The following is a 104,220-nucleotide window of genomic DNA, read 5'->3' as shown; positions in this document are numbered from 1 at the left end:
GAGGTAGTTGTAGGAGGAGGTGGTAGTAGAAGTAGGAGGAGGAGGTGGTAGTAGCAGTAGAAGTAGTAGTAGCAGTAGTACTAGTAGTACATGTATAGTACTAGTAGTACATGTATAGTAATAGTAGTAGGAGGAGGTGGTAGTAGAAGTAGGAGGAGGAGGTAGTAGTAGCAGTAGAAGTAGTAGTAGCAGTAGTACTAGTAGTACATGTATAGTAATAGTAGGAGGAGGTAGTTGTAGGAGGAGGTGGTAGTAGAAGTAGGAGGAGGAGGTGGTAGTAGCAGTAGAAGTAGTAGTAGCAGTAGTACTAGTAGTACATGTATAGTAATAGTAGGAGGAGGTAGTTGTAGGAGGAGGTGGTAGTAGAAGTAGGAGGAGGAGGTGGTAGTATCAGTAGAAGTAGTAGTAGCAGTAGTACTAGTAGTACATGTATAGTAATAGTAGGAGGAGGTAGTTGTAGGAGGAGGTGGTAGTAGAAGTAGGAGGAGGAGGTGGTAGTAGCAGTAGAAGTAGTAGTAGCAGTAGTACTAGTAGTACATGTATAGTAATAGTAGGAGGAGGTAGTTGTAGGAGGAGGTGGTAGTAGAAGTAGGAGGAGGAGGTGGTAGTAGCAGTAGAAGTAGTAGTAGCAGTAGTACTAGTAGTACATGTATAGTAATAGTAGGAGGAGGTAGTAGTTGTAGGAGGAGGTGGTAGTAGAAGTAGGAGGAGGAGGTGGTAGTAACAGTAGAAGTAGTAGTAGCAGTAGTACTAGTAGTACATGTATAGTAATAGTAGGAGGAGGTAGTTGTAGGAGGAGGTGGTAGTAGAAGTAGGAGGAGGAGGTAGTAGTAGCAGTAGAAGTAGTAGTAGCAGTAGTACTAGTAGTACATGTATAGTAATAGTAGGAGGAGGTAGTTGTAGGAGGAGGTGGTAGTAGAAGTAGGAGGAGGAGGTGGTAGTAGAAGTAGAAGTAGTAGTAGCAGTAGTACTAGTAGTACATGTATAGTAATAGTAGGAGGAGGAGGTGGTAGTAGAAGTAGGAGGAGGAGGTGGTAGTAGAAGTAGAAGTAGTAGTAGCAGTAGTACTAGTAGTACATGTATAGTAATAGTAGGAGGAGGTAGTTGTAGGAGGTGGTAGTAGAAGTAGGAGGAGGAGGTGGTAGTATCAGTAGAAGTAGTAGTAGCAGTAGTACTAGTAGTACATGTATAGTAATAGTAGGAGGAGGTAGTTGTAGGAGGAGGTGGTAGTAGAAGTAGGAGGAGGAGGTAGTAGTAGCAGTAGAAGTAGTAGTAGCAGTAGTACTAGTAGTACATGTATAGTAATAGTAGGAGGAGGTAGTTGTAGGAGGAGGTGGTAGTAGAAGTAGGAGGAGGAGGTGGTAGTATCAGTAGAAGTAGTAGTAGCAGTAGTACTAGTAGTACATGTATAGTAATAGTAGTAGGAGGAGGTGGTAGTAGAAGTAGGAGGAGGAGGTAGTAGTAGCAGTAGAAGTAGTAGTAGCAGTAGTACTAGTAGTACATGTATAGTAATAGTAGGAGGAGGTAGTTGTAGGAGGAGGTGGTAGTAGAAGTAGGAGGAGGAGGTAGTAGTAGCAGTAGAAGTAGTAGTAGCAGTAGTAGCAGCAGCAGCAGCAGCAGTAGCGGCGGCAGTAGTAGCGGCGGCAGCGGCAGCAGCAGTAGTACAGTCCGACCTCTCTTATCTGGACACGTTGGGACCAGCACCAATCCGGATAATACCTCGGTCACATTTGCTCTACGGCGGCCGTACGGCGAGTCGAAAACAGCCGTTTTATTAATTTTATTTCAAACCACCTATAATGTGGCTGGTACAAAAAATGTTAAAACGGCTGTTTTCGACTCGCCGTACGGCCGCCATTGAGCAAATGTGACCGAGGTTTAAGGGATATATCTGGATCTGGGAGACTCCATAAATATACGCAGCTGCCTATCCCCAATGGTAGCTACACGTACACGTAATCTATTGTAGTGGGCGTGGGCGCACACAGACAGTATTTCCCTGCTGTCAGTGCAAATCATTGGCGTTGTGTTATGGAAATGTTAATCAAAAAAAAAAATAAAAAAAATAAAAAAATAATCTGGTTGTAGGTAGACTATATTGGAAAATGTATGGAATCAAAGTGAGTTTGCGTAGAAATTTTAGATTTTAGATTGAAACCTCATTTCCCCATGGACTAGATTGAAAAAAAATTCTCGGCAAGTGTGTGTCCGGATAATAGAGAGATACTGATAAGGGGAGGCCGGATAAGAGAGGTCGGGTATAGTAGTATAGTATTAGGCCTAGTGTTGGTATACAGCAGCCCTCCAATTCCCTCAGAATGACCTTGACCAATTACTGCCTTTTATGACTGAGACCATGGTGCCCTGTGGTAATCCAGTGCACACTATTTCCCATTCAAAAGTAAATTTTACCATTGATGCCCTTTTTAAAGGTCAAGTCCACCCCAGAAAATTGTTGATTTGAATCGATAGAGAAAAATCAAACAAACATAACGCTGCAATTTTCATCGAAATCGGATGTAAAATAAGAAAGTTATGACATTTTCAAGTTTCGCTTATTTTTCACAAAACAGTTAAATGCACAACTCAGCGATATGCAAATGAGAGAGTCGATGATGTCCATCACTCACTATTTCTTTTGTTTTTTATTGTTTGAATAATACAATATTTCAATTTTTAAAGATTTGACAATAAGGACCAACTTAACTTAACCATAAACTGTTAAAATAATGGTAATTCCACATGTTCAGGGAGAAATAAAACTTTGTTTCACTTGAGAAAGAGGAGAAAATTAGGATATTTCATATTTCATATAATAAAATACAAAAGAAATAGTGAGTGGGTGATGTCATCAGTCTGCCAATTTGCATACCGACCAGGATGTGCATATAACTGTTTTGTGAAATTAAGCGAAACTTTAAAATGTCATAACTTTCTTATTTTACATCCGATTTTGATGAAATTTTCAGTGTTTTGCTTGTTGGATTTTTCTCCTTTTTTTCAAATCAACTTTTTGTTGGGGTGGACTTGTCCTTTAATGGCCTTAGTGAGCAGCGCCTTCTCTATAGGGCCGTCTGCACCATCCCGAGTTTTCAAATTAGCGCGCTATTTCTGATCCGGCAAATTATCCCGATCTGAAAAATCTCGAGATAGTTGGCGGTGGAGACGCAATTATCGCGCTAGTTCGTAGGATTAATCTCGAGATTGCAATCCCAAGTCAACTCGGGTTTATTTGCAAAATAGCGCGCTATTTTACGAATTATCCCGCTAATTCGTCGGTGCAGACGCACTCGAGATTGGACTCGGGGTAATTTATTCATGACGTCAGTCCATAATGCAATTCGCGTTCCACTTCCGCGCGCCTTGGTCAAAACATAAACACGTGCGAAAGTCAACTTTATACATGCGAACAGCGTTCATCAATTGCCTAATAAGCAACGATGGTGTCCCACCAGTGAATGGATTTTGGGAGAGACGAGACCGAAGGGGGAGGCGCTCATCGACGATGGTCATATTCAATAACAACACTGACAGCAGTGTTGTCTTATTCCTTCGCAAAATGTGAACAAATAGCATTTCTTTCCTCCTTCTCTCCCTCTCTCTCTTTCTCTGTCGTTGCCTCCTACTCCGCCATCATATTTAACGAAGAATACATCACTTCTTCACTCGCTGAGCTGAGAGGATTGTTGCATAACACCGGTCGAATTCGGCGAAAGTGCTAGTGAAAGGAGTACATTGCTTGCATATCGCGGGAAGTTATTCAAAAGCGCGGGCCGTTGAAACTCCAAGATCCGAAAGTGCGCATGCTCTGAATATCGGGTTTGTTGCCTCGCTCGAGCAGGAATCGCTGTATTGCGATGGTGCAGACGGGGTTTCTTGAATCTCGAGATTAATCGCGAAGTGGGCCGATCGGGCTAAAATCTCGAGATTGAGCAAACTCGGGATGGTGCAGCACCGCCTTTTTATTCAAGTGCCCTATCATTCTTAATTCGATCCCTGTGGGGGGTGATGTTGATTAATGGGGAAATTACACAGAGATAATCAACATCAGCTGTATTGCTAGGTTTACATTAAACACCAATACAAAGTGCCAATACTCATATTTTCCAAGGTAAATCCCAACACCAGTCTAATTTCAAGCATGGTGTTGAAGGTTGAATGCAAGTAGCCATCCACAGACAAATTATCTTCAGGTTTCCTCCCATGATGTACCTGACTTTAAGAACTTTACTCCTCTTTCAGAACATGATGTTAAGAAACTTATAACCAAGTTCAGCAAAAAGTCTTGTGCATCGGACCCAATGCCCACAAAGATTCTTTTAGTGTATGGACACACTGATTCCCACCAACACATCTCTAATTAATCTCTCATTGTCATCTGGTAATTTTCATTCGCTATGGAAAACTGCTATAGTTAAACCATTATTGAAAAAACCTGGTTTGGAAACAAAATTGTGTAATCTTCGGCCTGTAAGTAATCTGAAGTATGTATCAAAGCTTGTGGAAGGTGCTGCATATACGCAAATAATGAATCACCTTGACCGCAACTCTCTTCTTCCAATTAATCAGTCAGCCTACAGACAGTATCACAGTACTGAAACCACACTGTTACGAATTAAGAGTGACATTCTCATGGCTATAGATGATAAGAAAGTCACCTTATTACTTTTATTAGATCTTAGTAGCGCATTCGATACCATTGAGCATACTAACCTATTGCATACACTAAACAAATACTTTGGTATTATTAAGGGTGTAGTACTTGACTGGATAGAATCATATTTAACTGACAGATGTCAGCGGATCCAAATTGATGAAACCGTTTCTGAAATTTTCTCAGTACCTTTCGGAGTCCCGCAAGGGTCCCGTCTCGGCCCTCTACTGTTCACTTTATACACAAGTCAACCCATTACAAATATACATAGTATATTTCCTAAAGTATCTTGTCACTGCTACGCAGATGACACACAAGTCTATCTGTCTTTTACACCAGACTTACTTGCTTGCTCAGCACCAGAGCATCTCTCTTCTAGAAGATTGTGTTGATTACATACGTGAATGGATGCTGCATAACAAACTTATGCTAAATGACAGTAAAACAGAATTGCTATCGGTACATCTAAACAACTGAATAAGCTAGATTTTGACGGGATATCAGTTGGCAGTTCAGTCATTGAACCAAATTCTAAATCTAATGTAAGAAATCTTGGAGTATTTTTTGACTCGCAATTGAATATGGAAGCACATTACCAATGTGTGTAAATCTTCATTTCATATGATATACAACCTCAGACGTACAATGTATACGAAAATACTTTGACGATGAAAGCATGAAAACAATTGTCCATGCATGCATTATTAGTAAGCCATCACTAGCGTACCTACGGGGGGGGGGGGGCAGGGGGGGCACTCTGCCCCCCTGATGAGCCACAACCCATACAAAAGACATATACCTGCCCCCCCTGACGAGCATAAAAGACCTCTTTTGCCCCCCCTGATGAGCTTGAAGCTTGAAGACCTTTTTTTTTAAGCCATGCATGCATTATTAGTAAGGTAGATTATTGTAACAGTTTGCTGTATGGGCTCCCCTTGTCTCAAATCGGTCGTCTTCAGAGAGTACAGAACGCATGTGCACGGCTGATTTGTAGTCAATCTTGATTTTCAAGGATCACCCCTGTCTTTAGATCTGCACTGGCTTCCAGTTCGCCAACGAATATCTTTCAAGATTTTGTGAATCGTATACAAGGCACTAAGTGGCCAAGCCCCCAGTTATATTTCTACAGAGGAAAGTTCACAGACACTCTCACAACCTGCATAGTTCTCATGATAATTTGCTCCTTCACATCCCCAGTCATAATACAAGATAACTTTGGGAGATCGTGCTTTTGCCTGTGCAGCCCCAAAATTATGGAATGGTTTGCCGTATGTAATAAGATCCTGTCCATCAGTAGAAACGTTCAAACTTAAACTAAAAACCTATCTGTTCAAATAATTGCCATACATTTTCTAAATCTGTTCTCAAGCATTTCATTAGCTCTTAATTGCAGTGCAGTAGAATATATACACATAATTTCTGCGCTATATAAATCAGTATATATTATTATCATTGCATTTTTGTGGCCAGTGTTTCTGTTTGCAAACATCAGATTTGAACACCATATAGGCCTACATGTAGGCATGTATGTTCTTGAAATCACCTACTGTGTACATGTACCCTAAACAGTTTAGGGTACATGTATGGTATAGTTTTAAACCCAGGGTTGAAGACTTGAAGTTGATCAACCTAAACAGAAAACCCTATTGCAACCCTAACCCTACATCTAAAAAAAAAAGCCCGGAGCAATTGTCGCAGGAGCGATTGTTGTGTTACCATACATACTCTACATTTGAAAATATGGAAAAGTCATACATGAACATATTGTATTTGAAAAGGCTACACGTACATGTATATTATTATTTGTGTGTCCATGATTTGCATGACTGCATGGACATCCAACTGCACAAGTTCTCTGTATGAACACAAAGTTGAATCAGAGGCATTTTGTCAGGGTCAACAAACTTTCTCCTTCCACAGTGATAAGCACAACTCTTCACGTTCATGTCTGCCTACTACCTGTATGCATGTTCATAGGCCTTTAATATGGGTGACAGATACAAGTGAACTTAAGAACTGACATATGTCAGTGAATTGGGAAATGAATGGATTAATTTATAAGTCGATGTATATGTCTATGAATTACTTATTTTACTGATCATACCTTGATGTGTTATTTACGAAGATATTATGATGTATCATTTATGAAGTTTATGAAGTCAGTTTATGTTTGTATTCACTGGAAGAAGCAATAAAGAATACTTAAAAACAAAAAACAATGGGTGCTGCTCAAAATACATGTAGATCTAAGCAAGGAAGCTCCTTGATCTAAGCCAGGGCCCTGCAATACAGTGATCATAAAAACTTGACAAAAGATAAACCGCAGGGCAAGGCTATGGGTGTACATGCAAAGGCAGAATTTCAACCATGCATGAAGAGTCTATTCACTATTAAAAGGAGAAATTCTAGTAGAATCCATGATCATTATACGAACCTTCAAACAAGTTTTGTGCATGTTATGTGAGTGAAGGCCTTTTTGCAATCACTTTTCTCAGTGAATTGCCAATGTATCGCTTCAATTGGATTCATTCCCAGTTTTCCAAACCTGTAGGTTGTGATCGAGAGATTTATGTTTCATACCCAAATTGTGTAAGGGGGGGGTAGGGAGTTAAAATTCAAATAAGTGGCCCTTTCGTGGAATGAAGATCAGCGCAAAAAAGTGCAGAGATGAATATGCATGCCCGGGGGGGGGGGGGGGGGGGGGGGCCACTTACATTGATGAGTGGATACCATGCGCGACCAAAAAAAACATGTGAAAAGGATGTCTTTTTCAAGATAGGGAATGTTACGTACGTAACATAATAAGGGTGTCAAAACACTAAAATAATTAAAAAAGGGTATCTATTTTCGCTAGGAAGGCTACGTGTTTAGGGTCGAATTTGCGAGGGTATAAAAAATTAAGACTAAAATGTTTTATAAAGGATGTAATTTTTGCCCTGAGTCAACGCTACGTGTTTAGAGTACGATTGGCGCGAGGTGTGGGAGGTGGGGCTGTACGAAACCTAATGATGTACATGTAGGTAAAGGTAAAACCGACGAACAACGTACGTCCATATATATCGCTGTACTTGTTAGGGTTCAATTCAGGGATACTTGCCAATAGTATTGTTTCGTTTCCAATACTTGTTAAGGGTAGGGTTTCACACGCCAATACTCGTTAAGGAGTGCATTTTCAGAATATGGAAAATACATTTAGGGTGCTTTTCGAGACCCCTTGGTCGCGCAAGGTATCCACTCGTCAATGGAAGTGGCCCCCCGGGTATGCATGTTACAAATCTTGATTTAAATGAACTCAAAACAACATGAATGCAAAGCCTGAAACGTGGCACGCATTGTACATTCACTGAACATACATGTAACGTCTGCATTCAGCCAGAAGAGATATTTTGTGTCCTATGTAATTTTTCCCATTTGTGCTGAAACTTAAAATGTGCCCTTTTAAAAATGGCATGGCCATTGCTCTAAAATACAAAATAATACATAAAGCTTCTTATAAAATTCCATTCCAATTCTTAAAGATAAATATCAGTTGTTGAATTGAATTGAATTTATTTTCATACTTCACAAAATAAAGATTTATATGAGAAATACATTTGATTACATACTGAATACAGAATATGACAATGGTAGTATCAAAAGTGAAATATGAAGAACCTGCATAAAAAACAGAGCTTGTAATGTCTGCAGGTTCCTTAAATTAACTAGAGATGCTCAGCGGGTCGCGCAGCCGAGCACATGTATCCCCCGAACCCACCGCGTCATCCGTCATTGCAATATATAGAGCTCACACAGAAATTTGACAAATAAATACAATCATCATGGCGACAATGACCCTGCCCACATTTTGCCTGTGGGTACCAAATTTGATGACAATATGACGTAGCAGCGTGACTCTGCAGAACCTAAAGTATTGTCCAGTATCACCTGATGGGGAATAAAATTATAGAGTAATCTGGATCTATTTTGTAAACCTAACCCTAAGACCCCCCACCAAAAATGATAGGCATCTTCGCTTCACCTTCTAATATTGCTTCTGTGTGCCAACTGTTATGACAAACTGGAAAAAAAGCAGATGTTACAGGTTTTACCAAATTTTCCACAAAAATATGGTTACCATGGCAACCATGTCTCCACCCACTCCAAAATCGTTAGGCGGCTTTGCTTTACCATAATGGACCTTCATGACAAATTTAGAGATAATTGGAGAAGAAATGCAGCCAGTAGAGCACTCACAAGGAAATCTCTTCTATTTCCACAAAACCTCTTGTTACCATGGCAACGATGTCTCCGCCCACACCAAAATCAATAGGCGGCTTTGCTTAATGGACCTTCATGCCACATTTGAAGATGATCGGAGAAGAAATGCAGCTGGTAGACCGCTCACAAGGACATCTCTGCTATTTCCACAAAAACTCTTGTTACCATTGCAACGATGTCTCCGCCGAAACCAAAATCGATAGGCGGCTTCGCTATACCATACTTTAACTTCATGCCAAGTTTGAAGATGATCGGAGAAGAAATGCAGCTGATAGAGCGCTCACAAGAAAATCTCTGCGGCGGCGGACGCGGCACGACGAGGCCAAATCCATAGTATCCTCCGAACTCTGTTCGGGGGATACAATTAGAAATTAGCAATACATGTAGTTGTTGTAATGAACGAAAAATGAGTTCGAACAGAATCCAATAAAATTACCACCCAAGTGTCAATAAAAAATACATCAAATGACTCTGGAAGAAAATGCGTTATTGCTGAGAAATGAGCAAAATAAGCATGGAATTCCATTAAATGTCAGGTATTTTTCCTAGTAATATTAATACAATGTTCCACATAATTTTTCTGTGTTAATGATCATCAGAATGATCAGTTTTTAGTTTAGATTTCATGATTTCTGGAAGATAAGTTTACATTTATGTATCAGATCTAGATATATAATATGGTGACAATAAACCTTGATTTAAAAGACTTTTCCCCTAAACAATTGTTTAAGATACAAATCAAATGATAAATGCAGAAAATAAATCGTAAAGCTAGCAATATAAAATGTGTAGATCAAAGCAACAGAGATGCTAAACATCTGTCAAAAAGACCAATACCAACTTATTACCACCTCAGAAAAATGTTGATTTAAATCAATAAAGAAAAATAAGGCAAGCATAATACTGAAAATTTCATCAAAATTGGATGTAAAATAAGAAAGTTATAACATTTTAAAGTTTCGCTTATTATTAAACAAGTGGAACGCCTCTAGCAGTCTTGCCTGCATTACGCGATTTAATATAGCAGCAGTGCTAACTTTGAAAACTACTATAAAATAATCATTCACAAAAACACCATTCATATAATGACATAATACCACGTTCATTGACCATAGATGACATTTGAATGGTGACTTAAGACTTGTCAACTACACCCATGTCCACATTTCATTCACTCTATCCATAAACTTTCAAAGTTATGATGGCAATTCAACAATTACCCCAACATGGCCTAAGTTTATTGACCTTAACTGACCTTTGACCTTGGTTTTGTGACCTGAAACTCACAGGGGATGTTCAGTGATACTTGATTACTCTTATATCCCAAGTTTTATGAAAAAGATCCATAAACTTCATAGTTAGGATGGTAATTCAACAAATACCCCCAACACGGCCAAAGTTCATTGACCTTAAATGACCTTTGACCATGGTCATGTGACCTGAATCTCATACAGGATGTTCAGTGATACTCGATTACTCTTATGTCCAAGTTTTATGAACTAGATCCATAAACCTTCAGAGTTAGGATGGTAATTTAACAAAGACCCCCAACCCGGCCAAAGTTCATTGACCTTAAATGACCATTGACCATGGTCATGTGACCTGAAACTCGCACAGAATATTCAGTGGTACTTGATTAACCTAATGTCCAAGTTTCATGAACTAGATCCATAACTTTTCAAAGTTATGATAGTAATTCAACAAATACCCCCAACTTGACCAAAGTTCATTGACCCTAAATGACCTTTGACCTTTTTTAGTCATGTGACTTGAGACTCAGGCAGGATGTTCACTAATACTTGATTAAACTTATGCCCAAGTTTCATGAACTAGGTCCATATACTTTCTAAGTTATGATGTAATTTCAAAAACTTAACCTTCGGTTAAGATTTTGAAAATAATTCTCCCAACATGGTCTAAGTTCATTGACCCTAAATGACCTTTGACCTTAGTCATGTGACCTGAAACTCGGGCAGAATGTTCAGTAATACTTGATTAACCTTATGTCCAAGTTTCATGAACTAGGTCCATATACTTTCTAAGTTATGATGTCATTTCAAAAACTTAACCTTAGGTTAAGATTTGATGTTGACGCCGCCGCCGCCGCCGACATCGGAAAAGCGGCGCCTATAGTCTCGCTCTACTATGCAGGCGAGACAAAAAATAGTTATATGCACATTGCACAATTTAGTCACATGCAATTGTGAGAATCGATGATGTCCCTCACTCACTATTTCTTTTGTTTTTATGTTTGAATTATTTATTTCAATTTTTAGAGCTTTGACAATAAGGACCAACCTGACTGAACCATAAATTGTTAAACGATGGTAATTCTACATGTTCAGGAAGAAATAAAATTTTGTTTCACAGGACAATGAGAAAATTAGAATATTTCATGTAATAAAGTACAAAAGAAATAGTGAGTGATGTCATCAGTTCCCTCATTAGCATACCGACCGGGATGTGCATATAACTGTTTTGGGATTAAGCGAAACTTTAAAATGTCATAACTTTCTTATTTTACATCCAATTTTGATGAAATTTTCAGTGTTATGCTTGTTGGATTTTTCTCCTTTTCTTCAAATCGACTTTTTATTGGGGTGGACTTGCCCTTTAAAGATAAATTCCAGTTTTGGTAACGATCTCAAAATGACTTTTTACAGAATCTCATATAATGACCACCCAAGTGTCTGTTTGTATGAATAAAAAATATGTGCCAAAGGATTCTGGAAGAAATTGTGTAATTGCTGAGAAATAAGCAAAATAAGCGCGGATTCGGTCACTTCCGTCGGGTCTTTATTCCAGCAATAATAATACACTGTCCCACGTGTGCCTATCTGTGTTGGTGATCTTCAGTGTGAACATTTTTCAGCGTAGATTTCAGGATTTCACAAAGTTCAGTTTATGTAACTGTACCAGATCTAGATCCTCGATGATATACTGCCAATTAAGCCTTGTTTTACAGACTTTCTCATGAAATCAGTGTTTACTGCAACTACTGGAATTTCTCTTTAACAAAGGCAAAGTACCTGTTAATTTCTTCTTTTTTTTCATCAAGTCTAGCCCCGGCAGAAAAGGAGTTTTACCAATTATACGTAATGCACGCTTTTGCAACAGATATAATCGATTTAACAGTGTGTATGATGCATTCATCCAAAGCATATTCCCATATAAAATAAGGTAGAACCAAGGTATTGTATAACAAGAGTAATACATTATTGGTATAACAAATTTCTGCTTTGACTTAACACCAACTATTCTTGATATCTTCAATGTGACATCGTCAACATGTATGTTAACTCCCAAAAAGCGGGTACTACTCACTTGTTTAAAGGGTTCTGACGAGTTTGCAAACTGTATAAGTAAATAATTATTATAATAATTATTATTATTCATAATCACGTCTTAATTTTAGTATTTGTTAAATAATAATTTTCATCTATAAATAGTTCTTCAAAACGGCATTTGTAACATCGCTAATCGAAGGTACCTCATAACGAAGCGGTTCAAGGGTCAGACCTATTGTATTTGCTTTATTGACAAACGGATCAAGGGATCTACACGAGATTGATCTGGTAAGAAACCTTCAATTTTTACGCCTTTTCATTAACCAATTTTGGAAACCTTCATACGTATTAGGTGTATGAAGGCAGGGACTCGATTTTAAGGCGCGCGTGAGCGATCGCGCGCTACATGCGCGCCTTAATCCATTTTTGGTAGCGCGATTAATAGCGCGCCTCGCGATAGCTGACCTGCGCGAAAATGCCTAAAGTCGCCCTCGAAATCACCCAAAATCATGCTTTCGGGGGCGACATAAAATCTGAATGTCGCCCCCGAAATTATTGCCGAGTGATAACAACTCAATGGCCCACTAGTGCCATATGCTTGAGCTCCGCTTACCATTTAAAAACCATCCAAAATCCACACTCAAAATCACGAATAAGCCTTAAAAGTAGCGAGTAGCGCAGTTTCAAATTCCGGAGTTGCGTTATTTTTTCTGTACCACGTATTTCCATACACATGGTACCAGGTATGGAAAAAAAAATCAACGCAACGGTCGGGAAAGAGTTGCATGTATAGGGGTCCATTATGACTACCACCGTGTGCCATTTCGAATGCACATGTTTCCCCTACAGATATCACAATTCTGTGATAAAATAATTCGAGTTACACAGGAAAGAAATCCCAGAGTCTAGTAACCTAGCATTGGAGAGTTGTCATTCGGCTTTGCTTTTCAAAACGGCTTATTAACTTCCAAAATAAGTTATCTAATTTATCAATTATAACTAAAAAATCATTTGTTTTCTTTTTCTAGGGGATGAGGTATTATATCAGACAATAAATCATAAAACAAAGCTCCATCTTTTTTACAAGGACGGCGGCAGGCTCACGCATTGGCGCTTTTACTAGCTAGCCAGTTGGAGCTCTGTCTCTCTGCCAGAGCTCTGGGGGACAATTCGCTCAGTAAAGGCCTCAATGATGGTGATTTTCTGTTTCAGACAGAGTTTACATTTCAGGAATATTATTCAAAACTGCCAATAAAGTTTGATGATTTCTTCATTGTCATGTATATTTAAGTTCTTAATGAATACATTCTCACCAAATTTAGACTTCCCCATAGAGAAATTAAATTTTCATGGAGATCTGCGTTTTCAAAGAACTTCAGGAAAAGTTAGGGTAAGTGGGCCTTTATTACATGTACATGGCTGACTAGGGTATTGTACTGGAATAAATGGAGTAGAAATTAGATATTGAATTCATTTATATCCAAGTCCAACTCACAGTCACACACACACGCACACACCCTCACACACACACCCATCCACACACACCCACCCATCCACACACACCCACATCCAAGATTCTAAACATGATAAATAACTTTAAAAATCATACAATATTAAACAAAAAGTAATAATTCCTTAATAAGTGAACAGGTATTCCTCAAAATACAAAAAAGTAGCATTTAAAAAGAGCCCCCGAAATTTGACAAAAAAAATAAAATGGAGCCCCCGAAAAAAAAAAATTGTCAGTGACTTAACTTTTAGCCAAAGTCAAAATCTAACTAAAACAGGTTTTACAACACACAATCTAATTACAATACATTGTAAAACAATTATAAATACTTCCTTTGGTTGTTGATTGTAATTTTATAGTACATACATTTCCTCCATCCATTTTGTTAATTGGGCAAAAAGCTCCCCTTGTATGTTGAAGAAGAGCTTTTTGAAGTGCTCCTCTACCGCTCTCCTTAAAAGTTCTAGGAGAGCTTTTTATTGCTCCCCTTATAATTATAAAACCGAGTCCCTGATGAAGGTGTAAAAATATATAAAATAAAATTTTATACGTGATTTTATCTTAAAAGATGGATTTTGTAGGGAAATCCATCTTTGTTTACAAGTGTCTCTAATAGATCTACATATATGGCAGACGGTTCAAGGCTCCAAGATGAGTAACTACCACCCAAGGGTTCTTTAAATGCCGCCGCGCACAAAAAAATCAAGCCATAGAAGTCGTGTGTTGTTGACACCAGAAGTGGGATCACAGCACGCGCAATCCACTAGTTAGAAATCCACTGCCAAACGGGGTTCATGGTGCAAGGTTAGTATTCTAATACTAACCTCGCAATACGTGTGAGTGGTATAATACTATTAATTATTTATAATCACGTATTAAATTTCAGTATTGGTGAAAAATAATTTTTTTTCATAACGAAGCGGTTCAAGGATCAGGTCTATTGTATTTGCTTTGTTGACAAACAAAGGGAGGCAGTGTAGCTCAGTCAGTTAGAGCGCCTGTTCCGGATAAGATCGTAGATCTCAACGTGCGTGGGTTCGAGTCCCGCAGCATACCGGAAGACGTCTAACAAAAAAACTGATGCTAGCGTTGTGTGTTAACGTGCCTCACCGCTGTGTTCAGTGCGGGTGTGAATGCAGTTGGAAAACACTCCGTCCATCGGAAAGGACGCAAATGTTGGTCCCATGTATAGGAGAGTCACAACCTATGCACGTTAAAACCAATACACTATTCGTCAAAGAGTAGGGTGTTCACCCGGTGTATTGCACCTGCCGGTCCCCGGTACTACAATACTGCAATAATCTTCAGGATTGAAGGAGGCAGTGTAGCTTGAAGAAGAAGAAGAAGGATCGGGGGATCTACACGAGATCGGTCTGGTAAGAAACGTCTAATTTTTACCATTTATAATGAAATAATTCTTATTCCTTTATATGCATTAGGCACATGAAGGTTCATAGATAAATAAAATTCACCCCTAAAAACCGATTTCACCCTCTAACTATGGATTTCCTAGGGAAATCCATCCGGGTGTGTAGGTCTCGCTGCAGCGTCTATGGAAAGAATGTCAATCAAGGCTCCATGTCTGAAGAAGTATAGTGAGTGATTGTATTACCGACAGGCCTTGTATTACCGAATGTCAGAAAATAATTTCATACGCTCAAAACTTTGCAACATTCTTCCAAAGAGAAACTGAATAGAATTTAGAAAGATGAAAAATGGTCAAAAACACATTTTCAAAGTCTTAATATTCTAAAAATAACAAGATATGGTAAAAAAAACCTCATCAGTGATTTTGTTGTTTTCTCAATTTTTCCCATAGAAAACACACGTTCGGTAATACAATACCTTTTTCAAGTGACCAAAATATTTCACCTGCGAAGAGGGGTTCGATTGGAAGCTAATATCGTATTTGTAAAACAGAAAAACGATTTCGGCAAAATTTTTACATACCGGTATTTATATTTTGTAGGTACCGGTACCGTAATTGTGTATTTATGGTGAAAGTTTGATGAATTTGATGAGAATAATGTGTTTGATATGATTGAATTCATGAAAAGTGTTTGGTAATACGATCCACTACCATACATATGATATGTCAAAATATTTTAAAATATCAATATTATCATTATCAGACATCCTCAAAAAGCTCAATCAAGGCTACACTTTCACCTCATATAAACTGCAAACCGTGTCTCCAAATCAGTCTCAAACTATTGGAAAAGGCTAAATCACTCAACTCAAACTAATGTGATGAATATCAAATGTCAGAAAATCATGAGCTTACGAATACTCACACATAGAATATTCCAATGAAATGAAATACAACTTGGGCCGCTGCTATTACAAGGAACACCATAGCAAATCCCACGGCCAGGTAGTCCCCGTACGTCGCATCGGGAAAATACACCATCATAGTCGGCGAATAAATTGCTATATTTGAAGAAGATGTCCGCAACAACACGGGTAATCCCAGTCGACTACCACTAGAACAATCACCACTCAACAACATGACGATACTCCCCACATTTTATAGGGGAAAATTAAGGAAAATGAAGGGGTTGGAAATTCACTCTTGATCTTGTCACTGATCGACGTTTGACCTGGCATACTATACTACTACGAGTACGAGTGCGCGCGCACGTCGCACGTAGCTCGCATCGTCATCAGCAATCAGTCAGCAATACATGCAGTGCATGCTCTGCGTCGGGTCACTACCCGCAAGCACAAGCGTGCTTGGATGGATGGCAACCACGGAGAGATCGAGAACGGGTGCACTCGACTCGCAAAGGACCGTTAACCGTGCCGCCTAACAGGGTAAAAAGAAATATTGATGGGCGGGGCTCCTATTCTCGGAATTATTTGATATACATTATTGAAATCACAATAAAGGAAATAAATTTACAAAGTCAATACAAATCATGATAAAGATTAAAATAGGCCCAGTTCATGACGCATTACTGTCAATGCAGGGCAGTAGTATAAAACTTAATGTACAGTTTCGATGTAAGTAACAGGTACATAATTTTCAGTCATGAATACATTCTCACAAAACGGGAATCTAGAAAACTTACAAAATAAGGAAGGGCCATTGCACGAAGAGGGGCTGCTATTTTAGCACCCCCAGAAAAAAAATGTATGGGTGCTGCGTATGTTTTATGCCTTAGACGGCACCCCTGGACTCCATTGGTAAGGTAAAATGTACAAATTTTGCAAAAATTATCTTTACTTTAGAGCAAAAAATTGATTGATTGATTAATTGATTAATTTTCAGTGGAAGTAACAGGCGGGGGGCAGACTCCCCCCCCCCCCCCCGGCAGATATCACCGGGGGACGGGAAAAAGAAAAAAAGGAGAAAGGGAAACGGAAAGAAAGAGAGGAAAGGGAGAGAAGCGGGAAAGAGGGAAAGGGAAAAACTGAAGAAACTAATAAAAAACCAGAAAGAGGGAAAACGGAAAGAAAGAGGGAAAAGGAAGGAAAGAAGAACATACATGAGAAAGAACAAATCATTCCGAAATACTGATACTGGCATGATTAGTAAGAATTGGATATAACTAAAAGATGACAAAATAGCAGACAAAAACGGGAAATGAAGATAAAATGGAATGAGCCAAAAGCTCATGATTGAAAAATGAAGAAAGGGACGTACAATTAAAAAAAAAAGAAGAACTTAAAAAAAAAGACCGGGCTGAAAATAAAGAACGGGAAGAATACATGAAGTCTATTATAAGTTTGCTAAATTTTATACTTTAACGGTCGCAATCAGGATCAAAAAAATTTCGCAAAGGGCTAGCCGCATACATGTATCCCCCTATATTATATCCCTACGGTTACTGCCCCAGACACCATGCAGTAGGGGCTCTTCATCTGTAACCTTCAAAGGGTCCACTGTATGGACCCTTGCTGCATTAAGTTTTACGTTATATTAATTGAAGCACTTGCGTACAGTGTTGCATGCATGGCCCATGCATGCAACCCCCCCCCCCCTGTACGCCAAGGGGAAATAAAAGAACACAAATGAGGCAACGAAGAATGAAATGAATGGAAAGCAATTAAATATGCTATTTGCTGAATAAAATGAGAAATCTATCACATAATCAGATTTTCATTTCAAACGCTCAATTTTTTTCTGGTTAGCTTCGCTCGCAGCGAATTTTTACAAATTTTCCCACATTTGCCCTGTTGTGCCCCCTCAAATTATTTGGTTTACTATAAGCAACTGCATGCGTTGAATTATTGTGTTGTGTAAAAACTATAGTATACCCGCAATTTGATTTAAAAACAGCGGTCATCTGTAAGGTATAAAATGGCTTTAGAATCAAGAGGTTCCTGGGACTCTGCCACGGACCCCACCCGAATAGCAGTGGCGTAGAGATGGAAAGATTTTTGCCATGGCCCCCAAAAACAAAAAAGAAAAGGAGGAAAGAAAAGCAAAGGAAAAGTATGATGTTATTTTTTGAATATCTTGTCAAAAACTGTCTCAAAGGTAGATTCTCATGAAAAGATGATTTTTTTCTCGTTCGCTTCGCTCGATCGGAACTTATAGTGACCAACTTTTTGCCAAATGCGCCATACCGTGTCCCCCTTTTTTAATTCACTTACGCGACTGCCGCATAGCTTCGCCCTAATGCTCGCGAACATAAACAAAAATCTATTTACAGTGGCGTATATAGACCAAGAAAAAAAAGAGAAAAGGAAAAATATTATTTTCTATATAATTATCTATCACAAAATTGAATTTTTGTTTAAAAAAAATGTCGAAATTTTTTGCTCGCTTGCAATATGTATGTATATTAAATACATATTTCCACGACATTAACTAAACCTTTTGTGATTACTTTATTCCATATGCCGAAGCAGACTATATATATATATATATATATATATATATAGGCCTATATATATATATACTGCAAGAAATGAAATGCTAATTTAGCACTTACAGAGCTTGTATAGTGACTGCACTATACGAGTGCTGATTTTCTAGTTCAAATTTAAACTAGAAAATCAGCACTCGTAATGCAGTCACTATAAGTGCTAAATTAGCACTTCATTTTTTACAGTGTATATATATATATATCTGGCCCCCTCAAAATGTTTGCCTCATTACGCCACTGCTTATCATGACCGGGAAAATGTTGGCTCTTGCGCCCCCCCCCCCCCCCCCGGTAACCGACCCCTGCTACGCCCCTATTAATTTTATTTGGCAAGTCACCAGAAACATAATACCTGTAAATAAAAAAAAACAGGCTCGCACAAGATAAACCAGATTTTCCAAGATTTCCAGTGGGGTCCTCGATCGACGTGCATAGAATTACAAAAATAAAATGCGGGAAGAAGAAGAAGAAGAAGAAGAGAGGGGAAAAGAATAAGAAAAGAAGAAGAAAAAGAAGAAAGACGTCGATCAAATATGTTCAATCAATAATAAATAACTGACAGAATAGAAAAGAACATGGTCTGCATGTAGGCTAAACAGCCGTCACGTATATCGCATGCTAAACTGTGTGCTTCTTCCTTTTGATTTTCAAGTGAAAGATATATCCTTTCAATTTCCTCTTAAAGGTCAAGTCCACCCCAGAAAATTGCTGATTTGAATTGATAGAGAAAATTCAGACAAACATAATGCGGCAAATTTCATCGAAATCGGATGTAAAATAAGAAAGTTATGACATTTTTAAGTTTCGCTTATTTTTCACAAAACAGTTAAATGCACGACTCAGCGATATGCAAATGAGAGAGTTGATGATATCCATCACTCACTATTTCTTTTGTTTTTTATTGTTTGAATAATACAAAAATCATGATAATACAATATTTCAATTTGACAGATTTGACAATAAGGACCAACTTAACTTAACCATAAACTGTTAAAATGATGGTAATTCCACATGTTCAGGGAGAAATAAAACTTCTTTTCACTTGACAAAGAGGAGAAATTTAGAATATTTCATATTTCATAAAATAAAATACAAAAGAAACAGTGAGTGGGTGACGTCATCAGTCTGCCAATTTGCATACCGACCAGGATGTGCATATTACTGTTTTGTGAAATTAAGCAAAACTTTAAAATGTCATAACTTTCTTATTTTACATCCGATTTTGATGAAATTTTCTGTGTTTTGCTTGTTGGATTTTTCTCCTTTTTTTCAAATCAACGTTTTGTTGGGGTGGACTTGTCCTTTAAAACGGACAAAATTTAATTTCCTTTAGGTCACTAAGAAGACAATTCCAATGTGTTCTTGTTTTGCATAATATGACAGGAAACTTAAATTCGGAATACACGACGGGGTTTAGTTAAGACGAGTCTGTTACCTTGTAATTTTCAAAGTTTCATAACATCTGGAAAGTGGATCGATGGGTGGAGTTGCCGCCCTCGTCTGGTGCATGGAGCTATCATAGCTCCATGTCTGGAGTATAATACCTTGGTCACATTTGTTCTACGGCGGCCGTACGGCGAGTCGAAAACAGCCGTTTTAACATTTTTTTGTACCAGCTACATATATAATAAAAATGAATAAAACGGCTGTTTTCGACTCGCCGTAGAACAAATGTGACCAAGGTATTAATGCCACCGCACACATGGATTTTGGTCATTTTCTAAAAATGTGAATGAAAAGTTTCTTTTTATAATTTGAGGTTCAAATTAACTGAAAGAATACTAACATAACAATTTTGAAAGACCGCAAGCCTCTAGTTTGGAGAAAAGGCTAAGTTAGTTTCAAATATAGGAGCCAATTGTACAACTGCTATGACGTAATTGCGACTAAGTATTAAATTCGCTTTTTATATGGAAGGATGGGAATGAGGGATACTCCGAGTTGAAGATATTTATATCTATAAACAGAGTGAAATTCACAGAACAAAATGCTAAAAATTTCATCAAAATTGGATAACAAGATGATGTCACATCCCAACTTTCCTTTTTCTTACGTTATTACATGAAATCATAATTGTTTCATTTTTTCATAAATGTGTAAATGATATGTCTCCATTATGAAAAAATAAGTTGCAGCAAGAAATATATTTAGTCAGTTGTCAATCCAATTGTTTTAGTTCTTGGTAGAAACATTTTTACTAAACCTAATTTCATATACAGTAATAAAATACAAAAGAACAAGAGGGGATATGCCATCATCAGCCCACATAATGAATATATTCATGAAGACATGCCTAGAACTGTTTTACCTGAATAATGCAAATCTTTAAAATTCGCTTTTTATATGGAAGGCTGGGAATGAGGGATACTCCGAGTTGAAGATATTTATATCTAAACATTTTGCCTCCGACGAAGATTCTGCTAGGATCGAAAGCTTAGGCCCCTTTTGACTTTCTAATCTTTAAAATTCAATAACTTCGTTTTAGTTCGTTATTAGTTATCCGATTTTGATTTAAAAAAAATCAGAATTTTGTTCTGTGAATTTCACTCTATTTACTGAGATATAAATATCTTCAGCCGGAGCATCCCTTTAATATCCACGTAGCTTGGCCTGCGTATCACTATTTTTTCAATCTCCTAGGCGGCAAAATGGGCGATCTATAATTATTATGTAATAGATTCTTGGTAAATGAATCACCCTCACAAAAGCGAGCCAACAATGGATTTTGTCGTCAAAGAAACCTCTACTAGCGATGCGTACCCTCGCATTGTGTCGTTGAATGAAACGAATATTCTCAAATGAGCATCGGGAGTCGACGAAACGTTCTATAGTCGGTGATTTGAAGCCCCCACTTGACACATCAAAATTGATATATTCAATTGAGGTGCACTGGTGTATAATAGCCTATGACGTCCTTTGACTATCTGCCTTCTTCTGTCTCTTAAATGAATCCTCTTATCTGTCAGCCACTCCCACCCAGTCATATACCAACAGATATACCGAGCCTACTCATGTTACAAAATCCAGATTCACAGCGCCGTATGGAAAATTGTATCTTTAAGGGGGGGGGGGGGCTAGAAAGAACGTAGGGCAGGGTGGCGCCATGGGGGAGGGGCAGTGTAAAACGGAGGGAGAAAGGGAAGAAAGAAAAAGGAAGAAAGAAGGAGAAGGTATGAAAAGGAGAGGTCTGGGCAATGCAACTCGAAAATATATTTTTACTTCAGTTGAAAAAAATTACATCATGATCACCTTCAGTCATGTTGCCCCTTCTTATTAAAATATCCTGGTGCTGACCCCGTATAGGATCCCGCACGATCTCATTTGGTTGTCAGACCTTTTTTTATATTTTACATCGTATTTTTGTCAAAAGCCAACTGGTCTATTGAAATGAATACAAGGAAAGTGATGAATTAATTTATGACACAATAAAACCAGTGTACAGACCAACAAATGGAGAAAGGAAAATTTGTGGTCTTTAGGGACAAGTTTTTGTCTTACACTTCCAATATGGCATCCTATGCAAGATAAATCAAACATGTGGTCTATCTAAGGAGGTGATCCTTAAATAAAGCTTGTCATTGTAGTGACTTAGTTTAGCAGGCTTGTCTGTATATGCACAAATTAATTACTATAAATTAATGAATGATTCAAGAACAAAAATTCGATTTGAAGAAAAATTCAACAAGCATAACACTGAAAATTTCATCAAAATTGGATGTAAAAAAAGAGTTGACATTTTAAAGTTTCACTTTATTTCACAAAACAGTATGTGCACATCCTGGTCGGTATGCAAATGAGGGAACTGATGACATCACTCACTATTTCTTTTGTATTTTATTATATGAAACATTAAATATTCTAATTTTCTCATTTTCCTATGAAACAAATTTTTATTTCTCCCTGAACATGTGGTATTACCATTGTTATATAACATTTTATGGTTCGGTTAAGTTGGTCCTTAATGTCAAATTGGTAAAAAATGAAATTTTGTATGATTCAAACAATAAAAAACAAAAGAAATAGTGAGTGATGGACATCATCGACTCTCATTTGCAGGTCACTGAATTGTTTTTTGAAGAATAAGCAAAACTTTAAAATGTCATAACTTTCTTATTTTACATCCGATTTCGATCAAATTTTTAGCATTATGCTAGTTTGATTGTTCTCTTGATTGAAATTAACATTCATCTGGGGTGGACTTATTGGAACCACACACATCTTTTTGACTAGGAAGAAACTCAACTTACAAGAGGTATACCACACCATTTGCATAATGGTAAAAGTTTTGCTTCGACTTTGGTGAATATTAATTAAACTTTAAAGTTAAGTTTACCAGTAAATGTAATCAAGTGGAATTATAAAGAAAGAAAAAAAAGACAAGATCAATCAATAAAAGGCAAAACTCAACATTTAACAAACTTTCTTTTCATTTATTGAGACACTTCTCATCATAAACAGCAGAGAATCATTACATTGTGCACAAACTGCTTCATGTGTCACCAAGTAATTCTCAATCTCTCAATAATATTCATCTACGTGGATTTCCACTCGTATTTATTCTCTTTAACTTCTTTGCAATCGTATAAAAAACCAACATCTCTTACGCTTCAGTTATTTTGTTCAGTGATAAGTAAGATTGATGTCTGTGCCACCGTTATTTTCACGTTGGGCACCCAACACAACCAAAGATCTTTCTTAAAAATCCTCACATATAGCTTTAAACAAAAAAATATGTTGAACTATACAGGCTATCACACTTCCAAGTATTTTCATTCATTTGAAGGAGAAAAAAATATATATAAATTCACTTCCATCATCAATGATATACTTTTCAACCTTTACACAATTCCTCAAAATATTGTTGTTAGGATTCCTGGAGAAATCGTACCATAAAAAAAAACATGTTGATTAAAAACTATGTCAACATGGCTTTGTCCAAATTTATACCAACAAATAAAGGGAAACAAATCCTGTAATAGTGTTTGTAAAACAATCAAGGCATATGGGAGTTGCCTAAAAGGCTAAATTGAACTGTCAGTATTATTTTACAACAGAAGACACACAAAAAATAGAAATTTGAAAACAAGGAATTAAACAGAATAAAACAAAAACAGCTTTGAACTGAACAATGACAAAATGGTGAAAGCATTCATTATTTTTCTCTTGTTTTTCATTTTCCTTATAATATCAAATACCAGCTATGCTTTAAGATCAAAATAAAATTTCTTGAATAACATTTTAAACTCTGCATATAGTCAATTATCAAGGGATGTGTTCAAGATATGCTATGCCAAGAAATGCTGTTAGGAAACACATTTTGCATAAAACACAAATGAATTCAAGTGTTCAATTGTTAGTCACATTTAGAAATACAATGCTCAAATGCTGACACAGGTTCCCTTAGATATGTGTGATGGTATCAGAACTGCAGCTGCTAGAATCATCTGAACGCAACAAGTACTCAAACATATTGGTAATGATAGTCACGTTCCACTGCAATGCAGAGTCAGTCTTCCATGAAGTTGATTTACAATCATGGTGCCAAACTGCAGGGCATACAGTTGAGAAACTTGTATGAACACTCCCTCCTAGAAAGATGTAATGATTTGAAAACATGAGTGATTGCAATTTTCTTCTAAATATCTGCTTGGACAAACTTTTCTCAAATATTTTATTTGTTGTTGTTATAATAAAGTAAATAAAATGTCAATAATGCTAAGATAAATAAATGAACTGATGAGGCGAATGATGAGTGGGCTCAATACAAAACTTACAAATTAAAGAGGTTATATTAAATGATAATCGGAAACAAAATTATCAAAAACTCATGAGATTGTGAAGAAAGTTTTTGCAATGTCACATTTTCTATGTCCAGCAAAACATACCTTTGTCTAAGCCTGTGACACAAACCATTGCCATTGGATTTTATGATTAATAGCATTGATTATTATGTACAATGAATCAAGCATACACACCAACTGAATGATTAATCACTTTGCTTTGTGAAACAAGGGTCATGTCACTTATGAGTGTTACATGGTTCTGAGGTTAAATAAAACCTATCATTAAAAAAAAACAAGATGAAAATGACTAGTTTCCTGACAATGAAAGAGAAGACATCCAAGTTGAGCAGGTAAGAAAAAAGAAATAAACACAACACCAATGTCTCACATTTTCCCGGATAAACTCTTCACAATCACATTCAAAGGAACAAAAAAAATATACATTTGATTTATCTTTTTTTGGAATATAAAATCATATCAGGTCAACTTGACCATTTCATTCAATTAAAAATGCTCTATTTGTAAATCTTTGCAGGTGAAATTTTACCAGTTTAATGTCAATCCAGGTGTACTGTTATGTCTATTAGACTCAAAATGACCAGCTCCTTTTTTTCTCGCATTGTGAATAAATGAAAAGTTGTTACAAACAATCGAGCACAATCCAGATATCATCATTGAGACACAGTTACAGAAGTCATTCAAAAATAAATTAATGATATAATCCTCTTTAAATTGCTTCAGATTTAAACCTTGACTGCCATTTCTCCTCATAATCCTTCATAATTTGATGCAAAATCTCTTGAACTCTTCTTAGTCTCAAGAACGTTTTCATATCCCTTTAATATTTGTCATATTTTGTCTTCAATGAGAAGCATATATTCTAAGGAAAGACACTCAAGTTTGTTTTGTGTTAGCTTTCAACAAGTTATTGCCACACAAATATATCCAACATGAAAAGAAAACACATTGCTCTTAATTATATGAAACTGTAAATTGCCTGCGCTTAATTTATTATCAAGGTGCATTAGTTTAATCACACAGGCAATATGCATTATAAATCGATCAAAGAAAATTTTAGAAAATCAGGATAGGGGACAATACAGGTGCAATTTGATCATCATAAAATGATTTCATGTCTTAACAAGCAATTAAGTGACCTAATCTGTGTTATAGACATTTCTACCATGTGAACGGAGGGTTTTAACCCTAAACCTAAGTTACGAATATCTTTCATGAAAAATGCAAGAAAAGGAGCATAAAAATCATCTGTATCTTCAATGATGTTTAACTATACAAAAATGCCCAACTGAACCTAGTTTTAGCTATGGCTTTATGATGAATGATATTAAAGGTAATCCAAAGGCTTGAAGGCACTGGCTATGCAGGTCTTAATAGACCACCAAGGATCAATGCTTAGTTTGTTCTCATTAGATGCTAAGAATTCTCAACAAAGCCTCCATAAAAAGTCACCATAACAAAATCATCAGCACGACATGCAAGACAGTTCTCATAATTTGCTTAAGACTTTTGTTTATTTTCACAAATCTGCTTCATCTTGAATTTACTAGTATCTTAAGTTGAATCACATTTCATTTGCTGAATATTTAAAAACTCAAATTTGAAAGAATCTACGCACAGCTGCTGCTACTGACAGTTTCTTACTCGTAATATTTTAAAGTCTATATATTATCAATAGAGCTGTGAGAATGTTAAATTCTATGAGGATTATCAAACAAACAAAAATAAATGCTTGAAAACAGTCAACATGAAAGCTTCATCAACTATAAATGGAAGGGTCATTTCACAAAACAGATTTTTCTTGTTCCTCAAATACTACAATTGTTGCAATTTAATGAGACCAATAACCAAAATAACCTGATGAAATGTGAACAGTGAGATATTTTAACTAATGAGCTGCTGAAGAAAAAAAATCAGAATATGATCTTTGTATGATAACATGAGAAAATGGAACACAGTCCAGTGCAAAATCAATTTGTTGTAAAAAAAAAATTGTTCATCTTACAAACTGCAATAAAAATGTTTGTTTCAGTACAAAAAAAAGACACACAAGACTGGAAGTACAGTTATGATATATATAATATATATAGATCTTTTTCTAGGAAGATAATACATGATTCCTTTCAAACATTTTCCTTTCACTCCCGTTTTTTTTCTTTCTTCATTCCTTTTTTAAACTTTTCGTTATGGAATCATCAGTGAATGATCACGGCATAGGTCAAACATAAGAAAATAAGCACTTGGGAATAACATGTTACAAAACTAGAAATTACCATCCATTTCCTGACTCTGCTAAAACCATATCTTATATAGATTTTTTTTATTGTTGATCTCTTCATATAAATGCACATATGTGTAGTTCCAGATATGTATATCTATGTGAGTGATATAATTGCAGTGAAGTTGTTTTATATTCGTTCAGTGTTCCCCTCATGAACATTTTCATTAAGTAGGGTGTATAGTGTGCAGGGTTGTATAAACCTGGAAGATAGGCGTTGAAGAACAAGTTACATCCCAAGGTTCTGAATGGTACACAACCATAATGCGGGTGACTTGAGGCAAGAATACCCGTCTAGGGTTCCCCCAAATAGGAACAATAACCATCCAAGTCACATGACAAATTCACAAGTCACATGACAATATGTCATGTCACCTGACTGCAAAACTTTGTACATTAACACCCCTGGTATGCCTCTACAGGGTCAATATTACAAAAGGCACAATATCATTACTTCTTTTACTGTTTTTAATGTTGAATCCACTGAAAATAACAAGTTTGTAATACAGAGATTTTATTTACCATCTTGGAGATGAAAAAACCCTTAAATAAATCATCGGTGTATATGTAAAGCTTTCTCTTATATCAAGTTGCATCTTATTGAATCAACATCCTCCTATTCTTTCAACCATCATTTCCTGTGTAGCAGAAACGATGATCACATTCACAGGAAAGAAACATGGAGAGCTCATGTCTCACCATCACCCCAAATATTAATACCCAGAAGAAAATACAAACACGCAGGATACTTGAACACAAAATACTGTTGCATTCTTGAGGCACGGTCATTTATCATGGATGTATTGCGAGGGTTTGCATTGAAGAGAAGCACTGATTCGATGAGGACAACTCCGGGCAAAGTGTGTTCCACAAGGTTAGAAAGACCAACGATCAATTTGTTTTGATTACCGAAGCAGAGGCCAGCCGCTACTATAATTCGTCGTCTGATGACTCATCGGAGGAAGAGCTGAGTTCTGCGTCTTCGATGGTCATGGTTGTGATGGCATTCATGACAGGGTGCGGGACGAGGTTGAGGATGATAGGCTGTGTTGGTCGACTTAAACCATTCTTCCCCATCTGTATTGAGAGTGGGAAAAGGAAAGATCATAGTAAACAGATTCTCCAGGTGAAAGGACCATGTTAAATTTAGCGCTCTGTTACACCAACCTTAACAACTAATTCTCTTTCTGGAGTCTGATGGTGTCTTATCGTCCAGAATCCAGTCTTCTGACTAATGGATGTTTGGAACTTGAACACATGAAATAATAGATCTCAACACCTAAAATTCATTATCGATATTTTGAATAGCAAAAAAGAAAAGAAAAAAAAAGTATAAATATATATATATATATATATATCTTCCTACATCTGCGTTTAACCCTAAACAGGCCGGGGGTGGGGGTTGATTCAACCCCCCCTCAACATTTTCTGCGATCATTCCGCCGCGCGAAATTTTTTGACCGCACCACTTGCAGAGTTTATACTTTTAAGTCTCGCGCATCTTTTGAGACCAAATTTACGACGCCCGGGTACACGGTTCCGAAATTACGCAACATTTTGTAAGTGCATGTCAGAACAAAAATAGTTCCAAAACGTGATTTTATGTACAAAGTCAATGCAAATTGAGTTTTCTCATCTTATTCTTAAAGATATGATTATTTTTACTTTAAACAGCTGAAATCAATTGATTTTAGCATAATTATGCTTAAAAAAGGTTGTGCAATAAATCTGCTGAAAAAAACAAAGAAATACAAAAGGTTGAAAAACAAAGAAATTCATAAAACATTAAAATACATAAGAAATTGATTTCCAAACCGAAGTTTTTTTCAATTGCGATTGTTAAGAATGCTACAAAGAATATTTTTACCAAATATTAGCATTCTAGGAGCTTTATTAAGTGAATTAGAGCAAAAAGTATGATTTATGCATAAATTAGCATAATTAATTCATATAAAATAAAATCTCATTATATTGGAAAATTTTACCATACAGCCTTGTAGATTACATCGCACACTACCAGCGTGCAAATTTTTGCGGCGCTCGCGCGATCGGCGGCCGAGATCTCAGGGAGGGTTGAATCAACCCCCCCCCCCCCCCCCCCGGCCACAGAACAGCCAAAAAAGCCGGGCCTAGTTAGGGTTAAGGCGAATTTCTGTCTTTTTTTAATGTCCTAAATGCGCCTTAACGCCCTCTACCTTCGACTTAGCGTCTAAATGTGTATTATGACTAAATAAACCCATTCATAGACTTCGCCCTTTCGCGGGATGTATGCATATTTATAGTAGACCACCACGTCATGCAGTACTTATGCCGCAGGTGGCACTCTGCAATCTCTTCCGTGCAAATCAGATCACAATTGACTGCATGGCTAACATGTGCGCTCGCTGCAGCGAAAAAACATATAAAAATTGTGATCTTGGTCCAAAGAAGACATCAAAAACACCACACCAATGAATCCAGACCAAAATCAATGAAGAAAGTGCCTACCTCCATGATTTAATGAATTTAAATGTCAACATTGTGAGAAAGCTAGGATGAAAAAAAATATTGAATGGTTTATTATCAGCTACAATTTATTAGCTTTAGTTGTGCTGCTGTCTACTGTTTGATCGCGACACTGGAATGCGAAGAACGTCACCGCATTCCAGGCTGCCGCAATCCAATCAAATCAGACACATTCCAGCGTTCCAACATGATGGACTCAGTCCTTTATTAACAGAATCCTAAACTTTCACCGACTTCCCTGTTAGCTCCGGGGGAAAAAAAAAAACAGCCTTCGGTTTTTTCAAGGCCGATATGAACTGTGAAGGTTAACAGGGATGTTTTCTAGTGCTGTAGCCGAACCGCCGAACCGAACGGTAGTTCGCCGAACATGGCACTTCCGAACCGAACAGAACCGAACCGAACACTAAGACTTGGTTCGGAAGTTCGGCAAAAAAAAAAAAAACGGCTTTCAGCTAATAAATTTATAAGTTTACACCCTTTCTAATCATTATATTTGCGCATTCTCTATTTAATCTTCTTTGCAATTGTATGTTGGAAGTATGCGCTTATTTTGCGGTTACTAGATTTTGTTTTCATTTTCATGTTGACATTGTGGTTTTTACGGCCCTGATTAAGAAAGGAGATCCGATGAATGATGTTGCGCGAGCTTGCGCTATAATCATTTTACTGGCTTTCATCATCTCTCGCTCTGTGGCCGAATCGCCAAAACTGTATGAGTGTTCATTGGTTAAATCTAATTATCTAAAATATTGTTGTTTTTAGGTGGCGAACAAGATTCTTGTTTGAAAATCTTTAAAGTATTTTGAATGAACGAGCTCAATAAACTGAAAGTGAAAGATGAAGTACCATTAATATCACGAATTACGATACGATGTGATTAAGATCGTAACTCGTGTATTGTTGCGGCGGAGAATAAAGATCTGATTGAGGTGATTGACATTATTATTGAGGTGTCGGCTCGCTACTGTCTAGTTTTCATGATTTTAGAGAGAAGTAAAGAGTTTTGAAAACGAGAGATCCAGTGAAAGTGGGAAATAAAGTGAGTGACTGTTAGAGATGGAAAGGAGAGACGCAAAACAAATAATATAGAAATGAGATGAGGTGAAGTTATCTTTTTTATTATTAACAATCAGATGAAAATAAAAATCAAACACTCATGAATGATTACGGTATAGCGTATAGCAAGTTCCCCTTCCCCTCGTTGACAAGTTGAATGAAGATAAAGCCATGCGGAAACATTCATCTCTTGGGGGAAAATGACCCCCAATCTTTACTTTTTTTCCCCTTTCTTATCAACTTCTCAAATTAACCATAAACAATTCGATGATCACTCTACTCCCCCTGTCCCATTACAGTCGTAAAACTTTGCATCCCACTTGGTCTGTATGTTCATGGTCGAATGAAATCTGACCAATGAAATCATAGAAATCTCGGGAATTGCTCTTCAATCAGTGAGCTGAGTTTCGCGAGCAGACAAAGCACGTGGCTGTATGTACCGATGCGACAATCAGCGACATGCGATTGGTGGTTTAGTTCACCCATCGAGCCAATTAGCGAAAGGCGCATTACATAAGCACGCTTTCTTCGACACGCCCCTGGCCCTACTATGCCTACAGTTCAGTACACTGGCGCTGGCCGCCTCGTATGTGATGCAATTGCCAATCACGTTTGGCCGGACTGTATATATAAATATTCATGAGCTCAGAGTCCCGCTACAATGCAAGGGGACTGCATGCGCTGGCCTAGCTGGTACGAGTGCGAGCGTAGTTAATTTGGCAAGTATCCAAAGTGTGGTCCAGGTATGGACGACTAGGAAGAGTCGCCATTTTAGAACTGTGAGTTACCCAATAAATCTGTCATCAGATAATCAAATTCGAGATAACAGTTGATTCGTTGAGCGCTATAACTTTCATAGTTTCATGTCAACAAGATAGAGATAAAATGGTTTGATGTGACAGAGGTACACGCGAGCACATGCAGTCAATCAAGTACAAATTGTCTACCGGTACGCTACGTATACCTGAATGAACTATAGCTTTATCAGTCTATCATTACCGAACCCCGAACCGAACCAATGTTCGGCAAATTTCTGCCGAACCTTGCCGAACCGAACCGAACCCGAACATGGCGCCTGACTTGCAGCACTAATGTTTTCGAGGCGGGTACTGCAGTCAAGACGCTGCTGGATAAAAGCTTGGCCAACTGACTTTGTACACATGACTCGGCCTAAGGCTACAGCAAGCAAAATGTGACCTCGAGGCCAAATTCCACTACATGCCCTTAGGTTAACAATTATATCTCTTACCTGCTGCGATCTAATCTTGAACTCGTTCAGTTCGTCTTCTGTGATCGGTGCATAACCTTCTTCATTGTCACTGTGCTCATGCCAACCCATCTCTTGGAGTAACCTGGTAAAAAAAATCACAAACCAATGGAATTCATTAACCTGGGGTTTCACAAGTGGCTTAGAGTTGACATTCTGCCCCTCGGATAGGACGTTAAATGGAGGCCCTGTACAGGCTAGTGATTAACCACCTTTGCATGTTATGAATTCACTGAATTATTTGTGTAAGGGGTGATACCCCTAGCGTAGTGGTCCATCTGCACACTCAAATTGTTTATACCAGAAGAGACCTGGTGGTCAGTAAGTCAGCCCCCAGAAGCAGTTATTTGGTTGTACAAAATATGCACGCATCACACCAATACTGAGAAACCGACATTGGTTACCAATACGGCAGAGAATAGCATTCAAAGTCTTACTCATTGTATACAAAGCACTTCTTGTTCAAGCTCCTGGCTACATTACAGAATTATTGAGGTATAAAACCAGTAATCATGGTCGCAATTTGCGCAGTTTAACAGATCCTTTGCTTTTACAGATTCCATCCTTCAAAACAAATGTAACGATAGGTGATCAAGCATTTGCTTGTGTAGCCCCCAAGCTCCGGAATAGCTTACCCCTGAAAGTTAGGAAAGCACCATCCGTAAACAACTTAAAATCAAAGCTGTTTAACTAATAACAAGCATTTTAGGAGTCCCATAAAGTGCAGTAGAATAGATACTTTATGTAATAGTTTCTGCACTCTATAAATTCATATATTATTATTATTATTTAAGCAGGATTGTTACTTACCTCTTTTCTGCTTCTAAGCTACTGGAAAGCTCCATTGGCTGACAGTCTAAGAGACTCTGCTCATCGAGGGCCATGTCCATTTCGCCATTTTCGGTGACCTGATCAATGTTGTCGACGTCCGCGTTCTCGCCTTCATTGTCAAAATGGCCATTGCACTTGGTGATGGGTAGATGGGTGTTGATTATACTATCTTGTCTAGCTTCGGCTATATCTAAATCTTCAAAGGGATCTGGTTGCTGTGGAATAAAATAACAACAACTAAATTATATTATAAACAAGAATGAACAAACACTGATGGAAATCCTAAAGAGTTTCCATACCAAAATGGAGTTTTATTTGTTGGTTTATGGCAAAATTCTGATAAAATGCGTGAAGTAATAATAAGCATAATAATTTGCTCTAATAAAAATATTTTTTAATAATTTAGTAACAATTGCTGTACAATTTTGTAGATAATGTTGTGGGTGACCTTGCGTGTCAATATTTAGCACGATTGTGTGATCAACAGCGGAGATCTAAGGGGGCAAAAAAGCCCCCCCCCCCCCCTCCCATAAACCAGTTTAGATTTTATTATTATTTCTTTCAGGAAACCTGGTCCTGCCAACCCAGCCCATAATCATCATTGTCATTTAGGAAGATAAGGAACCACTATCATTATCATCAACACCACCATAACCATCATCAATACCATCATTATCATCGTCAACATCACCATTGTCGTCACAATCATTGTCATCATCATCATAATCAATATCATTACCATCATCATAATCATGAAGACCATCATCATAATCATGAAGACCGTCATCAGTATCATCATTCCGAATGTGGAAACAAATGATAAGTAACCTCGTACCTGATAAATGGTAGTTGAGTTTGTCTTTTCGTACTGCTTTGTGGAAGACTTATGGTAATTGTGATATTGACCGGATTGGTCATTGTGGTTGCTAGTGTAGTGATCAGTGCCATTAACCAAGGGCTCGCTGCTGAAGGGTAATCTCGGCGAGTCAACGCTCCCGGTGCGACGAAGCTCCTTCAGAAAATCCACCTTGTCCGTCCGCTTGACCTTTGACCCCGTCACCATGCGAGGGGTAGGAATGTCTATGGCAGAGGTCGAGCGCGGAGAGCCCTGCTGTAGGGTAAAAAAAAAAAGCAAGATGGAAAGTTTGAAACAATGTCTTGATTGTAACACTGGATGATCTTGGGCATAGAAGAGTGGGAGAAATAAAGAAATTAAAACAAAGCATAAAAGCCCATTTCAATGATCACTGATCAAGAATAAAAGAAAGATCTTTTCATGTACACACACTTTACCAGGGCCAATCAGTGAGGAAACCAGATATTGAAAGAAACAGGGGCGGTATTCTGAGGTCATTTTATCTTTAAAATATTTTATTTTATCTCTGAAAATAAAATTGGTATTCTGAGATGACATTTTATCTTTCAGATAAATTTAGAATTTGATCTTGCGTATAAATTTGATCTCGCGTATCTATAGATGATACGCGACCGAGCAGTGCCTGCGTAGACTTACCAATCGCGTATTTTACCATTGCAACGCGGATGATGTGTTTGCGCCCATGTAGGGACAGTGATTTTCCGTTTAAAAAAATTGCCTTTTCCGTTTCAGAAAATCTCAAATTCCGTTTCAGCATGTCAGAAAACGGAAATTCCGTTTCCCCCATAGACTTTGTACACACGGAAAAGTGACAATTCCGTTTACACATTGAATACCGTACACTCGCACTGGTCAAAATTTGTATCTGCTACTGTACCAACAACACAATAGAATCCGTTCTAATCGGATCTATGCGGGTGCATAAAATATTTTTCCAACCCCATTTAGCATGCATACATCCTCACCTTTCACATTATTAGCATTATTTCACGGTGAAATGATATTTCATCGATAATTTTGGGTTTTTTTGGGCATCGTTATCATCAGTCAACGGCTTTTGCCAATCCGCCATCTTGGATTTTAAGACCACGATATCGTGCTGTTACATCTTCAAACGTAGAGGGCAGCAACACACGACCGTGCAGTGAACGATATGTGTGTGCATGTGAAGCCCAACCCGGCGCCGGCAGGGTACGGGTACGGTGCGCGGGGTACAATCAAGTGTGCTGATGTCGAGTGCAGTCACGATGTGTGAATTGTCATGAAAGTAGCGAAGTGAGATCGTGTTTTCTGGGGTTTTGTGGCCATTTAATATTCTCATTTTGTTGTGATTTTGGAGTAATTTCTGTTGCTATTCTGTGTATTTTGAGGGAAAATACGTTTTCCGTGATTTTCCGTTTCAAAACACCCTTTCCGTGAATTCCGTCCGTTTTCCGCGATCGCGGAAAATCACTGTCCCTACCCATGTTACTTTGAAGAGAAATAAAATAAACTTAAAAGAGGGTAGGGGCTGTTTTATCTCTGCGACGTTGATTTCATCAGTATTTCAACTCCAAATGTTGACATGAAAATGAAGAAAAATTATATATTTATTGAGAATTACACCTTAACGTTATTCCTGTACAATCAGGAATTCTTTCATAAGACTTTTCTTGACTAAAATTGTCTTTGAAATGATGCTTGAAAAGATGCGATATAAACTTTGAAAAAGACGATAGTATTGTCATTTGTTAAAAAGAAATCTCTGTAAAGACGCGCAAGCGTATAGTGCAAGCCTAATTGAAGTCAATAAAGTGACGCAATCTCACTCCTTTGCCACACCTCCTGGCGGAATGGATTTCCATTGGTTGAGTGAGATGAGAGAGCTATAAAAATGTGTTTCTCATTGGATATTGCTTGAAAAATAGGTGTGTCTTACAGAGATAAAATGAAGATAAAATTGTTCTCAGAATACCAATTCGGAGAGATTTAAAGGGTGTTTTATTTCACTGATTTTAACGGAGATAAAATATTTCATTTCATCTGAGATAAAATGGATCTCAGAATACCACCCCAGGTGTTTGTTTTAAATTCTGACAGAGAAATCTCTCTCAGTGAACAGTTAGACATCAATACCTTCCAAATTCAAGACAACAGTATTACCTGATTTCATTCGTCTAATGCCAATTTGACAAATTGCCAAATCATCTACTATCATTTCGTCCACTATCCACATGGTCTAATTGCCAATTCGTCCACTCACTATTTCGTTTAATAAGCAGTTGGTCCAATAGCCATTTGGTCTAATTGGACTGTTACATTGGAGTGATAATTGTTCAAAATGAATGAAAATAAAATGGATATTAGACCAACTGGTTATGGACGAAATGGTCATAGACGAAGTGATGATTGGACTAAGTGGGTATTGGACCAAATGGTTGTTAGACGAAGTGTTGATGGACGGAATGGCAATAGACTAAATGAAAATAAACCATGTGGTGAGTGGTTGAGTTGGCAGTAGACGAATTAGCAATTTACCGTAGAAAGTATGTGTGTGCTATGAATGGATTTTACTTTTTATTCTATTATTTTACTCTTTTTTTACTACAATTTAAAAGAAAAAAAAATACCTCTTTCACTAATGGATTTGAAGAGGGTTGTGATGAAACTGCGTTGCTCGAGGGAGATGGCAAAGATGTTGATGATGAAGTGGATGACGAGGATGATGACGATGAGGACATCGAAGATGACAGTGATGGTGAAGAAGATGACGATGACGTAGGAGGAAGTGCTGATTTGTCTTTATTACTGATGACCGGTGCTGGGCGGATAACAACTTCTTTAGCAATGGCTTTCCTGGGTGTGGTGGCCTGCACAAAAACAATTCATTACAAATTACGACAACTGTAAAAAAAAAAAAGCAATCCTCCTTTGAATTTCATCTCAGAAAAGTAACCAAGGTCATTGCATGGCAAAAAATAAACAAGTGGAACTTATGCCCAAGTTTCATGAACTAGGTCCATATACTTTCTAAGTTATGATGTCATTTCTAAAACTTAACCTTCGGTTAAGATTTTGAAAATAATTCTCCCAACATGGTCAAAGTTCATTGACCCTAAATGACCTTTGACCTTGGTCATGTGACCTGAAACTCAGGCAGGATGTTCAGTAATACTTGATAAACCTTATGTCCAAGTTTCATGAACTAGGACCATAGACTTTCTAAGTTATGATGTCATTTCAAAAACTTAACCTTAGGTTAAGATTTGATGTTGACGCCGCTGCCGTCGCAAAAGCGGCGCCTATAGTCTCGCTCTGCTATGCAGGCGAGACAAAAAGAAAAAAAGAAATGGAAAGCAAGGGAAGTGTGACAATCTAATCCTTCATGTACTTCTCATGTCAATTATTATGTTTCAGAAATTATTTTTGTTATATACATATATTTAGCTGTTGGGAAAATGGAAATCCATATTCTTTTTCCCGTTTTTAATGTGTTCATGTTCTCAATATTGGTCTATCAGAATACTGGATTCTCACATGAATCTGTTCTCATGAATGATATCCAACCTTGGGTAAACCATATATGTATACATGAATAAATAGAGTGAAAATATTGTAAAGGTATCATATCTATGGTATAGCAAAACATTACAAATTAACAATGCAAACATCGGTAGTAAGAAGAAATCTTTATTGTGGTATTGAAAACTTTTGGCAGTTTAAACCAGACCTCATATCATCTCTGACTTCTAAAAAGAGTGGTTAGAAACAGTATCTGCTAGAGTGCATGTAGTAAAACTAAAGAAAAAGAGGAAAATTACATCAAAATACAATTTCAGAATCATCAAATTCAGATTCTTTCTTCCAAATTTGGAATGACTGGGAGGTCTGTAAATCTATGAATTAAATGTAGACTTGTCATACCTTGGTTGGAGCCGAAGACTTTGGAACAAGCGACTTGTACACACTGGAGCTAACAGAGGAGAGAGGCACTGCCCCACGCCCAGTCTTAGCACCCTTGTTCTGCACAGCCTGCTGAACCCCGCTAGTCTTGCTACCTGAAGTCAGGTTGCTCACACCATTGACACCAGAGGGCGACATTTTGCTTGCAGCGGGTTGAGAGCCATTGGTGGTTGGCAAGTCGCTAATCGTCGATGACTTCTGGACCAGCTGCAGTTTCTTTCCACCTATGCTGATGTTCGAGGTGCCTGGCCGTTTCTCTGTAAAACAATAACAGAAATGTAATTAACTTCTTATGATTTTTGATCTGTGGAGCATGAAACTATAAGACTTGGCATCATAAAAAAGTGTTGCGAGTTCATAATAAATTTTCAGTTCCTTTCTAACACTTGGTGCTTTAATCTATTATTCTATTGGAAATATCTGAAGTGAACACTATTACTAAGGTTTAAAAATTAAGATTCATATACAAATAATACACATCATCATGGGAATTTAATAGTAAGAATAACAATGTAGTACCTTTGGAACTGTTCTAATATACCCGATGCATAGCTGAGGGCATTTGGTCTGTTTCAAAGGTTACAAATGTGTGTAATTGTTCTCATGCCAGAGCAAAGTGATCTTATCATATGTTTTATACGAAAGTGATGTGAGTCCTTGTTAATTAATAAACCATCTTCATCTTAAACCCATGACCAGTCAATGGAGCTAGTCATTACAACCAGTCAATGGCAAATTTTCCCATTACATTAGTTGAAATAAATGAATGGTCACATGATGGATTTCAACCAATTATATCTATTAGGATACATATTATGAAAGAGAATAATGTTCATCATTGAATACATCCAAAGATCCAAGTCTTATGCTATCAAATCAATAACCTGTACATATATGAACCTTCTGTTATGAATGAACTTACCCCATGCTCCAGCAGGTTTCGAGGATTCATTTTTGACGTCATGGTCAGCATCACCAGATAATGAAGGCTGAAGGCAAAAAAAAAATAATAGTGATAACAATCTTTATTTAACACTGTATTATGTTCTCATTGAATGCTACTCGAGTTAGCAAGGTACTAAAAGGAATACACCCAAATATATTTTGGTTAATTGCATGAGAATCCCTGAAATTCCAGTTACAATGAATACAAAATGCTATTTTAAATTTAGCACACAGATTTAACTTGTAATCTACATGTATTTTCTATGCTCTTACATGATGCTGTTAAGCAAGACGTAAGCGATATGTCTAATGCAGAGAGATAACTAATAATTGTGGCAGTGTAGCCACCACCTATACAATCCCGTCATTCTTTAGATGTTTTCTTTTTTAAAGCTGTCCAGTGGCAGTTTTCGTATAAAACACCCTGCACTGCTTCATCGTTAACTAGAAATTTGACGTGTCCATAGGACAGATGCCCCTGATTAACGCAATCAGAAATTCATTTAATATGATTGAACTTAATATCGTGCAGGACCCAATAGGCATATATATTATGAACAAATTTAGACCTTTCAACCAACTCGCATATATAATGAGCTGTGACCTTTGACCTTTGGACTCTGAATTCGAACTTAGCCTGTATTTTGGTGTCATCTACCTACACATCAAATTTTTTTTAAATCCATTAAATATTTTTCGAGTTATCATGCCGAAACGAACTCGCATATTTAATGACCTGCCGACTCCGAATTCAAACTCAGCCTGTATTTTGGTGTCATCTACCTACACACCAAATTTTTTTAATCCATTAAATATTTTTCGAACTTAGCCTGTATTTTGATGTCATCTACCTACACACCCAAAGTTTTTTTAATCTGTTGAATATTTCATAAGTTATCATGCCGAAACGAACTCGCATATTTAATGAGCTGTGACCTTTGACCTGTAGACTCCGAATTCAAACTCAGCCTGTATTTTGGTGTCATCTACCTACACACCAAATTTTTTTAATCCATTAAATATTTTTCGAGTTATTGCGCGGAAACCAAGTGGGGGGGACGGACGGACAGGGGCAACGCTTAATGCCCCCTCCAAACCTCGTCTGCGGGGGCATAATAAAATGAGAACACCAAAGATATCCAAAAGTGCATAGAAGATGGTTGCTTGGTACTCTCTGGAGTCTTGCTGCATCAGACGAATCACTTACGTTTAACGTTACCCCAAATACAGTTGCAGCTCCGCCTAGATCATAGGCTAATACAGATTAGGAAAAAGTCGCATTATAGACATCTTTTTTTCATCTGCAGATTCTCCAGAGTCTTTTCTAATTGCTTACTTGTTCCATATTTTAAACTTAGAAAAAACTTAAGCAAAAAGCTGACTACTCACGAAGTCATGACTTGATAAGGCACTTTTGTCTCCATTGGTTTTCCCTTCGTCTCCTTTGACACTGGCTGCATCGCTTTTTCTTCCTCCACCACTTCCTCCTCCAGCTCCACTTCCACTTCCAGCTCCTCCTCCATTCTCCACACTGTTAGATTCCCCATTTTCAGGACCAGCCTTGTTATTCACACCTCCACCGCGCCCATGTCTACCACCACCACCACTACCATAGCGACCACGCCCCCCATCACCACCTCCATAGCCCCTTCCTCCATGGTGGTAGCCATGGGGGTCGAGCCGGTTGAGGTTGTGATGGAGGGGCAGTGGTCCGCCACGCTTGGGGTGGAAACCATAGTCGAGTGAAGAGGGAAAGTAGCCCATCGCAGGGGGTGGGGGAAGGAAGCCGTTATGTTGGTTGAGGGGTGCGTAGGCGCTGGGAAGCTCAGAGTGGCGTAGAGGGTCATCTAGTGAGTGATAGCGGGGTCCGGGTCGATATCTCTTCTCTGTCAAACAAAACATTTGAATTCTTAGTAAAGATACACATACATGTATTACAAGTGTATTTGAGAAAGATTTGTGCCATAAAATTATCACAATTAGGTTAATATATGTGTAGATACAGAAAATAAAAACAAATGCTATACCTGTAACCTCTACAAGAATGTTTATCTGATAACTAATAGGCCTTCCCTGTCAATCGGTAGTATTGGTACTTACCATCTCGGCTGCGGTATCCATGAATGTTGGGGGGTTGCGGGGGATGACGGGGTGGAAAGCCAGGGAACGACTCGTTAGAGGGGTGTCTGCTACGCTGGCGACCCACATCAGAATGGTGGTGTGACGGGTACTTAGAGCCTGCTCTTTGGTCTGAATGAGGTTTCGCTATAAGCTGTTAACACCAAGAGAACAAAAATAAAGAGTTCAATTACATCCCAAGTTGATAACTTGTTCTGTCACCTAAAGATAAAGGCATGATAACTTGCTTTATATAACATGTACACATTTAACACCATTTACTGAGAAAGAAACCAATAAACATCTACTTCTCTGCATGAAAGGATTTTTTTAATCAAAATTAAATTGTTGAAATGATAAAACATGAAAATTTACCATTTTACATAATAAATACCATTACATGTAGCCATCCCCCCTTGTTGAAATGATAAACATGAAAATTTACCATTACATAATAAATACCATTACATGTTTGTTATGTTATAATTACTTGTAAATAGTTTGTATTTGATTTGTTATTTTTGGTTATACTTGGTCTGTGTTGACCCAATAAAACATTTAAAAAAAAAATACCATTACATGTAGCCACCCCCCCCCCCCTGTTGAATGACTTATTCTTACCTGGTTGTCATTGGGGATTTTGAGCCAAGATGGAGCAAAGTCGTGCTCAGGAGGGTTGGCCATGGTAGCCACTGGCATACCATACTGGTCCTATGAATCAAAACATGAATCAAAACATGATAGTCACTGTAATCTTACAGATAAAAACCACATCAAAACATGGTTCACTGGCATACCATGCTGGTCCCATGAATCAAAACATGATCAAAACTTGGTAGTCAAAAAACAACTGGCGATCCTTTCTTGTGGCAAATGACACAACCAGATTTTCATTGGTAGTGATACACTTCCTTTGAGTAACTAGTAGTAATATAGTTCCTAAAAAAGAATCACTACATGTACATGTAGTTGTTTAATCCATCGTGAGACAACTGATTAATTTCTTCAATTTCATCCATTTCCACGATAAACCTCAATCACATCATTGATCACCATTTGTTATAAAGTCAATTGTAACGTACAAACAGCTTTACAACCACCTGGCCCTGGATTTCTGGTTCATCAAAAACATAAATCTGGGTGGGCATTTAACATAGCTGCCCATCAAGTTACAAACAGCACAAAAAACTGCCACAAGTCATGCTCAAAGTCATTTGCAACTTACGAGTAGCCTTTATATGAAACACCACCAAGATAACCTAACAATACTTTGCATACTATCATGGTGTGGGAAGCATTTAAACGGAAATGGAAAAACATGCAAACAACACTATTTTGCTCTGTATGAAAAATATTGCATACCAAAATGGAATATGACATACAATTGCAATGTCACCTTTAAAAAAATGTACTATGTGTTACATAACGTAATCAACCATAGAAGTTGAATAGACTCCCACCATGCAACCAACCAACCATGCATAGTGTACATGTAGTTAGAATTTCACTAATTGATTAAAAACAAGAAAATGTAAACAGAATTTGTTGGGGAAAAGGTCTTACCTCCTGGCCTAAGAACGAATCAGCAGAAGGGCACAGGAAAAATCAGTTATCACCTTGGGCTTGTAGGCTAAACAATCAGTCTTTCAGGAACAATACTTCTTTCTCACTCGCACAGGAGAAGGAATCGTTCTGGAAACACACCCAGCTACACAATGTAACCAACTTCTTCCTTGGTTACCTCCCCATCTTTATTTCGGACGACAGACCAGTTTGTAGGGAAAAAAGTGGAAGACTGGATTTTGTCGCAGTATTGAAGTTGAGAGAATGCAGAACGGTGCTTAGATCGACGTCAGCTCACATTGAATAGTAGAAGGGTTACTACACTTTGAAGATAACTAGCTATTTCCTTTACAAGCATTTCATCTCTACTGGTTCTGGACTTCAGCGTTTCGTCATCCTGCATTCAATCTTCCCACTGTGGCGATATATCTGATTCCTACCAAACGATAACTAATCTGATTTGTAGAAGAGCACTTTCAATTCATTTTGTGCAAGCCAGTGTAATATAATCAACTTAAAAATATAACTTTCGGATTAATCACCAAAACAGAGATTTATTATTGCTTTGATCTTCTTTAGAGAAAGGAGGGCCTATATATTTTCTTCCATATCTACAACAATATACACCCGTTTATTTTGAAAATGACTAAGTGTGGAGTAATCTGATGGCCTAATTTGGATGGCGATACTGCAGATGTACTGTTATCACGCAGACATTATTCCTCATCCAATTGACATCAAAGTGAAGATGGCTTTATTTGCTTGCTCTCTTTAGCCACGGTGATGCACTTTTACGGCTCTATGTTGACTCCTGGGTTAGCAGTGGCTGGTTAAATTCATTCATCAAAATAGAGGTTCTGTTTGAACAAGAAAAGATATAAAAATCCATGTAAACAAGGGTCGTACACTCGTACAGTCCATATAATTCTTCATATGACAATACTGAAATATTATGAACTGAAACTGCAACAAATAAACGATGGGTTTTACAATTACAGGAGACATCGCCTCTCAAGACACTAAAAAAAACTGAGTTTTTAATACATTGTACCGGTATGTTTCAGAAAAGAAAACTCCATTAAAATTTCTTAAATCAGTCATACCACAAAGAGCAATAAAACCAAAGTTCCCCTTATCCGAATCCGAGTCTTTCCTTCCCATTCTGCCTTTGTATTGAATATTTACCATCTTTATCAAATCCATATCATGAAATGTGACACACAAATTATTAATATTATGTATATTTCCACTTGTTCTTATTTACTGTGAGTCTTAGTGGAAAGTACTGAATGCATCTGGCCAATAGTGCCATTAGCGAAAGAGATTTATAGATATCACATGAGAAGATTGCAGGCAAACTATTCTCTAAATGTGAATTTCTTTTGTCCAAAGCAATGGCATGTGGCGTTTGATCTGAGGCCAAAGGTTCCCAAATTTGTTTATTCTGTGTGTTATACTTGTGGAAGCAGATACTTATAATAACAGTTGCGAGTAAAATGACTTAAAATGACTGTTTGTGGCCTTACATGCAGACTTTCATGGTGTTATAGGAGTAGTTTTACACTACATCTAAGGAAACATGTTTGCACCAGTGTATACTCATTAATATTCATAAGTCACATGACCAGAGCTTTTAAAGGTGTAAGATTCTGTTCACAAAATTCAAAATTTTTGCACTTTTACCAACTTTTTGAAAAATGAATCTAACAAAACACAAATTCCAAAGATTGCTTAACCCTATGGATTACAGATCAAACTGTGACATGGTGAATTTTCAGATTTAAAGGTTAAAAAAAAGTGAAATTTAAGCCACCCTTTTCCACATTTTGTAACTGTTTTTACAGGGACATATTTATGTACAAAATACACATCAGCATGATGACTTTCAGGAGCATAGATTTGCACATAATTTGCACTAGTTTTGCTTCTTTTAAATGCTGTGGAAGTGTTTTGTACATCTTCCGATCGCGAATTTAACAACCCACGTAAATGTCGGAACCCCCGTGAAAAATTCTGTTCGCGAAAATACATATATAGATACATGTAAATACATGTAGTTCAAAGTACAGTTAAAGGTGTGTGTTCCTACATGTATAATCATCCCCAACTTTGCCCCTACCTAATGAGTAATAAGATTTTGGCATCATACATTTGTCATGAAATCCACTTCATATATATATATATAGAGTGTCAGCCTCCATATCCATTTTAGTACTGAGTAACAATTAAAATTTTAATGAAACAAGTGGAATGCCTCTGGCGGTCTCACCTGCATCACGCGATTCAATATAGCAGCAGTGCTGACTTTGAAAACTACTATAACTCGCACAAGATGTTCAGTGATAATTGGTTACTCTTATGTCCACGTTTTATGAACTACGTGTAGACCAATACACTTACAGACAACGTTCTCGCTACCACGCGTCACGGTTGGCGGGCGCCGCCAAGCCTGAAAATTTTCAGGGCAAATCCGCCAACCGTGAACTTCCCCGACAACCGTGGCCGACAACTGTAAAGCAGGCCTAGATCTACACAAAAACTGAATAATATATAAAAAAAATAATCTGCTTTTCAGATCCTAAAATAAACTTGTGGATTATTTCGTCCACGATTTCTTCCCGGGATTTCTTTGACTCACTCACTCCTACTAGTGCGCAATATACGATACGACCTCGACTCGAGGCCCAATCTCTTTTGTGGGAATAGAAGCGCGAAGATGTTTACCTCGCACATTTACGTCTTTAAAATGGTAGTAAATACGCTCAAAAACAAGTGAGGGGAGAGGGGTATCGTGGGTTACTGGCTTGGGCAATGTAATTTAGATTATTACGAATTTCAGTTGATATTGTCACTTATTATGTCAAAAATAAAGTGTGTCAAAATTACTATCAAAATTCAACCGAAACACAGTTTCATCTCGTCCCAGGCCCCAGCCTTTATAGCTATGTACATCTACATTAATTCATTGAATGCATTTCTGATGACACTGCCGTAGAGTGAATTGAGAAAAACTATTCAAAGATCACGTTAATAATGACAAAGCCAATGGAATGGATTGATATAATGTCCAACTCATTTACTTACATCAAAATGATTTATTCACATTTAAATTCCGATTTTACTCCATTATTTCCAAAGTCTTGATCTCTACATCGATCTTTTGAAACTGTTGATTAATTTCGCGACGGCGTGTCTACCAAGTTCTGTGCCACTGCACTCGCACTCGCAACGGTCACATTCATAATACAAATCGCACATGGCATCAAAATCCTTGATCCGGGGATCCGATAGTCTTCCAAAATTAGATGGGATCCAAAACTAATTTAATTTGATTTTTTCATATATTCATTGAATCTGTTATAATTTTCATAATTAATAATCTTTATTAATATTATTCACATTTTTTATCATTACGACTATTTTTTTTTATGTGAGTTATACGTACAGTGTATTTTCATTTGTATTGTTCTTTATTACTCTTTGCCTGCCAATTAAATAATGAGCACACCTGTCACGGGCCTGAGAAATGTTTTTAGTCATCACAGTGAATGCTTTATGAATTTGTTGTACAATTGCTTAACTACGATTTAAAATAAAATATCATTTGAAATTAATTTGTGTAAAGGAAAAAAAGAGAATGGGGGGTGGCCGTGGGCAATGTAGATGAAAATGATGGGATGTTTGTGACTTTGTGGGGAGGGGATTAAGTTCGTAGCGAATGAAATTAATATTCATTTATGGATGTGTCTACTGTGATTGTGGCTGCATAATCTTTATGGCGATTGGAAAATCCATCTTGGGTCGGGAGAGGTACGTGATTCAATAGATTTCGATAGAAGTACACATTTAACAAAGTGGAATTGGCAATTCAATCACAGATATTCGTTTCAAGTACGAATTATTGAAGTTGATATGTGTGAACGTTTTAGAGAATATCGGATATGTATATCGTTTTTTCACGCCCACAATTAATTGCTAATATAACTTGAATATCGTTGGATGAATTTTTCAAGTTCACTTATGTCTTTATGTTTTATATCGGAATTGTGCTTTTAATATATGAGTTATATCTTGGCAACGTCGTTAGCCTAATTATACTGCGAGTGGATGATATTTATGAAATGAGTTGGAATGTGAACGAGACGCCCCAAAGCCGATGGCACGTGATCTAATTAGTATTCACTTTCTGGGTTGAGCCAATCATTGTGCTTGAAAACGGGTTTCCCCGAATTCCCGCCCTTGGAATGTGTCCCACGTGTGTGACCTGTTAACCTGTTGTTTGAGTGCGAATCAGCTGATTTCGTGACCTCAAAAACTCTTCATGGTGTTTACGCTGGATGGGGGCTATAAAATTAAGAAGATCTTTCTCTTTTATTCATTTTTAATAAACTGTTCGTGATTTTCAAACTACACCTATAGTGATATTGTGATGCAATTTATTGAATCACGTACCTCGATCATCCCACTCATGGTGCAAGAAAATATTTTTTAAATTCACCTAAATATACATGTAAGAAAGATTATTCGGCCGTCATCATCGGTAGAAGTATAGACACGTCTATAAAAATGTATTCGCTTCGAATATTGACTTCTTCACCAATCCCACACACACGATCTCAACATCCCCTTGTCATTGTCCACGCCACGACCCCTCCCATATCGCTCTCTCCCTTCGACCATCCTACAACCCCACCCCTCTTCCTCTCTTTCACACACGCTGTATTTGTAGGCCTACATAATGTATTATGTAAAAATAGAAATCTTATTTCCTGTCAATTAACCTATACTTTCAAAACATTTTAAATCCCAGTTAAGAAAAACAAATTCGTAATATTAGAGTATAATGAATGACTTAAAATATTTCTCACGCTCGTGATGAGCACAGCACATTATTTTATAGGTGAGTAACGAACAATACAAAGGAACACAGCAATAATTGACAGTGATAAAAGAATCTCGATTGGAAATTATTAGTATAAACATCATCAACAGAAGTCTTATGAGAGTTATAGTTTCAGTGAGTATCATAAACCAAACAAAAAACCATGCAAATTATATAAGTTGGGGACCCCGTCTTATGAATACCGATGCCCATTATTTGGAAGCCTCGGAAGAAAACTTCCGAGGCTTCCAAATAATACCTCGGTCACATTTGCTCTAAGGCGAGTCGAAAACAGCTGTTTTATTCATTTTTATTCAAACCACGGTAACCACCTATATTCAGCTGGTACAAAAAATGTTAAAACGGCTGTTTTCGACTCGCCGTAGAACGAATGTGACCGAGGTATAAAGTCGGAACATCTTTGGATTCAGTAAGGGCGTGACGCAGCGCAAGCTCAAAGGGCTACGCATGCGGTCCGTAGATGCAGTGGGTCATTGACATAAGAAACAACACGCATTCACAAAATTAATCGCACTTTCTATTAAAGGATGTAGCGATATCGATCTGAACATTGGAAAGTATGGAGTTAATTTATCGATGTAAATAGTCTATAAACTGTAAGTATAAAATGAGATTGACTTCAATTTTTAAGTTATCAGTAATTGCCTTTCTGCTTCAATCGCAATTCGCGCAACCGTTACGGCTGTGTGGCCGGAGAAGCATTAAATCGACATAAAATGTGGTGCATTTAGCAGCAATCTAAGCTCGTCGGTATTGATATTTTCGATAGCTACCGCGCCGCACCGAGGCCGCTGCGCGGCTTGCGTCGCTCCGCCAAGCGTCAGAGTGAACCTGGCGAGAACGTTGCTTACAGAGATGTGATGGTAATTCAACAAATACCCCCAACATGGCCAAAGTTCATTGACCTTAAATGACCTTGAACATGTGACCTAAAACTCGCACAGGATGTTCAGTGATACTTGATTACTCTTATGTCCAAGTTTCATGAGTCAGATCCATAAACTTTCAAAGTTATGATGGTAATTCAACAGATACCCCCATTATGGCCAAAGTTCATTGACCTTTGACCTTGGTCATGTGACCTGAAATGTGCACAGGATGTTCAAGTGATACTTGATTACTCTTATGTCCAAGTTTTATGAACTAGACCAATATACTTTCAAAGTTATGATGGTAATTCAACAAATACCCCCAATTTGGCCAAAGTTCATTGACCCTAAATGACCTTTGACCTTAATAATGTGACCTGAAACTTGCACAGGATATTCAGTGATACTTGATTACTATTATGTCCAAGTTTCATGAATCAGATCCATAAACTTTCAAAGTTATGATGGTAATTCAACAGATACCACCATTCGACCAAAGTTCATTGACCCTAAATGACCTTTGACCTTGGTCATGTGATGTGAAACTCATGCAGGATGTTCAGTGATACTTGATTAACCTTATGTCCAAGTTTCATGAACTAGGTCCATATATTTTCTAAGTTATGATGACATTTCAAAAACTTAACCTTAGGTTAAGATTTTGATGTTGATTCCCCCAACATGGTCTACATGTAAGTTCATTGACCCTAAATGACCTCTGACCTTGGTCATGTGACATGAAACTCAGGCAGGATATTCAGTAATACTTGATTAACCTTATGGCCAAGTTTCATGAACTAGGTCCATATACTTTCTAAGTTATGCTGTCATTTCAAAAACTGAACCTTCGGTTAAGATTTGGTAATGACGCCGCCGCCGTCGGAAAAGCGGCACCTATAGTCTCACTCTGCTATGCAGGTGAGACAAAAACTACATTGTATAAATAATTATCCGATCAATGTCACATAAATTTGGTGCAGAAGTACATGAAATTGTAGACCAAAAGCTTCAGTCTCTGTATTTTGGTTGTTCCGCTGAACTACGTTGGCTCCACTCACCATACATAGACTGAAGGGGATGGGGCCCCGTACCTACAGCCAACGTATAGTGAACTAGCGTTTTATAGATCGCGATTTAAAACTGTTTTTTTACGCAAAATTGAAAGTTTCATGGTTTCCATTATCAGGGAAATATAAATAAATTAAGTAATTGCATACCTTGGGCCGGAGTTATTGAAAAAAATCCTCTGGATGATTGAGAAATCTGTCATCTAAGACATTTTCACCTGACCTGACGGTTTTTCTTGCAAGTTGCCATCTTGAATGACGTCATTATCGTTATTAACTTAATGTCTCGAATCGATATATCGCGATTATAACTAGTACTAGTACTAGTATAACTAGTATCGTTTATCTTCGGTTTCGTTCGCATATGGAGCAGATCGTATAATATCGAAAGCAATATCGATATCACATTCGTGATTGTTGACGTTCGTTTGTAAATATTTTATAGTTTGGCTGCCATTTTGACCATTTTTATCGTGTTCAACCCAATTAAACATCGGTAAAGTATATTTTTCATGCCTTTTTCATCTATATCGTTTAAAGTATTTAAATGTTGGAATATAAATAATTAAAAGTTTGTTGTTTATACATCCTTAGATTGTAAATTCGATGTGTAAAATTACATCAAACTTTGGACTGTGAATTGACAAAAGGGAGGGAATGAGAACACATGCGAGCCCACACGTACACCCTACCGTCGGTAAATGGGGATTACAGTAAAATGTCAGAAATTGTTGAATAAATCCCCAGAAACGACGGTTATTCCTGTCTAATGAAATTGCTGATACACTTAATGGCTTGTAAAATTAAACGCACACAAAATAATATGCAATATTCTACTACAGTCAGCTTGCGTGAGTGGCTGTAGCAACATAAAGTTCAACAAATCAGAATACACACCTACATGTAGACCTATTTGGACTTTACAGCCATTTTTGTCAAAAATGTATATTCCAACCCCAATTCCAAATCTCCCCTAAGCTAAAAAAAAAAAGAGTTGAAATTGAGTTTTGGAAAAAGTGGATATTGTCATCAATCAGAAAATCTTTTAAAAAGCAGATTTCCGCTAAATTTAAGCAGATTCCATTCTCATATGAAGTCTCGCTCGGCTCAACTCACCATGCTCACTCATGCCAGATCATGTATCCTTACATTACAAGTCTACGACATTTTCAACATTAAATTCATTGATATTTGTCATTGATTCACAGTCATGACAGTCAGTCAATCATGTCAACACATTGCATGTCAAACAAAAAATTCTCACTTCTTTTAACTTTTTAAGTATGGTGAGACCACCACATATCGACCACCTCTTTTGAAACCGACCACCTTGTGCGCATTAAAATTATTGCGTATTACTCACGATACGCGCGGGAAAGTATGCGCAGTGTCCATAGAAACGGTAAGAATCAATTTTACGAGAAAGAAAGCAACAAAATGTAAAATTTAGTAAAATTAATCAAAATTGTATTGACCAGACCCAAACCCCGCTGAAAAACCAAGAAATCCGATAGGAAACGGCTTTAGAACAAATATCCGTCGTCAATCGTCGAATCATGTGCCGGAGCTCGCAGTGGAAGTAGTGAGACGATAATTTAGCATGTTGACATCATAGAACTGATTTTGAAGAGTAAAAATATTTCACCACCACGACAAGAATCGGCCGTAAACTTAGCGTAACGCGGGTGGTCGGTTTCAAAAGACGGGTGCAAATGAGCAAATGTAAAATCGTCGTATTCGTTGTTCGTCGATATATACGCGGATTGAATCGAAGTCGCCGAGCAAAACCTGGGAATCTGATCTGCTCAATCTTCTGCACAAATGAGACGAAAACTGGGTAAAATTGATGAATATTTTCGCAGATACGATGCTTAGAAGATTAGGTGGTCGATAAGGGGTAGTTCCAACCATACAGTATTTTTTACTTTAGTTTTACTTCTTAACTTCTTTAATCTTAGGCTAATTTTAATTGAACTGAATTGAGTTGATCTTTGATTGAAGAATTCAGAACTGACTTGATTTTTCTCATGTTAGTCACTCACTCAGCTCATACAATTCATAACTTCGAAGTTTTCTTCAACTTGACAAAACTTGAAAAGTCAAAACAAGTCGTTGTTCTCACTCTCAACAAATGAAAAAAATCAAAGTCAAAACATATTAAAAAGACAAAAAAGTGACTGTAATTTGGAAAGAATCCAGTATTGTCGATAAACAATAAACATTAACAATTTAGTTAGGTAAGACGAGTAATTAGATAGGATGAGACATCAAATTCACAACATCTTCAGCAGCAGTAGCCGCGCCGTCTCTGTGACTGATGAATTGTAATTTGTACATGAATGTGCACTGCCGTAGCCGTAGCTAACGCGTCCCGCGAAAAAAATCAGCATGGACAGGAACAAAATTATCAGAAGAATGGTGCTTGGTTTACCTCTGAAAAACTTCCAAATGATTACTTTCACCTCAACTGGCTATGAAAGTTATATAGAATTAGCGGCTGGTGACTTCGTGATACATATAAAAGTGCTCGACTGCAATCGTTCGTGGAATAAAAATGGTCGAATCAATTCCGCGTTTTTGTTGTTGTGTAGTTTTCCCTATTTCGAACAGCATGCATTAGCAGTATACTAGCAATATGGAGGACGTAAAATCTCGTTGTCTTTTATTTTGGGTTCGTAATCTCGACTAAATCGCAAATATCGTAAATGACGAGATTTATCTAAGTGGTTTCTGATCATATAGAGATGATCCTTGGGGAGAAAGACTTATACAAATGGAAAGCCAATAAAGTCAACTTTCAAAATGACACCAAAAAGTTGGAAAACTATCATGCTTGAGCGAGCACTGCCCATTGAAGGGTATAAAAATTAGGCTGGGCCTGATTTAGCCTTCCAATTTTTTCAGATTTTTTTTTCTTTTTTTGGAACTTGCAAATTAAGTTGAAGGTTCAGTTGTGATGAATTAATGATCAATTGTGATCAGTTTGTTCTTTGAGAAAATTTCATGAGTTATTAAATTGAAATTTAATGCGTGAGTGATCATGAATTTAGTGCAGCATTTTTACTTTATCATGTGGAGTCAGGAGAACAAGCTAGGGGTAAGATAGGACTTGAGTATAGGTGAAGTACGATGATAAAGATCAACAGAACATAGCAATCCCTCGATCCCACCATTTCTATATACCCCCCCCCCCCACTTTTCTCCACCTGCATGAGTGACTAAGCTTGGCTATAGGCTGGGCAGGAATTAGCCTTACAGTTTTTTTAGAGGTTATTCCTTTGGAATTTGTAAAGCTAAGGGTGATATGCTATATTAATGAGTACGTGTCTAATGAGTGAGATAAGGTTTGGTTTTTCTTATATAGGCAAATTTCATAAGTTACTAAATTGGAATTTAATGGACCTCAGCAGTGTGTTCGTGAGAGACAGAATAACGTGATGGTAACGTTACAAGCAAGAAGGCGATCGAGTCATCAAGATATGGTTGGTTAAAAGGACATTTCTCTTCTTTGTGTCCTTTTACAAATTAAAAGTCATTATGTACCCCTCCACCTCCATTTCCCCCGACCCCCCCCCCCGTCTCTCTCCCTCCCTCTCTCACTTCCTGGAATGTAGACTATATATACCGCTATTCAAAACTTAACTGTCAAGTGGCCGGTCAGTTGTTTTTTAAATTGAATGATTACAAAGAAATTGATGATTATGATCATTTATGAAATAATTCATTGAAAAAAACTGAATGTTTGATTGATCACATTGCACATTAAATGGGTTGATTTATATTGATAAAATTATTGTTGACTTATAACTATAATGATTGATAGGAAAAAGTTGGTGCCCCGGTTCAGAATTTATCACTAAATTAACATTCTGCTCTGGACTTCACGCGTATACATGACAATAGCAATCAGTCTCTCAACAGGAGGGGAGGGTGGGAGAGAGGGAGAGGGGGGGGGGCTACGTACGTTGACCCTTACCTACGTACTTCTGTCCTATCTCACCCCCTAAGATCGATCTCGACTCCCATGGACACATTGCTGAGATTCCACATGATAAAGTTGAAATGCTGCCCAAAAAGTGTCATTTGTGGGGTTCACTCATGCATAAGTTCAATTTGATAATTTATGAAATTTGCTTAAACAACCAAAACTGGTCACGGTTGATAAGTCCACTCCAACAAAAAGTTGATTTGAATAAAAAGAGAAAAATATATCCAACAAGCATAACACTGAAAATTTAATCAAAATCGGATGAAGAGAGTTAACATTTTAAAGTTTTGCTTAATTTCACAAAACAGTTATATGCACATCCTGGCTGGTATGCAAATGAGCATGACGTCATCCACTCACTGTTTCTTTGGTACTCTATGAAATATGATCATTGTCAAGTGATACAAATATTAATTCCTCCCTGAACATGTAGAATTAGCAATGTTCAAACTATATGGTTCAGTCAAGTTGGTCCTTATTGTCAAATATTGTATAATTCAAATAACGAAAAACAAAAGAAATAGTGAGTGGTAATTCCGGCCCAGCCTAATTTTTATACCCTGGCTTTGTTTCAATGAATAGTTTTCCAACTTTTTGATGTCATTTGAAAGTTGACTTTATTGGCTTGAATTCCATTTTCCCCCAAAAGTGACAGCTAGGGGCCGCGGAACTGTTTTCAAAGGGGGGGGGGGCTGACCATTCCAAAAAATCACAATCCTATATACCCGGGGGGGGGGCACTCAGTATATAATGCATAGTGGGTATGTGCCGCGGAGGGGACCCCCATTTTTACACTCAAATTTCCGTTCCGAGGCATAGCATTTTTGTCTTGTTGAGAAAAAGAACAAAGAAAGCCGCTCCAGAGCATAGCATTTTCTTCTTCTCGAGAAAAAAGAAAAAAAAAAATCCGCTCCAGGGCTTCGCATATTTTCCGTTACGCCGTTCCGGTCGCAATTTTGGTGAAAAGCGGCCGCAGCTCGCTGTCCGACCATCGCCTCTGCGCTAGCGCGCCCGTCAGTCGTGCCGCCGGGCTAGCTGCAAGTACGTTCCATAGGGATGCATACGCACTCGCACGCAGGCGACCCGTTCCAAGGACCCCCGTTTTCACAAACATTTTTAGTTCCGAAGCCCGTTCCGAGGACCCTCCTTTTTACAATGAGCCCGCTCCAAGGCCCCCGTTTTTTGTCTCGCCCGCGGCACACCCCTACCACTTTTTTGGTCGAGTGCCCCCCCCGGGCCTATATATGGTCATTTTTACGTTTTTGTACACGGTTTTGGAAAAATGTGGGGGGGCTGAAGCCCCCGGTCCCTGCCCCCCCCCCCCCCCCCCCCCGCTTCCGCTGCCCCTGAATGATATATTTTTTCTATATATGTGACAGCTTACTTTACTTTACTTTACTTTACTTTAAGTCCACGATGCTGTAGGCTTGAGTTGAGTGCCTGTTCATCGATCGTAGTATCTCCTCTGGTGGAAGTACAGTATCCATGTTATTAAAACAAAATATATATACCGGTACTTAACACGAGAAAGGACTATCAGAAGTTTGTACATGTGTGCTAAAAACCTTGGGAAAACAAAGACAATACTGCCTACACTGGCTTATAGAGCAAATCATAATTCTTTGACCAGTGCCTATCTAGACAAATTTTGAAGGAGTTGACTGAAGAGGCTGAAACAACACTGTCAGGAAGACTATTCCACATATCTACGACTCTGTTACTGAAAAAGTACTTTCTAATATCAAGCCTAGAAAATTTCTTTTCCAACTTCAACCTATGACCTCTAGACCTCCTTTGCGACTTAGTGAAAAGGTTTCGTTGTGTGTAATATATTCCAGTCATGTACTTGTAGACATCAATCATGTCACCTCTCCTTCGCCTATGAGCAAGACTCGGTAATTTTAGTTTCATGAGACGTTCCATATAAGACAGATTTCTAAAACCTGGAATCATTTTTGTGGCTCGCCTCTGTACACTTTCTAACTTTCTTTGTTCACTCAATTTATATGGTGACCATGCGGCTTGTCCATACTCTAATAGGGGTCTGATAAGACCTTTAAACAAATATGACATTGTAACTGCATCCAGACAAACAAAAGATCTTCTAATGATTCCTAAGACTCTGTTTCCCTTTAATGCTGCTTGTGACACTTGGTCTTTAAAAGACAGCTTTGAATCAATTAATATCCCTAGGTCTTTTTCTGCTTGTACCTCCTTAAGAGTACTAGTAATTAGATTAGACTCTCCTTTCATGTAATACTGGGTCTGCTCTTCTGTACTGTTTTTTCCTAGCTTTAAGACGGTGCATTTATCCGGATGGAATCGTAGCTGCCATTTTTTAGCCCACTCTTCTAAAAGGGAGATATCTTTTTGGAGTTGTCGACACCAACAACACTATCAGAACGTACATACATCTTTGTATCATCTGCAAACATTACAATATTAGACTTAACAACACTTGGCAGATCAGTGACAAAAACCAAAAAGAGGGTCGGACCCAACACACTACCTTGCGGTACGCCGCTCAGTACTTCTCCCCAAGATGACGATTTTCCACCAACAACTACACGCTGCCGTCTTCCCGTTAAAAAAGACATAATTAAGCCATACGTGGAGTTTACCACAGATACCGAAGGATTCCAACTTTAGAAGGAGACGCCGATGAGGCACCGTATCGAACGCTTTCATGAGGTCCATGTATATGGCATCAATTGTACCACCCTCATCCAGTACCTGTGTCCACTCATCAAGCACCTCTAAAAGATTAGTGACAGTTGATCTTCCATCAACAAAGCCATGTTGACACATAGAAATTAAATCATTCTCTACCAAATATACACACAATTTATCACAGATTAACTTCTCCATAATTTTACAAACAATGCTTGTTAGACTCACTGGTCTATAGTTTTTACAATCAGCCTTACTGCCTTTCTTGAATATAGGTGAAATATTAGCAGACTTCCAATCCAATGGTAACAAGCCACAATTCATACTCTTGTTAAACAGTAAGGACAACGGCAGCGCCAATACATCAGCCAATTCTCTCAATGGAAAAGGATGAAGACCATCAGGTCCAGGAGATTTATTAGTCTTCAAATTTGACAACAACTTAAAAACATCGCCTGAAGTTATTTCAACATCACTAAGAGGGGAATCATAATGCATTTCCTGTGAGAGGGGAGGAATATCATGAACATTCTCCTTTGTGAAAACAGACGAAAAAAAGGCCTGCAAAATCTCTGCCTTGTCCTGGTCAGTAAGAGGTAACACTTCCGTCTTCCTTTGTAAGATTTGCTACATTTTCGGGAGTTGTTGTACGTCTTTGATTTGACATACGACCAAAAACCTTTTGCATTTCGTTTGACACCTGAAGCAATTGAGCGCTCAAAATCACTTGCAGCTTTCCGACAATACCACCTCGCCTGATTACTTGCCCTCTTATAGCGTTCTTCCTGTTTTTTGAGCTCTGAGGGAGTATATTTTCCATAACTTTTCTGACTATGCATGTAGCGCCACTTTCTGAACTGCCTAGAGCTGTGTTTCTCTCGAACAAGATCAAGTGTTTTTCCTTTGACCCATGACTTATTTCGTGTATGTTCTCTATATTTTTTCTTAGGTATGTAGCGATCAAATACATCAAGCAACGTTTTCTTGAAAAAGATCCATGAGTCCTCCATTGACTTAATTTACAGAGAATTCATCAGCCCATTCAATATCAACTAACTTATCATGCATGGCATCATAGCCATTTCATGCAAAAGTGTATTAGGGGGACGCACTGTAGAAGAGAATTACAATTTATGGAAGACTGGAGAAAAGAAAATTCCAGGATATTTTGTAAAAATCCAGGAACTTTCAGAGGAAATTTCAAGAAGTTCCGCCTTTTGAAAAGTGGAGCACTGCCCCCGCCCCGCCCCCGCGCCCTCACACCGTTAAACCTGGGTAACGTAATCAGAGACAGAATACCTCACACCGTACCCACTACTTTTAGAGATAAGCTGCGGTTACATTACCATTCTATTGTTTTCTTATGACGTATTGCGTCCGTAAGTATGTTTTGTGGAAGATATAAAGGACGTGAAAGTGTATTTGTCTTCATTTTTTTTAGTGATAGAGGGAAATCGTGTGAAGCTTCAAAGACCTCGGCAAAAGTGGGAGCCACTCACCGAGTCACTTAGTAAATGCGAACATACCAGCTCAGGGGATGTGAGATGTAGCTCCTGTGAAATGCAAATACATTTATCACATAATTGTGGTGTTTCTATTGGTTATGTTCGTATAGGCATCGCAATGCGCCAGTAATGGCAAAGACCTCGTGCGTGAGAACAAGTAGCAAATGGCCATGACTTAGGCTTAGCCTTAGCCAACTTTGTACAGAGGACTTACATGAATTTCTTTATTTATAGTTGGTTCTACTGTCTGAATTGGTATGTTCCAGAGCTAGTCTAGTAGAGTGTTTGCCTGAAATTATTTTCTAATCATTTACAAATACAAGACCAGAGTAGAAAAGTTAGAATAATAATAAGATAGGCCCTAACGCCTAACTAAGGCTAAGTAAGGGCCTAACTACATATATAGGCCTAACCAGTAACTTTGACTTTGTTACTGTTACTATTGTTGGTTACTTTTAGTGTTAGTAAGTTAGGCCTGATGCCCCCCCTCAATGCTTCGCGCGATGTTTCTGAAACGTAAAAAGTTAGCACCGCAAAATTTGATGACTTTTTTCTTTGAAGTCTCGCGCAACTTTTGAGACCAAATTCGTGACGGGTATAGCATCGCGACGTCATGTGACTTTACGAGATAATGGTCAATGTCAATCATGCTGAAAATGGCTCATTTTTCATAACTTTGTGTACAAAGTCTATGGGAGATGAAATTCATGAAAGGGTGATTATTTTTCATTCTCATAGGTCTGCTTCATAAATTTAGGGTTTTATCTAATTGTTAAATGGTCTAATAATTTCAAAAACAAAAGATGAAAAAAGTTCTAAAAACAACGAAATGCATAAGCCTTTATAAGGAAAAAATTGACTTTCGCAATTTTTATTTGTGAAAACCTTTAGAATAGATTAAAAAGATGAGATCTGCAAAAAAAGAAGAAAATTTGATGTGAAATTGGGTGTTAAAATATGCAAATGTTTTTCATGAATAAATTTGCATATTTGAATAATAAATTTTTTAATACTATCTTTCAGTTTGTGTGGTAAGGAATGTGTGTGCCAAATTGCGGCGTGAACAGCGGCCGTGATCAGAAGGGGGGCCATCATGGCCCCCCCTCAATAGATCTAAATAGCCCAGTCGTTTTAGGGTTAAACAGAGGATAGGTCAAGCACATAACATTTCAGTTGATAATGGGTTACATGTAAGCTTCCACCATATGAGTAGCACTTGATATCATATAGATCTAACTTGGTTAGTTTGTTTCTTTTTTATTTCTTTCAGGCTTCTCTAAAATCTTGAGACGGAGCTATATGCTGTTAGTGTGCTAATCAGCCTTTCTGCAGTCTCTTCTAGAATAAAAGTACAGATGCTGAATACTTGCATACTTGTGATAATATGCTGCCACACAAGATAAAACTCTTAAGCAGTGGGAGAAATATCCTGTCAAGAATTTCCTCAGAGCCAGTTTCAATTAAAATCCAGGTTAGTTTACACTTTATCATAGAAAGGAAGGTCTTTTCATGTTGTTTATATTCAGTATTCACATACAAGTACAAGTATTTGGTCTACATCTCAATCTCAGATTGTCTAATATATGTACCTTAACTTAAGGACAAGTCCGCTCCAACAAAAGTTGATTTGAATTAAAAAATCAAACAAGCATAGCACTGAAAGCGTCATCAAAATGTGTAAATTAAGAGTTATGTTTTTAGGTTTCGCTTGATTTCACAAAACAATTATATATGCTCATCCTGGTTTGTGTGCAAATGAGGGGACTGATGACGTCATCCACTCACTAATGTCACTGAGTTGTGCATATAACTGTTTTGTGAAAAATAAGCGAAACTTTAAAATATAACTTATGTTACATCAGATTTTGATGAATTTTCAGCGTTAGGCACTTATGCTTTTTTTTCCTCTATTGATCCAAATCATCACTTTCCTTGTTGGAATTGACCTGTAAAGTAATCTTGCTGTACCAGGGGCCACACTAAAGATGCTTGGGTAGGGCTATGGTGACCCCCAAAGATCTTTCAGATGATGAAGAAAAATAGATTTTAAAAAAATTGACTTGTTATTTTTATGAACATGTCAGTTATGGACCTACCCCCCCCCTAAAAACACAGGCACAACCCACGTATGGTACCTCTTAAGTTTCAGTGTAATAATCAGCATCAATGATGAGAGTAAATCTCTGAGAGACAATGGTTTATACTTCTCTTATTGACTTTCTCCCCTTTTTATGAACAGAGAAACTTAGAAGGATCTTGTTCCACAAGTCACAGGATTCAGAAGATCCTGGTACCTGCTGTCAGAAGCTACACCACCTCTACACAAACTCCATCTTTAAAATCTTGTCACTATGATAAATCAAGCAGGGTTGTACTGGACAGGTTGCAGGGACAGAGAAGTGAAGTTTTGCAACAAAGGGTGAACAATATCCATTCTCAAAGTGGTATTTCAAGGACAACAAGTTCTGTAACATCATGCAAACCTTGTATCCATCATTACCACACATCAGCTCGAAGACAGGTTATCAATGATGAAGACGGGTCAGCTAGCAAGGAGAGCTGGTTGAGGAAACACAAGATGCAGTTAAAGTCTGCTCCACCAGCAGCACTTGTCCTGGGATTCTCTGGGTTGATACCATTCATCGCTCCTGCAGCTTACTCCATCATCACTTTCTCCTGTGGACCTCAAGTGGCCTTTGCGCAGGTTGCCTACGGTGCCTGCATCCTCTCCTTCCTAGGAGGTGTCCGCTGGGGATTTGCCATTTCTCCTCCAGAGACCCCAACCTCCCTGAGCCTGGTAATGAGTGTACTGCCCTCGCTTGTTGCTTGGACAGGTCTCAGTATGCCCATCCAGCCTGGTCTTGTCTGCATCATCACAGGCCTTGCGCTGGCAGGGATCGTGGACTCTCGCTTCAAGTCCTTCCCGTCATGGTTCCGCTCCCTAAGGTTTCTCCTCACAACCTTTGCTATCCTGTCTGTCTCAGTGACCTTTGGATTCAGTGTATTATACCCTCCTCCTGAGCCAGAGCATGGTTATAACTTCAAGAAGCTTATCAAAATTGCCCAAATAATTGTGCAAGATTAAGGAGAAAGAATTTTCAAATTCAGATTATGCAAAGAAAAAATATTCAGATTCTTGAATATCTGTTTTATTTTTCCCCCTTTTTTATCTTCTCTGACTCCATAGAGACACTTTTACCTGTGCTAAATCCTGGCTACAGTACTTATGCCCCTGAAAAAAAAAAGTTTCATTTATGAGTACATTGATTTTTAACTCCCGTTGGATGGTGATGTAAAAGATTGATCTCCAATGTTAAAACAAATTCATACCCGATTAGTAGACATCTGTAAAAAAATCAGATAACTTATCATCTTGGCAGACTGGCAGGCTAGCCTAACAGCAAGGACCAGACCAAATAATGTTTTTTATGTCTAGAACAATATTGCTGCAATACAAGATTTTGTTGTCTGAAATTATTAATGCTGAATATCTTCTAGATACGTATTTATCATGGTTTTAACATCACATTTTCTCATATTGTTATAGTTTTCTTACACTTTTGGTGTGATCAAAAGTTAACATTTACTTTGTCTTCCTATAGCATGTATCACCAAACTGCATGAGGAAAATTGTTACAGGGTGTGCTATTTATTTACTCTTGTTATTTTCAACATTGTTCTTGGGCTGATATAGCTGTACATGTACATAAGAGTGATGTTTGAAATCCATATATTTCAGATTGATAAACAAAAAGAAAAGTTAGCTAATGATTACAATGAATGAAGTACTAGTACATCCAATAAACAATTGAAAACCTGATTTGATATTGTAGCGATTTTGTAAATGTCAATTTTTGAACTGTTTTTTTTTTCATAACTCAAGAATGCCATACATGTAGATGCTGCCCAAGAGATTAAGGGATTATACTCCATTATTTGTTGAACAGTAGGCCTATATTATACAGTGCGTATCAAAAAAAAGTTTACACTTAGAAAAAATCCTGTAAAATTATACATTTGTAACATCCTGAAGATTTTTCCACATTTTAACATTGGTACAGATCCATTTGACGAAAAATATTTCCGCTTGAGTGAGCACCACTTACTTTTGAAAAGTTAGTGAAAAATGATTTGCGCAGAACTTTGAAATAGTTATGCGAATAAAAGTAGACCTTTATCATGAAGAACCCATGGAATTTAGTTAGTAAAATTGATTTGAAGATATCTTTTTTTAACTTGTTTCCTTGCCCAAAACGCTTTGAAGAGTGCATTGCGCCACACCCCACACACCGAGGCCATCGTGATGATATTTGCTTTACACTGAGCTGTGATTTACATGAAATTGCTTAGGCTTGATTTTCATTTTGTTAATCATTGTCAAGCTTGGGAAAGTGTGGAGAAACAAGTATTAAATGAAAAATAAAATGTAAACCCACTTTAAATGATAAAAGCTTAATGATAAAATGCTAGAAATGTCTGATATAAACTTTTGTTCAGATTCAGTTATGTCCTCAGATCCAGCTTGCACAAAAAGGGTAAAGGTTGTGCTTTATACCAAGTGTTGAAATTTCAATTTTGGTGGCAAAATTGTTACAAAATGCTTGAATATATCCTTCTTATTTCAAATGACTAAAAGTGCAAGGGAAATGTATGAGAAATGTTTCGCAGGGTAAGTTTGATTTCGCCCTTCCCCCTTGACATAGCGTGAAAACAAGCATTTCTGCGCAAACAGATTTCTACGATCTTTACAAAAATGGACAATACTCAAGTGTAACATTCTGTCAAAAATTTTACTCTCATTGGATAGATGAGACGCAAATCCAATATGTGAAAAAATTACCCACATGTTGTTTTATTTTTAATTCCCAGGGCTTTTTCAAAGTGTAAACTTTTTTGATACGCACTGTATACCATCACTTGTACCTAGTTTCATGGGGATATTTGTAAGTTATGAGTGATGTTACAAATGAGTGGTGATCCTTTCTTGTGGTAAATGGTATACACCTAATGTCCCTGCCAAATGCTCTTGGTGATTATTTGACGAGTATAAAGAGAGGATCACCAGTCATTCTTAAAATCACTTGTAACTTACACATGACTTTCTGAAATGCCCACACCAGGGTAACCCAGGTATCTGTGTGTGTGTGGGGGGGGGGGGGGGGGGTCTTTAAGAGCTATATGCTTGCACCACACATTTTGCGAAAGAAAAATGTGTATTTTTCATTTTCTTCCGTGAACGAGCAGTTTGGAAAAAATTTCAAATCTGAAGTTGTGAAACTCGAAAAGTAGTTGGTATGGAAGCATCTGGACCTGAGATACTGTATGTATACTAGTATTAAATCATTTTTTTTTTTTTTTGGTTGCTCCACTACACTAAGCCAACTTCATTAAATGGTGAATGAGAGGGGAAAAATAAGAAAAACAGAATGGTGAAAGATTTGATGACATTGTACAAGGACTAAGAACGTATAGCTGTTTGAAAAATGAGATCACTAAGACTATAAATTTGATATTATGACAAGTGATAGGCAGGGGCAGATCCAGGATTTTCCAAAGAGGGGGGGGGGGCACATTTTCCCAAGTTTCCCCAGGAAAATTTGACAAGCAGGAAAAAAAAACGTCCTTGCTTTCAAAAGGGGGGGGGGACATGGGCCGGATGTTGTTTCTTGACTTACCTATCCGCTTGTAATCTTTTTCTTTTACCTCTATTAAAAAGAAACTTCCATTTTTGATTAGATTTAAAATTTATTGTAGATTGTTGCAAAATTGTTGATTGTGATTGTTGCAATATTGTTGCAAGATTATGTAATTGGCCCCCTTCTTACTGCAGGATTGAAGCTAAACTCAGTAAAAGCAGTAAGCAATAAAACAAGAGAAACACTTCTAATTTATGCTTAATTGTTATTAGCAATAGCATATACATAAAAAGATGTAATTCAACATACTGTAGTTTATATGAACTGAATGCTGTGAAACATTGATACATACATACTCTCACACAGTTAATTCAGTATTCAATCTATTGCCACAGAAACTGAAACAGTCTGATTTTGCTCAGAATTTTGTCTTTGGAAGTAATTATTCCAATTCTGTAAATCATGCTCGGATAATCATACTCAAAACTGCTATCTTATCAATTAAAACTAGATTAAAATCATGACAGTGATGACACAAATAGATAAAAAAAATTCAGACATTGAAAATGAAACTACCTTTCAGTGAAACAGCTCTGGCAAAAAACCGCAGTTGAATGAATTGGCAATTTCAATCAAATTAAATTTATGTAAATACCATTCTATTTTTGTTCATTATTGCTGTTAATTTTCAATCTAGTTTTCATGAATTGATAACAATCAGTTTGAGATAAGATCCTGAAATAATTTGCAGAATATTATAATGAATTCTAAATTGAATATTCTTTAAAAGAAAATCCAACAGTTGGGTTAGTTCCCAGCTAGTACAGTGGTACTGAACTGCTGCTGCTTGATAATAGCAACACAAATTACTATGTGGTGTGGTTCAAGCTTAGAAACTGTTCAAACTTCTGTGAGTTTTGATATTTGCTCTTGTCCTGCTCAGCGTTGAATTAATAAAAATAAAAAATACAGATATTTTTATGTTTTTCAGTACTGGTAATCAAAATAGCAATCAGAACTTAAGATAATCTTAGGTTTAATAACAGAAGGTGATAACCATCATTCAAATATAGGGAGACTTGCTAATAAACACCATCTCTTATACATGTACATGTAGGTCAATGCCAGTACCAAGTCCAATTTGACATGGTTCCAGTTAATAACTAGCACATTAATTATGTGGAGCTCATCTGGCATCTGCACCGAAATTTAACACAATTTTTAATTTCAGCCCAGTTGACACTAGCGAATTATATCAGTGACATAAATTGAGGAAACAATTAAAATTGATGAAGAAATGACAGAGAAGAAGCATTTTTTTTGGTGATTTATGAATAGATTTCAATAAATTGGCATAAATATTCTCTAGTAAAAAATTCTGAATTCTGAGCAGAACCTTGGTGAACCTCATGAAGCTCTCAGATGGAACAAAAAAATTTATATCAGTCAACAAATACGAAGCGTTTTTTGTGAGTTTTGAAAAATATGCATAAGTTAGCATATTTAATGAATTTCAAAATTCTGTGTAGAAATTTTGAATCCCCCACCTAGTGCTATCATATCAAGCAAACAGAACTGAAATCGGACTTGAAATGATGAAGAAGCATTTTGAAATTGTTGACAGACGACGGACGCCACGGCATAAGCTCATCTGGCCCTTCCGGCCGGATGAGCTAAAAATAACCAGACTATGATCAAAGTAACTCGGAACACTGAATTCATATACACAACATTATATGACCTACAAGTTATAACCTACAGCAATTGAACAGGGGACCTTTCGATTTAGACTTAAGTTACCATATGGTCACTTTGTCATAATGATTACTACCACAAAAAATCCTTGATTTTGATTGGCTACTGAACTCTGTTGTCATGGTAGTAACCAAAAAGACAAATCATACCACAATCTTCATACTTCCATAAATGTTCACATTTATTTATGAATACAAGCCCTAATTCTTTAAGAAAATAAACTGCCACCTTAAAACCAGAAATGGGCCATCTGAAGGTAATTATGGGATCCAAATATCTATCTAAACTTGGGATACTATACGTAACAGGGTTTCCACAGAAATTTAAAAACAGAATTCCATGACTTTTCCATGACTTCCTGTGACGTCCCAGGAGTTCTGTAGAATTTGGGATGTCACAAAACTGGGAAAATTGATATTCATGAACACTAATTATAATAGCAGAGTATGATCACAGAGTGAGAGTTGCGAGACACGGCAAACTGGAAAGCTGCCATAGCCAAGAGGTAAATGCAATTCCATGACTTTTCAAAATTTTTCCATGACTGGGAACCCTGACATAAAGAAAAGGGATTGATTGTTCACTAGGTTGTTAACATATGCTGGATTTTCAAAATTGATTATTGCATTATGTGATCACTGCAATCAATAAAAAAATTGTTCCTACAATCATTGCTAAGCTTTGTGTTATGTGGTCTTGGTCAATTTTCTCCATTAATATTAAAATAATTTTTCGAGTTCTAACTAGAATAATAAGAGTTCTCACAGGTCCAAATCTTCATCATATCTCACATGAACTTCAGGCTTTTTATTGCCCTTTACAACAATGGTAACAATCTTTGCTATGTTGGTTCCACTCTTTCCTTTCTTCTTCTCTTCTACTTCTGTCTGCTTGGACTTTTTCACTCTGCGGGTCTTTAATCTGACATCACTCGAGATTTCATCAGTGTTCTCCCTCTTGAGGCAAGGGCTGTCCGAGGCAAGAGGCACTGTTAAGTGTTTGTGCAATGCTGGAGAAACAAAGTTAGGGTTTGGCACTTTAGACTTTAATATAGGAGTCCCAGGAGCAAGCTCTGGATGCCTCTTCAGGAAAAGATTAAACCATTTTTCGCCTGGCTGATTGTTCTTGAAAGGAGTCTCACGGCCATCGTCGTCAAGAATCCTCTTTACCACCTGAAACAAATTTTACAAACATAGAGAATATATCAGTAAACTTTTCTACAAAGAAGACTTGTGTACTTTATTGTGGTACAGAGATGAATTTATATTGCTTGACTTTCTCCCTGAAATGTTTTGAGAATGACAGCACATATATTTTTTCTTAGTGTATAATCAACTGTCTAAAAAAGAAATATAATGATTGAGGTCTGCTGAACATAGTGCCTAAGGCAACACATGGGTGTGGGCAGAAGTAGCAATGTGTGTCACATGAAGAACAACATATGCCTACCACGATTCTTGATGTAAGGTGGTATGCTATTCTAAATATTTCTTTATCACGTGACTGATTCGTCTGTAAATTTCAGGTGATTCCAGTCTGACCTAACGGTTTGCAATAACGAATACAATAGCTGAAAATTGCTTTATTTTTAATCCTGGACAAAGTTACTGCCAGTGATATTGCATTTGCAGCTAGACAATGGCTACATGTCATCACATTTTTTTTAAATATCCCTTTTTACCTCGCAAAATCATTCCCAACCCTTGACCCCTAGGTTTGGCTAGATATGCATTTTGTTTTTCATCTGAGCTATCATTAACAAATGTTACATAATTGCTTATTTTAGACAAGAATTACAATAGGCAACACACAGTACTCTGAATATTTATTTTGTGACATAGTGTTGGGTGTCTTGATCTGTAGACATGTCTTTACAAGGCAACTGTGTGTTTTGTGTCTTGTCTGGTCTCTGATGCTGCCTTGGTATCAGTCTCTGTGTCGAAGGGAAATGTCTCATGTCTCAGCATGACACTGAAAAAGAGCCAATTTTGATAAATTAATCTCACTGTACTACAATCTGTTGGGTGTCTTCAGACATTTCTCTTGAAAGTTTTTCTTTGAATTAATTGTATCTCATCTCAGAATTGGCTTATTCTGGACACAAGTGTCTCTGTCTATGTTTCATCTTGGGAATCATTGTCTATGTCTCTGTATCTGTCATGTCTGAGACTGCCTTGGACCGAACACAAGCATGACACTCCTGTACCGTCCAAACAACAACAAAAAATTCCACCATGCTTCAAACCATCTTCAAGAGTAATAAGGAGGAAAAACTCACGACATTATATATTGATATCTTGAAGGGAAAACAAGGCCTTACCTGAATAATGTCCTTCTTGGATGGACATTGACTGACGCGGGACATCTGCAGAACCCAATTTGAAAGCAGGGCTTCTTCTGCAGCTGTAAGGAAGGATGCCCTCCCGAACTTACACTTAACAGCAGTACGTCCAAAAACCTGCAATAATAATGGAAATACAAGCAAAATCAATCATAGTGGAAGTGGTTTATGGTACACTATGTGGAAACTCCAAGAAAGGACTCTTAAAATAAAGAAAAGTGGATAGAGGAAGTTAAATGGATAGGCAAGAGAGTGGAGGTTAGAAAGTAGAGTATCTTTCAGAACCAAGTGTCATCCTTAAAAGGATTGCAAACCAGAAAGACTTGAGAAGCTTGAGTAGTTTCTAGAGATGAGAGGCTTTAGTACTTGGATGGATGAGAGAAGATTGGCTTGAGTAGGAGAGACAAAAAGAGGCTTGAGTATTTGAGAAGAGGATGGCAAGATTTGGAGAGATGAGATATAAGGCTGGCTTGAGTCAGTGAGTGGAGTTGTAGAGAAGGAGAGAAGAATCTATCCACTCCTTTCTAGGACTTTCCAGAGAGTGTACCATACATGTAAACCACTACCGCAGTTGTATTTACCAGCTACAAACCTTCAAACAAATTATCATCATTATATTGTAAATACTATATCAACCCAGTAAATAAGATCGCATTGATCGATCTATTCAGAAAAAATATAGGATCCAGCAGGATTTGAACCTCTCATCTGATTGCCGGTCAGCAACTTTACCACTAGGCCATAAGAACAAAGCCCTCAGTTCCCCTGATTTTATTTGACATGCATTCTTATCTTAATCTGCCATGGACAATTTTTTTTGACTTGTCAAATAGATCGATCAATGCAATCTTTTTTACTGGGTTGAACACCATAAGTATTTACAATATAATGAAACTTCCCCAGCAAGCCTTTAACATTCCAAATTATCATAGTTGCTACCTTTATCTTAACTATCATTACCATTACCAGTATAATCACAAGTAATAGCCAGGGATTATAATGAATGCCATTTTAGTTGATCTCTAGGCCTCTCTTATCGTTGTGTGCCCTTTATGCAAAAATAGCGAGCGGGTGATATCATCATTTCCCTCATTTGCATAATAAACAGGATATGTGCAGTATTTGTGAGTTAAGTAAACTTGAATGACATAACCTTCTAATACCTTACACCCAAATTTTGAAGAAACATTCGGCATTGTGCTTCATTTAATTTTTCTCTGATCAATAGTGTCCACTTTTTTTTAAGCTGACTAGGCCTTTCAAGCAGAAACGAACCTGCAGCCTTAAAGAGCGCCACCACAAATCCTGAAGTACTCACATCTGCTAAGTGTTGGTCATTTCACTCCCCCTTTAATACTTAACAATTCCAGGTTACCTTGTCATGAAGTGTACTTCTGGGAACATTAAATTTCTTCGCAGCCGCCCTTAAAGTCATCTCTTTCTTCTTGACCATTCTGACAGCTAACTCCATATCTTCCTGTGAATAGCCTACACGGCGCTTCTTGACCCTTTTTTCATCAACTGCTATTGGGTTTTCTTCTTTATCGTTTGGGTTGATGGGTGGTGGTGACGGCGTGTCCTTGTCGGACATCTGCAGAGCCCAATTTGAAAGCTGGGCTTCTTCTGTAGCTATAACGAAGGAGGCCCTCCCGAGTTTACACTTAACAGCAGTACGTCCCAAAACCTGCAATAATAATGGCAATCAAAGCAAAAGATAATATCAATTGTAGTACGATAGGAATTGGTAAAATCATAATATGATCGTAATATGAATTTTCATAAAGAATCGTGAAAGATATAAATACGAGTTACGATTATCATATTACCTATAGCTTCACTGTCACTATTTTAATTACCATTACGATCCAAAGCAATAGCCATGGATAATACTAAATGCCCCATTTGCATACCGACGAGGATATTTTTTTTTTTTGAAACTTGAAATGTCATACATTCTTATACCTTACATCCACATTTGATGAATTTGTCAATATTGTGCTCGTTTTATTTTTCTCTCTTTAATCATTTCCATATTTTGATGAGGTTGACTTTAGGCCCGTTTCGGGTACACGTGTACACGCACGGTCAAGTCAGTGCACGTGTACTAAATTCCATCACCGTGTACACGGTAGCATCTGCATAAAGCTTGCATGGGACTGTAAAGTCAGTGAACAAGCTCACAGCCTCACATTAAATCTTAGTTCTCAGACACTGCACATGTTTTAATCACTAATATGTCAATATATTTCAATTAACCAAGAGTGAGTTTACTTCCAAAATCGCCGATTTAATCCACATTTATTCTGGAGACTCAAGTTTTTGTACCACGAAATGGGTCTGCTCCGGTCTCGAAAGCGTTGCTCAATCACACTCAGAGCCAATTTGAGAATCAACAATTGCGACAGCAATCATTGCTACAACTTACGTGTTATACGCTCGTACACATGTGCTACAAGCCTATGATCAAACGCTCCTCAAATTGGCAATAAAATAATGAAAATCAATCGATAACTTCAGTTCACTTAATTCTGCAGCGATCTGTGCATGCACGTACGGTACAGTATACAAAATGCGCATCCAACGAACGTCGGCGCTAGCTAGGGCCCTGCACTGATTTTCTTTTGCATTCTTTACTAATTTAATGCGCTGCTAAGCTGAGTAAACTTATTAATTGCACCAATTTTTGTGGATTGATACTTCTAACTTCTCAGGTAAGCTTTAAAATTGCGACTTAGGCTATATAGACCCCTTTTTATTACATTGACATGTTGATGCGGGTCCGTGTCGACTTGAAAACATAACTCACTCTCACAGTGTTTACAACGTGTACACATGTACACGACCGAAAAACACGCCGTGTACACGTGCATCAAAAATGGACTTTCAAAACGGGCCTAGTTGACTTGGCCTTTAATACTTAACAATTCCACACTACCTTGTCATGAAGTGTGCTTCTGGGAATGTTAAATTTCTTCGCAGCCGCCCTTAATGCCATCTCTTTCTGCTTGACCAATCTGACAGCTTCCTCAATATCTTCCTGTGAATAGGCTACACAGCGCTTTTTGACCCTTTGTGGTTTCTCATCACCTTCTTCTTTAACGTTTTGGTTGGTGGATGGTGACAGTGTGTCCTTGTCTGTGTCCTTCTTGATGCCTTCCTTGGAATAACATCCAGAAACCTATTGCAATCATGTAATGATGAAATAATTAATCATATGTGTATCATAGAGATACAAGTCATGCAGTGTGTCCACAGTAGGGCTTTCATCATTGAGAAAATTCTGTCGATATCATGCTAAAAATATCTTGCCGATATCGATAACTATCGACAAAAAAACATAATCAATATGCATTTTTTATGCATTATACTCACATACACGCATTGGTCAAAACTTTTATCTGCCACTGTACCATGAACGATTTAAAATCTGTGTTCATCAGATGTAAATGATTATCTTTAAACAAACATATTTCGCATAAATACATCCTCACCTTTCCGTTATTAGCATTATTTTAGGGTTGGATGAAGTTTAATTAAGCCGTAACAAAATCACTCCCTCGCTCGTTTTGGCAATTTCACAAGGCAGACAAACATGATTTTCAAAGGTCAATTCAATCGATTCCCTAGGATTTGTTTATCGATGAAAATGATATAGACACCACTTGGGATAACTTTACTATGCTATTGCATGCGGCCGTCAAAGATGTTGTTCCCTCTGCCCAAGCAAAAGGTCGGCGACGCAAGCCATGGATCACCGCAGATATCGTCCATCTCTCCCAAAAAAAGAAACGTGCATACCGCAAAGCCATTTCTAACAAACACAATAGCACATTGTGGGAGAAGTTTCAAAAACTGAACAAGGATATTATTAGACTTACTAAACTATCCTATAATGACTATTTGCAATCTCTAGCTTTGAATTCGGCTCGTGATCCTAAAAGATTCTGGGTCATTTGTAAATGCTCAAAGAAAGAAATCTCATGTGTCATGCTTCACATACAATAATGATTCGGTTGAATCTATTTCAATGATTGCACAGGCTTTCAATAATCATTTCGTAGGAAACTTCTCCACGCCACAGTTAGAAACGTGGAATGATGATTACGATTCTTGTACGTCCCACTTTGGAATGACTCCTTTGAAAGATTTTGAAATAGACGAGTGTGATGTTTTTAAAGAAATAGTACAATTGAAAGTTAATAAGCCCCCTGGCCCTGATGGCATTTCCCCCAACTTTCTTAAAATTGGTGATACTGCTATCACTCCAATCCTTACAAAAGTTTTTAATTTAAGCCTGAAGCTTGGATGTGTACCCAGGTCATGGAAGCAAGCTTATATGACTCCGCTCCACAAGAGTGGTGACCGTAAGAAGATCTAAAACTATCGACCAATTTCACTTTGCTCTGTTCCATGTAAGATACTTGAACGGCTTATTGTGGCCAAGCTTCTAAATCACTCACAAACTTACAAGATTATTCCTGATTCCCAGCATGGTTTCCTCCCAAAGCGCTCATCCTCAACACAAGCTGTTACCCTCCATACTAATTGGGCAAAGGCTTTGGACCAGTCTAAAGCCCATAGAATTGATGCAATTTTTTTGGACTGGTCCAAAGCTTTCGACAAGGTTAACCATTTCAAACTAGTCCAAAAGTTGCATAACTATGGAATTTGTGGAAAATTGCTTTGTTGGATACGTTCTTTCCTCTCAGATCGGCAACAGTGTGTATTGTTTGAAGGGATAAAATCGGAGTGGATAACAGTTCTCTCCGGTGTACCACAAGGCTCCGTTATAGGACCGATCCTATTTAATTACTTTACTGCTGAATTACCGAACACTGTCTCCTCCCCCCTCCCCCAATATGCAGATGACACGGTCTTGTATCGGGAAATCTATACCCCCGATGACTCTAAATTGTTGCAAACAGACCTGAACAACATACTTTTATGGTGCATTAACAATGACATGGTCCTGAATTCATCCAAATGTAAAGTTATGCATATAACTAGGTCCCGTAAACCAGTGACCACTGTTTACTTCCTTGGAGAAAAGCAGTTAGACAAAGTTGAGTCCTATAGATATCTTGGACTCAAACTCGCACGAGATCTGAGTTGGAAAGACCACATTCAACATGTTGTTCACAGATGTTCCATACTTTGTGGTTTTATTCGCCGTACAGTGAAATCTAGAAATGCCACAGTTCTCACAAAACTATTCTGCTCATTATGCAGACCTGTGATTGAGTATGGTATTCCAACATGGCTCCCCCATCAGAACAACCATATCAGAGCCATTGAAAGTGTGCAAAGGCGTTTCACTAGATTTTGTTTCCCGTACGAAGTTGCCAATTCCTTATCTTACACGGAACGCCTATCCCTCCTAAACATACCCCCTCTCTATAATAGACTCGTTTACCTGTCAATGTCTTTTGTAATAAAGTGCCTGCATAGACATTATGACATGCCTACTTCTCTGTTACCAATCCCAAGCCATAGACGAACTCACACGCTCGTCTTCAATCATCAACTTGCACAATCAAATTGTTTAAGATTTACTTGTTTCCATGTTTTTCCCAGATTCTGGGAGCATCTATCAGAGGCAGACAAAGACTTGTGTGTAGGAACCAACGTTGTCCCCTTCCTCAATGTGTTACGAAATTTCCTCTTTGAATTACCTCCCCTCGTAGAAGCATTTTAATTTGTTAGCACCCATACCCTAATAAAGCTAGAACCATTTTTAATTTGTAGTCTCACGCAGTATCAAAATTGTGATCCCTTCTAAAGTCTTCCTAGCATGTCTTAGATATTTTTAAACATTTTTTTTTTTACATTTAATATGTCACACTCTTGTTTGTACTTTGATCAATTATTTGGTTTTCTAATAATTTGCCATACATGTATTTCAATCAACTGAAATTCTATTACACCTTCATATAATTAATTAATTACCCTTTTCGTGTAAAGCTCTCAACTTAGTTCTTGTCACATCAGACCAATGCTTTGAATGTGTGTTTCATTTATGATTGATTATTTGATTTTCTAATGCTTTGCCATACTTTCCCATTCTTCATATTGTTTAATTTTTTCTGTTACACATAAATTTATTTACTTTCTTTAAGTGGTAGCTTAAATTCAGTTGATAATCTAAGAAGTCGTTTACTTTGCTGTTTTTTTTTTTTTTTTTTTTTTTTAGTAAACCTGCACATAACCGTGACAGATGTCATATACAACAATTCATTTCAGACTCTCAAAATTCAATAAATTGACCTACCATCTCTGTCTCTAATTTGATAAATTACTAATTTCTGATTTGACCCAATCTACATTTTTTTCTTGAAGTATGAATTTGATAACCTTGTTTTTTTTCCATTCATATTACGATGAAGGTTAATTCATATAGAAGTATTGTAATTACATGTTTGAATTTATTGCTATTTTGTGTTATTCCATGTAGACACCAGCCAATGTGGAGAACCTCTCGACAGAATTTTCTATTCTTTTAGGTGATCCCCAGGCATTGGCTGGTGCTCAATTTTACATTTCTTTTGTAGTATTTCTATTGGTGTCATGTTTTCTTGCCTGGAAATGAAATAAATAAATAAATAATTGAAAATTTTTGGCTTTTTGGACATCGTTCTGAGCAGTCAACGTCTTTCGCCTATCCGCCATTTTGATATCGTGCTGTACATCTTTGAACGTAGAGAGCAGCAACACATGGCTGTGTGCTAGCTGCCTGTATTTTGTATTCGTATTTTGTTGAGATTTTGGAGTAATTTCTGTTGCTGTTCTGTGCAGTTTGGGGAAAAGTACGTTTTCAGTGATTTTCTGTTTGAAAAGCCAATTTCAAAGGGCCGTTTCCGTAAATTCCGTGAAATCGCAGAAAATCACTGTGTCCCTACATAATAGCGGGTAATATTGATGACGAATGAAAGGTTATCGATATCGCTAAGTGGCAAAAAACAAGTGATTATCGACAGGACTAGCGATAACAACGTTATCGATAACAGCCCTAGTCCACAGATATAATCAAATGCCTCCGAGGGGTGATGTTTCATAAAATTGATTGCAAAATATTATGCATGACTCTTTTTTTATACCCTCGCAAATTTGACCCTGTACAGGTAGCTTTCCTAGAGAAACAGATATCCTTTTTCATTATTTGAGGGTTTTTGACACCCTTATTACTAGTGACTTAAAGTGCCCTATCTTGAAAAATACATCCTTTTTTATGTGTTTTTTTGCTATAAGTCTCTTCCCCCCCCCCCCCCCCCCCCCGGGTCTATGCCAATAAAACTTTTAAGGTGGGTAGCAACTGCCAAGGCTTACAAACAATAGCGAGAATGTTAAAAGCAACAAACTTGGTCCTTTCACAGTAACCTCTTAAAGATTCCAAAGCAAAATGATACTACTATCTAATCTTTCCATCTTTTCTCTCACAATTGAAACTTTCAAAGAACATACAGTCCATCCTCTCTTATCCAGACATGTTGGGACCAGCACCAATTCAGATGACAGATTTATCCGGATCTGGGAGACTAAATATTAAATATACGCAGGTGCCTCCCCAATTGTAAAGCGCGTAGAGAAACTTTCAGTTTATTATGCGCTATATAAGAAAAGTATTATTATTATTATTATTATTGTAGCTACACGTAATCTATTGTAGTGGATGTAGACAAACAGTATTCACTGCATTGTCAGTGCAAATTATGGGCGTTTTTATTTAATGAACATGAAATCGATTGGTTGCCAAAACTCTTGGATAATTTACCTGCTAAAATGACAGGAATATATCGAGCATACCTCAAAAGAAAGAGAATGACCCAATGAAACTAAGTTTTAAAATTGGATCATGATTCATCGCAGCTTTGCAAAGTCAGCCATTGTTATACTGACTGAAGGCTCAAACATGATAGATGGCGCTGTCCGTAATGCAAGACAAGCCTAGTTAGCGAGATGTGTTGTTTTTTCCACAAAAAAAAGAGAACATGATAAAATGGTTGCACTGTGCACTGATTTACTGGAAAATTATCCTGTCTAACTTTTGGTAATTTGGGTAAAATATTTTCATTAAAAATGATGTGGTTGTAGGCAGACCAGACCTGTCAACCTCTGGGAATGAAAAATTGTATTCTGTGATAACAAAAACTGTATTTCCCCCCAAAAAACTGTATTTTATTTAAAAAAATGTGCGGAATGCGCAACGGGGGGGGGGGGGGTCCTCCCCTCCCACAGTAGGGACCTAAAGCTGGAAATAGGGCCATTTCCTGCATGTTTTGTCATTTTTTTCCACACGTCAATAAAAAACTAATAATAATATCATACAATAAAAATACTAAGTTCATTGACCTTAATCAGATGGCCTGAAACTCGTGCAAAATTATAATTGATTACTCTAATGTCCAAGTTTCATGAACCAATATAGAACTAACTTTTTTTACATTCAAAGTTATGACATTTCAAAAACTTAAGATCTGTGAAAATTGTTCAGATATTCTGAAGAGTCAATCAAGTACTGCCTTAGCTTACGCTAGACTCCATTATGCAGAACACAGCCGCGGAGCCAGTGCAAAGCAGCAGCCCAGTGCGATCATCAGGACAGGCCGCGGCCGGCCTGGCACTAGCAGGTACATCCCCTTGCCTAATCCGCTAGTCCGGGAATTTGCATTTTGACAAACTAACTTATCACCGCTACTCATTCTCCACCTTTTAGATGGCCAAGAGCGAGAATCGTCTCTGTTACTCTCCCTTTTCTTTGGTTTGAATCCATTATCCGGGATGAAAATATTGAGAGTTCGAGCAAACACTGCGGCAATGAAATGCACCACACACACACGAACCTCGAACAACGTAAACACGAAGCGCCAGGCCAGCGCTCTCCGCGCTTGCTAGCGCTAGGCCACCGGGCACCAGCACTCACCCTTCGCCCGTTCAACCACCGAAGTCTAATCTAATTGAATGGATATTGTGCTCATCTCGATCACTATTATCCGCCATCTTGCTACCCCATAATACATCGCCGTATAGGCCTACACATCATAATGTTGGAACAATTACAGCAGCCGTGTGTTTTTATATGACACAAAATGGCGGCAGATCGTTTATTTACGGCGTCAGGGACTGTGGGGTGTTTAGCATGTCAGTTTGCGGAAGTGCCGATCTCAGCCAGTGCCACTGAGCTTCGAAATCGCTTTATAGTATGGAATGCCAAAATCGCAAAAAATTTTTGGAAATGTAAAAAACATATATTTTTTAACTTGAAAAATCGTATTAAAATACAGAAAAATCGTATGCCCGTATTTTAATTCGAAAGTCGTACTGGTTGACAGGTCTGGTAGACTATATTGGAAAACGTATGCAATCACCTTGGGAATCATTGTCTATGTCTCTGTATCTGTCATGTCTGAGACTGCCTTGGATTGAACACCGGCATGACACGCCTGTGCCGTCCAAAGCAACAACAAAAAAATCCCACCATGTTTCAAACCGTCTTCTAGAGTAATAATGAGGAAAAACTCATGACGTTATATATTGATATCTTGAAGGGAAAACAAGGCCTTACCTGAATAATGTCCTTCTTGGCTGGACTTTGACTGATGTGGGACTTCTGCAGAACCCAATTTGAAAGCAGGGCTTCTTCTGCAGCTGTAAGGAAGGAGGCCCTCCCGGTGTTACACTTAACAGGAGTACGTCCCAAAACCTGCAATAATAATGGAAATCATATGGTACACCATGTGGAAAATCCGAGAAAGGACTCTTAAAAATAAAGACAAGGCAAAAGCGATTTTGTGTTTAGCCCACTTATGACAATAACCAGAAATATTGTGATTTGCGAGGGCACGCAACAGGACAATATCAAAACTTCATTGTGAAATGACTGGGATGGAGTAACACTTGTCATAAGAGCCTTGCATGTAAACTTTAATGTTTACCTGAAAATGACCTTTGACCTTACCATGTGACCTCCGACTGCAGCATAACATGCAGGTCCCCCAAGTCCATCTACCATCCAAGTTTGGTTGAAAAGTGACTTACGGTTGCGGAGTTAGGTGCCACAAGAGAGTCTTGCATGTAAACTTAAACGTTGACCTGAAAATGACCTTTGACCTTATCATGTGACCTCTGACTGCAGCATAACATGCAGGTCCCCCAAGTCCATCTACCATCAAAGTTTGGTTGAAAAGCGACTTACGGTTGCGGAGTTAGGTGTAATAAGATAGTCTTGCATGTAAACTTTAACGTTGACCTAAAAATGACCTTTGACCTTACCATGTGACCTCCGACTGCAGGCTAACATGCAGGTCCCACAATTCCATCTACCATCCAAGTTTGGTTGAAAAGCGACGTATGGTTGCGGAGTTAGGTGTAATAAGAGAGTCTTGCATGTAAACTTTAACGTTGACCTGAAAATGACCTTTGACCTTACCATGTGATCTCCGACTGCAGGCTAACATGCAGGTCCCACAAGTCCATCTACCATCCAAGTTTGGTTGAAAAGCGACTTATGGTTGTGGAGTTATGTGTCATTAGGTTTGTGACGGACGGACGAACGACGGACAGACGACATTTGGATCCCTAAGTCTCGCCTTCACCTCTGGTGAACGAGACAAAAAGTGGACAGAGGAAGTTATGGATAGGCACGAGAGTGGAGGTTAGAAAGTAGAGTATCTTTCAGAATCAAGTGTCATCGTTAAAAGGATTGCAAACCAAAAAGACTTGAGAAGCTTGAGTAGTTTCTAAAGATAAAACTTGAGTACTTGGATGGACGAGAGAAGATTGGCTTGAGTAGGAGAGACAAAAAGAGGCTTGAGTATTTGAGAAGGGGATGGCATGAGCTAGAGAGATGAGATAAGGCTGGCTTGAGTCAGTGAGCGGAGTTGTAGAGGAGAGAAGAATCTATCCACTCCTTTCTAGGACTTTCCAGACAGTGTATACCCTACATGTAACCAACTTTCGCAGTTTCTGCAGTTGTCTATACCAGCTACAAACCATCACCAATTTATCATCCTTATATTGTAAATACTTGTGGCTTTCAAGTTTCAACCCAGTAAATAAGATCACAATGATCGATCTATTTGATAAGTCAAAAAAATCTAGGAACCAGGAGAATTTGAATCTCTCGTCTGATTGCCGGTCAACGACTGTACCATCAGGCCATCACTGATCCATGGCACAGTCATGATGAAATAAGAAAAACGCCCTCAGTTCCCCTGATTTAATCTGACATGCATTCACATGTATTAGTTTGCCATGGACAATGAAATGGAATGTTAACGGCTTACTGGGAAACTTTTATTATATTGTAGATACTTATGACTTTCAACCCAGTAAAAAAAAAATTATGACTTATCAAACAGATCGATCAATCCCATCTTTTATACTGGGTTGAACACCATAAATATTTACAATATTTAAAAAAAGTATTTACAATATAGTGAGACTTCCCCAGCAAACCTTTAACAATCCAAATTATCATCATGTATATTAGGATTCATTGCTACCTCTATCCTTATTATTATCATTACCATTACCAGTATGATCAAAAGCAATAGCCATGGATAATGATGAATGCCATTTTAGTTGACCTCTAGGCCTCTCTTATTGTTATGTAATAGTGAGTGGGTGATATCATCAGTTCCCTCATTTGCAATAATAAACAGGATAAGTACTTCTGAATTAAGTAAAACTTGAATGACATTAACCTTCTAATACCTTACATACAAATTTTGAAGAAACATCCAGCATTGTGCTTCATTCGATTTTGTCCATATCAATAGAGTCCACTTTTTTTAGATTGACTAGGCCTTTAAAGCAAAATCGAACCTGCAACCTTAAAGGTCAAGTCCACCTCAGAAAAATGTTGATTTGAATCAATAGAGAAATATCAGACAAGCACAATGCTGAAAATTTCATCAAAATTGGATGTAAAATAAGAAAGTTATGACATTTCAAAGTTTTGCTTATTTTTAACAAAATAGTTATGTGAACGAGCCAGTTACATCCAAATGAGAGAGTCGATGATGTCACTCACTCACTATTTCTTTTGTTTTTTATTGTTTGAATTATACACTATTTTAATTTTTACGAATTTGACGATTAGGACCTCCTTGCCTGAACCACAAAATGTTAAATAATGGAATTCCACGTGTTCAGGGAGGAATGAAACTTCATTTCACATGACATGATGACAATGACGAGAAAATCAAAATATTTCATATTTCATAAAATAAAATACAAAAGAAATAGTGAGTGAGTGATGTCATTAGTTCCCTCATTTGCATACTGACCGAGATGTGCATATAACTGTTTTGTGAAATGAAGCGAAACTTTAAAATGTCATAACTTTCTTATTTTACATCCGATTTTGATGAATTTTTCAGTGTTATGCTTGTTGAATTTTTGAGCCGATCAATCATAACTCTATGGAAATCCATCGGTGCCATAATTTTTTCCTACGAAAAACTTGCACAATGTCCTCTGTATGCAAAGAAAAGCGCAGTGAATTTTTAAGAAAAAAAACAATGAATGTACATCATAGCTAAAAAATATTTTTAATAAACATGCATAATAGATGTTGACGTTACTGGCCGTCCATAGTTACGATTGATCAGATCAATCGTAATTCTTTGTAAGATGGGGCCCAGGTTACCTTGTCATGAAGTGTGCTTTTGGGAACGTTAAATTTCTTTGCAGCCGCCCTTAGAGTCATCTCTCTCTTTGTGACCGTTCTGACAGCTAACTCCATATCTTCCTGAGAATAGCGTACACAGTGCTTTCTCATCAACTTTTTCTCAACAACTGCTATAGAGTTTTCTTCTTTATCGTTTCGGTTGATGGGTGGTGGTGACGGCGTTTCCTTGTCAGACATCTGCAGAGCCCAATTTGAAAGCTGGGCTTCTTCGGCAGCTGTAAGGAAAGAGGCCCTCCCGAGGTTACACGTAGCAGCAGTACGTCCAAAAACCTGCAATAATAATGGCAATACAAGCAAAATATAATATCAATCATAGTAAGATTGGTAAGGAATTGGTAAAAAAGGAATTGGTAAAAATCATTACATTGTTCTTTAGTTGCAACATGTTATTCCGTCTTGAAATTATATCAATTCTTTATAAAAATACAAATTACGATTATCATTGTTATCTTTACCATCACTGTCAGTATCTTAATTACCATTATGATCCAAAGCTATAGCCATGGATAATACTGAATGCCCCATTTGCATACCGACGAGGAGGTTTTGTGAATTAAGTGAAACTTTCGAAATGTCATACATAATACCATACATCCAAATTTAATGAATTTTTCAATGTTGTGCTTGTTTTATTTTTCTCTCTTCAATCATTTTCATATTTTGATGAGGTTGAGTTGGCCTTTAATACTTCATAATTCCGGGTTACCTTGTTATCAAGTGTGGTTCTGGGAATATTAAATTTCTTCGCAGCCGCACTTAAAGTCATCTCTTCCTTCTTGACCAATCTCACAGCTTCCTCAATATCTTCCTGTGAATAGCCTACACTGCGCTTTTTGACAGTTTGGGGTTTCTCATCACCTTCTTCTTTAACGTGTTGGTTGGTGGATGGTGACGATGTGTCCTTGTTGGTGTCCTTCTTGATACCTTTCTTGAAATATCGTCCAGAAACCTATTGCAATATTATGAAATTGCAATATTATGAAATAATTAATCATATGTGTATCATAGAGATATAAGTCATGCAGTGAGTCCAAAGACATAATCAAATGCCCCTGCAGGATGATGTTTCATAAAATTGATCGCAAAATATTATGCATGACGCTACAAATGACTGAAACATGTTCTTAGATGCCAAGTCAGCTACATAGGGATATTCAGCACATGAAAGGGTCACCAGTTGCACGTAACATTGTACATGAAATTGAGCATTTAATAAATTACAAAACGCTTTATGAAATCCCCCCCCCAAGTATTTCACTTTTGTCAGCCAGGGCGGTCTTGGTGGTTCAGGTAGGAGTCTATGCCGGGGGGGGGGGGGGGGGGGGGGGGCACTTTCATTGACGAGTGGATACCATGCGTGACCTATGGGGTCTCGAAAAGCACCCTAAACAAGTAGGATCCTGAAAATGCACCCCTTAACAAGTAGACTATTGGCGTGTGAAACCCTACCCTTAACAAGTATTGGAAAAAAATGATACCCTTGACAAGTATTCCCTGAATTGAACCCCTACACAAGTACAGTGATATTTTACTTGTAATATGTCAAGAACGTCGGTTTTACCTTTACCTACATCAATGGGTTTAGGGTACGGCCCCCACCTCCACACCTTGCGCAAATCGGACTCTAATAAACACCTTGACTAACTGTTGGGGCAACAAGTACATCTTTTATAAAAATTTAGTCTTTTTTTATACCCTCACAAATTTGACCCTAAACACGTAGCTTTCCTAGCGAAATAATTTTGACACCCCTATACGTAACGTGCCCTATCTTGAAAAAGGCATCCTTTTTACGTGTTTTTTTGGTCATGCATGGTATCCACTCATCAATTTATATAAATGCCCCCCCCCCCCCACGGGTCTATGCCCATAGAACTTTTAGGGTAGGTAGCAACTACCAAGGCTTACAAAGATAGCGAGAATGTTCAAAGCAACGAACTGGGTCCTTTCACAGCAACCTCTTAAAGATTCCAAAGCAAAACGGTACTACTATCTAATGTATCCATCTATTCTCTCACGATTGAAACTTTCAAAGAACATAGTCCTATAGTCCATCCTCTCTTATCCAGACATGTTGGGACCAGCACCAATCCGGATGAGCGATTTATCCGGATCTGGGAGACCAAATATTAAATACAGGCAGGTGCCTCACCATTGGTAGCTACACGTAATCTATTGTAGTGGGTGTAGACAGACAGTAGTTAATTCAGTGTCAGTGCAAATTATAGGCGTTTTTTTTTTTTTTTATCGAATTGGTTGCCAAAAACTCTTGGATAATTTACCTGCTGAAATGATTGAGGAATATATCGAGTATACCTCGAAAGAGAATGACTCCATGAAACTAAGTTAGAAAATTGGATCATCGCAGCGGGCATTGTTATACTGACTGAAGGCTCAAACACGAGCCTAGTTAGCGAGATGTGTTGTTTATTCCACAAAAAAGGAGAATATGATAAAATGGTTGCACTGTGCCCTGATTTACTGGAAAATTATCCTTTCTTACTTTTGGTAATTTGGGTAAGATATTTTTATAAAAAATAATGTGGTTGTAGGTAGACTATATTGGAAAATGTATGCAATCAAAGTGAGTTAGCATAGGAATTTAGATTGAAATATCATTTCCCCACGTACCAGATTGAAAAAAAAAATCGGCAAGTGTCCATCCAGATAATAGAAAGATCCGCATAAGATAGGTCGGACTGTAGTCTGTTTAAAATCACTGATCAATATTTCCTGATTTTATCAGGTTTAAGCTAGTCTACCTTGTCACGAAGGGTTCTCTCAGGGATATTATATTTCCTTGCAGCAGCCGCCAAAGGCATCTTTTTCTTCTTCACCTTTTTGGCAGCCTTCTTCAGGTCCTCCTGGGAGTACGTTCTGCAACGCTTAGGGGGCGACTGGGATATCTCCATGCTGAGCAAGTACTGAAATAAATTAGAAATTAAACTATGAAATAATACAATTTCAAAACTTAAATTTAAACACAATATTGAAACAGATAAGACCATGTGTTTCAACTCGGTATCGTAATAAGTGGTTTTGTTAGGCTTTTCAGAATTTCAATTGGTTTAAAACTATTAAAAAAATTAATATTCATAAAAGACAAAAAATGTCAAATGTCATTTTCATTACATAAGAAAGTTTGGATCATTCGCCCAAAAGGTGCATACATGTATCTGACACAGGGAATACATGAGCATTCCAAAATATGATGGGCAAAAAAGGAACAATTGTTCTTTAAAAACAAGTATTGGTTCAGGGGTCCCGATCCTCATATAAAATATTCAGTTACATGTAAGTCGTACATTGTACTTCACCCTACCTCTACCTAATTCACAATGCCATTTATGGAAATACTGTAGGTCAGATAATTTCAGGGGAAAAAATAACCCAGGGGCTAGGGGCAATTTAGTCCATGAAATGCTCAAGACCCCTGGAAAATCTCAAATCATCACAATGTTACTAAGCTTACAGAAGTTGCAGATGTTGATCTTTTCATCCATTCTCGTCTTTCCATTTCAATTTTCCTTTCCCGTCTTCATATCACACATGATGAACCAAGGGTGACCAGACGTCCCGTATTTCAAGGGATCGTCCCGTATTTTGCTCCTTTGTCCCTGCGTCCCGACAAACCCTTACCGGGACACCTATTTGTCCCGTATTTCAGAATATTGAACAAAATGTAGTTAGTACATTTAAATGTGACGAATTTTCATCAAATAACCAACAGATGACGAAGCAGAGACAATAAAATCGACAACTGTAATTATCAAACTTTTGCAAGGAAATATAATATCTCTCAGGGATATTATATTTCCTTGCAGCAGCCGCCAAAGGCATCTTTTTCTTCTTCACCTTTCTGGCAGCCTTCTTCAGGTCCTCCTGGGAGTACGTTCTGCAACGCTTAGGGGGCGATTGGGATGTCTCCATGCTGAGCAAGTACTGAAATAGATTAGAAATTAAACTGTAAAATAATACAATTTCAAAATTTAAAGTTAAACACAAGAATGAAACAGATAAGACCATGTGTTTCAACTCGGTATCATAATAAGTGGTTTTGTTAGGCTTTTCAGAATTTCAATTAGTTTAAAACTATTAAAAAATTAATGTTCATAAAAGACAAAAAAATGTCAAATGTCATTTTTATTACATAAGAATGTTTGGATCATACGCCCACAAGGTGCTACATGTATCTGATACAGGGAATACATGAGCATTCCAAAATATGATGGGCAAAAAAGGAACAGTTGTTCTTTAAAAAACAAATATTGGTTCAGGGGTCCCGATCCTCATATCTAATATAAAATATTCAGTTACATGTAAGACGTACGTCACCGTACCTCTACTTAATTCACAATGCCATTTATGGAAATACTGTAGGTCAGATAATTTCAGGGGAAAAAATAACACAGGGGCTAGGGGCGATTTAGTCCATGAAATGCTCAAGACCCCTGGAAAATCTCCAATCATCACAATGTTAAAGCTTATCTGATGTTGCAGATTTTGATCTTTTCATCCTTTCTCATCTTTCCATTTCAATTTTTCTGCCTGTATTGCCTTTCCCTTCTTCACATTACACGTGGTGAACCATGAACCTTGCTCACAAATACAAAATATTAATTTCTCGATTGGATAGCTTCCAATCAGAAAAAATGTAGGGCCTAGCTTATAATTGATAAAGTTTATAGTTATGACCATGTTTATAATAGGACTTAGATGCACTTTTGGCAATACACAAGCATGGTGAATTTATTCCTTCCTCAAGTTTTTTTCCTTCTTCCATTTTATAAACATTAAACATATTTGAACATTTACAGAATATTCTACCAAATGAAAATATCATTCTTCAAAATCACAGCAATATTTTTTGTCAAGGCCCAAGTTACTAGACCTATTATATACAATGGAAAAGCCCCCCCCCCAAAAAAAAAAGGTGATATTTGGCTTTATTTAGCTCTTCAAATTTCCACTTTCATTTTTATACTTGGACTTTGTTACCATATGAATGATTTTTGATGAATGAGAAAAATGTGAGTTGATTTATATTTTTTAAGCCTCTCTAGGAGTCTACGCATTTCGAATAATTAATTATTAAGATTTAAAGATTTGTATTAAAATTGTTTTCCCCAATAATATTGTGATAAAGGTGGATTTCCTAGGGAAATCAATCTTCTTTTATCTTTCTCGCTACACAGCCTATGCGGGCCTAGATCTACCTCAAGACGTTCGTGCCCGAGGGGCCACTTACATTGACGAGTGGATACCATGCGCGACCAAGAAAACACGTAAAAAGGATGTCTTTTTCATGATAGGGCACGATACGTACGTAACGTGATAAGGGTGTCAAAAACACAAAAATAATGAAAAAAGGGTATCTATTTCGCTAGGAAAGCTACGTGTTTAGGGTCAAATTTGCGGGGATTATAAAACAAAATTAAAATGTTTTATAAAGGATGTCCTTTTTGCCCCAACACTACTTGTTTAGAGTCCGATTTGCGCGAGCTGTGGAAGGTGCAGGTGGGGCCGTACTAAACCAAATAAAGGTAAACCGACGACGGACGGACCCGTGACATAACAATAAAAAATCGCTGTACTTGTTTAGGGGTTCATTTCAGGGAATACTTGCCAAAAGTATCGTTTTGTTTCCAATACTTGTTAAGGGTAGGGTTTCACACGCCAATACTCGTTAAGGGGTGCATTTTCAGAATATGGTAAATACGTGTTTAGGGTGCTTTTCGGGACCCCATGGTCGCACATGGTATCCACTCGTCAATGGAAGTGGCCTCAAAGGTGGAAGTTTATGGGGAAAAAAAAAACTTGTGCAACAAAATGACCTTACAATTCATAACAACTCATCTAACATTTCACAAAGTTTCACTTTTTCCCACGCTTTTATCAGTCTCAAAATTGGTGATTTAGAGCCAGTATCAGTTTCCTTACACATGTTAATCCACTGCCGTTTCAAAAACATTGCAAACGCAAATTATTGTGCATGTGCATGCGCACGCGCGGAAATCACAGCTCAATTCATGAATATAGGACTAGATCTAGTATGATGGTGGTCCCCAAGCCTGCGCACCTAACGATTTGAGTTAAGATTTAACATGAATTTCTTTTTTCACAAAGCCTTTCCTTTAATAATGTTCCTTATTCATAAGTGTACAAAATATCTCATACAAATTTGAAATATAGATTTTTTTTGGAAAAAACCTCAGGCAGTCATTTTCAGATTGGAAAAAAAATGGCACCCCATGTCTGCGCACTCATTCACTTTGCACACGATTCAGATATTTTGATGAGAAAGGCTGCATTTTCAGGTCGTCACATGAAATGCCTGAACTTCATTATTTTTCCAACATTTTGAGTCTGATTTTTTAATGAATATCTGTCTATACGTTGTTGCATGTGTAAAGTTTGTGTTTGTTGCGTATCTTCTTTTATTAGAATCGCGCAGATACACGTGTGCAGACTTGGGGGAACTTGCCATATAGTTCGGCATCGTTTTGCATTTAACTATCGAGCTATCAGATTTCCTGCCCCCTAGCCAGGCGGCTTCTAGAGAGTAAAAATCATTTACTAACGTAGGCTTACTCTCAATGAAGCCAGGTCTTCGTTCTCATTGACCCACACGAAGGAAGACAAAACCTGAAACTTTCACCCCCAGAGATTAAGATTTCTACTTTCCTTCTAAAAGATCTAGCCCTAAATCATGTACATGGGATAAAACTTCATTTCCGACATTTCTGCGCTCTCATTGTTATTCTTGAACAAGAATTCATCAAAAAAATGACAAAAATATTGTGAAAAGACGGAAGAGACTTGCCTGATGTTTACGCCGCAATCTTGTTTCCTATTGTTCTTCGCCAACGATACCCGACGCACGCGTCTGTAACGTTGGCGAAGAACAATAGGAAACTCATTGAGACTGAGAGTAAGCCTACGTTAGTAAATGATTTTTACTCTCTAGAAGCCACCTGGCTACTGCCCCCCCCCCCCCCCCCCTTGGTGTCAAAAGTAAAAAATTAAAGAAAAGAAAAACTCCTTCAACTTCTGAAGTTGACAAGAACTTAATTATGAAAAACAAAAATTTCACTTCAGGAAGTTCAGCCATATTCAGCTCGGCTGTCTCAATTATTATTATTATTAACTAGGGCCTAGGCCTAAATTACGGTAACTTACTCAGTCTCAGTTACTGTCTTTTACTTGTTTTAATATTCTTTGAATCTTTCTCTGTCTGACAAGTGAAATTAGAATTGCTTCCAATGTTCATGATGTTGTGAAAGTGCCATACTTTCCAGACAAATGCAATCGCAGAGACGAGACTATAAAAACAAGTCAGTGTCCGATGTTTGGCAAGTTAACTCATATAACGTCAACGGCATGCTCTTCCCCACGCCTAACGTCGCGTTATCGCTAGCGCTCGGCTAGGCTCGGTCGTAGAGTCACGGCCGCTTAGTTGATGAATAATTACAGTGTAGTCCCACTCGCAAGAATATCAGTTAGTGATTTTCAAGATTTAACAAAACTAGCAAGACCACACATTTACCTTTCAAGTTTCAATTTTTTTCGACGCAATTCTTCTAAGAGAGAAGGAGTGGAAAATTTTGAACAAAACAAACTATTGCTTCTTTCCTTTCGTCTTCGTTTGCTAGCTTTTAGTTTTTTAGAATTTAGACCAGACGTGCGAATCCCGTGAAGCCAGAGATCGGACATCATCGTAGTCCTTTGCGTTGCGCTTGCCAGGCTGCAGGATCTAGACTGTTCTATAATTCAGTTGATCAATAACACAATCCTCGACCTCTATGCCCGAAATTAAAACAGCCACACGATTTCCTACCCTCATGGTGAGGGGCGTGAAAGAGGGGATAGCGAGATCACTGGAGATGGCGCGCATGGGAGAATAAAGCAAGGGGAGAGAAATAACGGGGAAATAACAAGTACACCGACGTCTAGAATCTAGACTAACATCATCGTGGAACTAATTGTGTTAGTCGGACCCATAGAGATATATAATAACGCGTAATTAGTATACATCTCTATGGTCGGACCCTTTGGTCGGACCCCATTGCGCGGGATAACGAAAATCCCCCCCCCCCCCAAAAAAAAAAAAAAAAAAAAAAAAAACCGGGACCAAAACGCTGCCTCAACGTTGATTGTCCCTTTTCACATGTTTGCTGATTGTGTTCTCAAATAAAAAAAAAATCATCTGGATCCATGCAGATCCAGCGGTTATGCATTTTGATTTTTCAAAGGAGCAGATCAGACTCGACGACACTAGGGGGCGAGTCCCGTGGGCGAGGGTAGGGCGACCGCGCCGCCCCTTTTTTTCTATTGATAATCAGGGCGATTGGGGATCGGGAGGGGTGAGGGAAAGGGGAGAAATAAGAGAAGATATACACTTGTTGTTTACGTGAAGAAGAAAATGAGGGGTGCGTGAATAGCGATGGCGATCGATACTCTCCCCGTCCTCAAAATCCTGACACCGACTGGGCCACGAGCGTAAGGGGGGGGGGGCAGGGGCCCCCCCCCCCCCGCGTGACGAGTCAAAACTCATGCAAGGGACGTACCCCTGCCCCACTCCCCCCTGACGAGTCACAACAGATCCCTGACGAGCCACAAGTGGTACGAAATCCTTTATTTGTGGTTGATGACCTTTTTTTTTTGTTTTTTTGCTTGTCAAACTTTTTGGCGGACGAATTTGCCCCCCCCCCCTTTGGAAAATCCTGGGTACGCCACTGCGACTGGCTCTGGGGCTGGCCATGCATGCAGGGGGGTGATAGCACGGGGGATTTCACAAGAAAAGATTTTAAGAAAAAGGGCATATTTTTAAAATTACTTTCTTTGTCATAGATCAGGACGCTATACATAGTGGCGTACCGTGGGTCAAGGCCATGGGGGGAGGACTAGCAAATTATTTTAGTCACTAGTGGGTGCGTGGAGCGCGCTTAAAAACCAGGCCCAGTGGCGTACCTAGGATTTTCCACAGGGGGGGGGGCAAAACCGGCCGAAAAATTTGACAAGCAAAAAAAAAAAAAAAAGCTCTTCAAGCTCGTCAGGGGGGGGGGCAAAATAGGTTTTCAAGCTCGTCAGGGGGGCAGGGATACGTCATTTGCATGGGTTGTGACTCGTCAGGGGGACAGACTGTCCCCCTGCCCCCCCCCCCCCGTAGGTACGCTAGTGACCAGGCCTAGATGACATAAGAGACACTTTAAGGACTGTGCCATTAAACAGATATGTATCTCATTGATCAAATAACGCGAGCGCGAAGCACCAGCTTATTTTTTTTTTGTTATAGGACCTAAAAAAGGGACATTTAAGCAACTTTTTGTAATTATGATATGTAGGCCTAATACCTGTCTCACTAATCAAACAATGCGAGTGCGAGCTGAAGTTTTTGTACATATTGACCCCAAACTGACACTTAAAGGACCAGCTCTCTTTTAGGAATTCGTGGAGAGCATACATATCTCACCATAGTCATCTAACGCGAGCGTCAAGCATTTGCCGGTTGTGATATAATTTTTGCATGAAGCACTTTTTGTAGTCATTTTAATCATGAACATCATGACTCTCTCACTAATCAAATATTGCGAGTGCGAAGTGTGAGCTGAACATTTTTGAAATTCAGATCTGAAGGGGGGCATTCTAAGGCTTGTTTGTAGGAATTCACTAATACCATATTTTAGTACGTATATCACAAACTAGATGGTGCGAGCTCGAAGCACGAGCTGATTTTATTTGGTTTTTCAGACCAGAAAATAAGACAGTTTTTAGGAAGCACGGACTTGAAATGTTTTACACTCATACTTTTAAAAGGGGCAATCACTTTGAGTAGGACTAGTCATAAAAAGGAAGCATAAATATTTCACTATATAAAAAAGCAACCATAACTCGAAGAGCGAGGAAATATATTTGGTGTAATATATGGATACTGGTGAAAGTTGAAAACATAAACCGGCATAAAGATGAATAGAATGGAGAGCGGAGAGAGTGTGATGGTGGGGGCGAGGGGCTGACCATGCAAAAAAGCAACAACAGAAAATCACATTCAAATTGTCATTTTTAGGTTTTTATACTCAGCTTTGGGACAAAACGGTGAGACTGAAGCCCCCCCCCCCTCCCTCCCCCCTTTCTGCAGCCCCTGACTTTTGCGTCGTCCATTTCCCACCTTCCCTTTCCACCATGAAAATAATTTTACAAAATGGTTACGAACAAAGATTATAAAATGTGGGATTGGACCAGTGCACTTTAAAAGTATACAAGTGATGGGGAGGATAGACCAATCACCAATCTGCAACATTTAGGAAACTTTTTATGGAACAACAACTTGGTATTAAAAAAAAATCACCAAAAATGAAAAAAACATTTGTAAAAAATAAAGGTACTTATGGGCTTTATGTGGGTAAGCGCCCTCTTTTGTCTAAAACCTGCAATAGCAATCGTTAATTTTTGTCGAGATGCCAGCCAAAGTTTTTGAATTTAGTAGCCAAATCTTTATAAAGGGTAAAGAGTTTAGTGAGATTCAGTGTCAAAGGGGACATGATTGAATATAGAAAGGGAGTAAACATTGGCGTAACACTGGCGGGGGCAGGGGGCAGTCTGCCCCCTTCCCCTGGCGGATCGAGCTCACCGGGAAAATTAAAAAAGGGGGAAAAGGGAGAAGGGAGAAAGAAAGAATGGAAGGAAGGAAGGAAGGAAGGAAGGAAGGAAGGAAGAAAGAAAGAAAGAAAGAAAGAAAGAAAGAAAGAAAGAAAGAAAGAAAGAAAGAAAGAAAGAAAGAAAGAAAGAAAGAAAGAAAGAAAGAAAGAAAGAAAGAAAGAAAGAAAGAAAGAAAGAAAGAAAGAAAGAAAGAAAGAAAGAAAGAAAGAAAGAAAGAAAGAAAGAAAGAAAGAAAGAAAGAAAGAAAGAAAGAAAGAAAGAAAGAAAGAAAGAAAGAAAGAAAGAAAGAACGAAAGAAAGAAAGAAAGAAAGAAAGAAAGAAAGAAGGGGAGGGATAGGAAGAAAAGGAGGAAAGCGGAAAAAAGAAAATGGGAAGAAAAGGGAAAGGAAGGAAAAGAGAAGAAAAGTGAAACGGAAGAAAAGACTTGGAAAAGGAAGAATAAGGCCGGGCTGCCGAGGATTAAGAAATAAAGATCGGGAAGAAAAAAAATGGATGACGTATAATTTCATCCAATAACGGTCGCAATCAAAAAGAACAAATCACCCTGAGATACTAAATGAATGAGTGAGAAAGGGGAAATGAATTAAGAGATGGCAAAATGAAACGGGAAATGAGGTAGAACTGATGGAATGAAACAGAGCTAAAATACTAGGGAAAAATAAGGTTGAATTGAAAAATGAGGAAAAAGAAAGAGAGATTTGAAGAACCAGGCCACGCTACCGAGGATTAGAAATAAAAATCAGGAGGAAAAATGGATGGCGTAGGTGTTTGAAGTGGTTTACCGATTTATTTTCATTTGGTCCAATGCCAATTCGCCCAATTGCAAACTCGTCTGCTATCATTTGGTCTCCCATCAGTTCGTTCAATATCCACAGGGTCTAATTGCTATTTCGTCCACTCACCATTTCGTCTAATAATCAGTTGGTCTGATAGCCATTTGTCCATATACCATTTGGTCTAATTAGAATAAGTGTTAATTTGGCAAAATGAATGAAAATAAAACGACTATTAGACCAACTGGTTATGAGACGAAATGGTTATAGACCAACTGGTGATTAGACGAAGTGATGATTAGACCAAATGGTTTTTGGACTAAATGGTTGTTAGACAATGGACGGAATGGCATGAGACTTAATGAAGGTAGACCATTATGGTAAGTGGACGAGTTTGCAGGGGACAGGCGTGTAGCCAGGGGGCGGTCGCCCCCCCCCAAAAAAAAGTCCCCAAAAAGAAAAAATAAGGAAAAAAAAGAGAGGAAAAAAGGAATAAGAAAGGGAGGAAAGGGAATAAACGTAGCTTTGTGTTTTTTTTTTTCTTTTTATTCTTTATTTTTTTATCAAAAGAGAAACTCCTTCACTCTTGCTCTAAATTTATATATGAATTTTGCTTCCGCGCTGCGCGCGGTTAAATGACAATATTGAAGATCTCCATTGTTACCCCCACCCTTTCTCTAACCCTGTTTTTCCACCTCAGCTATATGTGTTTCTTGCCAGTTAAAGTTCAAATGTATAAATTAGGGCATGGAGTAAGGTTAGGCCGAAGTATATGAAGTTATCTTTTTTTTAATGATCGCACAACTTCTGGTCGGGTCGGATCTTTATATCAATTTCTGCCGTCACCTCCATAAAGTCAACTTCTCCCGCTTTTCAGCTCATTACTAAACAACCATAATTTTGGGGCAAACAGGTTCCTAATTTAAAAAGAGGAAGGTATAAAATTTGTGTCGTATTGAATAAAAAAGTACAATATTTTTTTTATCAAATTCTATTAAACTTCATGTCATTTCCCTGCACATTCATCTCCTGTCCTGTTTTGCGCCCTCAGTTTGTAATTTTGAAAATGAAGCGCTTCAGGATAAGTCAAAGAAATTAGGCATCCTTTTTTTATATAATTTCAATAAATCACAGAAGTTTCAACTTTTTGCCCACTATTTTCCTTGTAATGAAGTTCAATAATCTTAGAAAATTAATTGAATTAGAGCCGATGGGGTATTGGAGATATCTGCATTTGATGAAACGTCCGCCGTTTGAAATTTCAGAGTTTCGTTGCTCTGCGCGGGGAGGAATACCTTCCTCCCCGTATAAACACTTATTCTCCTCTGTTTTGCGAGTTAAAGATATGCACTGTCGCTAAATTGTTTGTAATCAAATCTGATCTTTCCAAGGGAAGTATTAAATATGTTTGAGAATACCGTTTTCTCGGGACCCTTTTCATGGCAAAAAAATGATAAAACGTTTTAGCTTCCGCGCTTCGCGCAGGGTTATCATTATTTTAATTTCCTCCATTGTCTTCCTTTTTGTGCGTTCACAATCTTTTTTAAAAACAAGGTTAAAAATCACAATATAGTCAACTGAATTTGAGCTGATATAGGTACTAGAGACAAATTAAAGAGACGGCTCCTTTTCATTTTAATTTATGAAACACCAAAAGCTTCGCGCGGGAGGGGGAAACTCCCCCTCCCTGCACCCACCCCCTAGGGAGCGCGTCGCGCGCTCTGTAAGTGTTGGCACTCGCGTGCATTTACCGCCCCCTCCAAAATTAAATCCTAGCTACGCGGTTGATTTCTATAATGTCCCTATAGTTAAAAAAAATGTCATCTTGCCCGCCCCCATCACAAATATCCTGACGCCACCCTTGGATGTCCCGCTGAACTTTGTGGATATTTCTCTCCATGCAGCACTGGCGTAGAGATGGGGGGGGGCATGGATAAAAAAAATCCCAACAAATAAAAAAGGTGAAAAAAGAATGAAAAGGAGAGGAAAAGTATTAAAAAGGTCAAAATTATTGCTCGCTCGCCCGCAGCATTTTAGAAATTTCGCGCCATACACATTTTGGGCCCCCTTTTTTTTACTCATTACGCCACTGTAGTCATGCAAATCAGTGATAACTTCGAGTTCATTGGAGATGCAGTGGCCAAGTGGTGTAAGGACCAAGACGTCCGTTGGCTCTAACTCCATGCCCTGAGCAAATCTAACTATGGATCCTTCTAGCCAGGATGATTCATGATCTAACATTACTCTTCATTTATTGCGCACCCCTAAAAATGAAAGATTTTTTTTTGCTTGTAATTTTTTTCACACAACGTGAAAAGTCTGACTATAGTGGATCTGCGCCTGGTGACGGTCTGTCGGTTCCAGAGCATCATGTCGAGTCTCCCCTTATTTGATCATTCCAAAATATTAAATAAAGATATTGGTATTTATTAAGTTTAAACATTTTCAGGCCTTCAACTGGTCCACCCAACATGTCCAACAGCACATTTTGCATATTTTCATACAATCAAATCGATAATAAGGTAATTAGGATTGCTATGACGTCATACAATTATAATTCGATGTATGCTCATAGGGAGAAGTGCGAGAGCCATTGGCCTATGGTTCAGAACTTTTAGAATTATATCGGATGTTACATGTTCTGACGATTTCTTCCAAGTTGACCAGTTGTAATGTGCGGTTGCCTTAAAGAGTGTACTTGAAATTGGGAAAAGAGCGCCAAATTGAGGCACATGCAGCAAGATCACCATGATGAATGATGGTGATATTCGGTGCATCCGTGATGATCCGTCATCTCCTTTTCTGTGCCAACTCAACGAAATGTACATCCTGAGCTTTTTTTTATAGACTGAAAGACTTATACCCCATAACTTTCAATTTCAATTTTCAAGATGGAAATTTACTGATTAGAATGCGAAGCAACCATTTTTGAGAAAAAAAATAACAGATATAAATGAATGGCAGCGCGCGGTCGCGTATAGTGGCCGAAATCAGAAGGGGACGGGCTTTATGCACCCCAGGCCTATAACTCCCCATATATTTTCATATCGTTAATTCTTCCAAAAAGTCCGAGGCGCAGGCTATATAGGGTTAGGCACATGGGTAGGGGGCAGTTTGCCCCCCCCCCCCCCCACTGGCGCCTGGCGGAGCTCAACGGGAAAAGGGAAAAGGATGAAAGAAAAAACAGAGAAAAAAGGAAGAAATAAGAGGAAGGGGAGGGAAAGGGAAAAGAAAAGTGAAATAAAGAACATAAAGAGAAGAAAGGTAAAACGGAAGGGAAGAGGAAAAAGGAAGAAAATAAATGTAAAAAGGGAGTAGCCGAGATAGGCCAATGGCTTTTTGTTACTCCCTCACATCCCATTCATTACTTTAAGTTTTTCTTGTTATTTTTTGTCTAAATCGTACAACTGTCATTGTTATTTTTACTCTATTGCATAAAATGAATTTGAATGTGAGTATTAAGAAAAAAGATCATCCCGAAATACTGATAAATGGATGAGAAAGGGGATATAAATTAGGAGATGGCAAAGTGGAAGTGTGGAACAGTAATTTATGGAAGGAGCAGCAAAGAAAATATGCAAATAAAAAAGGGGATGAGGTACACTGTAAAAAAAAATTAGTAGAAATTACTTAATAAAATTGTGGCAAAAAAATTGCTTTAATTTTTTCAAGTATTTATGACTTTGGCAGTTTTAAGTAAAATTTACTTATTTTCTTTGCTTCCATTTTACTCAAAAGATTTAGTTACAATAACTTAATTCAATTAAGTAAAACAATCACTAAAATATTTGAAAATATCAAATGGGGGAGTGGATGGACTTTCGTGATTCGAAAGTCCGCTCCCCCATCGTCCCACTTTTGGTGGCATCATTTTCATTTTATACATGTTTTATCCAAATATTAGACTTTGCGAATTGTCACTTACCTGTACATGTATAGGTACTGACATTGATATTTATACGCGATCGTTTCATTCTTACAAATAAAACAGTGAGAATAATTTTCTGCTAAATGACTATTTAATGTTGCCTTTTCTTTTATTCAACAAAAGAATACAATAGTTAGCACACCCTTATCCAAAACAATTTCAAACACAAATAGAAATGACAGTTATTAAAAAAAAAAAACATTTACTTGCTCTAATGAATATTCATGCATTATTTAAATATGGCGTTAATTGAAAATATAAGTACATTCAACATGATTTTATAAGTAATAATCATCTTTGCCTAATTGAGTTAGATTTACTCAATCAAAGCAAGCTATCAATACGTGAATTTTCTTAAATGTATATTGAACCCAAATAAATCAAGTAAATCAAGTAAATTAAAAGACAAGTTGAAACTACTTAAAAACAACGAAAAATAATTACAAATTGTAAATTCTACTTAAATACATTAAGTGTTAACTACTGATTCAATGTTTTTTTTAGGTAAATGCTAAGGAAAAGATGGCTTGAAAAATGAAGAAAAGTGAAAAGAGGGAAAAAAAAAGAAAAGGAACACGGTCAGGCTGCCGGGGATTAAAAATAAAGAACGGTAATAGATGGGACGGCTTATATTAATGCAGTCTATATAATAGCTTGTTAAATTTCAAGCAATAATGGTCGTAATCGGGGCAAAAAATTACTGAATGGAGGTTCAATGCAGAGGTATATTCTGCCCAATCATTGCCAATGTCCTTAGCCAAGGTCTAGACATGTCCCTTTAATCACATAATAAAAATTTCATTTTCATAAGGCCAAAGAATTTCTCGCTCGCTTCGCTCGCTCGTGATGTTTTAGAAATTTCCCCCACATTTCCCATGTTGTGCCCTTTCAAAATGTTTGGTTTATTACGTCACTGCGTTGAAGTAGGCTAATGAGTTTTGCCCGCGTACAATCATGAAAAATCCTGTTCACTTCATGATGTGACCGGGAAATTTTTGACTTTTGCCCCCCCCCCCGGCCGCCGAACCCTGTTACGCCCCTGCAAAAAGAATCCATGTCTTTGGCCATTTGTAAATTCGTATTAAAAAAACAAATATATCTTTGTAATATGATATATTAAATAGCCAATATTTTTCTGATTTTCGTTTTTACCGTTTCGACAGGAAACAGAAAAGTAAAACTACAAAATTAAAATGGTCAATACAGAGGAGCATCCTTCCGTCTAATTCCTTTATCTTTTCAGGGAGTTTTCACACCGTGATGCAGAAAATGTACATGATGACAACCAAGAAGTCTTTGTTGAAAATTGGTAAATCTAAACAGCAGTTTCGTCCTGGGGAGATTTTCATCAACATTTTTTTCCCGACAAGTTGTCAGATCTGACATCTTTCCTTGATTCTGATTGGCTGAGAGACACTGTTACTATGGTAACTGTCGGATAAAACAAGACTTGTCGGATAAAATGTCCTTTCATGAAACGCTTCCCCACTGAGGACTCTGTCACTCTGGAAAAACGACCTATTTGCAATTTTTCGTCAGTTCCAAAACTTAGGACAATCTGTTGTTCTTCCAATTTTCAACAGAGAGCTCTCAGCTATATTTCAATTGTGATTTGACTTGCATTTTCAATCATTTACGACTTGACTTCGTTCTGCGTGGCGGTATGCAGGGGCGGAAATCTCTCCCAAAAGGTAGGGGGGACACAGGGGCAGATCCAGCCTTCGCCAATAGGGGGGGGGGGGGGAATTTGTTTCAGCCATATTTTCCGCGATCGGCAGCTCGAAGATGATTTGTGTTTTTTCTTTGAAGGTGTAGTCCTCATTAGTCACTTCTTATAGCTTTATTCTTATAAATTCATATATAATGTCATAATCCTTATGATGCGAGCGCAAAGCACGAGCTAAATTTTGGGAAATTTTATGTATTTTTTCCTAAAATTTGAACATTCTGGGCAATGTTTGTTATCCTGAAAAAAATGTGTATGCAACTTAATAATTACTACAAACGCAAAGCGCGAGCAAAAATGAACTGATGGAAAAGATACCTGGGTGCCGTTTCATAAAGCTGTTCGTAAGTTAAGAGCGACTTTAAGAGCGACTGATGAACCCTTCTTACGCGCTAAACCATCGCAAATTCAATATACTATTTACCACAAGAAAGGATTACCAGTCGTTCTTAAAGTCGCTCTTAACTTACGAACAGCTTTATGAAACACCCACCTGTTAAAGACTGCGCGCAGTTAGCATTTAACAATCAAATAATGCGAACGCGAAGCGCGAGCTGATTTTTTAAAAAACATTTTCACCTTAAGAATGGAAATTCTAAGCACTTTTTGTAACTCAAGCAGAATAGGTATATAAGTAGACAATTGATGCGAGCGCGAAGCGCGAGCGAAAAATTTCGAGATTTAGTAATATTTACTGAAAAGGACATATTCATGTTTTGTAAATCATGAAAAGGATGAGTATTAATAATGCGAGAGCAAAGCGCGAGCAGAAAATTTTTATATACGTTTTGAAGTGGTACCTGTTGAAAAGGTACCTGTTAAGGACTGCTTGCACTTAGCCATGAAGGCGTTACATATTTCAACAATGAAAAAATGCGAGCGCGAAGCGCGAGCTGAAAATTTTTGAAAATATCTAAAGAAAGAATGGAAAATTTTAATCAATTTTTGTAATCGTGAACAGGATAGTATATAATTCAACAATTGATGCGAGCGCAAAGCGCGAGCAGAAAAATAATCTAGATTTAGACCTAAAAATGGGCCACTCTGTTCATGTTTTGTAAACAGCCATAGGCTGATCGAGGGCTTTTTACCGTGTTTAAATAAATCAATCAAAATCAATGTTTTGTAAATCATGAAAAGGATGAGTAATAGGGGGTCTTCCTACATTAATAATGCGAGCACAAAATGCGAGCAGAAAAATTGTGATATTGTGATCTGAAACTGGATAATGATTTAAATAGAGAACAAGTTGAGTGTTTGAATAAACATGCGCGCGCGTTTCATATTTAGACCTAGAATCTAGGCATTCTAAATACATCTTTAATCATGAAAACCATGAAACTTTGATATTCCGATCTGAAAAAAAAATAAATTACAGCTTTATATTTCAAGCACTTTGTAGGAAAACTGTAAGGTGGATATGGATCGCACTTAAAAAAAAAGAGCTAAAATTGTCATTATTATTACTTTCAAGTTTTGACATAGGACCGGGACATCCTTACGACATGTCATGAAAATGATGAATATCTTCCTATTCCTCTTGCTAAGCGCGAGATGAAACAAAAGGGATGGAACAAAAATTTAATTATTAAATTAATATCATGTTTATTAATGCCTAATGAGGGCGCGAAATCTGATGATATTATGGTATAAAAACTGGACATTTCACTTTTGTAATTATGAATAGGATGCATCAGTTAATATATATTTAACCATTAATGCGAGCGCAAATCGCGAGCTAAAATTTGTGATAAACTGTCATGAAAAGGGAATTTTAAGTAGTTTGTTGTATAATCAATATTTAAGCATACATGTACATAACTCGCCAATCAAAATGCCAGCGTGCAGCGCTAGCTGATACGTCTTGACCTGAAAAGGGGTATTTTGAAAACTTTATGGAATACACGAAAATAATAGGTACCTGATAAATCAATTTGTAAATCACACAAAATAATGAAAGTTCGATTTCCGAGGTGAAATATGTTTTGTATATTGACTTCCAAACTTAATATTTGAGCTCCATATTGAACAAGAAATCTAAACAGGCAATGCGAGCGCGAAGCGCGAGCGAAAATTTTATATAGTGGCACGAAAAATTCTTTTATTTTCCAAATCTTCCCCTCATCTAATTTTATGCACTCGTCGTCCTTCTCTTCTTTTTCTCCTCTCTTTTCCCTCCTTTTTTCCTTTTCCTTCTTTCTTTCCCTTTTTTTGCTCCGCCAATAGGGGGGGGGGGGGGGGCTGGCCCCCCCCCCCTGAATCCGCCTATGGGGACAAGGGGCGGGAAAATTTGACAAGCAAAAAAAAGGTTATCATCCCAAAAGTACGGTCATCTCGTCCCAAAATACATGTTTTATTTCGATTTAGAATGATGTATTTCTTACCATCATAAAAGACAAAAAATAGTAGGGGGACATTTGATATAGTGTCCCCCTACTATTTTGAGTAGGGGGGACACGTCCCCCCTGTCCCCCCTGGGATTTCCGCCCATGGCGGTATGATAACTCGCTATTTTGAGTGCGGACGGGGAGATCGTCGAACGACATAATGAAACTCGGGGTGGCTATTGTGTCATTCGGTCAGCGACCTCGAATCCCCTCGAATCGCACACTGACTCGGCGATGAGTCAAATTCATTCGGTCGATTCTTTTGTTATCTAGCGGCCTTGCCTCGCAGAACCATAAATAAAACCATGGACCTATCACATTCGTAATAGGTCCATGATAAAACCAAGGAATTGTGAATTGATAAAAATAGAGACGAGGCTCCAGCTATTCATAGGCCTATACATAATATGATTCCGTTGAGTGGCACAAATCCGGTGCTATAGCAGGGGGGGGGGGGGTGATTGAATATACCAAGGAGCGAGGGGTCGTCGCGAGCGAATGTGTCTTTTTATTATCATCATTATAATTTGGGTGCTTAGACCTCAACAGAGAGGAGGTTCTTGTAGCCTACGATAATGCGATAGAGTACCTTACTCTCCTATGTGAGAATATAAGACATTCAAATTATAGTAACGTCAATATAATAGCCTATCATTGTATTAGTGAGCCTTTGAAAGATTGCTTGATTAAAGAAGGTATTCCTGAGTGATACAGATGTGAGATGAACATAGTAAAATAATTATAAAAAACACTGAAAATGTCATCAAAATTGGACAAGGAATAACAATGTTATATGACATTTCAAAATTTTGCATTGATCGGTAAAATAGTTCTATGCATGTCTTCATGAATCTGCTATGATCAAGCTGATGATCTCATATTTATTTTTTGTATTATATTATGATTTCTTTTTCAAATTTCGTCCTCTATATAATATAAGAATGGAGATAAATGATGGATTGACTGTAATGATTTAATGTGTAAGATAACTTATTTTGTTACAAGGGAGATATATCATGCACACATCTATTAAAATATGAAATTATAATGATTCCATAAGAAAAAAAAAGAAAGTGTGGATATCACATCATCCGTCCACTCATTACTTATTAATGACGGAATGCGTATACTATAACTGTTTAAACAAAAATATTGCTATCTTTATATCTTCGTTATTTGTTGAAATTTTCAGCGTTTTTCACTGTGAATTTTGTCTGTTTATACTTCCAGCCCAGAATAATTCCCCTTTAATGCATTTTTAGTGCTTACATTAATGTAACCTCGTCTGTTATCATTAAAAAAATCAAAATAACAGCATGCTAAGGCAATTTGTTGATAATTTTCTCGGGTGGCATGCATTAAAAGTCTGATTTTTATGTTCATTGCATATTCTTACTTTAAGTTCTTTGGTATTGGGTCTCAAGTCCTGGATAAAGAACAAACAATATAATCCCTTTTTCTTCTTCTTTGAATATAGGGTCTAGCTTAGTTCTGGGGAATCATTGTTTTTTAGGGACCCCTTTCGGCTATCATGGGCTATCCTATCAAGGTATTTGGATGGTCGGCAGGCACACACAGACCCTTGGTTTTTACAATTCGCATATAGTGCATAATGCAGAGTCTGAAGTAGTGAGACTAGATTCAGTATGTATTGTAACTTGGCTCTATATTTGACACACAGACAGAGTCTTTGGAGTCTAGTCTTTACCCTAAACCCCGCCCTAAACCTGTTTTAAACTTTGGTTAAAGTGTCAAATATGAACTGTGCTTGCACCATTATTTTGATACCTTTTTCGTCAATTGATATGCTCTTTGTAGGCCCTCATTTCAAACCTGGTGCATCAATCAATCAAACGTTCAGAAACTATATTTGTTTCCTAGCGACTAACAGATATTTTAAAAGTAAAATATTGGTACTTTCAACACATAGGGCCTATTGAATGCCTGAATGGTGGTGATATGTTCGTCTGTATGTTTGGCAAGATGGGAGAAGACAAGTTCAATGCGGCCCAGTGCATAAAGCCAAGCAAAAATCTACTGACGATCGAGTACTATATAGTCGACCATGGACGGACAGCAATCACTTAGGCGTGACGTCATGGACGAATTCATTGTACAAAATGGGTAAAATAACCTTACTTTCCGCTTTTAAAGGGACATCAAAATATCATTTTGGGCGATAGATTTTTTCTATACATACTAATAATGTATAATTGAATCTCGATTATGTAAATATCGATTGCAATTCGATTATGTATAAATTTTTATTGTGTTTTACAATATACCGATTTAAGTTTACCCCTATTTTTAAATGAAATTGACCAAAGGTCTGATTCTGAGAATATACTTTATTTTCTGAGATAAGCCCGACCTTTGATGCAGGAGAATCCACTGACATGGGCCCAAATAAATAGGATTTTTAATTGTTTTTCGTGTTGAGGTATGTATGAATAATCACTATGTGTGTAGTACATAATTATTTTATTCGAATTTTGCCAATTATTTATGCTGTTCTCCACTGTTTATGTCCAAAAATGTGATCGGAAAATGGTTTCGCCATAGAAGTTCATAATACTTTACGTGTAAGTTATAGCGTACCGTACGGCATTGTAAATGTACGTGAAGTATAGCGGTGTTGTACGGGACGATACGGCCATGCCTGCCCGTATCTTCTGTGTACATATTCGCGGTTGTGTGTTGTGGTCATTTCCTTTTTGTGTTGGTGTTGGTTGAGAAAATGATGACCATCATATGGCCCATGTCCATGACATACGTTAATGAGACTGAGAGAAGAGTACGGTACATTCAATAATTGAAAACAAGACCATTATTAACTTCAGTACTGTTTAGTCTCAGTCTGAGTCTTGAGTCGAACCATACTATTAATTATAATAATGTTAAAAGTTAGGTCGGTTAGGAATAGGATATATCTGCAGGTTTCATGACATCTATGGACTGGTTTACAGTATCGGTCACAATTCTTTGACTACCTGTTCATACCTGTTTCACCAGATATTCATTAAAATCCCAGAATCGTGTGCAAAATGTATTGGTGCGCAGATATGGGGTACCATTTTTTTTCAATCTGAAAATGACTGCCCGAAGTTTTTTCCAATAAATTCCTATGTTTCAAATATTTATGAGACATTTGGTACACTTACTCATAATATTAATAACATTAGCTACATGTAGGGGGCATACCTCAATCTGACAAGTGGATATCATGCATGTCCAATTAAAAACTTAAAATTATTTCAAGATATGGCATGTTACGTACTTAGCGTAGGGTGTCCAAAACATTAAAATGCTGAAAAAGTGTATTCTTTTCATGTGGCTATAGATTAACGTTATAAGTGTCTGATTTGGGTTTTAAAAACTAGATTTGTAAATAATGTTAAGTCTGAGTCTAATTCCAAGATTGCAACAAAAAAAAACTTAATAGATGATAAGATCTGTCGTCTGTGCATGGAGTCTGGACTAGTGTGGGTCTAACTGTTGGATCTACATTCATGTACATTGATCTGATCATGAATATGAATAGAAAATGTGAATTACTCTTGGATTGCATACAAAATCTTTTTTTAAATTTTTACCATCATGAAAATGCATTTTCAATTCAAGTTAAAATAAAGTGTCTGAATGGAATTGTAGGCCTACATGTACATATTCTACAGAAGTGAGATTTCTCACTTCTCTCCTAAAAGATATTGTTTTCTGTTAATTGCAAACTTTGAAGGCATATCGGTACTTATCATAATACATGTACATTGTATTAAACAAGGTACATATGCAAATGTTTGCCGAGCAGGAGTTTAACTGAGTGACATTTTAAGACTGGTTTAGAGTTCATGTAGCTCACTTGCATGCATGCAGAAATAAAAAATATGTTGTTGATGTTGCATGATGAATTCAGTGAATAATAAAGTGTTGTTCAATTTGATTTGCTATACATGTAGTAAAAAGTAGCTTGTACATGTAAGTACTAATAGCTCGTCAAAGTCATAACATTGTCAAGGATGGTTCTGGTAATTTTTCATTTGTTTAGAACTTAAAATATTCTTGATTTCACAGCAAGTTCAATCAATGTACATGTACATGTAGTTGATTGCAATTGACTTGTCAGTCTTTTCCCTTCAGCTTGTTGAGAAAGTTATACAATTTACATAATATGTCATGCTTGAAGTGCGCATGCAGTTCATTAGAAACCATGTTGGTTCTATCAACATAATTCGGAAACCAACCATTTACCTGACAAGGCTGTTTTTGCTCTATTTGAAGGTTAATTTGTTCAAAATGAAAAGTCCTGAAGTGTCAGGGTTGAAATTCTGTCATTTCAAAGAACAAGAATATTATCAAAAGGGAAGTTGAGTAGGACCTTCAACTTACCTGGACATTTCAATTACATGTAAACAGAATTACAAAGTAATGAGAAATACAACAATTAAAAAAAATAATGAAAAGGGAGAGCTCACAATGCTCCAATTTGGAAAGTGTTTGGAGAGTTTTGTTTATATCACATACATACAGCAGGTTCCCTTGGTGAAAAGTAAATAGATATTAACAAATCCATAATAAATCCTTGATTTTAAAAAGAGAGTTTTGCATTTTGCATTCATTGTTCTCTCCTGTAATGAACCATCATGTGAACTTCTGTAATCCATGTCTCATACATATTCATTTTGAAGAAAAGACTACATGTAGTGATTTTTTAATCATCGCTCAATGTAAATGAAGCAGCAGGAGGGGGAAGGAATGTCATAAGGTTACCATTGAGATGTACACGTACATATTAATTTGTTTATGAAAGATAATTTATCCCTGTAGCAAATGTTATTCCTCTTCATGTGAAGAATATTACAAGAATGGTCAATGTTGATTATTACTGTACATGTAAGTGCCACTCAAGGATAGTTTTATTATTATTATTATTTTTTTCTTTTTTACATACATGTTGTTTGCCGGTATTAACTAGTAGAATTTGCAAGGGAATTTTTGAGTGGGCTAGGTTTAAAAAAAGGCATACTGCGTTTGAGTACGGTAACTGAAACTACCTACATGTACATGTACGTATACCTGTTCATTAAAAGTAATGATTATTTTATGGTGGTGTTATTTTTCTGTGAACTTTGAAGGAGTACTGATAAGATAGTCTCATTTTCATATGTGATTGTGTGTGTTTGTGTGATTGATTTTTGCAATATTGTCATATTGTGTTTAAACATTCCACATTTCATGAGATAGACAAGCAAGCATTATATTTGTGGATTTATTCACATCCGGGTCACCAACCATGTCCTGTCAATAGTTCACATGGGTTACCGTTAGTGGTTAATTGGTTTAAGAGCAGTGTAACATTTCTGCTTGAAACTATTCCTTTGAAAATTTCCATTTCTTTTTGTTAATGTCAAGTGTTTAAAATTGAAATTGATTCATTTTTTTATGGGTTGAGCTTCGTTTACTCTGTCAACTTTTAGTGTCTTGCAATATGCACAATATTTTGTGTGATTTTGCATAGTGTATTGAAGTTTGTAGCCTTCTAATATCTTTAGACACATAAGA

The 104,220-nt window shown here is 37.6% G+C and overlaps 3 protein-coding genes across 6 annotated transcripts; 1 reads left to right on the top strand and 2 right to left on the bottom strand.

The window, feature by feature from the left end:
• Positions 1 to 22,991: 22,991 nt before the first annotated feature.
• LOC129271182 (vasculin-like) lies at positions 22,992 to 51,291 on the bottom strand. Its single transcript, XM_064106350.1, has 12 exons — positions 51,036 to 51,291; positions 41,766 to 42,622; positions 40,824 to 40,913; positions 40,185 to 40,356; positions 39,474 to 39,970; positions 38,062 to 38,128; positions 37,101 to 37,396; positions 35,807 to 36,046; positions 33,156 to 33,431; positions 32,300 to 32,535; positions 31,472 to 31,574; positions 22,992 to 27,738 (listed from the first exon to the last, which is right to left on the bottom strand). Exons 3-12 carry the CDS (start codon positions 40,899 to 40,901, stop codon positions 27,592 to 27,594), a joined length of 2,112 nt encoding a protein of 703 aa, XP_063962420.1. The 5' UTR covers positions 40,902 to 40,913; positions 41,766 to 42,622; positions 51,036 to 51,291; the 3' UTR covers positions 22,992 to 27,591.
• A 5,224-nt stretch (positions 51,292 to 56,515) lies between these two features.
• Positions 56,516 to 62,507, top strand: LOC129271181 (transmembrane protein 69-like). Of its 2 annotated transcripts, none has more exons than XM_064106348.1 (3): positions 56,516 to 56,641; positions 58,038 to 58,238; positions 59,007 to 62,507. In XM_064106348.1, exons 2-3 carry the CDS (start codon positions 58,152 to 58,154, stop codon positions 59,850 to 59,852), a joined length of 933 nt encoding a protein of 310 aa, XP_063962418.1. In that variant the 5' UTR covers positions 56,516 to 56,641; positions 58,038 to 58,151; the 3' UTR covers positions 59,853 to 62,507. The 2 variants fall into 2 exon arrangements, with proteins under 2 accessions (XP_063962418.1, XP_063962419.1); XM_064106349.1 differs by having other exon boundaries at positions 56,636 to 57,022; positions 59,007 to 61,234.
• A 915-nt stretch (positions 62,508 to 63,422) lies between these two features.
• On the bottom strand, positions 63,423 to 87,188 carry LOC129271180 (uncharacterized). 3 transcript variants are annotated; one of them, XM_064106346.1, is made up of 10 exons: positions 86,367 to 87,188; positions 83,043 to 83,129; positions 81,950 to 82,111; positions 79,894 to 80,136; positions 79,146 to 79,457; positions 76,059 to 76,196; positions 69,435 to 69,677; positions 67,875 to 68,183; positions 66,479 to 66,616; positions 63,423 to 65,330 (listed from the first exon to the last, which is right to left on the bottom strand). In XM_064106346.1, exons 2-10 carry the CDS (start codon positions 83,115 to 83,117, stop codon positions 64,920 to 64,922), a joined length of 2,031 nt encoding a protein of 676 aa, XP_063962416.1. In that variant the 5' UTR covers positions 83,118 to 83,129; positions 86,367 to 87,188; the 3' UTR covers positions 63,423 to 64,919. The 3 variants fall into 3 exon arrangements, with proteins under 3 accessions (XP_063962416.1, XP_063962415.1, XP_063962417.1); XM_064106345.1 differs by having other exon boundaries at positions 86,734 to 87,166; XM_064106347.1 differs by lacking the exon at positions 67,875 to 68,183 and having other exon boundaries at positions 86,734 to 86,991.
• Positions 87,189 to 104,220: the final 17,032 nt, after the last annotated feature.

Source organism: Lytechinus pictus, chromosome 11, assembly GCF_037042905.1.
Source record: "Lytechinus pictus isolate F3 Inbred chromosome 11, Lp3.0, whole genome shotgun sequence".
Taxonomy (NCBI): Eukaryota; Metazoa; Echinodermata; class Echinoidea; order Temnopleuroida; family Toxopneustidae; genus Lytechinus; species Lytechinus pictus.
Note: the sequence above shows the minus strand (reverse complement) of the source record. Positions and strands in the feature narration are given on the sequence as shown.

Excerpts from the sequence above, each read along its gene's own strand:
- LOC129271182 (XM_064106350.1), bottom strand. The coding sequence starts at position 40,901 with ATGCCAGTGGCTACCATGGCCAACCCTCCTGAGCACGACTTTGCTCCA. Across the intron at positions 33,432-35,806 it reads CAAATCCATTAGTGAAAGAG|CAGGGCTCTCCGCGCTCGAC; the intron begins GTATTTTTTTTT and ends TTTACCCTACAG. Across the intron at positions 27,739-31,471 it reads TCAAGATTAGATCGCAGCAG|ATGGGGAAGAATGGTTTAAG; the intron begins GTAAGAGATATA and ends CTCTCAATACAG.
- LOC129271181 (XM_064106348.1), top strand. The coding sequence starts at position 58,152 with ATGCTGCCACACAAGATAAAACTCTTAAGCAGTGGGAGAAATATCCTG. Across the intron at positions 58,239-59,006 it reads CAGTTTCAATTAAAATCCAG|AGAAACTTAGAAGGATCTTG; the intron begins GTTAGTTTACAC and ends TTTTATGAACAG.
- LOC129271180 (XM_064106346.1), bottom strand. The coding sequence starts at position 83,117 with ATGGAGACATCCCAATCGCCCCCTAAGCGTTGCAGAACGTACTCCCAG. Across the intron at positions 80,137-81,949 it reads AGAGAACCCTTCGTGACAAG|GTTTCTGGACGATATTTCAA; the intron begins GTAGACTAGCTT and ends ATATTGCAATAG. Across the intron at positions 79,458-79,893 it reads GAACCACACTTGATAACAAG|GTTTTTGGACGTACTGCTGC; the intron begins GTAACCCGGAAT and ends TTATTATTGCAG.